This window comes from Lutjanus erythropterus, chromosome 20 (genome assembly GCF_056507025.1).
Source record: "Lutjanus erythropterus isolate fLutEry1 chromosome 20, fLutEry1.hap2, whole genome shotgun sequence".
Lineage (NCBI taxonomy): Eukaryota > Metazoa > Chordata > Actinopteri > Lutjaniformes > Lutjanidae > Lutjanus > Lutjanus erythropterus.
Genome location: NC_139336.1, coordinates 17,336,808 through 17,441,668, shown reverse-complemented (window position 1 = coordinate 17,441,668; position 104,861 = coordinate 17,336,808). Strand labels below are relative to the sequence as shown.

Below are 104,861 nucleotides of genomic sequence, written 5' to 3'. Positions count from 1 at the left end.
CAAGACATTAGGATATCTGCAGTGGTTAGTGACATACTTTGTATGATGCTGAGTTGCTGTCTATCAGTAGCCTGGCTAAAAGATGGCCTCTGACCTACTGTTTAGACACACATAAGATGTATAGTTAATGCACTGAGGCAGCTGAGAAGTGTAGACTACAATCTCTTTTTTTTGTGCTGCCAGAGCTCTTTCAGTTTCTTCTCACTCACATTACAGCGATGCACCATTTCTGCAGTGTTGTACTGCTGTGCCACCTTGTGGTGAACAAGGACTAGGTCAGACTACTATGAAATAGAGTAAGTGGTGAATGCAAATTACAGGGCAAGTTTTTCTAATAAGTAACATAATCCACTGGTTTGCAAAAGAAGGATAATCTAATCAGAATACTTTTGGATTATCCAATAATCCATTGTCATCTGAGGAAGACATGTTGACCTTTGTTAGCAGGGAAACTGCAGGTGGAAACAACATCATTAACAATGGCTCAGATCCAGCGATTTTCAGTCCAATTAACAATATTATCAGTTACACCTGTGTTTGAAAAGTCCAAATGACTGCTGTGAAACGGCCCCCAGAAGCACTGATATAAACACTTGTTTCTGCCCTTTTCTGTTCCCCTCACAGTCGACGGCGAGTGGCTGTTGGCTGATGAGGAAGCTGAGGCTCAGGCTGCACGTGCCACTGGGGGCTAAAGGAGGACACCCAGTCCCAGCTCCCACAGTTCTGCTCACGTGAACCCCAGTGTGATCGGAGGGAGGGGGGCATTGTGGTTATCACATACATGGTAGCCTCACTTACAATGACTGCCCTGAGGCCCGTGTGCAACATGCAGCTGATCACCCTGAAGTGCTCCCTTCACCCGACTCTACTCCCCTGTGTGACAGCCCCCTGGGTGAAAACCCCTCAGTCTTTGTCATTATGACTTGTGGTTACAATGCCCCTCTGTGTCTGAATATGGAACCGTGCCCAGAGATGGTGTTGTGATTACAACTCTTGAACTAATGCACATTACAGTATGCTGGGAAGTGATTTCTGCCACGTTCTTCTTTAGTCCACTGTTTATTGAATAACTGATAGGTGCTGATAGGTGCAATAATTTAGTCACTCTGCACAGAAATTAAATATTTTATCCAATGCATGGTTCAGCTTTCTGAGCAGGTGTGACTCATGCACAGAACAAAAGTCAGATCAATATACCCCAACCATGACTAATTTTTTAAGTCTTTACTTAATGAGAATACATAAAATAATCTAGCACGGTGATAATATTATGACAGCGAATTACATCAGATATTTTACATACAAAAAGAAAAGTTTGAGAGGATGTTTCTGCATTCTGCATCAAGTTTGCATCAGGTTTTGTCGTAACTCATTTGCTGTGTAAATGTTTAATTAAATGTGTTTCTATAATATCTGGGACCCCTACATGCATTGGATGCTTAAAATAATGTCAGTTTTTTCACCAGAGGTGACACTGAGGTCAAGAGTAGAAAGTTTTTCTAGGAAGATTTTCACTTTTTTTCTGTTTTACAAGATGTTTTTTGCCATTTACTACTAACTAGAAAGCTCAAGTCCTGCCTTTCTCTCTTCAACAAGCTTCCATTCTACACAACTAAACATTAGGTTTTTCTTTCTGACAAGCTGAAATATATTACTATCTTATTCTGAAAGTATTCTAACTAACTGGGTGTCACCAACATTTTTGACTTGTACTTAATGATGGCTGTCTCTTAATGTGTCCAAGTCAAGAGGACCCTGAAACTGAAGTAGTTTTTCCAAAGCATTTTATAGTGTTTTTTGTTTAAAGGTCCTACATACTGGGCCTTTAAGGCAGCCATAGGTCTCCATTCATATCAATACGTTATGAAAAATCAACAAACGTGCAGATTTTAAACTTGAATAGGGAATGGATATGGTTAAAGATTAATTTAGAGTTATGGTATTCACGTGATGGTGGTGAAGCCAGGAATTTAAACAAACAAGCAAACTTTTATGGCATGACAATGATAATGTTATTGTGGCAGCTCTGTATCCTGATTTAACTCCAGTACTCAATAGTATATGCAGACACTGAAACATGGACAAAGTACAATGTGAAGCTCTCACTACTGGAGTTATAGTCACAAGATATATATGCTGTCCGTATGTCTGTTTTTAGAGGTGATGCCTGCAGGTTTCAGTCCATGGGGTCCCCTCTGACAGCTCCTGAATCAGACACATTATGCATGTATATGTAAAAAAAGTACATAAGTACACTGTGTCTGTTTTGACCACAGGGCACCCAATCAGTGTTGTTTGCCAGAGACAACCACAGCACTGTATATTCCCACAGTACTACAGTATGTATAGAGAATGGACTCCTGCAAGAGATCAATTTCTTGCACTAATCAGTTGTGCTTGCTTGTGGGCTTGCTGCCCTGGGATGTGAATGGCTCTGTGGTGCGTTTGTGTTTTAAACACCACTGGCTTCTTGCCAGGGTAATATGCTCAGATGTCAGTCTCGGAGAACACAGACGTAACAAAATCAACCACGTCTGGGAAAATCTTGACCTGTCTGGAGCCGTTCTAGAAGGCCGAAGCCTCTCCTCCAGGGTTTAAAATCAGGAGTGAAATCAGAGAGTGTGACCGAGCCTTAATCCCCACAGAGCTCTGGCCTCATTCCAGTGATTGATTCTCATTCAAGTGAATATCGATTGTCCCCATTTAGAGATTTCAAGCAGCCATTTGTAACAGTACCAGTCTGATAACTCCCCCATCTCACTCCCTTACAGCTCTTCCTGTCCTCACCATCCAGGCTGTTATGCTTCTGTCAAAGGCTGAGCTGGTCACTGTAATGGTCTGGCACTCTTTTACTCTTTATTCAGCCTGTTTTAATGTGGAACATTAACACAACACAAATCACATGTCAATGCTTTGGCTCCCTGTTAACCCCTCGTAACTTAATTTCATGCCTCCCTGCTCCCTCCCCTTCTGATCTGGGATAATGCACACTTTGCCTGTACTATAACTGACTATAACTCCACAGAACTGTATTAGATTTACTGTTCTGATACAACTTTGGTAACACTTTATCTGAAGGGGTGTACATAAGACTGTCATAACATGTCAGGACAAACATCATGAACACGACAGAGTCTTTATGAATATTTAAGACTGTTGTCATTAAGTGGTATTTGGTCATGTCACTTTTTATGCCATAATGACATTGTTTGAGATCTTTGTTATGGCAGTTTGACATTAATCAAGCCAATAATGTTTTTGTTATGACAACTTGACATTACCAAAATAAAAGAAACTGAGGGCACGTCCATCACTACAATATCGCCGTGGTCATGTCACATGTAGCTGCTGAGACCCTGAGACTGAGTCAGCTAATTAGGCGACTAGCTCTTTGGCTAACCAGGCTAGTGTTTAATGACATCTTCATGACAAGTTCAAAATGTACCACTTCACTTGAGGTCAAGGAAAATATTCATGACACACTTATAATGGTCTCATGAAGTCCAGTGTCAAAACCAACCACATATGACAGTAATAAAACATAAAGCTAAACAGTTATGTCTGTGCCGTAACAAAAAGTTTTTAATTCCTCTGCTTTCTCTCCTCTTTTCTCTTCTCTTCTCCTTTCCTCCCCACATCATCAGCTGTGACAGAGCACTATAACCTTGGATATGGTCCATGGATGTCAGCATTATAATGATAGATAAAGCTGCAAGCGGCAGTTCACTGGGTCGAAGCAGTGCAGAAACAGTGTGACGTACGAGGTGAAAGATGACACAAATGTTGAAGGTAGGTTGGTGGTTGGTGTATGAAATCTGGTGCAAACTGTATTTTGTGAGAACAGATGTTGTACACTGAGTTACACAACTGTTAGGTACACGTAACAGTTCAGCACAACATCCTTTTAATAAACAAATCACTGCTTATTGAATAAGAATTAGATGCCATTATTTATGGGGTGATGAGTGCTTAAGGCCATTTAATTACAGGACTTAATTACCTAATTACTTTTAATTACAGTACATGATAATGATGGTATTTAACATTTTGATGATGCACTCACTAGAATGCCATTGTTGCTTAGAGTATGTGTACACAGCCATAGTTGGCTTAATTAAAACCTAAATGGATGTTTGCTGAGTGTTGAACATGTAACCACACAAGATGTTTCCTCAGAATATTGTTATATTGTTGCTATACAACCTATAAAACCTGCATATGCACAAATAAAGTACAAAGTATTTACTGACAATCCTTCTCTTATCATAAAAAGTGGTATTGATGACTGTATTAAACTGGTGAAAATACTGAGGTGGATGTTCTGTTCTGTTTTGGATCACCGTTTGTAACAATCCATTATCTATAACCGTTGTGTGTATTGCTGTCTTTTAACGTTTGATTGCCTTTTAATCCCTACCCTGTTTTCTAAAGAGACTCTTGCATTTTGCCAAGCTGTCAGTGTAAATACTCTGTTCTTAATGACTTGCCCGATTAAATAAAGGTATTCAAGGTTATTTAAAAGGTAAAATAAGAGTAAAATAACTGTTTATCCTTTACAAGCCAATCCCAGCAGACATCGGGAGAGAGGCAGGTAGACCCTCGACAGGTCACCAGTCCATCACAAGCCTGACACACATTCACTCTCACATCCACACCTACTGACAATTTAGACGTTTACAGCAGCCATTTTGACATGAAATAGTAGATGTTACAAATTATATTAAATGAGGTGACATGCAGGTCAGACAGTGTCAGGGTGCTGCTAGCGTGCATGTTGGCTCACTGGAAAAAGCCTCTGCTAGACTAAAGGGAACAGGATGAAAAAAGTCTATTAGTACTGACCTACTGACAAATCTTCTCACCAATTAGACCTCTAGTCAGGTTGAAGTTGCATGGAGCTATGATATAGTCTGTCATCAAACTGTAGTATATCAACACAGTTAACAGGAGCTGTCAATCAAGCGCGATCTTGAGAAGATGTCTAATTAGGTAGTGTAAGTGAAAACACGCGTCAGAGGACCATGTAGCTTTAGCACTCTTGTGTTGTTTGTGGCAGAAGAACTACTCTCTTTTACTTAAATAAAAGTAGCAATACATCAGTGTAGAAATAACCTACTGTTATCAGACTGGCCCAAATAATGTTTTGTGTTCTGACTATGATTTATTAAGCACAGTATAATTCGGGGTGCCTGGGTAGCTCAGTTGGTGGAGCGTGCACCGTGGAAGCTGTGAGTCCTCTGCAGCGGCCGTGGGGTTCGACTCCCACCTGCAACCCTTTGCTGCATGTCATTCCCCCACTCTTTCTCCCTATTTCCTGTCAAATCTTCAGCTGTTCTATCAATTAAAGGCATAAAAAGCCCAAAAATGTTTTCAGAAGCATAGTATAATTCAAGTGTTCTGAGGGGAAAATAGACTCCTTCTCCTCTTGTTTCTGTTTTCAGACTTTTGAAAATGTAGGCAGTGACACGTGCACAATATATCCCATTGAAGTGTGGCAGAGTTGAAGTAAAGTTGAATAAAATGGAAATAGTCATATTTTTGAGAACCTCAAAAATAGTCTTTAAGCACAGTAGAGAGAAAATACACTCAATTACTTTCCACTATTAGAAAAAAAAAAAATTTTTAAACAAGGTGAACACTGCACTCTTAAATGTCTGTAACTCATTTGTATGAGCTCATAGTCTCCTGAATCCTAGATTATTTTCATGGTCCTGCAGAGACACCTAGTGGCTCAGTGCTCACAGTACTTTTTGTTTCATATCTATGCATTAGTGAGGTTTTTGTTATTGTTTTTTTCCAGGAATCATGCCTTTCTTTGTATGGTGTATAACAAGATGTCATTTGCAGCAACTGATGACCAATTTAGTTTCAGTCTGTTCCCTCCTTCAAACATTGGACCTTGGGCTAATAATTAACACAGATATAAACATTCATGTCTTTAAGACTTAAAAGGAACATCTAGTGTTCACTGTAGATGGAATGAAGCCAGAGCTAAGTGCCCTTTATTTGACTGAGACTTACAGTAAATGAGAAAATATTTCCTGGTCAGTAGAGATCAAAAGTCCCTTTGATGAGATTAACAACATTTACAGGTATTAATTTGTGCCTGGATTACTCTTCTGTTGTGTGAACATAAATGACAAAAATAAAATGTCATTCAACATATCAGTGGGATTCGTTATCTACAGCTGCCCGGACCAAAGTTGGCTAACTATAATGTTTGATTCGGCCCACCAGATGTTTCCAACTTTAATTAAGAATGAATATAAAAATAAAATGGCATAAATAACAATTTATGTCTGCTGTCTCCTTTGTCTCTCTCACCTTGCCAGTCTAAAAAATCTTTTAAAAGGATCCCTTATTAATTATTTTTCCATAATCTGAGCAGACAGAGTGACTCTTTGCACAGGAAGTTAATGGAACTTGGGATCTTAGTATCATTTTTTATCTATACAACACATCAGGTGTGTGCTTTTGGCTCATGGCCCAACAGTAAGTTTCAGTTTTGACTCTTAAAGGGAAATCGTTTGTCCTCCCCTGATTTATATATTATAAACAGTCCACGTTCCCTCACACACAAACAGCAGTGAGCACAAGTTAAATCTGAAAGTCCTGGAGCCGCTCTAACCCTCCATTTTACAATCCAGAACAAGGTAAATATGAAGATTGTAAAATAAAACTGCAATTCATTTTGAATTAAAACGGTTTAAAACTGTTTTAGTTTAGAACTATGGGCCTTTAAATGTCTACTTGTCTTTCTGGTAAATAAAGTTATTATTAATGCTTGTTTATTAACTGGTCCCTAAAATATACAAAAAAGATTTACAAGTGAGAAAGGATAATAAAGAAATAAAATAAATAAAGGAGAATAAAATAGCACTAAAATTTAAAAATATATATAGAGAAACTCAGATATGCGATATGTTTGCTCTTTTAAATTCTTTATGAAGAAATGTACTGACGTTTTATTCATTTTCACTTAATGAGTTCATGAAATTTCTATGAATTATAAACATTTTCTTATCTAGTTGTCTTTTCTTTTCATTTCTTCATAATGCCTCTGTAAAGTTTCTGATATTGAGTTTGGCCTTTTTAAGCAGCGTCCACATTTCAAAGTGACCTGAACAACATTTCTATAATTAATTTACTTCTTTCTTAATATTCATAATGATTTTAGGTTGCCAACTTTACATCTAGTCAATATAGACTAGCCTTTTGGTTAATATAGCAATATTTAATAATATGCAATGTATCCGGAAATATAATTAATTTTAATTATCAGCCCCGTCACCTGTCCATCCTGATAGCCAATCACTTACCGTTTTTCAAGCAGTCGGCCTCTTCCTTTATAACGGAGGTAAAAGGGAAGTGATGGTGTTTGAAAGACGGCGTGGGAAAAACGCCACGTGAGTCTCCGAAAAAAACAGCCGATCGATAATCTCCCTTCTCGGACGGCGAGTTGGCGAAAGCCAGGTCTTCATTTCCCCTTTTTCCGTTCATTTTCTTTTTTCACAAACCTTTGGTGTTTGATTTTCCGGTTGTGTGCCGGGTGTGTTTAGGACCCAAATCCAGCAGAGGCAGAACTCGTGGTCGGGGACAGAAGGCTGGTGAGTTTACCGGCAGACAGGCGACGCAGGCAGGTAAGGAGAGCCGGAAGGTCTCGCGTGAATGCTGAAGAACAAATCTGGCAAGAGTGCTGGAGAGGCTTATATACTGGGCTGATTGGTCATTAGCTGCAGCTGAGCTCGCAGGTGAGTGGAGTTGGGCTGATGAGGTGGGAGTGGCTGGCAGGTAGAGTGGAAAATCACTGAGGCAAAGGGGCAGGAGGGCAACTGGAAGAATAGAGCCGGGACAGTTTGAGCGTGGACCAAACAACTGACACCTGACCAGAGATCTCCGTGAGTTGATTTACTCTTTTTACTCTTTACTAAAACTTTCCCACAGATCCTAATTTAATTTGTTTCGGTGAAGAGGGTTTACTCGGGCCAAATTTTGAGATACTGAAATGAGCAAACCGAGTTCTTGCTTTTTATTACTGATGACCTGAAAAGTCTGAAGAGTTTCGTTGAACGTTTATTTTGGACTTGATTGAAAATGATTTTCTCTCTCTTGTCTCTTCTGTCTCTGGTTAAATGTATTTTTTCATTGTCCTGTCAGTACACTGATTTGTGTTGAACTGACTTGTGCTGCATTGTCACCCTGATTATTTGTGTGCTGTTGTTCTGGTGGTTCATTTTTATGAAAAGTGGGTTTATGACAGAGTGCATTCATGCATCCATGGGGGGGTTTGCCCTTTTAAAATTTCAAACAGGACATTGAGAGATGAACTCTGGCTGCACCATTAAAGACGATGATGAAATATTTTGCTGATAATCAGTGCATCATAGTGATTTTTGCAAAATGTTGAGCAAGGGGAAGTAATGAATGAGAAGTACTCAAACTACCATGATCTAAACCTCTTTTCAGAGATTATTCCTCATTCAACAGAGTTTTTCCACAGTTTTAAATGTAGTTATCCACATCCATCTTTTTAGACATGTTTTCTTATCATTCCAGTCGACTGACCTACATTTTCTCTTCTTTCAGATGATCTGTGCTGCAGACTGTCGTCACTAACATGGAATCGAACGTCTCACTCCAGAATCTTTTGGACCGCTTGACTCGTTCAGCAGCTGTCACAGGTAGGCTGTTTTTAATACAATGAAATACAAGGAGAGTAGAGCCTGCTGAGTTTTACCATATCATTAAATTATTGTAACTGCTTTGTATCATTGGGTGTATGTCCATTATTTCTGTCTTGTGAATGCATATTGTTGGTTAATCTTTTGCACAAATAAAGCATTTTTAAAAAGTCACATGTCATTGTCCTCATAATAGCAACTGTACTTTCATTAAAGAAGAAGATGTATATAGGGTTTTAGCTGCTCCCAACCGTGCTGCCAGTTTTGTTTTGTGTCAAGTCAGGTAAGCAGACACACAAAACATTGAGAGAAACCGAGACAGTCCAAAACTTAGTGTAAGTTGTGTGACTTCATTAATTTAAAACATACAAGGTGCCTCTGAAAGAGATAAAAATATAATTATTTACAGGTTAGCATATACTATTGATTATATACAAACTGCTATTATGTTGTATTCATAATATGTTGTCTTTGATAATTGCGACTAATGTTAGTTACAACAAGAATTGCTACAAATATATGTAAAGTAGATACAAGTAGGAAAGTATTAAATAATTTAATGAAACATTAAATCAGATGTTATCCAGTGAAATAATTTACATATAAAGCTACACTGACTTTCATTGAAAAAGGCAAGTAAGTGAGACGAGACGGTTGCAGGGCGACTGAATTTTTTGGGGCGTGGCCATGCCGTGATATCTTGATGTCTCGCCATGAAACATGAGATGGCTCAGCCGGCGCCTCCTGTGTCCAGCTGCCATCTGACGGACGCCCGACCTCGCCGAGACGGTCACAGCTCGGCCGGCACCTCCTGTGTCATGCCACTTTTCCTAAGGCATTATAATACCAACACATGAATGGTCTGTCTTGTTTATGAGTTTTATTTGGCTTGTTTTAAACATAACTACATGTAACATGAATAAATCCTTGACCTCTGAGTCACATCAGATGGATTTTCATCTGTCATCAAATTACATGTTTTGTTATTGTTTTAATGTGAGAGAGACCCCTAGTGACAGAACTTACTTAGGATTTTAAAAAACCTTTTTTTAAATAATCTTTGATAAAACCTTTCTTTTATCAGTGTAAATTAGAATAAACTTTAGTTTTGTATAGTGTTATATCTGTCTGATATGTCAAGCTTTTATTTGACCTTTAATGATCTTAATCTGGCCCTTTGGTCATTTGGAAATATGAAAAAATAGCAAACAACATTGTGTTTATTTAAACAACAAGCTTGTTTAGATGGTGCAGTTCAGCTTCCAAATCTAACATTTTCTGTTCCAAAGTGTTAAGCAAGTCAGTTCATTTGCATGATATTACTACAAAGTGTTTCATCTGTGTTTCAGCCTTTTCAAAAACTTTATTTGAACTTGCAGCTTTGACAGTATTAAAGCTTCCAGCTTTTCCAGCAGTTTATTTCAACTCTTTGCTTCTTTAGGAAATGCATTTCAACTTCCAATTCTGACCGTCTCACCTTTCAGCTTCTGTATTTTTCAGCAGTGCTGTTAAATGACTTTTAGCTTTAGGATTTTTCAGGCATTTCATTTCAGACTTATGTTTTTTCAGCAGTGTCCAAGTTCATTTCAGGTGTCAGCATTCCCAATGCATTTTCAGCAGGAAATGCAATTTTCTAGTTTTATTAAGTGCAGACACTTTTAAAAAGTCTTAACTTAGTGAATTTGGGGAAAAGATGTTAAATGCAACATTAACACAGACACAGGATGCGGACAGTGGAAATGTAAACATCTGCCCTCTTGGCACTTTTTTTCAAATCTGACTTTTCTTTAAAAAGAAAAATTGAGAAGGCCTGTCCTGTTTGAATTAAACAGAGTTGAACTGAGCTGCTCTTCTGATGGAGTTTATCTGTAGGACCTTTGTTTTAATCCAACTCCTGTTATTTCCTTGTGGGTTGATCATTAACAGCACTATTTGTTAAAAGCTTACACATTTTAAAACATTCATTTTCACATCAACAGTCATGTATTAGATGCGGTTATTTGCACACTGAGATACACGTTCAACCACACACAATATGTAGTAATTTATTAGATAAACACGCTCTCTCTCTGTTTTTCTTCCCCTCCCACCACCTCCTATTTCCCACACACACCTATACCAAAGGTACATAAGTGTCCGTGCAGGTGCTTCAGTCAAAGAGGAGCGACTCCAGCAACACCTCTTCTCTCTTGGTTCCCGTCTCTCTCAGCAATATGTCTCGAGATTATTTTGGATTCTCCTTTATAAAGAGCAACGTAAAAAATGAGACGGGCTCCGTGGCTCTTAACAACCCAGCAGATATCTCTGTTATTGTGATTTACTTTCTGGTTGTCTTGGGTGTCGGAATATGGGTAAGTTATTCAGTCTTTGAGTTGGACATTCGTTGAATCTTTCTTGTCTGTGAATGGTTAACACCGCAGCAGTTTTGTAGCTGTGAGAGTTTCCAGTTTGTTTGAACATAATCTGAAAAAATAAAAGAAATTCTGTCTGCATTAAGCCATGAAAGAAAATGTAATGATGTGATGATTTACATGTTAGGGAAATGAAAATGGTAAATATTTGTGCTGATATAAAAGGCTTTTAGCAAACAAAGGCCTTTTTTTTTGCACCTCTACAGAAGCACTTTAGAGTAAATGAGATGTAATGGAGTGGACTGATGTTGAGCAATCACAGCATCTTACTCAACACCCTCGTTCACAGTAGTTTTACAGTGGATCAGAACATTTTTACATTTGAGGCTGCACATGTTAAATTAGATTATTTGATGAGCAGTGATGTCATACTGTTGAGTTGTATATGGTGATTTTATGGTGCCTTTAAGTCTTTTTTTCCACGCTTATAGCGGCTGTACGTAAAATGAAATGTAATAATTAACAAATATGCAGTGACAGTTTAAACAGAGTCTCTTGCTGTTTTGCACAAAAGCATTTATGGAATGTGTAAAACGTGCCCCTCTCCTGTTGCAGGCTATGGTCCGCACAAACCGAGCCACTGTTGGTGGCTTCTTCCTCGCTGGGAGGAGTATGGTGTGGTGGCCGGTGGGTATCTTATTGCTCAGACTAAGAGAGAGTCTCTATCATGTTCATTGTCAATAAGCTCTTTCCAGTCTTGCAGCATTAAGCTGCATTATGACGACCGAGACACATGCTGAGACAACTGATAACACATTTTTATTGGTTTATAATTGGTGGTATAAAATACAATGTAATGCCAGGTTTTATTAAAGTAATAAGATGTGTAAGTCATTTATTACTTTATTGCATGATTACATGTTGTACCTAAAAAAAGCATAGTCAGCGGGACTTTTTGATGCAGTTGAATCCTAATTACCTTGATATCTGTTTAACACCTTTCTTATCAAATCTATTCAAAAAATGTTGTGACAATTTTAAACATTATGCATACACATTATGAACAGAGGTGAAAGAATACTGAAAGTCTGTACTTACTTAACTACAAGCAAAACTACTTTAGTAAAAGCGCATTATGCCTATCTAGCAGCTACCAAAAGCTAATACTTTATGGCAAAGGCACTGAAAGCAATATTCTCACAGTTTCCGATGCCACCAAATTTCTCCCAAGGGTCTGGCTTGGCTTTCAATTATGTATTGTCCACAATTTGGCATTCACCACTTTTGCATTTATGTCATCCATTTTAGCTATCAGCTGCTGTTGGATAAGACAGTGACGTGCCAGACGTGGGTTCAAAGGTTTTGTTGTAGGCTTTCACAATAAAAAAAATCCTGGCGGCTGATTATGCTTGATGTTATTACAGATTTAAATGTCAAAAATACAGCATAATCATTTCCATTTCTGGTTTCTCCAAAAACAAAACAAACAAAAAAAAAAAACATATTTTATAGTATAGTTCTCACCCGCTACCCCGCCCACAGTAAGTCCATTTTTACCTGCGCCATTGCCCATGATTTTATATAAATATATTTTTTTTACCTGTTATGCAACTGCAGGACTCTGCTCCTAACACGTGTTCTGCTGCAGAGTTTTTCCATTCATCATGGTTTCATTGGCCTGTGGTTAGCAGTTTATTTTTGGGGGTCAGTGGGCAAGTTCCAATCCAAAGCATTTATAATTTGATGACTTGGGAATGGCTCAATAATCAACTATTCTCTAGAATCTCTTACTGTGCTTTTAGTTCAAATTTAGTTTTAAAAAAAGTAACTAAGTAGATTACATAGTGTGATAGTGTGAAATATGAGTCAAATAACAACCTTGAAAACATACTCATAAAGTACACTGTAAAATATCAAACAGAAAGTGGAATCTATTAATCCTTTTGTAAATATAATGTATGGTAAGTATGTACATTTTAATACTCTTAACAGAACTTATAAAAATGAGTTGCCCTGACTTGAAACCTTTTCAGCTGAATTATGTTATGCCATGACTTCACTCAACTCATTAAATTAAATTAAAATGATCAGCATATTAGCGGGATTCCCAGCATGCAGTTGTTTGAGAATTTTAAAAAAACTTCTCAAACACACAATAATAATTTAATTAATTAATTTTAGTATCAACATTTAGTTGATTCAACTTAATGTTTTGAGCTTTTGGAACTTGAATGTTTTCTCAAGTTCACATAATCTAACTTAATTGAATTGTTTTACATTTTCAAAACTTTGAGTCAATTTTTCAACCCATGTTTGGTTAACTCACACTTTTAAGGCAGCAAGAGAACCTGCACTTTTAAGTTGAACCAGCTTAAAACAATTGAGTGTACTAGTACGCAACATTTTACTTAATTAATAATAAATATAACTCTGCAATTCACAGATCGGAGCATCACTCTTTGCAAGCAACATTGGCAGCGGGCACTTTGTAGGAATCGCTGGGACCGGTGCAGCTGCAGGGATCGCCATCGGTGGATTTGAATGGAATGTGAGTAATCATATCTGATGCCAATTACACCATTATCACTTGTTACACAAATGTATTTTTAACCTGTCGCTCAGATATTTGACAGAGTTATCTCTGTCATGTCAGCTGATAAGTCTGTGGATTACAGTTGGAAGGAAACCAAACAGCAACATAAATCACCTTTATCTTTACTGGAATATTTACTGAATATTTGTTGGCTGTGTTCCTGTGTGTTTGTGTGTTTCAGGCTCTTATAGTGGTCGTCATTTTGGGATGGCTCTTTGTGCCTATCTACATCAAAGCTGCGGTAAACAGAACACACAGGCTACATGTTGGATGTATAAAACACCTCACTCTTTGTACAAGTTTGTTTCACCTAAATGTATTTGCAACCACTGTAAATTTAATATCAAATATCAAAATCGAGTTCTTAAAATATATCTTTAAATGTAGAAGGATCTGGTGTTTGCTGCAACGTATGATTTACTTTCCCAGAAATAGATAAAAACAGCAGCATTAGAGGAAAAAAACCTAAGTTAAAACGCAACCTTTCTGGGCTCCAGTGGGGGGCTTGGACTGCAGATATAAGACACTGATTAGATGATGGGGCACTGACTCGATTTTTTTCATCATCCTTTACTGCCAAGCATCATCTACATTTGATGCCGTTATATTAACATTAATCCAATTAACTCACTTTTAATCCTACCTGTATTAGATAGATGTGCACTGTGGGGTAAATCTAACATTTTTTCCTCTATAAAGTTTATCTAAGACTACTACCATTATTAGTACTATTATCATTTTTATTATTTCATTGTGTATGCTGGTCATTTCTGTCTTCTTTGTGCACTTCATACGCTGCGTACACTTGTTTTTGTAACTTGTCTCTCTGTATTTCACTGACTGTATGTTTGTGAGCCTGTAAAACTGAGTGACTATAAATGGATAGCTTGGATTATTTAAAATTGGATTGTATGAGATACTTAATCCATAGTCAGTGTTCTAGCTAAAGAAGATGTCCACTGACACACCACCAGTCTGGAGAAACAGAGAGCACCAGCACAGAAGCTTAGCAATATACTACTGTGGACGGGGTCAGCAGCCAAATGGATTTTTCATCTAAAAAATCAAGATTAATTCAAGTGGATGTTGTATATATTTATTTTTACCACTTTACCTTGCCATAAGACAGCCTTTCCTGATGGGAAACTGCTGTTATACAAGCCAAATATAGTTCTCTCCAAAGCCACCAGACTCCACTCAGCAAAAACAGTCATTTTACCTCACTTTGTGCAACCTCTGCCTCTATCAGTATCAGTTTGTTTGTGTTATGGTGAATCCTAACTATCCTTTCAAAACAGAAGTAACACACAAACAAACCAACAGATCGGGGCAGTTGTAACACAGCAACTCCTGTGTTCTGAGGGGTAAATAAATACTGATTTCACTAATGCAGTCTGGCTCTGTGAGAGAGAACAGTACAAATCAGCTTATAACATTTGTTTCCTGTCAAAAAAGACTGTTTGATAGCAAGGTAAAGCAGGAAAAATATTCTAAATATAGCATGCACTTAAAATGATATAGATTTTTTCAAGTGGGCCTTGTTTTAGGTGTCCAAAATGCATTTTGATGCTGACCCTGTTCACAGCCTGCTGCTTCTCCAAACTGGGGGTGTGTCGACCGAGATCTACTGTAGGTAATACAGTAGGTAATTTAAAAAAAATCTATCCCTTTAATGATCCATGGACCTTGAATTGTTCTTGTTCTGTTAGTGCTCCAAGTAAGTAAAACAGTGTCATTTATTATGGATGTGTTTAGGTGGTCACCATGCCTGAGTACCTGAAGAAGAGGTTTGGAGGACAGCGTATTCGCATCTATCTCTCTGTGCTGTCCCTCTTCCTGTATGTTTTCACCAAGATCTCAGTAAGTTACAGTGACACCACATCTAAAACATCAGTACTGTCCTCTCCTCTTTCAACATCGTACCAGCATGGTTTATGTTATCCACTGACAGTACACATTTTCTCCTCTTCTCTCCACTCAGGCAGACATGTTCTCTGGCGCCATTTTTATCAACCAGGCTCTTGGCTTGAATATCTACCTTGCTGTCATTATGCTGCTATTGATTACTGCGCTGTACACCGTCACAGGTCTGCCCTCTCAGGATGAATTCACTTCCTTTTCCACTGAAATCACAGATCACTCTTTTAGCCAGAAGTCTTATCTTCTTTACAGTGTGAAAGGCTCCATCGGTGGGGGTAAAGTCTTTTCAACGCCATAAGCAGACATGTAGACACACACACATACTAACTCTCCACCTGACTGATTTATATGTGTGTTATTGAGGTTAATTACCCATGGACTGCGATAAGCAGGAAGTGTCCTTCTGCTGCTGTTTTGTAATAGTGCATCCACACCTGAACTTTAGTTTTGCAGGATGACCAGTGAAAAAGCTCTTACATAATACCTCATTTGATGTGGTGAACTGGATCACATATAAAGTTCCTATAAGTTCAGTTTTGTTTAGTTGTAGTAATAAAATGTGTTGATTTTGAATAAAACGTATAGACTGATAACATCGTATATTGTATCTCAGGTGGATTGGCTGCAGTGATTTACACAGACACCTTACAGACCATCATCATGGTTGTTGGATCATTCATCCTTATGGGCTTTGGTAATATGTTATTCTCTTTTCTCATCCATATATTTTATAAGTTGCTGTGACATGACTTATCCTGTTTGTCACATTAGTCTAACTTGCACACATGTATGTTTTCAGCTTTCCATGAGGTGGGAGGCTACCAAAGCTTCCAGGAACGCTACATGGAGGCCATCCCTGCTCTCAGAGAAAACATCAGTGCAAAATGCTACGAGCCTCGGGCAGATTCCTTCCATATTTTTAGGAATGCGATTACAGGAGATCTGCCATGGCCTGGCCTTGTGTTTGGACTCACCATTCAGGCAACCTGGTACTGGTGTACCGATCAAGTAAGTTAAGTAAATGTGCTGCACTGTTGTGAGTGACCACAGGGATATCTGTCCCTTTCTTACTCTGTGCTCCAGTAACAGTTGAGCAAGCTTGGTACCCAGCAGAACCTTGGTCAGCTTTCTTCTTTCCTGTTTGCAAATATGCTCTGTGCTAGGCTTGTCTATGTTGAAAAGAGAACCATATTTTAAATAAGGTCTGACTGACTAGTTCTCGTAGCTCTTGTTGGTTTGGGTCGTTAAGGCTGGGTAGGTTTTGGTTGTTTTCAACAGGGGAACCCCAGACCTATGAAAGACCTTGCGAAAGTCATCATGTCCTTAAAGCTACCCAAATTTTAACCACAGAGTTGTCACATCATAAAGCATAACTTGTTTGTAAAACACGCACCGTAAAGAGAAACTGTACAAATCCTGAGTTTCACAAATCAAGGGTTCACTTCTGGACACAACCACAGGTTTAGGCATGAGGAGCGAGATTGGGTAGGCTTAGGGTAAGAACATCAGCGTAAGCCAATCAGAGACAGAGTAGATGGGTCATGCCTTTGTTATCCTGGGAAAAAAATATCTTGTACAGGAATCAGGACAGGAGAAAGTTGACCAAGGTTCTGTCAAGGTTCTGTACCAAGTTTGTTCAAATGTTTTTGGAGCACAGAGCAAAAATGAGAGGAACTAAGGAAGGGTCAATGACGGCTATTAGAAGAGACAAGCAACAACTCATGGTCATCAACACACACAAATAGAATTGATTCCCACACTGTTGTACACACATTTATGTCCCGTTATCTTGCTTGTTTTTGCCAGACTCACTCAAGCGGTCTGCTTGAGTGACAGATATGCTTTTAGTTAGACCTTAATGCACTCCCAGAGACTGAGATAAGATTAACAGGCAGACTAATGCTGGATCTCAGTGAAGAATGAGATGCAAATTCAAATGTTGACATCCAGCACACACAAGCACATTATGGTCAGCCAGCTTTGGCCCAGTTCAGGTACTAAAGGAGAACACTTATCAGTAAGCATATCCAATTGGTTTCTATGGCTCAAATTTTGTATTTACTCTGCAAATATTTTGAGTTGTACTTGAAATAGAGTGAATAGTTTGGAGTAAAAATCAATTTTCAATCCATTTACCCGTCCAGTTTACAGCTGATTGTATAATGGCACTGTTGATCTTTAATGCGTTGTTGTTGTTGTGTTGTTTTTCTGTAGGTGATTGTCCAGCGTTGTCTCTCCGCCAAGAATTTATCACACGTTAAGGCAGGCTGTATCTTATGTGGCTACCTGAAGCTGCTGCCCATGTTCCTCATGGTTTTCCCCGGGATGATCAGCAGGATCCTGTATACTGGTAAGTGTGCTGTGATTCCTGAGGTTTATTATGGCAACTGATGTCAGCTAAAGCAACCTCACTGGTTGCAAGTACTGTTGTAACTCATGCACATTGTACCACAGACACAGTGGTGGATTTAAGTATTTCTTGACATCCTGCTGATCTTATTCATTTTATTCCAGATGAGGTGGCATGTGTGGAACCAGCTGAATGTGAAAAATACTGCGGGACCAGTGTGGGCTGCTCCAATATCGCTTATCCCAAACTAGTGGTGGATCTAATGCCCAATGGTGGGTGGCTAAAGACCCTTGTCTTATGAGCTGAGAATGCAAAATTGGATCCTTTTCCTACCAGTTAACTTTCCCCATTTTAATCTGTTATTCTGTCTATTTCAGGTCTGCGAGGTCTTATGTTGTCAGTGATGATGGCCTCTCTGATGAGCTCACTTACCTCCATCTTCAACAGTGCCAGCACTCTCTTCACAATGGACATCTACACCAAGATTCGCCGCTCAGCCAGTGAGAGGGAACTCATGATTGCTGGCAGGTAAAACACATTTTAGGTTCAGTTTGATATAATATCTGAAGATGATAATTCATATGTGCCTCACTGCCTCTATCTCTACATGTGTGTGTTTGACTGTGTGCAGAGTGTTTATCTTGGCTCTGATTGGTGTGAGCATAGCATGGATCCCTGTGGTACAGACAGCCCAGAGCGGTCAGCTCTTCGACTACATCCAGTCCATCACCAGCTACCTCACACCACCCATTGCAGCCGTCTTCATGCTTGCCATCTTCTGCAAACGTGTCAATGAGACTGTGAGTCTCCAATACAGCCATGTCTTTATTTACATTACATTACATTTTATGTTGAAATGCAATCTACTGCCTGTTCTATGTTAACAAGTCTCAGAAACAACTGCCATGCCATGCAAAATACGGTTTGACCTGACTTGGTCCTGTGTTTTGAGCTACACACCAACTCAGCATGCTAACATGATCACAGTGACTATGCTAACATGCTGATGTAAAGGAGGTACAATGTTTACACCTCAGCATGAAAATGCTGCTTATTAGCACAAAAATCAAAGTACAGCTGAGACTCATGGGAGGCAAATTGAACAAGGTGAAATTTTGACCAGATGATGGCACTAATTGAAAAGTATGGGGATCTCCAAACTGATTAGTATTCATCCTAATGAGGATATGAATGCATTTACCAAATTAAAGCCCAACCACTGAGGGATTTTTGGGGCCGATGCCCATACAAATATTAGGAAGTAAAAACATTCCTATATTGATATATCAGGCAATATTCTTTACTTAAATGTATAAAAACTAAAATGTCATTATGGCACTGAAACAGTTTCGGTACTGAACTGAAAACTTTAACAGGTATTTTTTTAATAATTATAAATAACTGTAAATTAAAAAACAAATAGAACAACTTGAATTAATGGAAAGGATCAGATATACATAAAATGCTGCCTACATAACTCAAAATGTAGACAAAAGTAGCTGTGCTCAGCCAATATCGGATGCTCTGGGCTCCATGGACATCTGTACCAAATTTCATCACAATCGATTTAATAGGTGTTGAGTTATTTCAGTCTGGGCAATGTTGACTGACTGACAGAAACTGCCATCCCTAGAGCCATCCTGCAAGCATGGATGAAAACTGACCAAGGGTCTTTTGTAACAACTTTCTTTTTACTGCTCTGTGTGACTTCTTGTGTAACTGGGTGTCTTCTGACCATAAAGTAGTTGAATAACATGGACATGTGTTATGTGACCTGATGTGGTGTGAACATGGACTCCTACTCTTATGATTGTCACCTTAGCTTAGGCAAAACACTTAAGTCATGCGCGGCATCAGCTGATCAGTGTCAGTTGCCACCGTAGTTTCTCCCAAATGATTTGAAGGGTAGAGTTAGGCAAGCTGTTTGCAAGCTCACTGTTAGATGCTGCTGAATCCCACTTACTTGTTCTTTAACTTTTTATCTGGCACCATCATCAGGTCATTTTTGTTTTGTCCTACATTTTGGTTTATGACTAAATATCTGTAAAACTAATGTCATTCCCACAAGCCTCATGTGTGCACGTGTTTACCTCTAATTCGCAAATGTTAGCAATGGGAATCACAGTAAACATTACACTTAATAAAAATCAGCATATTAGCATTGTCACAGTGAGCATGTTTTCACACTAGTGTTAGCAGAGAGCTGCTAGCATAACTGTAGACCAGGGGTCTTCAGCGTTTTTCAGACCATGGATCACTTGGCTGATACTACACACTACTATTACATATTGCACTGAATATTTTTGGCTCTTCTCTTGTTTGTACCCCTTGCTGCTAAGTCCTCAGTCCTCAGTAATTCTGGGGACCCCCTAGGGGTCACGGCCTCCATGCTGTAGACTTTTAGTCTTGCTTATACAAATAGTACAGTCTAAATTGACAATTTTTCCTGCTGTTTTCTTTCTTCAGGGTGCATTTTGTGGCCTCATGATTGGTCTGTTAATCGGCCTGTCCAGGATGATTACTGAGTTCGCTTATGGGACAGGAAGCTGTGTTCAACCCAGTAACTGTCCCACCATCATATGTGGAGTCCACTACCTCTACTTCTCCATCATCCTGTTTGTTATCTCATGTGTCATCATCCTGGCAGTTTCTCTCATGACCAAACCCATCGCTGACAAGCACGTACGTGTCCACTGTGTGACAAGCTGGATAAATCATCAATTACACAAACATAAGTGCTCACTGGAAAACACTATAATAACTAACCTCGTAAATAATTAGTTTTGACCAATGTGTTGTGTCATTTTATCTAGTTGTATCGACTGTGCTGGAGCTTGAGGAACCGTACAGAGGAGAGGGTGGATCTTGAACAGGATGATTGGCTTGATAACCAGCAAGATAACAACACTATGGACATAGATGGTAATCATCATATACAGTATAAACATATATAGATGCATTCACACATGTATATACACACTCTTGCAGATTTTCTTCATTGCCTTTGTCTCTTCCGTCACAGAACCTGAGGAGGAGCCTGGCCTCTGCAAGAAGGCAGTGATGTGCTTCTGCGGCCTTGAGCAGAAACAAGCCCCCAAGCTGAGCGCAGAAGAGGAGGCGGAGCTGCAGAAGAAGCTCACAGACACCTCAGAGGTGCCTCTGTGGAGGAACATTGTCAACGTCAACGCCATCATCCTCCTGGCTGTGGCTGTTTTCTGTCACGGTTTTTTCGCTTGAAGAAACTCGACTGACATCTTCGATCTTTATTTAAGTGACAGTACATTAAATATATTTTTGTAAAGTATGTACCTGTCTTAAACACAACAATAATATATTTAAATACTCCACACAGGTCTTGTGTAAAATTCTTTAAAGTATATAATCTTTAATTTCAGTTACCTTTGCTGTTTTGCAGCTAAAGCAAACCAGTAAACCCTAACTGTTATTATTTAAAATCTTGAATGAAAGTAACAGTTAAAGTCAAAAACATCTTTGCATTGTGTTGCAGAATGACAGTCTAGTAATAGCACTTTGTGGGGCACCCTGATGGCTCACCAAACAAGCGAGTCCTACGGGATCGATTCAAGCATGCAGGCCTTTGCTGCATGTTGTCCCCCCTCTCTCTTCCCCCCTTTCCTGTCTTTGTTTTAGTTGCCCTATCAAATGCCCCAAAAGTACTTAAAAAACTCTTTGTGCCTCAAGAATCGATAGTTCAATCTCCTTGCAGGCTAGCTACAGCCAAAGGTAGTTACAGAAAAGAGTAGTTAGCAGCAGTCAGAAGTTACTCTGGCGACATGCTGCTCCGTATTTATTTGGAGTAATATCATTCACATATAGTATATTTGCTACACATTTATTCTGACCCCGTGCACCGTTGGAGGTCTTCCAGATTTAACTGTGGGTTTTCTTCCTCATCTTTACTGTTGCTTTTATCATTGTAGGCATTACAAGAGGGGGCAAGAGTGGAGTTCTGTAAATTAGAACAGCTCATGGATGGAGCTGCAGACTGAATCACACTTGTCTTTACCTGAAAACAGTGCTTATAGTATTATTTAATTTGTGATAACAGCCACAAGGCTTTATTCATGTGTACTTGATAAAAAAAAATCTGAATGCTTGTGTGTAAATTTGATTATAAGGACTGTACATTCTTATTCATGTGAACTACTTATCCTCACCCAACACTTGAAATATAAATTCTCCTTTGTTGTCCAATGGACTTTCTAGTTTACTTTTAAGTAAAGTGAAAGTAAATTTAGTGTTTTAATTCAGGACACTGACTTAAATCAGTAAAAAGATACATCAAGTGATAAACCAACAAATTTACCTTACATATGCACCAGATAAAGACATTATTTTAAAATGTCTTATATTTCCTGTATTTGCTACCTCATTCAACTTAACCCTTGTTTTTCACATCATGTGTGCTCAAGGTTGATAAATGCTGTCACTTCTTCAGTCGATGTACCTTACTATATGTTGGTTTAGGTGTTGATGAATAAAAACATCTCAGGGAGGAAGAAGAGCACTGTCTGACTCTCTTTGCTTCCCTCTGGTGGCTCAGCGTTGTCCCTGCTGAAAATGAGACTGGTTTGCTGTTTATTTTATTGCACATTAAATTTTCTGTAAAATCTGTTCTTGCAGAGGTAAATTATATCTCTTAAGTTCTTCATAAATAAATGCTGAATGAACTACATGTGATCAGTTTTTAATTTACCGTAAGACTTGTGACTCATTCCCATTATGACACGTATTATCTCGCTCTTATCACTAACTCTGTGGTTAATGTACACTTAGCAGTAATGCACGCCTTGAATATGTGCACTGCTGTTGAATGATTTATGATTTCTGCCTTGGACTTGCATGCTTTCATCTCTGGAGTTTCATGTCTTTTATCCTTGCCTAATTCCCCACAAGGTTTATATTACTTCATATCTGTTTGAATGATAAGTGATTCTGCTGGTCTGCTCGGTGACTAAGAATAAACAATCCACAGTGAAAGGTCAACTGTTTTGTCCTGCTCTTAACAGACAGAAGAGGTGTGTTTGTTTTACTGCAACAACTCAAACGCCATCTGTCAGACACTTTTGCCCATAGTGATGAGCAATGACAAGATTAGACATTTTGAATTCTTTGAAAATTTCAAAAAGTCAGTCTGTTTACTTAACCCAGTCTCACTCCACAGGGGCCATTTGAGGTGATATTCTTCAACATGTAACATCTTCCAAATTTGGCATCCAAAACATCTTCATAATGAGTAAAATACAACAAATAACTATAAGGTGTGTTAGCAGGATATCCTCTTAAAATTGTAAATAACGGTAAAAGACATTCCAGTATCAGCACCTGTGTGATTAATGTACAACATACAGTCATTTGGTTATCCAATAATCACATAATCATGGCCATAACTAGGTTTTGTTAGTCTAAACAGAGTAACATATTTACATCCAAATAATTAGAAAGGAAGTGACTCCCTAAACTATCTGTGATAAACATAAAACTCCCAATTATGAATGAGAATGATTAATCAGCCCCTGTTTAACATCTATATGTGTCACAGGCTATGCAAGAATACACAATATGTTGCTATGGACATATTTGGTAGTGTAGATTTTTAATGTTTTTTTAAATTATGATTAATTGACTACTTGACATGAAATGTAACAGCATAACCTTTACAAATGCTATATTTGTTGCACAATTGTTGTGTTACATTTTATGAAGCTGTACAAGTGCCTGATATTGTGTTAATTTGTGTAAGCCCTGATGTAATGAGTGCATTGTTTGAAACTAGCAGAGAGCAGAAATCAGGTCTTGCTGAAAGACATATGCTTCAGGGCATGTTAGGCCCTCTTTGCTTGTGACATGTCTCATTGTCCTTGCAGCTACAATTGCAGTATATAGGTACTCAGTTCATTATAGCTACCTCTGAACTGCACTTCACCTCTTAAGACTGCAATGAGGGAATTCTTAAGAAAACAACACACACACACACACACACACACACACACACACACACGCACAGACAGACACACACACAAAAGACCTTGACTTGGCCATAAACCTTAGTTTATGACCAACTTGGCAGTACACCTCCCACAAACACATTTTTGTCATGTTTTGGTCCACTGACTGATTTACAAAAACTTCATAATAACAGCATCCCTGGTCTATTTTTAATCAAACAATAATACACTGCAAGTGCTTTTCTCTTTAAATGTGAAAACATGGGTTTGCCACGTTAGGCCTGTATTCCTGCATGATGATTTGTTGTTTGCCAGGCCACTGCTGATTAAATTTGGTTAAACCACACCTACATAGTTCTGAAGAAGCACATTAGTTGACTTTATGAGTGTTAAACTTTAGGCTAATAAAGGATGACACATCATGTTTGTTTTTCTTTTCAAAACATGGCCTTCGTTTTAGTTTTTATTTGCACAAATAAAACAGCATAAAATCCAGATAATGGAAAAAAAATAATAAGACAAAATGCATCATGAGAGGTCAGGAAACCATGGGTTTAAACAACGAACGTCCCTTTGATTTTATAATCTTAAGCGACATTGAACAGTGGTAAAATGTTACAAGAATACTGCAATTTCCACCTTCACTCCACAATAACTGAATAGAAAATATTGTACTTTTGAGACAATTATCTGACAATGATTAGTTGATTAATTAATTAAGTCTATTTCTATTTTTGCAGAATATAAAAGTAGATGACTATTGTAGTGGTGACTAGATTTTAGTCATTTGAATTGAGTTGATTTTTTTTTTTTTTCATTTAAATTTTGTGAAATATGTTTATTATCTACCAAAAAAGTAGGCTAATACAGGCAAAAGAGGTACTTTGTTCATACACATAGAAATTTACATTCTAGTCAAGATCCGAAGATCTCCAAAGATACCAAACATGTGGGAGTGAATTACATAGAACTATGTAAAAAATTATGTCCCAGATATCTGGACTTCTGCATTAGCTGTAGCGTAACATTAATGCTACTAGTGCAGCCATAAAACAGGCATCTTGAGTTTGAATATTTCATTCAATATGATCATGATACAGCTACAATCAAGTGCTGGAACAAGAGCAGATACGAATATATACAGCATTGTCTTGCTATGTGGAAACAGGAATTTTGAAACTTGGTCTGCATATACTTAATTGTTTTACTACCTAACCAGTTAATTAATTACTTAATTTACCAATTAGCCATGGCAAACGTTTTGTGTAATAACATCAACCTAACGTCACTCACAAGCTCAAAGCAGATACTAGTGTGGTAGGCCTTTCAGTACTGTTACCCAAGGACCAGTAGACTTCCTCCATTACTGGTGTTGAGCAAGTTCCTTAAAAAATGTACTCAATTACTCACATTAGGACTACTCAACTTAAAAGTTGCTCATTTCATTACTATACTAAGTTAGATTGCTAGTTTCTTAAGTTACTTATCACAGCTTAGCAAAGCAACCTTTGAGCAACTTCAAAGCACTCGAAATTGCATGTTTTTTATTTCACATTTGTAGAAATAGCGAGGAGGACATGGTTTAACAAGCAGCTAGTTCAACATCACAGTCAGTATTCACTGAGCAGCTTACTTAACATGATAACAGTTGGGGGGCTTTACTGAACAGCTAGTTAGCTCTACATAACAGCGGATGTATTTTATGAACATCTAGATTATTAGCCTTGGCCGTATCTCCAGAAGTCATGTCCTCATAAAGTATTAGGGTTTACACACCCTGCAACTCTGAACAAAATTGGATGATTCATGGCATTTAAGTTATACAACTTTGACAACACTGTGTGTATTTTTCTCATCTTCAGCAGAGGTTAGTTGCCTCCCCACACTTCCTGGCAGTGGCTCCAAGCAGATCCATCCTGACCAGTCGGTTCCATGAATTTGACATAACCATCCATCAAATTTCTGGTAAGTCTGAATAATTCAAAATTACTATTATTACTATTGCTATAATTTAAAAAAAATGGTTTACATACAAAATGGTCTGATACAGTACAGTGTTTGTCAACAAGTATAATGTCTACTATATAGAAATTTTATATTGTTATAGTGCTAAACTATTATGTTGTCAGTCACTACCTGTTTACATCAGGATGTACTTAGGGAATTATATCTGCTTACAATTGCATTATTATAGTATGCAATAAGTCATTTATTGAATGTTTATATACTGCATATGAATGCTAAATGGAGGGACCACTGCTTTAGAGTTCTCATTAGAAAAAACATTACAACAAATAAGTATGTAATTAATTATAGCCCAACACTGGTCATGGATATGGAATAGAGAAATATCTGATTTTAGTGGGCTATGAAAACATGATTTTGACCATGACATTGCACATCCAGTTCCCTAAAAAGATGGTATTGGGTAAAAGAAATGAGAGATACCAGAGAATAACAGAAAACATAACACCAAACAGCTTGTTTGAGGAACTTATTGCATAAGTGATGTGTTGAGCACATACTGTGTGAATCCTCCTCAAACTTGTGAATTCTGAGAACTACTGAAGACCAAGTTTCTATGGTACAGATACTCACTGCTAAAACTCCTTTGAACTACAGTGATTTGGTGTTCAGACACTCTGTGACTTATTGCTCCATTTTCTCTCATTACATTATGCATTCAATGCCCACGTTGCATAAGCATAACCCTCTTACATTGATTGAAAAATCACATCATGTTTTTTTTTCTCTCCACTTTGATCTGAGGATTATTTATTGGTCACCATGAAGGTTTGAACAGATACAAAACTTATTAAAATCCTGATGGATGTTATGCAACATCGCAGATCTGTGGTGGGAGCTTAGTTTCTGGGTGAATTTAATAGGAACTCAGCAGTGTCAAGTCTTTACAGAGGATTAAAAGAGACGTCTCAAGGAGGAATGAATATAAATGGTACTTCATTGTTATATTGGTTGTAGGAGCTGCACAATTAATTGAAGTATTATCAAAAATCAAGTGTAATATCCAAATTGCAGAAGCTCCGGTCTTCTGATAAAGGAAAAATGTGTGACAAAACAGCGTTATGATGAAGAACTGTAGTGCTGCAGAGGTGCCCTGGCCTACAAATCTTTTCTCAATGTGTAAGAAATCATGTTTGTTTGGTACAGGCTCTAACAAAAGTCACACCATCATTATTTTAATAGTTTTTTCCATGAAAAATTAAAAATTGTGATGCAAAAATGATCATTTCCACTCATCATGAATCATATCACAATCAAAATATCTGTCAAAATAATTGTCATATGATCAAAACATGCTTAGGTGTAGGAGTGCTTCCTAGACTCGCTTGAGTTGCTCTTCACTTCAAGACATAACCCTAACCCATATCTTTATACCATATCATAGCCCTAAATTTCTGCATTTATTCTTTGAGGCTCTACAAGTAGGAATCCATTCCTGCAAAAATGAATGAGATACATGTGGTCAGTGTTGAATATGATGGATCTGTTTTTCCAAAGGTTGCAGTCAGCAGCCTGACAGAAAGTTAATTTGTGAGTGGATTTATGCTTTGTTTTGACTGCTCAGATCTGCTGGTCTGCCTAGATTAGATCTATTTGCACCAGCTTCCTGTATTTCCTGTGCCTGCCTGCCTGCCTGCCTGCCTGCCTGCCTGCCTAGCTTGTATATTTAACCATATGTATGTATGTGTATGTGTGTGTAGTGATATTGTACATAAAGTGTGATTCATGGTTGTCTGTGCTCTCATATTGCATATAGCTGTGTGCGTCTGTCTATAAATGTGTGTCTCTGTTTACATGCGTGTATCCATATGTGTGTTTAGACCGCGAGGGGAGGGTGGGGAGGTGAGGGTGGGTAACATTGTTAACGTTCCTCATTGGCTGAAATATTTTCTCTGGCAACTAGAAAAAGTAATTCTGCCTGCAGAGGCACTGCAGTGTGTGCTGCAGCGAGAGAAAGCAGCGAGAGAGAAATAGAGGGAGTGTGTGTGTGTGTGTGTGTGAGAGAGAGAGAGAAAGTGAGAGAGAGAGAGATGATGGGGGGGTGGGCAGGCAAAACAAGCCACATGCATAAGGAGGGAGCCAGAGGCACAGAGACGGAGAGGGAGAGTGTGTGAGTGTGCATGTATGTGTGAAAACACTGCGCATGTGTGACTGTGAGGCGCACTGACTGGAGCAGACGGAGAAGGAGAAAGAGGAGTAATGAACGGCAGCTGAGACAGGAGGAGAGATAACAGCAAAGGAGAGGAAACGAAGGAGAAGAAGAGACATTTTTACCTGAAAGCAAGACGAAAGACAGGAAGGGAAGGAAGAGAAGGGGGAAGAGAAACAGCACAGAAGCTCAGGTCACTGCACAGAATAATAAGCTGAATAATTTTAAAGAGCCCTTAGGTGGAGGGGATGGAGAAGGAGAGACCAGAGGGAGACGCTCAGCCACAGCTCAGAGGAGAAGGAGAAGGGGTGGGAGAGTGAAGGACAAAGGTACCAGAGGGGAGAACAGCGAGGGATGCGGAGCTCGATGAAAGCAGCCTGGAGACATGACGCATCCACCTTGTAACAGCTTCCTCCATCTTACATCTCCTCCATGTTTGCCTGCTGCTCGTCGCTCATCCTGCTAGAATCGAATGGAGAGAAGAGAGCAGCATCCTCCCCTCCGGTGAGACATCCATCCCCCTGAACAAAGAGACTGAGCGGCTCGGTTTTATCTTCACAGAGCAGCATCAACATCAGAGCTGACGGCAACAACAACCTGAACAGGAGGCAAGAAAGGACTGGAACAAGAGAAGTGCGTAGGCAGACAGGTGAGGATGAAGAGAGGATGAGATGATACTGAGGTTTTTCTGTGCGTTAATCCTCATGATTTGTACCTGCATGCTTCAAATGTGCGAGGTGTGGCTCATACTAATGTTCTCCTCTTTCTATGTCTCTGTGCGAGGATCAAAAAGACAGAGGTGGTCCTTGCCTTTTTGCTTTGTTAAGTTAAGCTGGTATTTACATGGTTGTTGCATCATGGTCGTCCATTTTGCAGACGCACACATGGATGCATGAATGGAGACACACATATATGCGCAGAGCAAACACCTGCACGCCTACTTGCCTGCGCTGACCACAAACAATGATCAGAATCTATGAATAAGACTGTGACAATGTGTGAGTTAGGGTGTAGATGGTATATCCAGGGTTTCATGTCTCCAGCGGTTATGACATTTCACAGACCTCTGCACAGACAGACAGTGGGGGCAGGAGGACGAGGAGGGAGGGTTGGGGGGGTGATAGGGACAGGGCAAGAACTGCCTGTTCTGTAGCTGTCAGCAGCACTAAGGCATCTCCATATTGGCCATACATTGGCGCTGCAGTGAGAGTGCTGGGTACACCATGCTGCGATTGCATAACTGCTCCCGAACGCACACCCCTCCCACATGCTAAAGCTGCTCCATCTCACACCATCCAAATATTTTGGCCACCTTGCCTCTATCTCGCAGTCCCTCCTGAGTCCCTACTCAGACGACATCAACAATGTCGTCCACCTTAAACCCTGCGCTGAGATCCTAAAAGGAAAAATCAATCGCCTTAATCAGTCAAGCCAATGTTGTTATTGAAGACCTGTACATTTGCTGAAGCGTTCCCTCATAAATCTTCCATGAGGTCTGTGTCAGCCAGAGCGATGATGGGTATTGCTTTTATTTTTCTGCCCGTGTGCAGCTCTGCCATGTTGCCGTGGGAGCTACATAGGCGAGAACAAAGAGCACTTGGCTGTAATGAATTGCGAGGCAAAATGGCCGATGTCTGCCATGAATGACAGCGGGCTGAATTATTAAAAACAACACCTCCCCACACACTCACTGAGCACTTTATACCCATGAAAAACACAAACATCGGACTGCCATCACGCAGGAGCATGTGGAATAATTGCATGTAATCACAACTTGATGGATTTGATGGTTACAAGAACCACACGTCATGTTTGGATATGAAACCTGGGGAAAAAAAATTAAATCTTGTATTTAAATCTGTTGTTATACCTGTTATAGGTAATTGAAATTCATCCGTTTATTCAGAAAATGATAGCAAACAAAACCCCATTGAGACAGGCATGAAATTAAAATCTAAATATACAAAAATTAAGTTTTGGCATTTGCAGTTATATATATTATGGCACTAAGTTGTATCCATTATCAGCATTTATATGGCACCACACTTACTATACTTTTAGATTTATGAAATATGCCCCAGAAGCAAATCCTCCTGTATTTAAATCACTCACAATATTTCACTCAATCCCTGCCAGCATCATGATTTCCAGAGAGAATCTGCAGCCAGCAAACATACAGTAAATCTGGGGGATTTGTCCTCAGATCACGCTAAGGTCATAACTTGTTACGTAATCCAAATAACAACATAATATCCCACACAGGTCTGAGGAGAGATGTGGCGATGCTTTTTACCAGCCGAGGCATGAATGTGGATACACATCTCAACATAGCTGGCATACCTGACATACTGCTGGTATGTGGTGGTGGTGGCGTAGGGGCACAAAGACCCTGACCGTCTGTTCTGTCCAGGCCAGTGGATGGATGGATGGAGGGAGGGATAGATCGATGGATAGATAGACAGATCTTCATTGAGAGAAAGGAGAGAGAGACAGGCAGGGAGACAGACTGATGCAGGGTCTCTATGACTCATTCAGAACATGGTGCCCTTCTCCTGCTCTCCGATCTGCACAGGTGGAGTCTATCCAGTCTGATCATGAGGACCTGAGCTGTGTGTGTGTGGGGGGGGGGGGGGGGGAGTGCGAGAGGGTAGGAATGTTCTAGGCGTGTGCTTTAAGGTGTGTGTTTGTGTCAGTTTAATCAGTCAGAGATAAATCTAGCAAGATATACACATTTAAAAATATTCCATATCTGTTTGTTATCTGTTTGTTTGTGTGTCTGCTGGAATGTAAAGGGTGGTGCTGTGCACATGATGGGGAGTCGTCCGAGGGTGAGAAAATTCTAGGATATGTGTGTGACTATAAACTATGTGTGCAGCTTTGTGTGTGTTTAATGGTATGAGGAATTTGCTGCTGAGACAGACTCGTCTGACATCCCTGTGGTCAGCTCTCCCTCTTCTTCCTCCTCTTGCTTGTGATGACGAGGTCAAATGCCTGCCATGATTTCATTAGTGTAATAATTCCTCTGCAGGGAGAGGATCCAGAGCTATGTATACACACACACACACACACTCAATGTCAAGGCTGCATGTGGGAGAGCTGCAGCACCGTGTTAATATGGTGGCTGGGTCGGAGATGAGCTCCTTACATAACCAGAGAGGGCTCCGTCGATTAGGAGGAGGCTGCGCCAAAGCTGGCCCATCAGCAGGCAGCTTGCATCAGTTATCAGCCCTTTTCATAGCACTGTCACCAAATTAGAGGGTAATTTTAGCTGCTTCATCTCCCCCCCCCAGGCTCAAAGGCTCCTCATGCAGCCTGGACACTTCATCAACTCGACCCCTGCCACCACCAGGCAGACATGTTTTCACAAGCTTGTTATATCCACAAAATGTGTCTAGACTAGAGTTGTCATGATACCAACTTTTAAACTTACATTCAGTAGTAGCAGGTTTCAGGAGGAAGTGATTACACATAGCAGGGTTACGCAATTAGAATACAAATAATGGTTACTGTATTCTGATACTGTTAAAGAAGAATACAAGCAGGTACATTTAGTAAAAATGGATTATTATTATTATTATTATTAGCAGACTTACAATTTAAATATACATTTAAAAGTGAAGAACACTATAGTACCATGCGCAGTGCATACACAGAGAATGTGGGTAAAAACACAAGACAACCCCAACCTGAATAAGTTTGTGGAAGTTTACTTGAACTTTCAGTTTTAAGCCTGAATAACATGCAAAGTACATTTAAATGTGCATAATTAAATCTATCAATTTAAGTGTCCATTCATGCACAATAAGAAAAGCAATAACTGGACAAACAATTAATAAACTACTACAACAAACACAAAACATTAGGTCAAACAGTTTCATCATATTTGGTATTTGGAGAATCTAAAACTAATGGAAAGACTTTAATATTGTGATTCTTGGATTAGGTTACTGACTGCATTTTTTTATGATGTAATTAGTATTTGTAACAGAATATGTTTTTAAAGTAACCCTTCCAACCCTGAATACTAGTATAAAAACTGGTACTCAATATCTCTTTCAATACCATGGTAAAAGGAAAACAAAAGTCCTATTTTCCTCTTTTTTAAAAAACAACTAACTGAACACAGTACAGTACAGAAAAGGTCACTGAATAGTTTCAGGCAGGACAATAAAGCTTGAACTAAACTAAGGTATTAAATGATTTCAATACTATAGCCAACAGATGTTGTATATATTTTGACAACCTCAGTGTCTATCTGGGAAAAGTGGAGCTGATGATTTTAATTTCCAACAACAGCTCAACTGACACTGGATCGATTGAGGCCAATACCTACATCACTGTTTGAGAGTTTAAAAAATCATAAAGTAAACCGACATTTTTATAGAACCTTTAAATGTGTTTGTGCTCTGCAGTTTCTAAATGACCTTAAACATATCTACTGAATTGCTTTGCTGTAATTGTTATTGTTGTTTATAGGCCCATGTATACACCAATACAGATATACGTGCAATAATCTAATAACAGCAGCTCTGACATCTCAGTAGATTTATCAGTCAAGCACTTATTCAAACAAACATTTAGTATAATTTAAATTAAATTCAAAATCCAGGCCTACAGTACAGTTGCACTCTTGCATCTATTTTATATTGAGATTAGAAGCATAAATACAATATGGCATATAGTATAAATTATGGTACCATTTAGAATTATTTGATGCTGATATACTTTCTGAATTTGGGTACTAATAGCAAAATGTAAAATTTTTGATACTTTACTTTGATGAATCTGAACATGTTTTTTTTCTACACAACACTTACTGACTTGCAAAAAGAAGCAAAAAGTCTAAAATGTTAAATATTGTAGAAATTAGGGGTACTCAAACTTTTTCCCTTGCAGAGCCAAAACTGAAACTTAATAGTGGGCCACAGGCCAACAGCAAACACTGTTACTGTAATGTTGAAATGCAAAATGGTACTAAGTTCCCTTAACTGACTGACCTCCTATGCAAGGTGATACTTTGCCTGCTGTTCTCAGATTATGAAAAAGAAATAATTTGGGATTCTATATATTTAAAGAGCCTTTTTTACCTCACAAAAATAAAACAGCATGAATCCTTTTTTTTTTCTTTTTCCTTTATTGCTTTCTTTCGCTAGAAGCAGCTTGCAGGCCATATCAAACCTTATGGCCGGCCAACTTTGGCCTTACTTTGAGCAGACCTGGTCTAAACACATCTTTCCTTTAAGAGTCTACAAGTGGCATGATTCAAAACAGCATACATCTTATTGCAGAATAAGTAAACAAGACCAAGAATCAGCTCAGGCATTCAATGCCAACACGTGTTGCTTGACGGTTTAAGATACACATATTATCACATATTTTAGCTCCATATGCAACTATAATTATGACAATAAGATTATATTCCGTACATTTTTGTCTCATATGACTTCACTGTACTCAATATCAGTTAGATTGTTTTTGTGTTTTTGAATACATTTGCCACATAGTGATTATAAAGAGAAAAAAAGGTTGTCTTTTCCTGATCTTACAGGCTGAGTCACCATTACACTTCTAAATATTACATACAATTTTCCTTCTGACTGTTAATGACTGCACCTGTAGGGTCATCGCATTCAGCATGATTTCTTGCATAAATATCTCCTAAAATCATCAAGCATCACCCCCTAAATATAATCACTATCAAGGTGCTTGAATGAAAATAACATGGTATTTTCGTCATTTGCAAGACGGTGAGAAAAAGAAAAGAAACAGAGGCTATTTTGGGAGAAGTGTTGCAGCGCTGCAGTGCTAGAGGAACACATTTGGTGAGATTATGTATGATTGTGACTATCAGCTCTGTGTGTTTGAGTGTGGGGTGTGCAAATATGTCCACAGATTCATTGAGAAGGGATAGAGGGAGAAGGGAAACAAACGTCTGCCTGCTTGCCCAATATGGCAAGCTGCATCACGTGAAAGTAATGGACTAAAGCACTTCCGCCTGTTAGGTACATCTCTCTCATTCGGTGTGAATCTTCAGCAGGGGTTGGGGGCAGGAAACCACTGAGAGGTACATAGATAAACAAACCATAAATAGAAACCAGAACCAGCGCTGCGCTCCCTCTCCTCTCCTCTCTTCTCTTCTCTTTCTCCCATGTAGGTCACCTCCTCTGCTCAGTTTTTTTCCTCCCTCTAATGAGTCATTGCTGTTGACGGCCGTGCACAGAATGAAAGATGTGTCATCCTTCCTCCTCTGCTGTTTGGCAGCTATTGTTTTGGTCAAACTAAAAATTTTCTTCCATGCACTTGTTCTTTTTTCATAAAACCCACACACGCACAGTATGATACAAACCCTCAATGGGGACTGCAACCTGTTCCTACGCATGATCGAGTCTAACTGACGCAACTCAAAAGATGATGCTGATCGGATGCAGCAGGAAGTATGACAACAGAGCAAGGCCGCAACATGTGTCACAATCACAATGTGTGCCGTTTACAGTACAGCTGACCTTCTATAAGTGATACTGTTATGACCTTTAAAGCTTTCCAATGGAAGGAGTTAGCTTTTTCTTACAAAGATTGGCACAAACAAACATATTTATTATCCCACACAGACTCACATAAAAGCATAAAGAAAGGGGAATAAATTTGATGAAATGACACATAAAATAACTTTGTGAGGATACCTGTCTACAGAATGAAACAAGCTCAAATGTTTAAAGAAAAATTATAAAACATCTATAAATGGCTCTTTTCTTACTTCCTACCCCCCTGCCTCCAGCACCTTTACTTGGACCACACCTTTCTTTGAACTCAGCCTTCATTTTCATCTTAACTACACACCTGTGAAGTTTCTTTGGTTGTGATGCTGTCATGTTGACAATTCTGTCCACAGACACACCTTGCAAAGTACTTAAAACTGCTTCCATTGTAGTTCCCACTACAATGGGTGTCTGCAGGACAGGACACACACAAACACACACTGACACTCTGTCATGGCTGGTAATTAGTTGCTGCCCTAAAAAGCACATTATTTAAGTGATCTAAATTACACTCATCACACACTTCAGACACACAGTAGGTGTGTTGCTGTGTCTATAGTTCTTTTGCCAAAGCACACCACATATCAACAAAATCTTCCGACTTAGTGACACGCTGATTGTGTTTAGTCAAAAGAAAGGCATGCTATCCGTGCTGTGCCCCAGAGCATGTGGCAACACCACAATTATCTCACGCTTTAAAGAGACACACCTGGGCCAAGGCCAAGATGCAAAAAGAAATATTTTTTTTTGTGAGTGAGCCATAATGGCAGCCTTCATCATCAGATAGGTACAAAGACACTGCTCTTCATGCAGATACAACAGACTTTAAAGTGGATTCTTTCTCCATGTTTACAAAAAATAATCATTCAAATACAGACATGACATTTCAAATGAGTATATGAATTTCAAAGTCAAACTGATATCTCAGCTAGTATTCTGTCTATGAAACACAATGAAAATGCCAAAAAGCACGTGTCAGTGGAGCTTGTTCTGTTTGTTTTCTTGTCGTTCAACTGTTCATTCAATATTAAATGTCATTAAAATTTCCTAAATGTGATAAGCGTGTTTGTCAGAGCAGAAATTCATGTATTTTAAAGATCTCTTTATTGTTTTCACAGGTAGATGGACCAAAGGCATCCTGAGGACACGTTATGAGTCTGAGACACTGAAAAAAGGAGACAAGCACAGACGCACCCCTCAGACTGTTATCACATCTTCTGCTCAGTTGGGAGGACTGTCTGAAAGTCCAAATAACAAACCCTTCACTCCCACCTCTGAGGAATTCAGGAGCCTTGGAGCTTGAAGGAGTCATTCCAACACAGCTTAGGACACCTCCCAAAAAAGACCTCCTCCTTCTTTCTTATCAACAAGCCACCTAGAGGGTCACACAGGGTCACCTGACCAAACTGGACCAAGAGCAAAGAGACAGACTCGAGGTTATTCTTTCTTTCTCACGCACTCGAGACGAGGTGTAACACACCCGTAGCCAAAAACAGGAAGTTAGGCGGGCGTTTGAGTGAGAAACACATGTAAAGGGCTAGTTTGAGAAGGCAAGAGTTTCCTTGGCAGGCCACAGGATATAGTTCAAGACAATACCTCTTGGACCTTTTTGAACTGCCTGAACTCAACCCCCTCCACCCCCACTCATCCACCAACCTGTACTGTATGTATATATGTGAGCATCTGTGTGCATATGAGATTATTTATTGGTGTTACCACTGAGTGAGAACATATCTTTGTGCTAAACTGTCCTTGTGTGTAACGTATTCTGCAAATAGCCATCAGAGACAGCACAGGAACATCAGCATAAGTGAGTAAAAACAACTTAAAAACTACCTTTAAGTAGTCAACACTGGTCAGATACAGTAAGCTGGACTGTTAAATCATCTGTACATATCAGAGCTGCAGATTGTGGTGCTCTGGCTGAGCTCCTCTATCTGGCTTCCCCTCATAAAGACTCAGGCTGACAGTAGCGCCCACCACAAGGGGGATCTCTAAGGGAAACATGGAGGCAACTATCCGTCCTCATGTCCCCTCCAATGGCTGACTTCAGAGAAGGAGCCCAAGTCTTTTCCCCTTGTCCACAACTAGGCAGGGGTGTCCAGCGCTGATAAGAGCCACAGCCCCTCTCTCTTACACCTCCACAAACGTGCGAATGTCCTGCCTCAGGCGTCAGCCCGTCACCATCCCCATGGACACCGTCAAGATCATCCAGTCGGAGAAGTTCCCCAGAGAGTGCCCCGTGCCCGTCACCCAGCCACGCTATGCCCCACCCCCCAGAGTGGCGTGGGACGGCGGAGGTGAAGGCGAAATCATCGTCAACCAGGCCTGCAGTGACCTGACCCTGGACATGGCAGGGTCCCCCCGGCCTATGGTGTCCCCCGTGGCGCCTGTGACGCGCAGGGAACAGAGCTTCCTGGCGCAGCGCAAAACCAGTGCCAATGAAATCTGCTACCATCAGTTCCACTACAAGATGGAAGACGTCATCGTCAACCAGTACGTGTTGCGCTCCTCCTCCACCTCCTCCTCCACCTCTTCCTCCTCTTCCTCGGGACCCGTCATGCCCTGTGAGCCCCTGGACTGCCCCACCTGCGGCCACACCTACAACTTCGCCGGCAAGCGTCCGCGCATCCTCTCCTGCCTGCACTCTGTGTGTGAGGAGTGCCTGCAGATCCTCTATGAGTCCTGTCCCAAGTACAAGTTCATCTCCTGCCCCACGTGCCGGCGTGAGACGGTGCTGTTCACTGACTATGGCCTAGCTGCCCTGGCCATCAACACCAGCATCCTGAGCCGCTTGCCCTCCGACCCCAATGGGCCTGTGCAGTGGGGTGGGGACGCCGACCGCAGCTGCTACCAGACTGTGCGCCAATACTGCCAGTCAGCCTGCACCTGCCAGATCGCCAACCCCTTGTCCTCCTGTGGCATCATGTAGACAAGGGGGGACACTGCAGGCATGACTCGACGCTGCCCCCCCTCCAACACCACCACTCTTTTCGTCTATAAGCTCTCCCCTCTCTGCCAATCTCCCTTCACACACATACAGTAAATAAATCCCTCCACAGATGTTATCTCTATATATTTAATAGCACAGATGGATGCTGTGTGGGACTAATGGATGCCGGTGGTTCGATAAATAGTAAATAAATGTATTTTATGTATGGACTGGAATCCTATTCACCCTCTCTCGTTTGGTTGGACGTGTTTGTCATTGACATCTCTTTACATGGGAATGCCAGGGGAGGTCTATCCCCCCAACCTAGGTGAATAAAGATTAAATAAATGATAAAAGTAACTCATGTGTGGCCTGCACTTGTTATCTCTCAAGTTGCAGAGAGGATTTTGGCTTTCCTTTTGTTATTTCGACTAGTGCACTATAGAACTGGAACTCTAGATTTTACGGAGAACAATTAATGGGATTTAGTGGCATCTAGTGGCGAGCTTGCATTTTGCAAACACTTCGTCTCAACCTCCCCTTCCGAGCCTGAAACAGAAACTACAGTGGCCAAAAATTTTGTGAAAAATGCAAAAATTCCCCATTTAGAGCCAACATTTGGTGTATCGTAGAAACATGGTGATGCAACATGGCGACCTCCGTGGAAGAGGACTCCCACCCTCTGTAGATATGAAAACACAACAGTACTTATTTTCAGGTGATTTTTTTTCCAGCACAGTTTAAGTGTACCAGATACCATAAAAGCCATCCCTTAATTCACACCTTATTTTTGAAGTCAATTCAGAAATGACTGATTTATACTTCAAAAATTAAGGTAATTTTAGGTTCAAATTCAGGGATGCTTTTCATGACCTGGTATCAGGTATTTTTTTTTTTTACCCCTTACAAATACCCTCAGATGATGGAGTTAGTATGTTACCTACAGTAGATGGTAGTCAGTATGCCCCCTAGTTTGGAGAACAAAGAGGAATACCAGTGTGGGAACCTCAGTGATGTACTGCTGTGGACAGGATCAGCAAAATGTATTTTAACTACTCACAAAAGATCCATGTAAAGAAATCAATATCAGTTTAACAGCATGCAAAATTAAGAATATTTTCATTGCTTCACCTTGCTGCCAGACTGCCTTTCCTGTAGGAGACTTCTGTTATAAAAGCTAAATATCTCTATTAGCTAACCTAACCCCTAAACTAACCTAAACTAACCTGGTTAGTTTGTTTGTGTTAATGTGTCACTTTGGTCACTTTGGTGACCTCCAAACAGGAGGTGAGTTGACCGCCACCTATTGTAGATAATAGCCTGATTATGGATAAGTGCCTCATAACAATGTCCGAACCGTCCCTTTAATTCATGCAGAAACGCCATTAAAAGCCTGGGGAATAAATCCATTAATTTATCCAGTCATCTACTCCAAAACTGAAACAATTAGTTGATTCGTCCATTAGTGAATAAACTAAAAATTAATTTATCAGGAATTTTGCTAAGTAATGAATTGTTTAAGTAATTTATCAAGCAGTGTTCACCGGATCTAATTTTGCAAATGTGAGGATTAGCTACCTTAATGCTATTGTACGGTGGTTATATTTGGGTTTTGAACTGACATCTTAATAACTAAATCATTAACAGAAGTGACTTAAAAATAATCAACATAATCATAAGTTGCTGCTCCAGTCACGTCATGTTTGCCTCCTCAGATGTATTTTCATTTTTAGTTATGGGGTGCAGTCATATTGGATTGTTTGTTTTTTTTCAAGTGGACATGCAGCATTCTGGGATTTGATGGATATGAAGCATGTTGAAGAAGTACACCAGAACAAAAAAAATAAGAATTTCAGAGACAGTTATATTCACATTATATTACTTGACATTTACAGTGTGATACAGTGTGTAAATTTTTTGCAGCTTTGGTGGATAAAAAGTGGGTACAAGCTTTACTGCTACAAGAACTTAAGTTGCCCATCACAATTTTATATAAAATCAGTATAAATAATATTGGCAAATATACAGGAGACAATAAATAAACTTTGCAGATTGTTACATCACGAGCTGAATAGGAAGCCAGTTTGAAAGCAGTGACAGTGCTCAGGCTTTTAAAGGAAAGCCTCCTCCTCTTCAGACCTGACACCAAAATGTCCATCATCATTTATACAGGCAGAGTTTTCCTCCTGCTCCTCCTGAACAGCTGGCTCAACCGTCGCCGGGCCGAGTTTTTCTCAGATGACTGCATCTGCTGGCTGAAAAGATAAAAAATTCATGAAACAGAGCTGAAACGAGCTATTGTAGAAAGCTGGGAGCAGTGTGTTTGCTAAGGTTCATGAAAAATGAGGACAAAATGTTCAAGAGGAACAGACTGAAAATTAACTCCCACCAAAGCATCTCTGCATCAACTGTGCATTAGCTCTGGACCACTGCATCGCTGTGGCTGGCTGCCATGTTGGAGCAGCACACACATTTCCTCAGAGCATCATGCATCAGATGAGATTAATAACACTGCCCCCTTAGAGGTTACAGTCATAAATATAATATCTCACCCCTTTAATTCTCTCGCAGCAGCTGAATTTCTTCCCAAAGAACCAATTTTGAACTTCCAGCTCTTGTTAGGTTTATTTGGCTCCTCTTTTTTAAACTCCTGAAAAGACACAATAGCACATTTGTGGATCAAAATAATACAAAAACATTTAAAAGGAAAAAATAGAAATGATCTAGAAAAAAATACAATAAAACTCACTATAACACAATACAATTTACAGTTGTTTGATTGTTTTTATTGCTTCAGTGCAGATGATATTTGAGTGCATTTTACCTGTTTTTCATGGTCTTCCTCTATCCTGTCCAGCAGGTCATCTGTACTCAGATGCTGCCCTCTGCAGTCTGCATTTACCTTTCCTGCACCAAGCACATACACAATAATATAGTACAGTACAGTTAAGATCTATTTCTATATAAGAATATATTAAATCCACAAAACATACCAAAACAAAAGGTGAAAATGGAAGCAGGTTAACAATGACTCACTCAAATGTAGTGCTGCAAGAGTTGTATCTGAAGCTGATCTCTGCCGAAAATGTCTGTGAGTGTAATCTTTCCGCCTCTGTGGTTCACTGGAAGTGTGCTCGGCACTTTCTGTATTGTCAAGCCTTCGACAAGGAGAGAAGTCCTCCTCAGCAACTTTAGAGCCACTCTCACAGCCGTTGAGAGCCTGAAAGACAGTCAAGTGAGGAGAAAGACAATGTTGTCATGCTTTAATTTCATATTAACCCTCAGGCTGCAAGAAGACATCTTGTCATCACCACCCTTTCAAGCCTATGTCATGTTCATAAACCCATGGAAACTGTGACAACTTCATAATTGCCTTTGCGGAGATGCGACACATGAATGTCTTCACCTGGCTCACCTCCATGTCTTCATGCTCCCGTGGGGCATTTGCCTCCATCTGTAATGCTTGGTTGTGCAGCTGCTGTCTGGCAACTTCTTCTAACATTTGGCACACCTGCTCCAAGTAGCTGAGCCCGGGGCTGAGTCCGTTGCCCGCCTCCTCACCGAGGTCCTGTACATATCAATGAGCAAAACAAATGCTGCCTTGTAGTGAAACTGAACAGTTACTTGGAATATTATTGATATTGCAATATGGCCAAGTATAATATCCAAATTGCACAAGCTGCATTTTTTTTTTTTTGATAAAGGTCAAATATGTTTAAACATACCATTATAAATGAAACACTGTGGTGCCACTGAGATGCCCTGACCTATATACATCATATTGTCCAGACATAAGGGAACATACATGTTTAGTATAGACCCAGCAAAAATCACAGAATCATTTTTATATTTTTTCAATGAAAATGAAAAAAAAAAAATCAAAATTCCAGCTAAAACCATAACTCATATCGTAATTGCAATATCTTAAAAAAAACAAACACTTTTTTTATATATATATCATTCAGCACTAGCTTCACTGTTTGAGAAATCCTGCAAAATGCTGCTATAAACAAAGTATGGGTGATATAATTCTATGGCACTTTTTAGCTACGCCAGCTGTTGGTCAGTTGATCCAGCACTTTGTTGCATACTGTAGTATGTCAACATCTACCAGACGGACACATTCATGGTACTAAGACAATCAAGCCTACTGATTTTAATGATCCCTTTCCTCTTGCATCACCAGCAGGTAGACATGTGTGCTAGAAATTTTGACAATCATGTCTCAGTCAGGATGAATTCATCTCTTCATGAGTCAAATACTTTGGGTTATGATTATGATACATCTTCCAAGATGGCACAGTGGTATGGCGATGTGGTCCTGCGCTGCCTGTCTGTTTAAAAAGGTCAAAAAAGGGTGGTCTGGTAGCTCAGTTGGTAGAGTATGATCCCCATGTACCAAGGCTGTGAGTCCTCTGCAGTGGTCATGGGTTCGACTTGCTGCATGTTGTTCTCCCCCCTTGCCTGTCCTCATTTTAGCAGTCCCATCAGTTAAAGCCATAAAATCCCTCCAACATATATATATATATATATCTTTAAAAAATGTTTAATAAACTGATGGACAGAGTTGTGCACACAGCATCACAAATAACTCGCTGTGTCCCTCCCACCATGTCTGAACTATGGTTCTGAAAGGTCTCCTCATACCCTGCAAACCCTTTATTCAGTCTTCTTCCTTCGGGTAAAAAACTATGCAGTATCAAAACCAGAACATCTTGCTTCCACAATAGGACTTACCCTGAAGCAATGTGCATCCTAAATCAAGCACATGCACTTCAACTTGTCACTTCAAGGGCGTGAGACATATGAATTGCACTATTGTATTTATTGTGTTTATTGTCCTGTCCCTGCAGTGTAATCTGTCCTGGTGTATAATGTGTAATATTTGCGATTATGTGCTATGTTTTTCTTGTGTGGAGCACACAGAAACAAGTTATAATCAACTGTGTTGATATGGCAATAAATTATTGAATCTTGAATCTCAAATCTTAAGACCAAATACCTGCAAAACTAATGGCATTCCCATCAGCCATAGCTGGACTTTGTCTTTAGTGCTAATTTGCAAATGTAAGCATGCTAATACACTAAACTAAGATGGTGAGCATGCCAAACTTTATTTTATGTGCATGTTAGCATGTTGAAGTTAGCATTTAGCTCAAAGCACCCCTGTGTTCAATTGGCTACAGCTTTACAGAGCTGTTAGCATAGCATTTTATTTTCTCGTACATAAAATGAGGTGTGTTCAGGCACATTGCTGGTGCATTGCTGTCTTGAGGCAGTGAAAAAAGAGAAGAAGGAAGAAAGCAACTCAGCTGACCAACAAAAATCTGGCCTAAAGTCAGTTAGAGGATGCATCATTCAGATAATAAGATGCATCTTCATAGACAGGTTAGCAATATGTATAAACTCTGCTTATAGAGTACTGCAATTAAACTACGGGTCATTAAAATCAACATTCTGATTAATAGTGGATGGGTTACAGGTGAGTGAAATAATATGAAACATCTGCCCCTGAGAGATACTGTACACATTTATGCACAAGGCACAGCAGCTGTGACTTTGTTGACTGTTTAAATCCAGCAGGCTCGTCAGGATCTGTTAATTAATGTTAAACGCTCTGCAACACATCCAAAAGGTCTCACACACATTCACGGTTCATACAGTGAAACCGTTTGGAGTAAAACACCTGTATAATGTTGTACTGATATATAAGTGCTTTCTTTCGTGGTTTAATGATCAGAGAGGCATTAATGAAGAAATGTTTTGTGTTGTAATGTCACAGTAGTCATCCCTCTGTGCCTCATATCGGGCGTAAAAGCACACACACACAGTTAGGATGGGGGAAACGGGTCATCCTAGTTCACCCACCTGCAGCCCATCTGCTATTAATCATAATGTCATAATTTTATGACTGCTGGGGCTGCTGATTAACAGCGCAGTATCTGCATCACTATAAGAGGCTCATTTCAGCATCTTTGCTGCTTTGTCAACCTGCCAAGTCCAGCGCGGCGTGCCAGAGGCAGGCGTACCTGGCCCTTAAAGGAACTGGGAGACAACACTGATTGGTTTTGTTCATGTTACACCCAAAAACACATCTATGATTAATTAAGAGACTAAATATAACTCCTTTGTGCCGTGTGCCTTACTTAGCACCCAAATGAAGGGGCCTTTTAAATAACAAAGTGGAGATGGACACAACTTAAATGCACTCTTGGTCATATTGCTGAATAGAATTGGGGCTGAAACTATAATTGTTTTTATTCTCAATTATTGCTTTTTCAATAAGTCATTCTATCCACAAAAAATAGTGAAAACTATCCATCACAGTCCAACTTGTCTTTAAATCAAATGTTTGACAGGAGTCCAAATCTCAAAGATATTTAATTTACAATAATGTAAAACAAAAAATAAATTCTACCATTCAAGAAATGAAATGGCAAATTAGTTATATAATACCACTAATAATGAAATATAAGGTCAAAATTGAACTGAGACTAGATATTGCATGGGACTTTGATATTTGTAATATCAGTATATGAATTACAGTAAATTATATTAAAGACTGCACTATGTTGCATTAAATGACTTGTTCTTTTCCGTGAACTTTTGAAAGAATGACGAAACGCTCGACCGGTTCAAGATAATGAAAGCATAATTACACATAATTGCACAATTGAGTAATTATGTTGACCTGGCAGTATATGTCTTCTTGGAATTGCATTTATCAAAGCATTTTAACCCTGCCTCTCATTTAGGGTGCACACACACCCAAAGACTAAAAAAACTTAAAAAAAGATAATAGAACGCAACTAGAATTAATCCAGTTGTTTTAACACCTTTGTGCGCTCTCATACTGACTCATACATTTGCAAATGTGAGAAGGAGTGTTCTTTTCCATTGTTGGTTAAAATCAGGACAAATTTTTTCCACCAACAACGTGCCTGTTACATTTATCCAAAACCCTGCAGACTGCTCAACTTCCCCCACATGTCGCTTCTGTCCATTCCTCTCATGCCTGTGGGCGTAAAGTCACCTGGGCAGACTGGTTTATGATCCCTCGCACCACAGACGGACTCGTGACGGGGCTGCGAGCATGAAAGGGATTCTCTATGAGTAATGACATGCCTGTCCTACTTAAAATTTGAGAGCAACTTGTGTGTTGCGTGTTGCAACCCTTTAACTAGAAGTCAAAGTAGAAGCCGCCTTGTTACACCTCTGAGACTTTCATTCAGGCTTTCCTTTTACAGTTACGAGCCTGTGCTGCCGTGCAAGACCATACATGTTACTGTGAAACTGATGTAATCCTGAAACTGGTTCCCAAATGAGCTCAAACAGAAACAGAACACATCATGGAAATGTTTCTATCGCTTCTGTTTTCCCACAAATGTTTGGTGTGTGATATAAGCAGTATCTCACCTCTAATCTTGTCTGACCAGACAGCTTGCCACAATTCATAGACGCTGGGCGTCTGCACATGTACCTCACGGGCACTGATGGGTTCGCCGTCCCCCTTAGGCCAAAAATCTCTGACCTTTGACCTCTCACTATCTCAGATGTGTGCCGTTTAGGGAGAAAAGATGCTCGAGGTCGTCTCCTGAGCACCTCATCCACTGTAAGGGGCTCCGGGCTGTCCTTTAGATGTTTCGAGTCAGTCCTCTGCTGTGCTTGTTCCACTCTTTGGTGCAAGACCTCCTGAGCTCTGCCGAATGAAGAGGAGGAAGAGGAAGGTGGAGGAGAGGAGTGGACAGGAGACTGCGATGTCGAGGCTGGGGTTTCTGGTGTGAATGTGTCTATTTCTGCATTATCTGTCGAGACGGAGCAAGATGCAGCGGGGAAGAACGTGTCCGAGCTGGCTGTCTCTACTCCAGAGTCCACCGATTCTGAGCGCAGGTTTGTCCCCACGTCTGAGGAAGGTGTAGGAGAGTCTTCATCAGCATTCCCCAGCCATTCTGAGTCTGAGCCTCCCTCAGTTACCCAAGCCTCCATGAGGTTTCCAAAGCTCCTGTAGAGATTCATCCTTTACCCCTCTGTCCCTCTTCGCACCTCTTCTGCCTCCGAGCTGCAGCAGGAGAATGAGACAGCCCACACACTCATTAGCTGAGGTGAACAGGCGATGTAGAATTCAAAACATCCCCTCTGATCCGCCTCTGCTCCTTCACCACGCCCATCCCCAGCATCTGTCCTGTCACAGCGCAGAGTTGCGTGCTCATACCTGCTCCTTTGTGTCACCAAATCCTGGGAAAAAGAGTGACTCATCCACAGTATAATGTGAAATGTTGGATTGTCCTCTCATCTGTAAGAATGCAAGACATAACAAGAACAAGCCATGACATGGTCACATAGATTTACCCTTTTACACTGCATGGGTAACTTCAGTTACAGAGGGCTTTTCAAGAAACAGAGGTGCTCTAAACATAGATTAAATTAAATGCAAACTTAAATCTTACACTTAAAGAGGTTTAACTTATTAGCTTGCTAACAAGTGATATAATGTTTTGTTAACTTTTTATCTAGCTGACAATGTAACATTTATTCACTGTAAACCTAGTTTTGCTAGATTCTGATCAGAACTAATCTCAGATTATATTAATCTTTGTTGGTGTAATCCAGTCAAAAAGTCTTGAAAGTGTCATTGAAATGTTGTGGGAACAAGTTGAGATATAAAGAAAACTCAAGCTTTAATTTGACCCATTTCGTCATGAGTGTGAGTACATGAGAGGGGTAATATAATATGTTCAAATTCCTCAGTGGATATACGTACATTGTTATGGTATGTGTGTGTGTGTGTGTGTGAAAAGCGGTAAACTGTAACAGTAAACGCTATTTCGTTGTTTCAGCAAGATTTATCTGAGAGGAATGTGGAGAATGGACGCTCCTGCGTGTGTGCTGATCTGATCTGCATTCCCCAGGTGAACAGTGACAGACAGGACAGGTCATCTGATCAAACACAAAAACTCATTCACCATCCTGGAAACAGAAAATAAAAGGAAGTTATTTTGAGTCTGTGCACAGTCTGCCAAAAAAAAATCTGCCTCACCAGATTTCGAAAGTTAAAAGCCTTTGAATTTCTAGCACTGATTTTTTTTTTAAACTAAAATTATGTATCTGAATTTCTTGCCTCTGAATTTAACTCAGTAACTCATCTTCATTTTCTAGTGTTCACAAATTCAGACTCAATAATTTGAGTTTCAAAATTTCAAAATCAATCATATAAAATATTTAAAAATCAAACGATTTGGAAAATTTAATAAACATTTTGATTTAATATTTTACAGACATGTCCATATCAGAGCTGTATAGATACATTTGAGGACACTGCACCCATGTCATCTCTGTTTTGGGGGGAAAGTTGGGAGATACATCTGGTGGAAGTTACTGTATATTCTCAGATTTAGGATAAAATAAAAACAAAAGTTGTACACATGTAGAATTTAATTTCTATCTATCTACATACATACATACATACATACATACATACATACATACATACATACATACAATTTTAACAGTATTTAGATAAAGGCTTTAAATAAGTGCACTGGGTTTTCTGTATTTGTTTTCTCTAATCTTTGTCATTTTGTGTTTATTACTTGGGCAAACTAAAACTAAAACTTTAAACTAAAACACCACTTTAGTAAATTAGATGAATTGCTTAAAGGGACTTGAACTAATATACTTTTATTTTGTTTATTTCTTTATTTTTTCACTTGCTTATTTTTTATCAGTGTTTCTACTTGAGCTGAGTATTTCTTAAAAACCCTCTACAGTATACTGTCACTGTTAATATTCCTTCATACTGAGCCGCTAGAGGTCGGTATTGAGCATACCTCAAGAATCTTATTAAAAAGTCACTTTAGACAACAACACCTCTGCTAATACTCTCATGTAGTTCATGTGTTCACCTTCTCTGACTAGAATATTATTTAAAAAACATATTACAGGACGATAAGGACAACAAGTCAACAAAACCGTCCATGTGAGAACAAGACTGCTGGATCTGAAAACTATGAGTGAGTAACAGTATTAGACTGTAATAGCTGCTCTGCTGCACAGTCTTGCAGAAAACAATAGTATTTTTGTCCTTGTAGAATAGTTTCGGTGCTCACGTCAGTTCAGATGTCACTGAGCTCCATCAGTGTGTTTGGGTTTAATTCTCTGTAGCAACCAGCAAACACCACAGTCATAACATGACGACCTGCTGCAGCCTGCAACTCGAGCAATATGGAGAAATACGCCCCTAAATTCAGCAAAGTCCTGGTGACACCTGATCCACATTATATACAGGGGTGAGTACACGCATCCTGACACCACATACAGTAAAATATCATTTTAATATCGAAGATAAAGTAATGTGTGTAGCATGACTGCACAGAGTTTAAGAGAAGTTTAATTAATGTGGATAATAAAATAAATAAATAAAACCAGAGAAAAGGCAGTATTTTTTAACACATTAATATTGTGTCACATTATTGTTAATGAAATATTTAAGTGTAGATGTAAATTTTCACCCTCATGGAAACATCCCCATTATATGATATTATATAATATAATCATTATAATCATGATAGAATTATGACATATATATTTACATGAAGATAAATATTGTTTTGTTCAGTTGCCCACCACACACTCAGACACACACACACACACTTCTTCCCACACCAGCCACAAGGAGGAGGAACCATTTATTGCTATGACAGCTGTCCTCTGAAGGCAGAAGGAAACTGCTCTTGAACACTGAACATGCTCCTTAGACAGGAAGTAAAGAGACACTGCATACCTGACACTGTAGCTAAAATACTTCAAATGTGCGAGCAGTGTTATCAGTGGTTGCTCATTTTTTTAGCCTGTTTACATTGTGACCCTTCACTTAAAATTCTTAATATTTTAATTTGAAACGGCAGCTGTGAGCGGCCATTGTGCTGTTGGAAAGACAGGGGGAATTATGTCATTAGAAGGTATCTCAAAACCTGGCAAAATAAAACCAGGACTAATTCCATGGCCAGTGACGACGAGATAAATGAGGAATTATGGAATTTTCCTTATGATGGAACCGGTTTTCAAAATCAGTCAGCATTTTGAAACTCCTATTGTGTGAACCCAGCTAAAAGTGGCCAAATCTGGACCATGCTAGCATCATGCTAGCCACATGCAGTATAATCAGCCATACACATGCTAAACTACCTACACTTAGTCTATCATCTTGCTCCTCTCTCCATGCAGTGTAACAGTACAACTATATACACCGATCAGGATAACATTACGACCACTGACAGGTGAAGTGAATAACACTGATTATCTCTTCATCATGGCACCTGTCAGTGGGTGGGATATATTAGGCAGCAAGTGAACATTTTGTCCTCAAAGTTGTTGAGTTAGAAGAAGGAAAAATGGGCAAGCGTAAGGATTTGAGTGAGTTTGACAAGGGCCAAACTGTGATGGCTAGACGACTGAATCAGAACATCTCCAAAACTACAGCTCTTGTGGGGTGTTCCCGGTCTGCAGTGGTCAGTATCTATCAAAAGTGGTCCAAGGAAGGAACAGTGTTATGTTATTTGATTGCAGATTTACATAATATAAAGAGTAGAAATAAATAGAAATATGTGACTATTACTAACTGCAGTATTTCTTATAGTTTGTTCTAAATGTGCACTTTTCTCCAAAACTGTGCCTTTATAATTGTGTATGAAGAATGAGATCCACTCAGTTATTCTGTGTGTCTGTGAGTGCACACACCTGAAAACCAGTATTCCAGTGTTATTTTCAATTTTCCGGATCAGATTCTGGCCCCTTTTTTTGCCCTGGTCTGCCCTCAAGTGGTGGAGAATTGCTACAACATCATAAGGGGGTACATTGCCTTCTTTATCCAAAAAGAGGATATAAAGTGTCAAACGACAATTATCCACACTTAATTAATAAGATACTTAATACTTAATTCAATTATATTACATGCTTTTGTCTGGATGCCAATAAAACTACCCAAATATGATTTGATAGGATTAGACTTCATAAAACTCACTCTAAGGTCTTTTTGAAGGGCATCAAAGATTTGTGGTTTTAATGGAAGTCAGTGGACAGAAACATGTCAAGGGACATAAAAAGGTTGAAATATTTCACACAATGCAGTATGGTGGGCTACTGCCAAGTGTGGAACACTTAGGAGTATATTTCTAAGTGTAACACACTTACAGCTTTCAGGAACCCTTTTTTTTTTTTTGACACAAAAACTGAGCTACAAATACTGTGTTCAAGTTATCTCAAAGGTAGCCAGTGCAGATATCAGTATTTTTGTGTCCAGGCAGTAATGGTAAGGCAGTCATTTATATCTATGACATTATACCAATGAATCATATTATTTTAACATTAAACACTGGGAAATAATAAAGTGTAAAAATATACTATAAATGTGATTAGGAATAAAGTAATTCTGGTAGGTAGGAAATACATATTAGAATGGACTGCTAAAAATGTAGTTATAACATGAGTGCATAATAAGGAATAGTAAGGATTATTCACTGATTTAAAAAAAATAATAATAATTTAAATTTAAAGTTTAAGTCGGTCAAAATATTAGAGTGATAAATAAATTGTAATTTTTAAGAGGTTATTTTACATTGTAACACACCTTAAAGAAATTACCACAGACCTAAATTCAGCAGATGTACATATATATACACACACACACATATGCATCTATATATACATATATACACATACATATATATGTATATATATATATATATATATATATATATATATATATATATATATACGATGCAGTGTACATGAACACCTTATTACACACCTTACTACTTAAAAAACAAGTTTACACAAAATATTAATTCAATTAATTAATTAATTAATAATTAATTCATTTTCATTCATTTAAACGTGATTTTATTCCTCCTTCACAGTCTATGACCGGAGCTGCACCCACAGCAATGATCTGCTATTCATTGCAATGGTTTGCCATTTGGAATTTAAGAAAAAAAAAAAAGAAGAAGAAGAAGAAGAAGAAGAAGAAGAAGAAGAAGAAGAAGCTTAGAATGTTGTAATGGACCCATCAGAATTTTTTTTTTTTTTTTTTTTTAGAATGCTTTATTTATAAGAACGCAAAAATGTTCTTTGATGATGTCACACACTCTGATGACATCACAGTACACAGGTTGCCATTGTATTTCAGTAAGCTGTGAACTGAACAGCCATACTACGTTCTAATACAGCCTGTTGAATTGAATGTAGACTAAAGTGTAACGGGTAGGGATAACAAGATTAGATAGACAGACAGACACATATACAGACAATAGACTAATACACTTTGAGTAATTTGATTTAGGTGGTGATAATAAATTGTCAAAATGGCCACAAGGCAGTCTTGTGAAATGATGGACCCTAACAGCATGAGGATGATTGATCAGCTAATGACAAAGAACAGAAAGCTGAAAAACGAACTCATGGTCCATGTTCAGGCTGAATCTCGCCGAAGACAAGCAGACGCAGAAGAAAGTGAACAGAAGAAGAGAGAGCATGTACTCACCCAGAAATGCCAGGAATTGGAAAGCAAGCTAATCCAGTTCAAAACTGACCTTGGAAAAGAACACATCCAGAGGTCTAGTGAGAAGACAGCTTCAGAGAAGGTCATTATGAATCTCACCAAGAAATGCCAGGAATTGGAAGCCAAATGCTCATCGGAGACGAAGCTGAGAGAAGACACAGAGAAGCGTTTGTATAATCAAAATGAAACAATTCAGAAGAACAAAGAGCTGATCTCAATGAGTGAGAGACTGAAATGCAATCTGCAAACACTGGCAGCCAAAAATAAGTCTTTAGAAAAAACAGTAGAAGACATCACAGCGCAGTTAATTGAGAAGGACAAATTATACACTAAGGCATCAGACTCTTTGACAGAAAACAAAAATGAAATTCGGTCTTTAGAAACAAAAGTTCAGTCACTACTCCCTTTTAAAGACATATGTGAGCGCCTCAGAAATAAAAATACAGAAAGTTCTGGTGAGATTACAAATCTCAAACGTCAAGTTGATATTAAAAAGACCACAATACAGACGTTGGAAAGGGAGATATGGTATTTGAATGAGATGATTGAGAAATTGAAATCAGACATGATGAACCAGTCAAACAAGATGAAGGAGTTGGAGATAAGTAAGAACTCAGCTCTTTCAGAAATAGAAAAACACAATGCAGAGACAGAGAAGCAGTGTAGGCTGGTACAGAAGTTGGAAGATGAATTGAACAAATGCACCAACGAGAAATGGAAATTACAAGACATCCAAAGCCAGGAAAGTATTATCCATAAGGAAAGAGATAGACAAATACTATCTCTTAACAGAGCGCTCTTTACCTACGATAAGCAACTACAAATGACAATAGAAGAGAAGAAACAAACTGAGCATGAAAGACAAACTTTATATGAAAATTCCATAAACCTGTGCAAAGAAATTAATCTGAAAAACAAAACTATTGATGAACTTCAGAAAACAAAAACTGAACAGAGTACCGAATTAAAAAAAAGGAACTTGCAGCTGATCAAGATAAGAAAGAAACATCAGTCTCTTAAAAACCAAGTTGAACGACTCAGACAGCAGCTGACAGAAATTAAAAGCACACATAATAGCTACAAACTTTCTGCTGAAAAGGACAAGATGTTGGCACAGAAAGTAACATCCAAGTTGGCAGCAGAGAAGGAGCAGTTGAACAAAGAGCTCGTGCAGATCAAGAACCAGGTAATGCAGCAGCAACAGGTGATCAACCGCCAGGACGCTGAGAGGGTCACGCTACAAAACAAGCTAACTGACCAAGACCTGTTGCTCAGGCAACACAAGAAACAGCTCAAGAATGAGAATTCCACGACAGAGAAGACAGTGGCGCAAAACATCGCTAATCATAATTCAGAACAAAAGGAATCTCAGGAGAGAAGCAAAGAAGGTAATCAACGCCATCACCCTAGGTCACACAAACAGCACCATCAAAAACAGGATGAAAACGACAAGGAGAATGAAGAGCAGGATAATCAAACTGTTCACTTGCTGAAAATCTCAATACAAAAGTTGCAACAGTGTCGATGGGATAAGAGAGAACTAACTGAAAAGGTGAAAGCGTTACAGGCAGTAGTCATGGCATATGAGGATAGGGTTAAAAAACAGCAAGCGCAAATAACTATGCTGATGAATGACGAAAGGAAGCTTAAGTTGAAGGCCTGGCAACTATCGAAGCACACCCCCTTGCCACCAATTTCAAAAAAGCCCAAGCCACCTGATGACACGTCAAAGGACAATCAGGAGTCTGAGCACGAGTCAGGGCATGCATGCTTTCCAATTACATCGTCCAATTTCCAGTGTCAGTCTACAGACAAATCAAACCCTGTCCCTCATCTACCCCTTGTTGGGCTCCATTGTCAGGGCACACAAATTAGATGCCCGTCTTCACTCACAAAAGATGCCACAGATAAACAAACTTAGCTTCCAAGATTCCTAGATTCTAGGTCTTAAGACTCATCAGACCATCTTTGAGTTGGCTACGGTAAACCTAAAACATGCCATTTCCCTTTGCCAGCTGGTGACTATGATGTAATATTGTCATGCAGATGTGTTCAGGCCAAGCCATTTGGCCATGTTTATTTCTGAAAACACTATTACATGTAAATTTTCACCACGACTGGCAAATGTGCCAAATTTGCCAAGCTTTTGAGTGTGTTTAAGACTCCCAAAAGGTCTTGGGCGGCACGGTGGTGCGGTGGTTAGCACTAGCACCTCACAGAAAGAAAGTCCTGCGTTCAAATCCCCCAGCTAGCGAGCTGGGGGTGCAGGACCTTTCTGTGCAGAGAGCGCATGTTCTCATCGTGTCCGCGTGGGTTCTCTCCAGGTGCTCTGGCTTCCTCCCACAGTTCAAAAACATGCAGCATAATTGGTTAATTGGTAACTCTAAATTGCCTAAAGTTTAGTATACACATATCATTGACCACTTGTAATATCTCTACTAGTAAAGTTACTGCTTAAAAATATTTGCACATTCACTTATCAAGCCATTTCCCTTGAGATCTTTGAGGAAAAGATATGTAACCAGTGGTGGAAAGAGTTCTGAAAATCTGTACTCAAGTACAAGTACTCTTACATTACTAAAATATTACTCAGTTACAAGTAAAAGTACTGGTGTACTTAAATACTTAAGTAAAAATACAAAGTATTCATTTCAAAAACTACTCAGAGTATTAGTTACTTTTAACAAATGATTTCACCGTCACCTATCCAAACTAGGGTTACAATTTTTGTGCGATTCCCTGAACTGAATTGAAAGTACTAGCAATCGATTAATCATTAATCATGATATTTCATGATATTTTGTGGGCCAAACAACTAATTTATTAGTGGAAAAATGATTGCCAGATTGACCACTAGTTGAAAAATAGGTCTAAACATGCAAAAACATGTTTGGACCTATTTTTCAATTGACAAGATTTTGACATTGAGATTGTGTCCTGGTTTTCATTGGTCTATTTGTGATCAGATCACCTGATTGGCTACTAAAATGCAGGGTTGGATGTTGATTCAAATTGCATTCAGTACTCAACTATGGATTTAAAAGTAACTAAGTAGATTACATCTTATAACGAATACTTCAGTATGAGTAAAAGTACAGACTTTGAGCATTTGTAATGCGTTACTTCCACCTCCGTATTTAACAATCAGTGTTTTTGTAGCTTCCACATATTCTGAATTTGTGGGATACCTGTGACATGTTAATCAACTGAGAGTCACCTGCACTGAAAGATGACACAGATAAACAAACTTAGCTTCCAAGATTCCTAGATTCTAGGTCTTAAGACTCATCAGACCATCTTTGAGTTGGCTACGGTAAACATAAAACATGCCATTTCCCTTTGCCAGCTGGTGACTATGATGTAATATTGTCATGCAGATGTGTTCAGGCCAAGCCATTTGGCCATGTTCATTTCTGAAAACACTATTACATGTAAATTTTCACCACGACTGGCAAATGTGCCAAATTTGCCAAGCTTTTGAGTATGTTTAAGACTCCCAAAAGGTCTTGGGTGGCACGGTGGTGCGGTGGTTAGCACTAGCACCTCACAGAAAGAAAGTCCTGCGTTCAAATCCCCCAGCTAGCGAGCTGGGGGTGCAGGACCTTTCTGTGCAGAGAGTGCATGTTCTCATCGTGTCCGCGTGGGTTCTCTCCAGGTGCTCTGGCTTCCTCCCACAGTTCAAAAACATGCAGCATAATTGGTTAATTGGTAACTCTAAATTGCCTGAAGTTTAATATACACATATCATTGACCACTTGTAATATCTCTACTAGTAAAGTTACTGCTTATAAATATTTGCACATTCACTTACACAGCCATTTCCCTTGAGATCTTTGAGGAAAAGATATGTAACCAGTGGTGGAAAGAGTTCTGAAAATCTGTACTCAAGTACAAGTACTCTTACATTACTAAAATATTACTCAGTTACAAGTAAAAGTACTGGTGTACTTAATACTTAAGTAAAAATACAAAGTATTCATTTCAAAAACTACTCAGAGTATTAGGTACTTTTAACAAATGATTTCACCGTCACCCATCCAAATTAGGGTTACAATTTTTGTGCGATTCCCTGAACTGAATTGAAAGTACTAGCAATCAATTAATCATTAATCATGATATTTCATGATATTTTGTGGGCCAAACAACTAATTTATTAGTGGAAAAATGATTGCCAGATTGACCACTAGTTGAAAAATAGGTCTAAACATGCAAAAACATGTTTGGACCTATTTTTCAATTGACAAGATTTTGACATTGAGATTGTGTCCTGGTTTTCATTGGTCTATTTGTGATCAGATCACCTGATCGGCTACTAAAATGCAGGGTTGGATGTTGATTCAAATTGCATTCAGTACTCAACTATGGGTTTAAAAGTAACTAAGTAGATTACATCTTATAACAAATACTTCAGTATGAGTAAAAGTACAGACTTTGAGCATTTGTAATGCGTTACTTCCATCTCCGTATTTAACAATCAGTGTTTTTGTAGCTTCCACATATTCTGAATTTGTGGGATACCTGTGACATGTTAATCAACTGAGGGTCACCTGCACTGAAAGATGCCACAGATAAACAAACTTAGCTTCCAAGATTCCTAGATTCTAGGTCTTAAGACTCATCAGACCATCTTTGAGTTGGCTACGGTAAACCTAAAACATGCCATTTCCCTTTGCCAGCTGGTGACTATGATGTAATATTGTCATGCAGATGTGTTCAGGCCAAGCCATTTGGCCATGTTCATTTCTGAAAACACTATTACATGTAAATTTTCACCACGACTGGCAAATGTGCCAAATTTGCCAAGCTTTTGAGTATGTTTAAGACCCCCAAAAGGTCTTGGGCGGCACGGTGGTGCGGTGGTTAGCACTAGCACCTCACAGAAAGAAAGTCCTGTGTTCAAATCCCCCAGCTAGCGAGCTGGGGGTGCAGGACCTTTCTGTGCAGAGAGCGCATGTTCTCATCGTGTCCGCGTGGGTTCTCTCCAGGTGCTCTGGCTTCCTCCCACAGTTCAAAAACATGCAGCATAATTGGTTAATTGGTAACTCTAAATTGCCTGAAGTTTAGTATACACATATCATTGACCACTTGTAATATCTCTACTAGTAAAGTTACTGCTTATAAATATTTGCACATTCACTTACACAGCCATTTCCCTTGAGATCATACAAGGGAACACATACATACATACAATTTTAACAGTATTTAGATAAAGGCTTTAAATAAGTTCACTGGGTTTTCTGTATTTGTTTTCTCTAATCTTTGTCATTTTGTGTTTATTACTTTGGCAAACTAAAACTAAAATTTTAAACTAAAACACCACTTTAGTAAATTAGATGAATTGCTTAAAGGGACTTGAACTAATATACTTTTATTTTGTTTATTTCTTTATTTTTTCACTTGCTTATTTTTTATCAGTGTTTCTACTTGAGCTGAGTATTTCTTAAAAACCCTCTACAGTATACTGTCACTGTTAATATTCCTTCATACTGAGCCACTAGAGGTCGGTATTGAGCATATCTCAAGAATCTTATTAAAAAGTCACTTTAGACAACAATACCTCCTCATATTACTACCTCATATTTTTGTCCTTGTAGAATAGTTTCGGTGCTCACGTCAGTTCAGATGTCACTGAGCTCCATCAGTGTGTTTGGGTTTAATTCTCTGTAGCAACCGACAAACACCGCGATCATAACAAGACGACCTGCTGCAGCCTGCAACTCGAGCAATATGGAGAAATACGCCCCTAAATTCAGCAAAGTCCTGGTGACACCTGATCCACATTATATACCGGGGTGAGTACACGCATCCTGACACCACATACGGTAAAATATCATTTTAATATCGAAGATAAAGTAATGTGTGTAGCATGACTGCACAGAGTTTAATGTCGGTGTGGGTTCCATACTTCTGTCAAAGAGACACAAACATGTCAAATATGAATAAAAACATAAACATAATCCGGTAAAAATACTCAAATTAAAATAATGCTACTTTATTTCTTCATTTAATTGATTAGGGTTGGATCAGAGTAGTGCTGATCAATGGGTTGTTGATAGTTTGTCCCCAAAATTACAGTTCGAGGTAACTACAGCATAAATAAGTGATAAAAGTTAAGCTTTTACTCAGTGCTGGTTTGCACAAATGTGTTATGGTGTCCATACAAAAATATGTACTTAATAATGTACTTAATGTAATCAAAATAGGCTCAGGAAATTTGCATTTCCCTTCAACATTCAATGATTGTTTTCTCAATCTGTTGAAGTCATAAAAATTTAACTAAATGATACTAACACTTTATAATAAGGGTACAAATCATATACTACTGCATGATTTTAATGCATGAATTAATGTTAACCACTAAAAAAATGATAAAGTCACAGTGACTTTATATGCATCAAGTTATGTGGATTTCAGTATCGTGAACGTTTATTTAACTGTATTTATTATAACGTTTGCATCTGATGACCCGTTTGATTAAAAACAAAGCTTCACGTTTCTATGAGAACAGGCACTGTTATGGTTTCAGAGAGGCTGACCAAATTCATGGGTGTAAAATATAAACTTATATAACTGAAGTGGATTTAGATAATGTATGACATAACTGAATTCCTTCACTGGTGATGTATGAAGTGTGAACTAACTAATCACATAAAGTTATTGTAACATGATCACTGGTTAGTGGTGAACAACAGGATCATGATGATACCTCCTGCACTAATTCATGCGTTAAATCATTGTGAGTCATGCATTAGTGAAGCATGACTTAATCCTCTGTCATATGGTGTTGCCTCTAGGTAACATACGCAATTTTGGCCCTTTGGCCCCTTGGCAATTTTTACACTTTCATTCTCAAGTATGAGACAAAAATGGTCTGAAAATGTCATTTATTTTATCATTTTGCAATCTGGAGAAAAATGGATTCACATTAACAGATGAGTACAGTTTAATTTCTCATCGTTTAATGTACGTTGATATTTAATAATTGCGTAATGGAAAACTGTGGAATCTCACGTGACATTTTGGTACTGTGTATTTAGGTTTACATACTCTTCAACAAGGATAAGATAGGTTGTAAAATGCACTGATTATTGAATATTTTATTAGCAGTGAGCCAAATATGGCTCACAGAGGTTCAGTGTTTCCTGAGGGTAACATCCACACAAATAAACTTATTAAAATACTTATACGAGGCATACATTTAAACTGATTCCTTACATTATGGTATGGTGTTGCTTTTAGGTAAAGATCCTTAAAGTTTACCCTAAAAAACTTTGGTTAAAAATTTCTTCAAATTATCTTTGGTTGGTCTATTTTTATGACAAAAAACATTACAGCTGGGGTTTTTTTACCCACTGGCACTAAATTACATATCATGTAGAATTAAGTATATGATTTGTATCCTTGTTGTAAGGTGTTGCTTAAAGATATTTTATTGTTTCCAGCTCAAAAGCTGCTAATGAGTTAGTCTACATGCTGCAGTTCGTGTTGACCCCAGGCTCCCTCTTGTTTTCAGGTACACAGGATATTGTCCACAGCTGAAGTACAATATGGGGAAGTCCTACAGCAAGCTTACGGCCGACCTGCTGACCAGTCCTGAGGTGAAACACTCCAGTCGCCTGGTCCTCCACACAGGTCGCCTCCCATCCGCAGAGTCAAACACTGCTCTGACACCGAGCAGCATCCCTGACAGTAACTTGAAGACGGTGATATCAGGATACACAGGTAGGTATCATACACTATCACAGAGGGGTCACAGTGTAACTGAACACCTCAAGGAAAAGTATTCCATATTGGGTAAAAACACTAATACACAATTTGTTAACATTTAAATTTGCAAGCTGTTAATTATGATACGAAATACCTAAATGCCAATCAGCAGCATTTGTCAGTTATAACTAAAATCTACCAATAAGCCTTTAAATATATGAGTATGTATGGCACAACAACATGAGACCATGAGAACATGAAAATAATCTGTGTCCACTTGCTAAATAATTAAATATAAACGACCAGTTGAGTGGAACAGTGTTGAAAATCAAGATAACACACAGCAAACAGTCATGTCTGTAGCAGTGTTTGTAGTGGTGATTTCAAAATAAAACATGTTTTTAAACCCTATGAAACATGCACATTTTTACAGAGCATTTTAAAGGGTCACATATTTTCTCACTTTCTTCTGGCCATTCAGATTGTTTTGGTTTTAGTTGCTCTGTGGATCAAGGACTATCATTCAAAAAAAAAAAAAAACGAAGTTAGTAGGCTTACTGTGGATAATCCATAGACATCACTGCACTCTTAGCTACTCTTAGTGAATGCTATCATTAGCTACTGTTTGTGAAAACTGTTCGCTACTCTTAGTGAACGCTATCATTAGCTACTGTTTGTGAACACTGCTATTAGCTACTTTTAGTGAACACTACTGTTAGCTACTGTTTGTGAACACTACTGTTCGTGAATATGACTGTTAGCTACTGTTAGTGAACATGTTAGCTAGCTAATGTTAGCTAATCTTAGTGAACACTACAGTTAGCTAGTTGCAACTACTACAGGTGGAAAAGTGGAAAGTAGGACAGCCTAACATTTATCTTACAGTTAGGAAGAGTTTATTTAAATTTTTTTTTTTTTTTTTTTATCTCATGTAATATACATTTACGATTTTCAGTTAGAATACGAACATGATTTAGGAATTGTAATGGCTTTTTTCCTAAATCAGGTCCTACCCCTAATTACTATGGTTACCAGTTAAGATATGATCTGCGTGTTAGTAAGTTTCTTTAATACAGCCACCAGGGAACAAAATCTATCCACCTTCACTGTGCTGGAGGAGAAGCAGAGATCACAGAGACCTAAAGCCAGAACTAAAACTTCATGTATAGATACCACTAGACATTTGGATGAACCAGTGCTTTTAATATTGCTTGTTGCTGTTTTAGGCTTCATTCCAAGAAGTCAGCACTTCATTGGCTGCTGCTACTCTGATACATGCCACAAGGCACTGTCTGAGTTTTACCAGGAAGGGCGTTCGAGGGTCCAGCAGCAATCAACAGTCCTGCCAGCTGTTGTCAAAAACGCCCACCAACAGTTTGAAGTAACCCTCACACACATGTTCTCTCTTTCACTCTGTTGCACACACACACACACACGTTGACATGGCACCTGTGAATAGGTTCACTCTTGTTTAATAATCCATGGTGGAACTTCAGTGTCAGTTCACTGTAATGTAATCCAGCCTAAACAAAAGACTGAGAGGTAGAACTGATCAGGTTTGCAGAGGGATCGACCACAGATTAACCAATTATGTCTCTGAGATTCACATTAATTTACCTGTCCAGACAAATAAGGGGAAGCAATATAATTTATTTCTTCAAATTTTCAATCTCTTGCACAATGTTACAAAAATATTTTTACTGGAATAGATTTATTATATTGTTTATTGGTATTATATATTGTTATGTAGAATCTTTGTTGCCTTTATAAATTTCCTGTTAAGGCTCATAGAGCTCATATTGTGTCTGTCTCACACATGTTTTGGTTCTCTATTATCTTTTAATCTAGAGACCAAAACCCCCTTTGACAGCAGTCTCCAACGAAGTGTTCATCTACAAGCCCTTGACGCCCTACATCCCCCCTGGGAGACCATATTTCTTGGATGACGATGACCCGCAGAAGTACTTAATCTCAGGTACCACAAAGAGAACTTCTAGCAGTTGTTTCCAGTAGAATGCATTTGACCTCATATCTGCATTTTTTTATTTGTTTTGTTTTTGTTAGCAAACAGGCTGTGAACACAATATAATAACCTTTAACTTCATGTAGCAAACTTATTAGCAAACAATTGCCTGTTAACACAATCAGCAGATATTAGCTTTCAGTTTCAGTTTTGGCCTTCAATCAAAAGCTGTGAGTCAGAAAAACAAATCAGATAGCTAAAAAAAAATGCTGAAACGCTCCGCAGAGCTGAGGGGAACTGCTGGTTGACCCACGTCTTTTCGCTCTGTGCTCCAATATCAATTGAGCAAGTTGAGTAAGTGTTGCTGTGAGATCAAGGCAACATCTTTTAACCATCTAAAAAAATTTGTTTTCTTTTCAACATAGACAAGTCTCGCACATAGCAAAAAAGTTATGGCTAATATTTTATTAAACAATTAGCAGTAAAGACATCCACCAAACACAGAGCAGTAGTATCATCCCATTGTTGTCATACCTCTTGTCTCTTGACAGATACCAAGTGTCAAATATGCGATTCCTGACTGAGAAAAATATTTTGGTCTTTAGCTGCTAGATATTCAGGTTTACTCACAAGGTATTGTTAATTTGATGGGCAGGTAGCACACAGATTTTTAGAGAGTTTTTGCTGAAAACAGCAGCTTGCTGTGGCTGTAAATGCAACTGTGCAGACAGTAAAACCAACAATGAGCTAAAATAGATTGAAATGGTGTATAGAACTGAGGAAATTGTTGATTTTGTCACTTTTAATGATCCCGTTAATGTTTCACATATGGTTATTATAAACAATACTGATGGTAGCTTTTATACTTTTTATCTTTTGTATACCATGCCAGAGATTTCCTAAAATACTCCAAGAGCTCACTGAGGGATATCTTTCTACAGGTTTTACAGGCCATGTGCCAAAATCTCGCTACCTATTTGGCAAAGGTTACCCCATCGTGACCAACCAGGCACTGATCCAGTTTGGGAAGCAGCTGAGAGGTGATCCCACTTTCCAAGATGTCCCAGGCAAAAGAACAGAACAGTAACTCCATGCCCACAATCTATCCATCAAAGAGGGGCATGGAGCTGTCATTCACAGGACACATCCCAGGTAGTGTCAGTGTTAGCAACACATTTCACTTTACAGAGCCTTGTCATCAGCTATTTTACAAAAGTTACTGATGGAAATTAATCACTCTGCCGGTGTTTAAAGGGACAGATTGGATTATTTGAAGTAAGGTTGTATGAGGAGCTTATTGAGTTAGTCACTGTATTACCTAAAGTAGATGGTGGTGGGAGGCAGCAGGAGTAACGGTGTGGGGCTACGTAATGTACTGCTGTGGACTAAGTCAGAAGCAACACATATTTTAACCATTTAAAAAAGGCCAAATTAAAAACATCATTATCAGTTGAAGCGTACGCTACATTTAGAATATTTTCACAGCTTTATCTGGCTGTCAGACAGCCTTTTCTAACTGGAAATCACTTTTATAAAAGACAAACAGTGCTCTCTTCAAACCAACCACACTTCAGTGAAAAAAATTTATATTTTCTTGCAGATCACAGGAGTTGCTGGTCTACCACCGCCTTGATCAGTTAGTTAGCTAAATGATTTGTGTGTTTGAAAAGATTTATTCGGATTCACCAAAATCACATAATAACAACAGATTAAGGCCGTGATAGATCAGAAATTCCTGTGTTCTGGAAGGTAATATTACTGATGTTGCCAATGGAGTCTGGTTGGTGTGGTGAGAGTGATATTTGGCTTATACAAGAGTGGTTTCCTGTTAGAAAAGGCTGTGAAGCAGCAAAAATATTCTCAAAATAGTGTACACTTTTTTTTTATGTGCCTGTTGATGACCACGCCCACAGCAGTACATTGAGTAGCTTCCTACAGCTGAGGGCGTGAACGCCATCTCCAATTGGTAATACACTGATTATCTTTAAGTGTGTCATACGACCCCATTTCAAGTAATCTGAGCTATCCCTTTAATATCAAGGTCAAATCTGTCTAACTCTTTGCCATCCCACAGGATATCAGTGCATGTATGGACATACCTTCGATCACCTTTCCCAGAATGCACTGGCAATGAGCAACATCATGAGGATCCTTCTGCAAAAGTCATAAAACCATCAAACACTTCAATAAAATGATCATTACTGGCAGGGTGAAGGTGTGACATGAGTCAAATCTAAGAACTTATCAGGAAGTCCTCACATTTACTTGAAAATAATATGTGCTGTTCACTGTGACAGGAAGAAGACAGGTGAATATGTTAAGTCTTTATTGACAGACTTTGATTGTCACTGGGCATTAAAGGAAGCATTCAGAGGTTGAGGAAATGACGCTGGGTGGATCATACTTTCACAGGCTTCACATTATTGCAGTACATAAAAAAATCTCTATTTCACAAATGGCGATAACACATTTTTCTTATCTTTTCTCTTTCTTATCTAACCACCAGTCTATCAAAATATACCTGACACACATTGAAATACCTGAAACAGCCACAAGGTGGCTTATGTTTGTGCAACTGAACAAACTTCACTGGAAGACATACTACTGCACTGCATATACCAAGCAATTCCACACACTTTAAATTTCAGTGTCAGAAAATTTTGAAAACCTACAAACTCTATAGCTATAAAAACATGAACAGGGAGTTAAGAGATCTAGTAAGTACTGAAGCACTCTACTGTGTGTTTGTTAACTCATGCACCTACAGTAAATCCATGCTGGGAATTTCCTCAAGAAAGCAACTGGAAATGAAACAACATCACTGACAATCCACTGGGCTGGTGTGTTTTGGCACTAGTAAGAGTGTATTGCTTGTTTTTTTTCTGTCTACAGATTAAAGGTACAGCTATGGAAATGACAGTGACTTATGAGAAATGATTTGCACCACAAGAATGTCCAACAGTCTACAGCAGATCAATATTTACACTTTGTGATTGATATTCGCCTACAGGAAGTACAAAGGAGAGTTAAGAGGTGTTAACAGAGGCTCCTACTTACAATTATTCCAGAGTACAATCGTAAATAGGGGAATTGGCCCTCATTCGTCAAGCTGTTTCCTGGAAAAGAGCTGAGGATCTACTGCGGAAATGATCCAGCCTCTTCTGACTGCATCTAATATGAGCACAAGTTACAAAAGTACACTGATAAAACAACAACTGAGGGATATTTTATGATCAGGAGATGGTTGCACCAGCTGTTCAAAAGTTCAAATTAAAGCTGTTCTAGACAACTCCAAACTCAAAAATTTCCAACCTCATACTGGAAGAAAGTCCAATGGAACGTCATGAGCTCCACAAAGAAGCCGCTGTCTGACATCATACAACAATGGCAGTATGAACGGAAGTGTCCATCAACTACAAGGCGAGGTGAAGTATATTTGCCTAATACTTACCATCATACAGTAAAACCTGTTCTGCATGTAAATTGATGTCAAAATATGTCAATAAAAAGTGTAAAGAAAAGATGTGCCGTAAAATGAAATGTATAATAGCGTCTGTTACTCCATGCATCTCCTGTGTTTCGTTTATATATGCAAGGAGGCTGCACTGCTTAGTTTAATTGTGTGTTACTTGCCAAGGAAACATCAGTTTGTCATGGCCAGCCATATTTTTGGGCTACATTAGTGCACTTGGAATGCTTGGAGGAAGTTAAGTTAAGTTGTAATGGTGCAACCTGATTTATTTCGAAGCTGGCAGTTAAGAAGAGAAGGACACACAAGCTTAATGATGGATTGATGAATAGCTGGTGCAACACAAAGCTTGATGAATACGGGCCACTGCCAAAGCTGTTAATCCTGTATTTTGTGTGCTTTCTGATCAGTTTAGCAGTGTCACAACTGAGCACTGTGGAAGTGTTATCATGCAGTTAAGACTTTTTGTTATTACAGTAAATAGCTTTCACCCTGTCCTCCTCCACAGAGGGTTTAGTTTTCAGGAGTCCTTATCAGTCTGAGCTCCTCCTAGCTTCATTGACCTGATGGATTGAGCCAACAGTCCAAGCTGCGATCTGTCTAAATGCAGCCACTGTGATGGTCGTCTGGATCTGTGAAAGCAATGATGAAGAACAGATGCAATGTCAGTTTTCCATCATGCTAGATCCTGTTTTCACAAAGAAGAAAGAAAAACAAATCAACCCGAGTTTAAGGAAACACATTAAAGTTCGTACCGTCTGGTTTGTGCTCCAATGTGACTCTGAGAAACCGTCTCTGTCCTCGTGGACGTATCAGCGGCTCCAAACAGTTTGGCCCAGCGAAGCCAGCCCTGACACGGACTCTCAGCCTGGACATAAGGTGATGCATTTGGGGTCTCACTGTCTTTGTCTCCCCTCCTCTCTTCTTGTCTGCTGTCCATACTTATTTGAGACCAGTTATCTGCATTATTCTGGCTGCAGTCCTCCCCTTCAACCACACCATGTATAAGATCAGACTCTTTCGGCCACCACTCTGGAATAGGAGCCAACAATGGATTCCTTCCAGCCTGCATGCCAGCACAGTCCTTTCTGATGCAATTCAGAGAACTGGGAGACTCTTGATGATGAACTGTCTGAGGTGAAATCTTAGTTTTGCTGACTGCTGCCTTTTTGTCAGCTTGCAGTAACGGCCAGCTGGTCACTAGGAGGGCTGAGCATGGTGGAGGTGGAGAAACACCCTCCTCCTCTGAACACAGCTGTCTGTTACGTAACAGTCGGGGCTCCAGGAGCAAGTTGAGGTCAAAGGGCAAAACAGAGAGTGGCTGCAGCAGAAGGAGAAGCTCCTGAAACAAAGGTTGACACTGACCCAGGGACATGGACAGGAACCCCCAAGAGTGGTAGTATGTTGTCACTACATCTGTGGAGACAGTAACGGGTGTGAAGATCCAAACATATGCAAATATTATGTTAAGGACCAGAACATGGGATTAAGAGGCAGCTACAGGTGAGGTTGTAGAGTTCAACCAACTGCAACCCTCTGTAGGTACAAGTGCAACAATTAAAAAAAAAAAATCAGGTGATTACACACTAATGAGAACATACTTATGAATATTATATTCTATTTCTTCCATTTGTTGTCAGTAGAGTCCCCTAAAAGTTACACACTTGACTGCTACAGTGCAGTGTGGCCAAAAATAAAAAGAACAGGAAATTGACTGAGGACTCACCTTTTTGACTCTGAAGGTGACTGAGCCAGAACTCCAAAGCTCTCAAGCTGAAAGAGAGAAAATAACCAACAAAAGATAAATGTGTGCAGTACTTTCAATAGCATTCGTTAGCATTGATTAAAGGTGATTAAAGGGTGTGATTAAAGGTAGTTTTGGTACTTACTTCAGCAGGCCCATGATGAAGGCTCTCACTCTCATGCAGTGGCTGGTGAGCTGGGGACACAGTCTGATTTTGGAGACCAGGCTGTGAAGGACCCTGGTGGACGGTCCTGCAGTGGATTTGGACAGAAACCAAAAAGCGTTCAAAGAGCCCACAAAGAAGTGCCATCCAGTACTGTACATGCATGACATTTCATTTGAATCGTGATCATTAGAGGCTACGTTTACCAATTCTAGTAGAGACTTCCACCACACTCCAGGAGTGGTTGCGCCGCTGTCCAATGATGAGATCCAGTTTGTGATCCCTGAGACCATCCTCTAAAATATTCTGTATTGTTGGACACAAATGCTCCAGGACCAGACCGGCGATTGTGGGACTGCGAGAGCTGTTACCCAGACGCATCTGTGGCCGAAGGAGAGAAATATGATCCAGTATATTTTCTGCTGACACAAGTTATTTGAGTCCTAGAATGTAAATGATGTAGTTCCGGCATGTTTCCATTGTGACACATTATTCAGGCCGTTTAGTTCTGCCAATCCGTACCTTTTCTTCAGGGTCTCTGCTGCTGCCAAAATGAGCCATAATCAAATCCACTGCACGGCTCACAGACCTCAGCAAACCTAGAGACAGAGGACGAGGAAAAAGGTCGGACGAGGAAAGCTGAAGTGGTAATTAATGCTTCGTACGTTGTTTGGGCAGTCACAAAACACTGTATTAATATATACAGCACATGTTAAATTAAAAATCCCCATCTTGTGCATTTTTTGTGAATTACTGATTGCTGAAAGTCTTGCTTTCATCAAATTAGCTGAATCTGTTAGAAATGGAAGGTCTCGATCAGGTCTCTCAAAGGAATAATCTCAAAGATTCATATTCTGCTGCTCTTCTCTGATTCTTCATCTTATGATTCCCTGAAGATGTTGTAGAAACGTGATCTGGGGGTAACATTTAGTTTTGCAGATTGGACAAAGATCTGCAATGGGAACTTTCTGAAATATAATTACATTTCTATACATGACCAAAACTTAAAACTTTGCCATATGACTTATTATCATACTTAGCAGCCCTCCTGATTTTCCAAGGTGACACTCATTTTACATTGCCATGTTCTGGTTTCCTCCCAGGGTCACAACTGTCCCATATTTCTCCCGAATCATGATTAATAAAAATTATGTTCTTTTTTTAAGCCATACAACTCTAAAAATCAACTTTTTTTCTGCCCAGAACAACAAGACAACTGCATGGGATGCAGAGGAGAGCTGTAGTTCTCTTAATACAGTTCATACATCCATGTTTGTGCCTTGACCTCCTCAGCAACAGACGGAGATAGAAATGTGTACTAAGAGAAAGAAATACTCAAGCAAGACTTGCCGTTTCTTACAGAGAGTTTTAAAAAGAGCATCACATCATTATCACATCCACACATTTTGTAAAGAGGCTCATGCTGTGATCCAGGAGGTTAATGTAAATGGTTTACACTGTCTCTTTTGCTTTATCTTTTAATAATTCTTTTATGTTGGGATAAAAAAAAGTATATCTTGCTGTGGTGGTCTTCACGGTTTATTAATTTACTGTCATATTCTTGTATGATTTATGTTGTTGATGCTGAAGGGTGTTGTATCTAAAAAGAAACAAAGCTGAATCTGCTGGTGTAGTGGTATGATTCTAACTAATCAGGTTCCAGTAAAATTCAACTCCTTTCTTGAAGCGATTTCTCTTGTTCTGTTGGTCTTGTCTGAAGACACACTACTTTTAAGAATATTCTCTGAGCGTGGTGATTTGTATTGGAATGGTGTTACTGCACTTGCAGATTTTTACTTGTTTTAAGAAAATAACACTCAATAATAAATAAAAATGACTTTTTGGGACTTTCACCTCACTAACTGGGTCAATGCATGAAATATATGAGAGACTGCTTTCTGGGTTCATTATCATATTGTAGGAATGCAAATGGGAATGAGAGCTGAAGATGAAAGAGTCAGTTTTCCATTTTAGCAGCCGTCCTCATTGACTTGCTTCTCCCCTGCCTTTCTTTCTTCATCTCATACTGGCTAGCCTCTGCAAATGTCACGGTAAATTCTTTATGCATGTTGATGCCGCCTGCAGTGCTGCACCACACTGACTGTTCACCACTGCTGCACATGTCTCCAGCATTGATTATCCATTTCAAAATAGGCTCATACATTTATAGAATCAAATTTGCACCATGCGGCCCATATGGCAGCACTGGAACAAAATGATTGGGTGTGTTATAAATCATTAACTATGTTTCTACTGCATCATTCTCCCTGTCGTCCTCTCTTGGAGCTTGCAGTCGCACACACATAGGCTACAGAGCAGAAGGCTCGGCCAATCCCGTGCAGGGAGAGTTAAAAATAGGTCATGTTTGAGAGGAAGCCCCTTCAGGGTATTGAAGGCACTGCTGCAGCACAGTGAGGTTTTATTGCTGCTCTCAACAGCTCATCACTGGATAGATAGACAATCCAATCAAGGAGGAATCCAGACATTAATACTACTGGGTCACTTTTTATTCCATTCAGATTCTATTGTATGGCATATACTGCATTCAACGTCATGTTTTATACAAACTGATTTAAGCTGTGTTACACCAGAAAATATTAATTTAATTTAAGATTAGTTCTTATCAGAGTTTAGCAAATCTAGGTTTTAAATGAGTAACTCCAGATTTATTATGACGCAGAGAAATTAAAAAATCTAATTTCACTTTATGGATGTAAACTGAAATGATTTTTATTTTTATTAGTTTTAATCAATAGGTAGAGGTTTGCTTACCAAATTAATTATAAATGTGCTGTCAGTATCTGGTAAGAATAAAAGAAGAGGGAAATTGTTGATTTTCAGCTGCTCTGTACTCCTACATGAAATGTTACATTGTTTGCTAGCTAAAAAGTAAAGAAAACCTTACAAGTAGCAAAATGAGACCACAGTGGTTGCTGTGAACATTAAACATCATCAAAGTGAACATTAGTGGGGACCGTGGTGTAGTTTGTTTATAGCCAAATGTTATTTTTTTTACCTCTAGTAATTGCATTTGGACTTAAAAAATAATAAAAGTGGTGTTAATTTGTAAACAAAACTTGTAATATCAGAAACGTTTGTTCCCTACAGAGCTTATATTCTGCATTAATCTAATTTCCCTTGGCTTTTTGCATAGGAATCAAGAGTGATGCTAACTTCTGCTTTGGACTACAAAAATGCATGTTTCCTGCAGCACAGTAAGGGGAAAAACTGGCAGACTGCTTTAAGAGATCAGCTGGAGTGAAAGAAATAAAAGATGTATTATAAAATTTTGGTTGAGTCAGTCCCTTAACTTTCTTTGAAAACTTGATTGTTTTGTTGTTTTGGTGAACCATAATTGTAGTTAATTAAATTTAATCAGGTTTAAAAATTCATGGTCCTTCATTGGCCTCACCTCTCCTCTGAAGATGGCTGATAGACATGGATTCATAAGATGTATCGGGTGAGAGGCAGAACTCCGTAGGCGGCCTGTCGCTCAGGATCAGGGATTCACTGTGTTGACTCTGACTCGGCTTCCCACTGAGCCCGGCAGCGTTGTGGATTTGCTGTGGGTGCAGCCCGGATGCAGCCAAGGATAGCAGGGAACTCAGAGAGGAGAGAGGAGCTACTGAGGAGAGGGCAGCTGTAAAACTGCCATGAAAAAAGCCAGAGTCAGCTGCAGGTGTGGCCCGGTACTGAGGGAACGTCTTTTCTGGTTGTAATCTCGTGGGAGGAGACAGAGACACCTGCAAGTTTGGGTGTTGTGTGTCAGTGGTTAGGGGTAAAGTGGGTGGTGTATGAGAGAATATTGAATGGTAGGAGGTGTGGGATCGGTTGGGACTTTTTGGCTCAGTGTTGGCATGGCTCTGTTCAGGGGTGAGGTTAATAAGGTCCTGGTAGGTGGGGATTTTAACAAGGTTGGACTGATTTGGGGCTGGGGTCAGATTTACAAAAGTCTTAGCCTGAGTTTTGCCTGAGTACGGGCTTGTTTTGTCCTGTGTGAGCTTTGGGCTGATGTGAGCTGGATCCAGGCCGCTTTTTGATGTACACGGACTGATGCGTACTTGGCCTCTGCTGGACTGACTCCACGTGTGTCTGCGGCTGAAGCACTCTGGACTCGGCGTGCAGGTGGAGCAGGTATCAGAGCTTGAGGGAGCCTCCAGGAAGATGGGGTAGTGGCTGCCCATTGGTGAGAGCTGAAGATTAGAGAAGCACTGACTCCTTTTGCCCTTGAACTTGGAGCCTGGTTGGACGTTACCAGACTTGCTGCTCTTCTGATTCATGTACTGCTCCAGGAGACAGCCCAGGTGCTGTGTCTGAGGTTTGTCTGCAGGGACCAGGACGAAGGGCTGGATGGGCAGCGAGGTTGGTCTCTGGGCCTTACTGTACCGCACAACCTCATTTTCAGATGAACATGCCCCTGAGATGGAGGTAGAAGATAAGAAAAATAGTTGGAACAGATGTGAACTCAAAGGGTAACTGGTATTTTTCACGTTTTATGTCTAAGTGAGTAATGGAGACAACAATTTTAGAGATTGGTCGAGAAGTAGAAGTACAAGTAAAACTTAAGCACAATGCAATCAATTTGTGTAGTGTTTTTGCCACTGTCGGGCTCAGATTGTTATATGTCTGACAACATTATAGAAAGGATTGCTACAGAGATTTTTTAAAAGAAGTAAGATACATATTGTTTCGCCGAGAACAGCCATTTAACTGCTCTCGCCAAACTTGTAGTTTTAACATTGTCATCATCGTCTTCATTCAAACTTGAGAAAAACAAAATAAAACTCACCAAAAATGTCTTGGCTCATCTTGTCATTGTTCCAACAATCACCAACTCTAGTTTGGTCAAAATAAACCCTTTGTTCACTGAGGCAGTTGGAAAATTATTCTGGCTGTACACACTGTTTCTCTCCACTGATTCTCTGATATGCAACCTCTTTCTTTCTCATCTCCAGTAATTTTTTACATCTAATACAGTGAATTAATGGTTTATTACAACCAAACAACCAGAGTTGGAACAGTGGAAAAATGAACCAAGACATTTTTGGTGCGTTTTATTTTGTTTCTGTCAAGTCTGAATGAAGAAGATGATAATGATGACAATGACAATGTTAAAATAACAATTTTGCAAAGGAATCTGGTTTGTTTGGCGAGAGCAATAATACAGCTGTTTCTGGCTGTATCCTACTCTTCAACAAAAATGTCTCTCTCTGTAGTGATCCTTTCCAACGATGTTGTCAGACAGTTAGAAGAATAACAACCTGAGCCTGTCAGTAGCAAAAACAAGCACCTTCAGAGGACTTACTCTGATGGTGTGCAGTTGCCCAGAGGGATTATGATGCAGCTCAGTTTCGATTCTGCAGGCTGCAGCACTCTCCATCAATACTGGACCAGTTTTAAAAATTGTTAGCCCCATTAGTTAGTTAGACACAAAAACAGTCCATTCTGAAAAACATGGAAGTTACCCTTAGGACTCCTGGTATATTCACAGATTTTTCCCTCTCACTTATAAAAACCAAGCAACAAAGTAAAACAAATCTCTTATTCAATGCTTTACCCCTCTCAGCAGCATCAGTATCATAGTCCTCCTGGTCCAGAATCACAGATGGCTGTGTGGATGCATTGCCTGTGCCTTGGCATCCACTGCTATGTGGGCTACACTGGCTGGGGCACAGCGAACAGGGCGAGTGGGAGAAGTTTTGGATGCTGTCTGTATGTTTCTTCCTGCAGAGGGCTTTGTCAGTGGAGGTGGAGGCAACTTGGTAATCATAGGTCTGAAGCTGAGAGCAGTCAAACCCAGCGCTGCAGTGTTCAGAGGAGAACCTCTTTTCCTTTTGTTGATCCTCCTTCTCCTGATGGTGATACAGAAAAGATAGAATTGCTGAGGTTTACACAAACAAATTACACATGCATTTTTACATAAGATGTTGTTACCACTGTCTACAACAAGAAACCAAGGCTTATACTGTAAATCATAACTGATAGCTTTCATAATTTACTGATGCTTTAAATTTTTGAGTGAGCCGAATCAAACCATGCCGTGCTTATTTGTATTTTCCGTTGCAACATTTGCCAAGCTGAGATGAACTATCTCCGATGTAGGGCCAAAACGTGTCAACCAGCTCTCAGTACTTTTGTAGCTTCTCACTGAATCTCTGTGGTTTGAAGTTTAGTTTGTCTCCTGCATCGCTGTTTGTACTTCAAGGTATCTGTAACATGTTCACTTTCAGCTGGATAGGACTCATGTTACCACTGATGACAACCCAACCAACCTGTTTCATAATAAAAGCTTTTAAATAACAAAGTTTAAATAAGTAATGGGGGAACTTTATTATGAAGAATTTATAGGAGTGTTTTTTCACCTTTTGCAACCGCTCAACTTGAGTTGAGTTTGTTTTTAAAAACCTTCCCACAGGTAGCCCTGTTGTAATGGAGATGCAAATCCCTGCCGTGCTGAGCTGATGAGTCAAACCAAGTCACACCAAGCAGGTACATGTGTATGGAAAAGTGGTGTAAGTGTCCCCAGAGTCTAAAAGAAGTCAGCTGGCTACAGGGCCTTTTCCTTCCTCTGGAATAACCTCCTTGCTGACATCAGACAATCTGACTCCACTGAGGCCTTTAAATCTAAACTTAAAACTCATCTTTTCACCTCAACTTTCAATCAGTGCTTTTTCTTTGATTAGCTCAGGCCTCACACCTGTTACCATTATTCTTTTGGTGGATCAGTCTCAATGAACCGTGCAAGTCCATATTTGTCTAGCCGACAAGAATAAAACTGTAATCTTTGAAATAATCATTGCATTTCTCTAACCCTCTGTTTTTGTTTTTGTTTCCACATGCCTCCAAGCTGTTTCTCTTCCCCCCTCTTTCCATCTCTCTCTCTCTCCCTCTCTTTATTTTTATGTGGCCTGTCCTCTTCCAGGTCTCCATGGTGGAGAGGAGGTCATATGGCCAAGGTCCACCTGGCTTCCTGTTGAATCCACATTCTTTACATATATTTTATTATTTAATGTTTTGGAGATTTTGTCATCAAAAACTCTATTTAATGTGATTTTTACACCCCTGAGGAAGACTGTTATTTATTATTTGGAGCTATATAAATAAAATTTGACACCAGCCAAAGGAATTTTTCACACAGTTGCTGTAAGAAATGGCTTATAACTGATCTGTAACACATCAGTATGTGATTTAATAACTACTACTAATACTTAAAACCAATTAGAAATTGTTCCTGAGATCCTCAAAGCTTGTAAGAATGGTAATGTTTACATTTTAGAATATGTCTTTATTCGTGTTGTGTTATTTTCTATAATTTTCTTTTTCATGAGCAAAGAAAAATAGTTCCACTTCAGTTCTGTCAAAGTGCATTTTTCAGATCATCTAACAGGGTTTAAAATTGTTTATATAGTTTCCTAGCTAATAAAGTTTACACTAAAAAATTAAAAATCACCAAATTCAGAGATACATGGTTGTCATTGGACAGTGACAACCTTGTTTTTAAATACTTATACATTATATTTTGGAAGTTTTCCTTGTAAAAGCAAACTAGAGCTGGGCAATATATCAATATTACATTGATATCATGATAGGAGACTCTATATCGTGTATCGTATCTTGTGTTAATGTTTTGTGAAAGCACTCTTATTGAGGCATTGGGTAAAAAGGAGTTGTTTTATTCTAACATTACCTTTTTGAGCTCTTTGTGTTGTCCTTCTTTCTTGAGGTCAACAAAGAGGTGTTCAGAGGGAGGGAAGGGGCTGCTTCTGCTCTGACCCTCGGGGCAGCTGTTGTGGCTGGACCAGGCCGGGCTGGGCGACTGGGAGGAGAGGTCACAGGTCACAAGTTTGTAGTACTTCTGGTTGGTCCCGATGGCCAGTGTGGCCTGGCTCTGGAGACAGGCAGTCAGGTCTGACACCTCCAGCGAGGACAGGCCTGGGGGCAGCGGCTCCAGGGAGTAAAGATTGCAGTTGGAGTCGAGGCCCTGAGGAGACCAGCAGGAGACAGAGGGCGACATGTCAGCTTTCCGAACAGCCACGTCATCATGTTGAAGGTCCTCGACTGGAGACTTCGGGACAGGCTGGAGGTTGAGGAACACGGATCCTTCAGCTAACTCAGAGGGGTGAACAGCGGGGCTGCTGAGATCATGCGGTGTGGCGGGGTTGTTGCTCCTGTTGTAGATGGTGCAGAAGTTAACCAAGACGCCATCAGAGCTGTTGCAGGAGGAGTCACTGACGTACTCTGTGTGAGTGTTGGAGAACAGCTCTGGAGAACATTTGTGTTGGCTGTGAACGCAGCAGGACACATTATCCTTCAGTCTGTCAGAGTCCTGCTCTCCATACGCCGTGATGCCAGATCTGCTCACATGAAAGCACTGGCACTCAGTCTGCAGCGAGTCCAGCTGGTTGGGCTGGTTAGAGAGCCAATCCTGGTCACTCTCAGTACCCAACATGGTCCCTTCACTGCCCCATTCACTGCCCCCATGGGTATAATTTCTAGCACCATTACTTAGAGGCCAGTTGGAATTTCCATGCAACACAAAAGATGAGTCCTCATGATATCTGTGTAGATTCCCTCCATCGCTATCCTCATCTTCCTCGTCCTCATCTAGCTCTGCATTGGGGAGGAATGAGTTGTGTGAGCGCAGGCTGCCTCTACCTCCAGAGCTCTCCTTCTTCACATGAGAACTCGTCTCCTCCGGCGACGACGTGGAGTCGTACCTCCCGCTGCTGTCACTGCCACCCTCCTCCTCCGCCCGGTCCTCATTGAGACTGCTGTAGCTGCTGGAGAAATGTCTTCGGCCACCATTGAAGGCGTGCTCTCGGTTCAGCGAGTCTTGTTCAGGGAGGGACACAGCTCGGGTCAGGCCCACCGAGCACAGCCGGCCGGGCCTCTTAGCCGAGCTGCACAGGGCCTGGACGGGAAGCTGCCAGGTGGGAAGCTGGACGACAGGGAAGTGGCACGCTATCAGGGTGTCCCCTGATAGACTGGATGCTCCAATCATACTGCTGGATGAGGCTGGAGCATGGAATCTCTCTCCATGTTGCTAAACTCCTGAAAGAACAGAACAGAATAAAGTCTCAGTGTGATGTACAGAAGAATATTAGGGCCAAGCATGAGGGGAAAAACTGAGAGGAAGCATCAAAAAACTGTCAAAGTTGAGCATGAAGTATGAGTTTTTTCTGCTTCTATGCCTTTATTTTTGATAGGACAGCTGAAATAAAGACAGGAAAGAGTGAAAGAGAGTCGGAGATGACATGCATCAAAGGGCTGCAGGTGGGAGTCAAACCCACAGCTGGTACAATACATGAGGCAAATGTAATAAGTAAGAAATAATTCTAATATCACGGTGATTAAGGTGGAGGATGAATCCAATTAAAATATTTGCTGTGGTTCTAATTTTTATATAAAGATGGTTAAATTATGTTTAAAAAAAATAGACCTACCAGGACAATGCAATGAACAATTTATTTGTGACAACCCTAATAACTACTACAGATTCATGTGTGCAGTTGATTGCTCACTTATTGGTTAAAAAAAATGAAAAAGTGCAAAAGATGCATGAGAGACATGTATCAAGAGAGGAAGGGGCCCACAGAGACTGCTCATTCATAGGGCCCAGATTGTTGTTCTAAGGGATCATGTAAGAGAAGTTTTAGGACAGTTAGACTCAAGAGCAGAGGTATCTGAATTTATGTGAAAATGTTTTCCATGTTGCAAGTTTTCCATTTTAATGCTGCATGTGAATGTAATCTGGATGTAATCTGTATCTTTGTTGTTGTTGGTGTCTACAGATGAAGTGTCTATGTTGATCTCTCTGTGGATCTTGATTTCTCTCAGTTTTCTGGCCTCAGCGGTCCTCCCAGCTGTAGTGCTGTGACAGACCTAAAACCTCTGGGACCTAATTACAGATTTTAGTTTTAAAAAAGCATCTTAAATCCTTAAATCCTGAGGTAAAACAATCCCAACAGAATAGAAGAAAGATAAAAACATAAAGCACAACTGCAGGCTACTGTTGGCGGGGTCTTCTCCATCACTTCACACTGCCGGTCCTCCAGTCAAACTGTCTGCTCCTGGCCCTCAGCACAGCCTAGCCTCCATAATTCAGTCAACCATTAACAAACTCCTCCTCTCACTGCCTGGGCCAACCACCATCTCTCACAGTTACTCAGCTGCTCTGTAACTAGGGCAGCTGCACTGCAGAGATACTCCGCTGGCACTGCTAACAGTAAATACATTTCCACATCCGTTTAGTTAATTCAATTCCACCATATTTATACACGTTGCTCCTGACTTTACAGACACGATGCTTTAAACAAAACAATAATAATACTGATCATCATTCCTTCGTGACATACAACTATGAAGTCTGCTAATAAGTTTAAAAAGTAGTTATAAAACATCTGTAACCTCTCCACATGAAATATTTAAACACTTTAGAGCCGACCACAGAGACACAAAAACCAAAGTGAATAAAGATGAGATAATCCATTCAAAGTTATTAGAAATAATTGATGTTGCTAGGATACAGCCAGCAGTGTTACATGGTGTTGGTGTCATGTCGTGAATTTAAACGAGACTGATCAGAAAACTCAGTATTTTCGTTGTGATGCCGTGTTTTGGGGCTTCATGTCGGGCATCAAGCAGCCATCAGTTCATAGATGTCAGATCGCTGTGCTGCTGTCTGGGCTCAGTGTGTAAACAATCTGAACAACATGTGTTGCAGAGGACCATGAAGAGGTAATAATCCTCTTTATCATCACACTGCTACAATAAACAACAGCCTCACCATGGCAAGACATAGTAAACACATCACATCTGATCACAAATACCATCACTACTAAACTGGGTTAATCTTCTTATGAACGTAGTTGACAGAAAAACACAGCCAAGAGGTAAAAAAAGAGTTTTGTATTGTAGCCAAATTCCACTTCTTTTAGGTTTTTATGTATATTATACTCAGATACAAGCTTCTCTGCAGATAAATGAGCATTTAGACTTCTACTAAAGCTGGTAGAACAAAGATTCCTGAACTAATGAACAAGCTGCTTGAAGACGGGACATCATCACTATTTAAAACCGCAGATGGCAACTAATGATTATTTTCACAGTTGATTAATTTGCTGATTATTTTCACAATCATTTCATCTATAAAATGTCCCAAAAAATTGAAGAGTGCCCATTACAATTCCCAGAGCCCAAAGGTACATCTTTAAATTGCTTCTTTTGTCCAACCAATAGTCCAAGACCCAAAGAATCTTAACTTAATATCATAAATGACAAAGAAAAGCAGTGAATCCTGACATGTAAGAACCAGCAAATGTTTGATGCTTTTGCTTGAAAAATGACTGAAATGATTAATCGATTTTAAAAATAGTTGGCAACTACTTTTTTTTGTTGCAGCTCTGTTTGAAAGCGGACGAGTCAGCCCCCCTTCATCGCCATTTACCCAGCGACGGTGATTACCGGTTTGGCAGTTATAGGACAAGATGTTCTGGGCTATGCATCAGTACAGTCACGAGGGGCCAACTACAGTTTAGTTCAGCAATGTGAGTCAGTCGTTGCCACATCTGATCAACACACAGCAAAATGTGAATGTGGTTTGGCCACAGGACCTTCTTCAGAGCCTCTCTGACAGTAAACTGAATATCTTTGAGTTGAATAATCAACTGTTTAATCAATGGTGAAAATAATTGTTAGTTGCAGCCCAAAAGCTATATTGCCTCAAATTTTATACTGAGGTCATCCAAAGTAAAGTAAGTCAATCAAGTTACATTACTTTAATATTTGGATTATGTTACTGACTACATTTTTAACAGGTAATTAGTAACTGCATCTGAATACATTTTTAAGTCAACCCTCCCGACCCTGTTTAAATATAAAATAATGACTTAACTGACTGTTGTTTGGCACCAAATTGCATAATGCCAGCTCAGTATCTTTTGTATGGCTGTAGCTCAGGAGTTAGACTACTTAATCACAGGGTTTGTTTGTTGCTGCACTGCTCCATTTGTACATGTCAGTGTGAGGAAAACAATGTCATGAAATGCTTCTCGATGTCAGATTTTTACCTTCAGCTAACACTTATTATTTTCCCTTGGTAAGTAAAGTAAGTAGGCAGTCATACACAACATGACAGTATCATTTTAAATAAATGTGCTGCCATTGGCTTGTTAAGATTTAAAATCTCCTGTAGTGTAATATAAGGGTTAATATAACTCTCGATCCCGTCATATCTCATTCCTACTTATTCTCAACAGTTCACTAGTTCAGTCCCACAGGAAAGTAGGTCACTGTGACTGACTAGTTGTCTGCACAGCACTAACAATTTCACTGCAAAGACATGACTCTCTTCCCCCAAACTGCGGCACAAAAAATGTATGTGGAGCAGCTCTGTTGTCTGGGTACTGGAGCACACTGAGATGGCCGTGATTAACTGAACTATCACTGGAAATGTCTGTCAGGTCAAGTCAGCCATCTCACATGAGGGACGAGGACTGTGGTGGTTCTGTGGAAGCAAAGAGGTCTGAGGTCCCCTTTTGGAAACAGACAGTGATGATGCTTGTTATCTGTGATGTTTCTCTGTAATGAGACAACATCATTACAGCTTGTATTGGTCCATATTAGGGCTGCTGTGGTACACTGGTTTTATAGCATATTATGGTATGATAATTGACGGTCATCATTACATGTTCATTTGCTTATCTATATGCTCCAGTACCATAACCAATTCTGATACCTGAACTTACCAGTGCATTTAAAAAATGTAATTATTATAGTTTTTTCGTGGAAACTACAACTCTGATTTTGTGGTACAACCCTGTGTAGTCCAGTGATAATAAATGCCCTTGAATTTTTTTTAACAGCTGTTTCACAGGGCTGTGTGGCAAGAATCTGTCAGTACAATACATATCAAGATATAGGGGTTACGATTCATTATATTACAATATACTGTGATATTGTAAGCAATGTGAAAACTGTCATAGTATAAAAAACACAATACTATATGCATTTTAAAAAAGTTTAAAAAGTTTACTTTTTTATGCAATTGGAACAGTGAAAACAGATAACACTGCTAAGTTGCAGTTAAAAGTTTAAACAATACAATATGACCCACTGCCAGGAATATTTGCATGTATCACAACATCACGATATCACAATATCACAGTACAGCGTTTTGAGAATCAAAACCGTATCACGAAATATAATATTGCAATACTCAAGTGTATCAATATTTTCTTACACCCCTGCCATATACCACTACCCCCATATGGATGTGATATGAACAAATACATACAGAGAATGAACGGCATAGAACATGACATTTCTCCTGGGATGGAAAAATACCATTTTTGGGTTTAATAAATTATGTGTTATCGGACTTGGACGTATACTTGCGTGCTCGCCGATACCCAATACAGCATTTTAGGCTGTATATTAGGCATTTTCCAATACTGGTGTTGGTATCGGAACAATCCTACTTACGTATTGTACTGAATTCCACTGTATTAGTGTTTTTTACAAAAAATACGGAATTGTACCATGTTAATGTTGAAATAATATTTTGTGACAATAATTATTATAATTATAATAATAAAGTGTTGGTTCAACTAAAAAGATGTTGAGTTTTCATTCCTTAAAGGGTGATTATAACTTATAATAATAATTATAATATCTATACTGTACTATAACTGTGATATTTTCTGAGGACTCTGGTATTGCAACAACCCTACCCTACAGTCCTGAAGTCTGTCGTATTGGTGTTATTACTATGTAGTGTCAATATATAGTGTCATATTAAATTGTACTATATTGATGTTAGGATATAATATATTCTGAAACTCTAAAAAAGCATTTGTTCGACAAAAAAAACATATGTTTTCATTCTTAGTCCCTAGCCCATATTCATGTAGTGCTGGGCAATATATCAATATGATATCAATACTGTGTTATGAGATCAGATATCGTCTCCTGCTCTAGTGTTTCTTTTTTATAACGTTTTATGTAACTTTACCTACTTAGTCATTATATCTACATTATGGATGGTTATTTATCAAAAATCTAATTTTGTTAAGAATTTTGAGAAAGCATCAGTAGTCATCCCTACAATACTGCTGCAATAAAAAATACTGTCATACTTTCCATATGATCCAACCTATGTGTCTGTACTATTTGAGAATTTATGGTATGAGACAGAAAATGTGTATACAGAGAGATATACTGTATATCACAGAATAACCTATAGATATTATTTATGACTCATATCACACAGCCCTATTTTCATGTGCGGAAAAGTTTCAGTAAGAACTCAATAATAATTCAATATGATCAGATGACCTGCATCTAAACAGTAAAAGACATCCTGTGGACAAAGAGGAGAAGAAGGTCACAGACTGTACTGTATGGCCAGATAACTGTGTGTGTGCGTGCGTGTGTGTGCGTGCGTGGGTGGGTGGGTGTAATATTCAAAGTGTCTGAAGTAGGACAACATGTAAGACAACAAGAGACATTGAACACACATGCCAGAAGAACCACCCATGACAGAAGCAGCATCTCTCTCACGCACACGCAAACACACACTATCACACAGGCACAGACAGACAGAGTTAAACCCCAGATAAAGTGAGACAAAAGATTAGCGTCACTAAATTATTGACTTCAAAGGTAAAGTAGCTAAAGCACACACACACATAAACAAACATACACACACACACACACACACACACACTCGCTCATGCATCTGATGCCACATTTCCAGCTTCTCTCCTCATATATGAACACCTACTTGAAATGAGTCGTCAATCAGAGGTGATGTTCATGTTCATCCTCTTCTTCCAGCTGATTTAAAGACGGGTTTAGGTCCATAAAAATCATGCAACCAAACAATTAAAAAAAAAAAAAAATCAAACGAGCGCTCGACGCATCTTTGACGTCAAACGTGCATTAGGAAGCGAACATTTTCAGCTCTGTTAGCGGATGTTTGTGGTTCAGATCAACGAGGTTATCCCCGGGATTTATAACTGTATTCGAGGGGGGACATGAGACCGGTCCGACATTGAGGGTCCGGACAGACACAGCTGGTCCCCCACGCCACAGCTTCAGCACCGCTCAGCCTGCCGGAGATCTGACGTCAGGGCCGCTTTAACCAATGAGGAGGGAGAAGTGTCTGCCACTCAAAGCATCCAAGACACTAGACAAGAAAAGAGTTTATTAATAAAAGCTGTAAGTGATAAAAATAAATGTCATGAGTAGGCTTTGCTATTGCACAGTCAGCGTCTAAAATTACGACTGTGTACCTGAGTCACAAACATGAGATGCTAAATCATAATTTTGACATATGGAAAAATTATATTTAACTCTGATTAATTATGCAGAAATAACAGTATGACAGTATTATTACTAACAAGAGATTTTTTCGTTCCTAACTGTTCATGCTTTTATAATAACATAAGCCTAAGTTTTATTTTCATTACTCAGATATTAACAGTGGTGAAAAGGAAAATACTGTCTCCCAAATACTTGCTGTTGTTGTTGTTGTAGTTGCTTTGTATACTACTGGTTGGATTAGTAGCACAGTACTGGATCATATCACATAAGCATAACGTATGTTTTTTCGTGTAAAAAGCAGTTTTCTGTGTAAAATGTATAATATTTACCTCTGAAATGTAGTGGAGTTGAAGTTTAAAGTGGCATAAAATGGAAATAAAGTACAAGTACCAAAGTACAGTACTTTTATGTTTAATGTACTTGGTTACTTTCCAGCACTGATTAATTGTACTCATAAATTGCCCACGTCAATAATAAGCAATGTTGTCATAGAACTTACTGTATTCTTTGATATTTAAGTGCCCTGGAGACGTGATGCATTGCTTCAATAATTCTCAGTATTTTTGGAATGATTTTTATATTTATACTGTACTACAGTGTGTTTGGTCAAAACACAAAAGAGATGATGCATACTCATCTCACTAAAGCTGATTCAGCTCGCCCTCCAGTGGTCAAAGATGAGCAGTGCTCAGTTATTGATGCATCTGTTTCAAGTGGTTGAACAATATGTATCATGTGGCTGCCCCAGTTCTGTACTGCAGGAAGACTTTATGTATGAAGCCATAATCCACATGGTGGTAATGATGTCTGACAAGGGAAAGGCTGTCTGACAGCAAAGGGAAGCAGGAAAAATATTTTAAATATATATATCTTAAACTGATATTAACTTTTTTTTTGGTGAGCCTTTTTTAGGTGGCTAAAATACGTATTACTGCTGTCCCTGTCCATAGCAGCACATTGCTTAGCTTCCTACACAGGTTCTCCTGCTAATTCTCCGAACTGGGTCCGTGCTGACCACCATCCAGCTAATACACTGACTATACTATGGATTTGGACCTCACACAGCCCCACTTCAAAAAAAATCCAAACTATCCCTTTAAAAAATTTTAAAAAATCCCCAGCTCTTAATATAAATTTCAGGACCTTTTTACGCAGTAACTATTTCCAGTTTCCTTTTTCTTTTCAAAAGACATCGGTAATATTTATTTGAATATGAATATTTTTGGTATTTTGTTGTTTATAGCAAAAGCAGTGAAACAAAGCTCGTCCTACTATCAGTGAAGAATCAGGAATCACAGTATCACATGGCCTTGAAAAATAAATTCTCAATAAAAGAAATCCCAGTCATTTTAGAAAAAAAAAGTTTATCATCTTTTTCCATTGTACTGAAATAGTCAAAGACTATTCCACTGTGAGGAATATTTCATTTAGTTCTGAACTTGTCGACAAACAAATTTGGGCAATACAACCTCTTTAAAAAGCAGCATATTGAAATAAACATATGAATATTAACATTGTATATACAATATGTACAAATAAATATATAGAAATAACATGAACCAATAAACTCAAAGCATCTCACAAACTTTGTATGAATATTTATATTTTCTTATTAAAAAACATGTTCAGATTTATACAGCCTGTCTGATAACCTGCAAGTGTTTTAGACAAATTAAATCCTATAAAAAATCAATATCCCCAAGTTCATGTGAGCGCAGCGTTTATGGCTTTGTTTTGCTGCAATGCAGTGCCAGATCAGATTACTTTAACTGAATGCACAAAGCCTGATAAAGTGCAAGCAGGTCTTCAGTTCAAAAAGCCAGAATACCAGAGCAGTAATTTAATTCATGGTTAATTTTGAGCTTTGCGCTTCAGTCCATAAGGCAGACGTTTGTTTTGTTGTCATTGTGATGGAGTTATTGTGTGTATCTCATCTTCAGTTGGAGTTCCAGAAAGAACAGATATTTTTCCTGTAAAGATAAGGAGCAGATTTATTGCAGTGTCATTATATAATATAATAATATTTGACTTTGTCCATGCCATGCAAAATGCACATGGACAAAACGTCACACACCACACAAATACAGTACAAAGATACCACTGCTTCAAATGTGAAAACTATGAAAAGGAACATTATGTTTATGCATTAAAATTTGAAGGGATATATCTAGTTTCATATCAATGACTATTTAAAACATTTAAGAGTAACAGATTTTAATGTAAAAAACAATAAATTAGATGTATCCTCTAACTGTCTGTAAATAGAAGCTGAGTTTCCTGAGAAGCTCTACTGTACCTGCAGTATTTTGTGCCGCACTCTAAGTGGTCCCTGCAGCCGGCACCCACAGGCTTCATGCTGTTCCAACGCCACAAAAGTGACCGTTTGGTACGATGGATCAACCCATTCCAGTCTTCAAGCAAAGGCATCGAATTGACCTGTAAGGCAAATGTATATAAATATATATTATGTAGTATTAAAATCAATTTCCATCAAAAATCAAAAGCCTCAGTGTTCTCTGTTTGCATGAAAGCAGATTAAGCAAACTCTCAGGACATCAACAGTAAATGCAGGGATATTAAAGTACCTGAACGGCGCAGATCAGAGACAGAAAAACAGAGACGAGGATGATTCTTTCCTGAAGAGTCCTCATGCTGTTTGCAGATGAAGCTCAAGAGAGAAGCTGTTCTGTGACCAGGCTGGTGTGTCGTCCCATACCACTTGTATAAATGGCTTTAACTGGGTTGGGGAGGAGTTACACTGAGACAGATTTGAAAGATTAATTCTCCTATTTGCTGCTTTAATCACAGACAGGCTGAGGTTTGGCAGAGAAGCCGGTGTCAAGTCATAGCCAATGAGGCAAACTTCTCAACACAGCGGCACTTATCAGTTTTATAATGACAGCTGAAGTCAAAGTTTATCTGCGGGGAGACAAAGTACACTTTAACCCGGTAATTAAGGACAATTCCACGTCGGAGGTATCTAAATGAAACCTTAACATGTGTCATAGACAGGAGAAATGAATCCATCCACCCATTTACTACACCTCTGGATTCTCCAGTTCTTTCACCCATCAAAGGAACAGTTCACCCCAAAATTAAAAATACATATTGTTCCCCTGGCATGAGTTGAAGAATCTTAGAGATATCCATCGTATAGATGTCTGCCGTCTCTCTGATATTATGGGACTAAATGGCACTCTGCTTGCGGTGCTCAAAGTACAAAAAAATAAATTTGAAAAATTCAACACTTTCCAGAAATCATGACCGGTAACTTAAGATAATCCACACATCAATGTTATGAGCAGTATCATGTAGTAACTACTTTCTTCCTGTTAGAAAGAAAGTAGTTCCAGTACTGCAGAAAAATTGCTGTGGAGTTTTTCAAATGTTTTCTTTTGGCTCTTCGAGCACCACAGGACAAGTGCCATTTAGTCCTATTATACTGGAACTCGAACACTCTTCCAGGAGTCTCCATGGGTTCAGCAACCTTCCTCCACCCAGCCAAGAAATATGAAGAAAAAGAAATAAATCTCCATGTTAAACAACAACTTGTCATTTTTACATATATTATGGATTAACTAAGGAGTATTATTGGTGCTGGTAGACATGTCTTTCCAACTTTGGACAGAGAAGGGCTTTCCCTGTCTCCAGTCTTTATGCTAAGCTACGCTAACAATGTGCTAGATGTAGCTTCAGATGACAACTTAGAAACAAGAGAGTGGCACTGATAGTTTCATCTCATCTCATCTCTTGAACCTGTTCCATTCATGATTCTTGGAAACTTTGTGCTATCAAGCGATCCACATTTCTTTAAGTTTTGAGTTGAGCCGTTGTAATCAAGCATGTCCATGTTGCTGGAAAAGGCCTAAGAAAGTCTCTCAGCCTGAGTCTTTTTTTTTTTTGTGCACACTCTCAGAGCCGAAGAAAATGTGCAACTCATTGCTTAGCGACTGAGTGAGCGAGTTAACACACAAAGCACACACCACCTGAGCCGAAGAGCAGGAGAAACAGTGAGCCACAGTTTGGCATCAGGGCGGTGAACCTCTCAGAAACGTAAAGCTAAATTGGTGGATTACTCTGAAGAGTCAAGCCAAGATATATAGTGCTTTACGTGCTACTAGATCTCTTATACTATATATATACTTATACTTATCTGTTGAAATCATTACAGGGGCGAGTCTGTGTGGGTGTGTACAGTAGTAAGTGCAGGCATAATTAGAAAAGTTTCAACACCGACTTTCAACATCTGCTAATAATAAATATGTCACACCTCTCTAAAGGTGACCACGATGAGGCGATTCATGCTGTACTGGTGACCTCGACACAGAGGGAAAACGCAATGCAAATCATGATACAGGACTTTATCAAATAATTTTGCAATGGAGGAAATGTGATGGAGGAAACAGAAACACGCCTTCAAGCCAGTGTGAAGCAGGTTTATTGAAGTTGTAGTAAATGACAAGACCATGTGCAAATTGTTAGATATGACCTATTGAGAGTATGTAAACAGTGATTACATATTTACTATGTAGGAGTAGTAGTGTAAACAATTTTCTCTTTAATTTTATATATAAAACAAACCCAACAATAAAAAATTAACACAAGACTCCCTGTCAGAGATATGTGTGTAAAACAGTGGTTATTTAAACAGAAAAAAACCCATTATATTCTGAGTAGTGCGGGACAAGAAATCAATTACATTTTAATCAGTTGTAGCAAAAAGAAAAAACAATGTCCTTTCCCCTGAAAAAAGCATTAAACAAAGTCACAAAAACCTGGCAAAATGCTCTTTAGAAGTGTAGAATTTAACCATATAAATAATGACCTATTGCTAGTGGTTAAAAGGAAAAGCACAAATTTGTATTTGGTAAAATATTTATCAGTAGTGTCACTAGCATGCAGCTGTTCATACACTGATTTTAGCATAATATCAGCAGAAATTTAAAAACGTACATTCATGGCAAATTATTAGAATGAGGGGAAAGTAAAAATATATTTTACACCATCCTGAGACAAGACATCGTACCCCACATTAGGCAAAAACCTTCCCTTTACACTGCTGCTGCTGAAGTAATACTCTGGATGTTAATCCATGTAATTCTATTTACATGTATTATGGATTATGGCATTTCCAAAAAAAAGATCTGTTAAAGATTCAGTGTCCAGCAAACCCAAGAGACTTAAAAGAAAAGTTTGAACAAAAACTATCACATGTGATACACTGAAAACATCCAACTGCTTAGACTTCAGAACCTTCTTCTTGGAACAATATGTTTTTGGCTGAAGAAATTATATACATTATGCCAGCAGTTGTTCTGCACAGCTTGGCTTTGTCTTCACTTTGCTTATGCTTTGCGACAATACAAAAATGTGAAATGTTGATGTTAAAAAATTGTTAACAAGTTGAAACTTTCTGACCTACCTACTGACGGGTCGTGCTTAGATGGGAACCATAGACCTGTGAAATATCTTGTAAAAGTGATCATTTTAACCCAACCACGGCCATCGCCTAACCCTACCCAAGTGCTTTTTGTCCCTAAATCTAAACAGATCTTAATCAGAGTGTAAGAAAAAATGCATACAAATCTCACAAGCATTTCACAAATCTAGAGTTCCCTTTTAGACACAACTTTACTGATCCCTCAACAATTTAAAACCAGACCAGACTAAAACATGCTGACAGCATTTCTTCATCACTGTTTTGTGCAGTTCTGTAACTGTTCCTCTTCTGCACACACTCAGCAGCGAATTGACACAAAACATACGGGGCACGATCAAATAATGACACTTCGTTTTCTTCATTTAAATTCCAGGAGGTCTGAATTGTCTGGAGAGTCGACTATGAACCAATCAAATTATATTTGGCTGGTAATTTGAATTCACGTTTTTATTTCAAAATCCCATATTTACAAGTAAAAAGAAAAATATACTTAATTTAAGATTTAATTAAAAAATAGGAATTTTAGCATCATTACAGTGGACTTGAAAGGAAGATATTGACCCCAACGCAGTAACAAACAACACAGCCCTCTTCATCATCTTTCATAAAACCATTAGATAAAAAAAAAAGGGTTAAAAGGTGGAATTCTGGTTATTAATGGAAAATGTCACTTGCAGGTTAGATTGATTGAACTGTTGAATGCTGAATTACACTGAAAACATGGCCATCCTCCTCCTTTCACTTCCTGTCTGGTGCTATGATGAGAGCAGGGGCAGTCGCTCAGCAGCAGTGCTCTGAAAAATCAAACCAGACACAAATATGTTATGTTAAGACAGCGCTGAAAAATATGTCTACTAGTTGAACATTTGTAGGTAAATAATTAATTTTACACAATTAACATAAACGCTGGCCTTGTTAATTTGCCACTATAACACTGTCTCTGAAAAAAGTACAAACGACAGAAAATCATACTCAAAGTAAACAGACTGTCATTTGACAAAATATTAATAATGAATTATTAACAATTAAAAACAACACAGGAGCTTATTACTAGCATCTTTCATGTTTTTTGACATTTCATAAACTACACATCAACAAATTAATCTTTACAGAAAATAATTGTTAGTTGCAGCTGTAATGACAACACAAACTCATTAATGTCTCACCTCAGGGATCTTCTGTCGACACATCAGGAACATGAAGATTCCTCCCAGGATGATGCCGATACCAATCAGCATGAAGGGAATGTTCACGATGACATTCTGCTCCATAACAATCACCTGCAGCTTCATGGCTGACGTGTCGTCAATGACGACGCTCTGGGAAGATGGCAGGAGAGCAAGATCAGAGGTAGAGTTGAGCATAACGAACAAAAAGACGTCTATTATACATTATACTGTGCTATCCTGACATTTCACGTCTGTAATTTATTTGAAAGCTAAGAAGGCCAGAAGAGTTAGAATTTGATATACAACTCACTTGTGAAATTTAACTGCTACTGAATACTTTATGTTGAAATTAAAACTTCCACTGAATTTTAAACTGTCTATTTATTGCCAGATCTATGCAGACACATCAGCAATTAAATCCAGGTAAATTTTAAAGACCAAAACAAAACAAAAGTAATCTGTATATTGAAAAATGACTGGAACTCATTTTAATTCAGACTAAATAACACAGGTTGACCACCTCATGAACAAACCACTGTATAAGCCAATCTGCAACTTTAAACTGAACTTTAAAAACACACAAACATTACAATGTGGGCCAACTATTGTAATGTTTGAATAGCTGAATTCAGCAATGAGATGCATCATTTTGAAATAATGTTAAGATTGTCTGTGACATACTGTGTATGACACGTAATAAAAGTGTGACGCACAGATGGGCAAAATGTGAACAAGGTCAGTGAACCTATTTGTCCTTTGACTGTGGCCTGGATTTGAATTGCTGATAATCTGTGAGCCAACCAGTGTTCAGTGTAAATGACAAAATGGTGCATGTGTTTTTGTGGTTTTTTTTGTACCTCATTGAGATAAACCACAGGAAAGATCACTGTCCTCACGTTTCCTGTTTGACTGAAAGAAAAATACAATTCTTCACAATGTTTGAACAACTATCATAATGATGTATTTCATTGTCCTTATTAGCACATCAACAATCGTCGGTTTGTTTATCAATAAATGGGAAAGAGACATTCACAAAATGTGTAATTTCATCACTGTTGTTCCTTCAGATGCCATGGAGATGCATAACAAGTGAGCCTCAACCGTCCAAAAGTCCAGTCACAGTGATGATGGTGGCATGATTACTTTACAGTCATCTTACTGGCAACCCTCCCTAGACTCAGGCAGTCATCAGTCACCACGCCTTTATTAAAGCCAATATGGTGAAAATGTGGTTTATGGTAAAAGCATCTTCACTACTGATGACTGATGAAAGCAATGAGCCGATTACCTGAAGGTGGGAATTTTCTCCAAATAGACGTTGACCTGGAGCCGCTTTGCTGCTTGCAGGATGATTCCTGTTAGCTGCAAAACAGAATTAAACATTAAACACAGGGAACAAATGGTTCAAGAGAAACTTAAACAGAACTGACCTGTGTGCAAAACTGTATTCACACCTGTCGCTCTTGATGTATGAAAATTTATGCCTCAGTGACTACATTTATATTCATTCATTTATTCATTGTTGCAGGTCATGTAAACATATTTTGTTTGGACATTCTGAATTAGCCCTTATTTTGAATATAGCATTTTCCAATTAAGATATTAGGTTATATAAGGATATATTATTCTAATTTTAGGAGCATTCTTTGGACATGCAAGGCTGAGGTAGAGAGGCATGAACAAGAGAAAATACCACATTTCTGGTCAAGAGGGGGAAACACAACAACTTTTAAACACTATGAAAGACTTGGCAATGTGGCTGCAAAATCAATATGGTAAAAAAAAATCATACTGTGATTATTTTGACAGATATTGCACTATGATTCACAGTTTGATTTTTTTGCATCACATTAAAATCATGATAATGTGACATTTGTTTTAGTCTGTAGCAAAAAAAAAACATGTCTTCTTATATCTGGAGAACAAGACTTGCAGCCCACTGCATCTCTTTGTCAAATAATTGCCATATGGATATTGCACTTGGCCATTTTGCAATTACAGTAATATTTCAATAAATTGTGCCGCCCTACTTGGCAATCAACAGGTTGTTGGATATGCACAAATATCGCAATGCTGATCTTTTCAAGGTGGTTGAACACATGAAAGATGGAGGCTGTGTTCACCCATTCAAACAATGATGTCATTGTCTGTCGCGATATCACCAAGCCTTCTACCTTCATAACATTGAGATTTAAAAGATGTCTGGTGTATAATGTTCAAGACCTTTATGATGCTGTTTTCAATTAGTGTACTATATAGGGGTGGGGGGCAATAGATATATAGAATCATGATATTTTGTGTGGCAATAATTTGTCTGCTTGATAATCCCATGTTAATGCAACAGAAATGATTGAAGTGAGACTGAAAATTGATCTTATTAGAAAAAAAGATGTGGACATTTTCCATAATTTGCAGTCGATAAAAAGACAAGAAATCACAATATATTATTGCAGTAATCAATTGCAATAAATTTTTAAAACTGCAATAATAATATTGTCATGGGAACTCTGGTGATTCCCACCACTAGCACTGACACGCCAACCTACTCATGCTGCATACACCCCAGTGAATTTTTCAACAGAAATCTATCCACATACATCTTTATTGTAGGCGGCCCAAGTGAGAACCACAGCCCTAAATCTGTCAGTTTAGTTGGTTTGATCTACCCATGAAGATGTACAAAGTGCCACAAGCCAGTATTTATGACAGATGTCACAGGACTTTGACCAGTCCCAATAATCTGATGTAGGGGCACCGCGAAGATTATAGTTTAGGAAGAAGGATAAACAGATAAAACAGTAGCTTGTTTACTGGTTTCACCTCATGATGCCGCCTCCTTACTTGCTGGTGTTAATGAGGTGTACGTGACTAAGTATGAAAGTATACGTGTGACAGCTGCAGGCTGGGTTAGGAAAACAGGAAAAACCTCCTGAAATATTTCACCAACTTTGACACTGATGCATCACTATCCTTTTTTTTATTATGCTTATCTAACACTAAACTTCAGTTTACTACTGTAGATCCAAACTGTATCAGTGCAGAGCTCTAAAAATATACTGTAGCAAGAAGAAAGGAGTTAAATAAAGTCTTCATGCAGAGCAAGAACTGCATGGCTGCCAAGAATAGATACCAATCTGAGGAGAGACACAAACAGGAATCTGTCTTGCTCTGTTTATGTCTTTGTAGTCCATCTGCTTTCTTGCAGCAGTAAAATTAGTGTCTTATTCAGGACCAGAATAAAAAAAAACCCCAAGGGTTAATCACTATCTGCAATTTATTGGCTCCTATTTTTATAACTGTTCAAAAAATAAAAATACTGTCTTTCAGTATATATCAGATGTCCAGTGCCACATTCTGCTGCTAGAAATGTTTTTCAGTCTGCTTCCCCTTATCAAGGATTTACGGCAGGCTCAGACAAGTTATTACAGTATTACGCATGATAAGAGCTGTTAAAGCTTATCTTCGGTGACAGCTCCGTTCCATGCACCTCTGCTTTAATTTTTAACCACTGTTTAAAAAAAAAAAAGAAAAATACAGAAGCACTGCTTCATGGCTAACCATTGGCTAGCAGTCAGAAAAGCTGAGATAGTTCACCACCTAGCGGTAAAAACATGAATGAACATCAATGTTAGGTACTTATACATAGTCTGTGTATTACCTACAGTAGATGCATTTAGCACACCCCAAATTTAGAGAAGCAACAGGAGAATCATGTAGGAAGCTAAGCAACACACTGCTGTGGACAGGGCCAGCAACAAAACATATTTTGGCAACCTAAAAAAGGCCAACCTAAAAAGATCAATATCAATTAGGTGCATTCTATATTTACATCATTTTCACTGCTTTATTTTGCCATCAGAAATCCTCTTCTGATGGGAAATCAAAGTTATGATGCTCCTTAAATCACTCTTTCCCCATTACCACAGTAACATAATAATAACAGTAATTTTACCTCACAGAACAACAAAGTTGCATGTCTTCTGCTGCTTCTATTGGTTAGATTGTTTGTGTTATTGTGTGATTTCAGTGTTTTACAAGGTTTGTACAGATTCACCTAATATATTCTCACAATAACACAAACAGACTAGCAGATCAAGGCAGCATGTTTTGCAAGTTAAAATTACTGTTTTTTGGCAAAAGAGACTGGTGGCTTTGGAGATAGAAATATTTGGCTTATTTAACAGTGGTTTCCATGGGGGAAAAAAAGCTGCCTGACAGTAAGGTAGAGTGATACAACTATTCTAAATATAGTTCACACTTATAATAATATTGTTTTTCTTTTTTGGGTGGATTGTTTTTTAAGTGGCTAAAATACATTTTTTTGCTGATCCTGTCCACAGCATTACCTAGCTCACCAGTACTGTTGCTGCTAACTATGGATAAGTACCTCATATGACCCCACTTCAAAGAATACAAACCATCCCTTTAATCTAACTTTCTTTAAGGGACAAACAGAAATTATCATTTCAAGCAGAGTACTGTTGTCTGTCTTAAAAACATGTCTGGAGCAGAACTTTAAGAATTCAAGTTGAAATTCCTACCGGATTGATATCAATCGTAGTCTGGTGCTGCTCCTTTGTTGGCCTCATGCCAAAAACATCCTGAACAAATTTTTCGTCAGCCATGTAAAAGTGCGGTGAGGACATGATGATGGGAGCTCCTGAACACACAAGAGATTCAGACAGAATAAGAAGATCTGAGATTGCATTTCACGTTCTGAGAAACACTTGCCTACGTGACACTATGAAACATACAGATCAGCTGCTTATTGCGCTGCCCACCTTGTTTACATGCGCTGACGTTCAGCACGCCAGAGCCCAGGCAGTTTCCAGCAGGGACACAGAATCCTGCGTTGGCTGGGTTCACAGTCAGATTGGCAAACACCTTGCTGGGGGGGCTGAAGCGATACCCGGGGACCCTCTTTACCGTCACATCCTCCTCATATAGAGCGTATATAGACCTTGGAAACAGGGCCAGATGCTGGTTAATCTTTACAAGCACAAATAAATTCTGGAAAAAAAAAAAGAGGGAGTTTTGTATATGAGCTTTGTGGTAAGCTGATTTACAGAAAATCTGCACGGCACAAGCAGGTTTTCCAAGTAGTGTTTAAAAGGTTGTGCTGGTCTTTGACATGTTACTGCCTCATTAACCTTCTCACAACCTCAGTCAGCAGTTAGCTGACATGCATATGTTGCAGTCTCAGTTCTGATGAGTGAACAGTCAGACAGAGCTGATATCAGTTGTTTTCAGCACCTCTAAAGAGGTAGTAAGCTAACTGTGACCTCATTCAAGAAACCTACACTGACCAGCCAGGCTAAACTGGTACCCCTAATCTAATATCCAGACATGAATACTTCTTGGGGAAAGGCTTAGGAAGACTTTCTTAAGACGACTGAGTGGAGAGCCATTTCACTAGCCAAGCCAGGTGGATAAAACCAGAGAAAGAATGAATCAGCAAAAGAGGAAGCGGAGAACCTTAATTGAAATCAATCTCATGTTATTTATATTATTTGGACATCCGGTATCAGTCACCACAGTCCGGCTCAAGAGAAGGACAAAGAGGAGAGGACACAAAACTGCTGTGCAACTTCTCCAGACAAGCTACACCCAAGCTACACTCAAAATAAATAGAAGAGAAAATAAAAACAAAACCTACACTCATGTAAAGATCCAGTGTGTAAGATTTAAAGGGATTTATTGACAGTATATTGCAAAAAATCAGATAGAATATTGATAAATATGTTTTCATAGGTGTATAATCACCTGTAAATGAGAACTGTTGTGCTTTATTCACCTTATATTGAGCCATTTATATTTAGAGGCCACCATGTTGCACCACCATATTTCTACAGTAGTCCAGAACAGACAAACCAAACAAAGACTCTAGATAGCTGTACAGGGACACAACATTTGGAAGGGGAGGGTGAGGCAAGGGGTATACACTTAAAAAAGCCCAGGAGATGTGCATCCATGACACCTGACTTCTACTGTATGACATGTACACATTATGTACAATGATTTGGTGTATGCTCAGTTACATTTGTGGACATTAGTGTTCCACAGTCATGGTCCTTAGCTGTCTGCGAAACACTCTGCAGTCCACTCACCTGCACAGATCAGAGGAGAACATGTAGAGTGTCTCATTCTTAGTGATGACTGGATGGAAAGACGCACCATTGGTTCCATTGATCATATTGCACTCGTCAGACGTCCACCAATTCAGTGAGCTGCATGCATACGCACAAAAAATAATATTATTAATGTTTGAGGAGTTTCATGCATTTAGAATGACCTGAACCCAACAATTTAATAATTGCTCTCTGTTCCAGCTTAACTGAAGGACTACTAATCAAGGATAAAATAGTTTAGCATACTACAATGAGTTAAGTTAGTAAGTTATGAAACTGTCAATTAATTACCAATGCCTATATATGACTGAAACAAACAATAAAAACTAAACTAAAATGAGCAAAGCCACTCTAGAAACTGAAACTAGACTGAATACAAAACTGAAACTAAAAACAAAATAAAAACATAAATTAATGAAAAATACAGAACTGTAATACTTCTGTTGCTAACCAATTTGTTGGGCAAAAAAATGTGTTTTTTAAATGTTTTCCTTAGTGCAGTAGGTCATGACTGAAAATGCTTGTAGGTCAGTTACAGCTTGGCTAAAGCTGCTTTTGCTAAACAGCATTCCTTTGTGTGTTTAAGGAATAGTTTGAGTTTTTGTGCTAAGCTAAGCCAGCCATATCCTGGCGTTAGCTTTATATTTAACTGACAGATATGGGGATGGTATCGTCCTTCTCATCCAAATCTATGCAAAGAGCAAATTCGTGTGTATTTCCCAAAACATCAAACTATTCCTTAAAGTGCAGTGTCAGACACAACAGACACAACAGTGGAGTCTGAAACGATAAAGTTTTAAAGGAGAGACAAAGATGAAAGAAAATGTCTAAAGACAAAGGAGGATTAATATCAGTGTCTTTCCGACATGAACAGCTGTGATGAAAGACACATGGACAGCATCATATCAACAGGATGAAACTAGCTTTCATCACATTCCTGTCTTGTATTGATACAATCATGTGTTATCAATTCTCAACCATTAAAACTACATGTAATCAATTATACTCAAATTTTCTTTACAGAGCTACAGATAAATATCATTCAGCCATTGTCATTTATTGCTGGAGGAGAGTGGAGATCAGATAATTACCTTTCACCGTTCCACGTATCCACTCTAGCAAAGTCTTTGTAGTTTTGTGTGCCAGTGAAGAACACATATTCACCATCGTTGGAAGCATTGCTCTGTGAGGAAAAACAGGACTATTTTTAACAAACAGCTCTCACACTTGAAAGAGGAAAAAAACACAAGGGTTCACGGTGCCTCATAAAACACTTCCCCCTGCACTTCACACAATCTATTATCTTTGGAGCTTTAACAATCAAAAACAAATTATTTTGCTTTCCTGTTTAGTCATAGTCCATCGGCTGAGAATGGTTTTTCCCTCCACTCTGATCACACCAAACTGCCGCTTCATGTCACGATTTCCAATTTACATTGGGTTTTGGAAATGAATTTTAAAGTAAATGTAATAGCTATAATTTGTGGGAAATTAGGTTTCTAAGTGTTTCATTACCCCTCTTGCTTTTAGTGAGGAAGTGGATGGCTGGCTCCCAGCCCAGTCCAGGGGTAAAAGATTTCATGATGTTTTATAACAGTTCATGAAGCATCTCTTGCGTCTGTATCTATCATGTTTACGTACCAGCATTTGTTCTGCTAAAGGTTATGTCAAATGTTTAGCCAACAATTGAGGTTCTGCACCTCATCTGCTGACCACAGAGAAACTGTTCGACATTTTGGAAAATTATATTTATTCACTTTCTTGCCAAGAGTTAGGTGAGAAGATTGATGTCAGCTAGCTTAGCTTAGCATAAAGACGAGAATCAGGTGGAAAGAGGACGCCTGGGTAGGTGATAAAATCCACCTATTAGCACCTTGAAAACATACTTAGTTGTACTTAGTATAGTTTATACTGGGGTTGGGCAATATATTGATATTGCGACATGTGACTAGATATCGTCTTGAAGATATGACAGAAGTGTTGTCTTTTCCTGGTTTTAAAGGCTGCATTACAGGAAAGTTATGCAAGTTTCTGTTCTAGCTGTTCTGTTATTTGTCTTTACCCACTTAGCCATTATATGCACATTACTGATGATTACTGATCAGAAATCCCATTGTGTTATAATAATAGTGTCACAATGTCAATACTGAGGTAACTGATCAAAAATATTGTTATGAGGACAGCAACCAATGATTACTTTTCACTGTTATTTATTCTGTCAATTACTTTCTTAATTAATCGATTAGTTGTTTGGCCTATACCCACAGCCCAAGATGATTTTGTCCACAACCCAAACATATTCAGTTTAATGTCAGAGAAAAGAAAATATTCACATTTAAGAAACTGAAGTCAGAGAATTCTGACCTTTGACACTCAAATCAGTCAAACAATTATCAAAATAGTTGGCGATTAATTTAATAGTTGGCAACTAATCAATTAATTAGTGGAGCTCTTATTGTGATATTTGATTTTGTCTCAATCGCCCCTCAGTGTTTGGACATCACAAACGATCAATCAGAGGCAAATCAGCTGAAGAACTAGAGATATCCACCAGGTTAAACATCTGGACCTGTTTGTGAGCCCAAATGCAATATTAAGAAATTTGCTTTGACTGGCAATGACAGCAGCGACGATCTAAAGAAAATGAGATCGTAAGATACAGGGCGAGGGAAATACTAGGGGGAACACCTGCAACAGAAAAAAAAACAAAAAACCTGCAATCCAGTCTAATTAGACTCTTAACTTTCATTGAAATTATCTGATATCTTTAGATCTTTTTATGAATAGCCACACTCCCGTCTGTACAAGGTTCAGTATGTAGTAACGTATCCATTATATTAAATGAGACCTTATAGAAGAGTCCAAAAACGTCATCCAGCGTAGGTTCTACAAGTTTAAGTGCTTTGAGCAGGCCATCTTCATAACCCCACAGCAGCTCTCCCACTGTGCGGGTGACGAACAGGCCTTCATCTGTGCCCGACATGTAGGAGGAGATCAGATTGGCCGCGACAAAGTTGTCCTTGAATTTCTCCATGACCGTCTACCAGGACAAAGCAAGGAAGGGAACTTGTTAAGGACCACTTGTTGTGTAAACAATAAATGGCATAAGTTTCAAAAAGACTACTTAATAGAAGGAATCATTTACTTCAGTAACAAGTAACAAAAGAAGTATTTAAGACATTTTATTAGATTAAAACTATGAGATAACATGTACTGAACTGTGAAGTGTGCAGTTACACTACTGCATTATTGTGCCAGGTAAAGTTTATTTCAGTATTTTGCAGTCTAAACTGGGAAAAAGGACAAAACATGCATAAATATAATAACATCTACATTTTTTTTAGACAAGCCATTTAAAATAATACAGCTGTGACTCGATGTATGATTTTTGTGTCTCACCACTGCAGGGATGTTGACCGTTCTGATAAGATCACTCTCTGGACCTCGGGACATGTTACGCTGGAATATGTAAGTCTTAGTGTTGACAGCTGTTACTTTGGTGCCATTATCCTGGAAGTTCACTTCCTCCATTGGCCGGTACTCCCTGTGTACAAAAATACAACAACTAAGTTAAAGTTGAAGGAAGTTCATTGCTGATAGTTCTGTACTGAAAGTCATATATCTGGCTTAAATGTAGCACAATGCAGGAAGAAGGAGTTTCTATTTCCGTTTCTGACTCAATTTCACATGACTGTTAAAAGAAAACAAATCTTTGCGGTTGTTGAGCAATGGTGACAGCTACTGTGATGCACTCACTGGCAATCCAGAAAAATGAAAAACTTCCCCATATAAAGGTAACTCTCATCTGTTCCACACAGCTAATTATCATCTTTGTGCAACTTCAAATATATAAATGTGAAAGTTTAATAAACTGAGTGAAATGAGTAATAATGGCCTTTTCTGAACAGCTCAACGTGAGATCCCTAAAACTGCAAAAAAAAAAGTGATCAGAGTTTCAGAGGGGACAATAATGAAGCTCATTGCCAAAAAAGAAAGAAAGAAAAAAGAAAAGAAAACCATCTCAGGTGTGTGGTACCAAAGAATGTAACTGGCATTTCAAGTATTTGATTGGCAAATAAAAGTGCTGTACTACCATTATATTATTATAGAGCCGCTTTGGCACAGGAAAATGCGAGACTGACTGGAAGCTGTACAAAGCTACTGTGTCTGTCAGTGCAGAGAGTGGAGAGGCGAACAAGCTGCCTCAAGCTGGCCAGAGACAGGACCACATTAATATCTCTCTGCTTCTGTCTCTGCCAGCTGTCACTGTCATTTCTGAAAAGACAATTATTTAGTTATGGTAAAAACACGGATTTAAAATTATTTTTTAAAGTATTATATTTGGTCCTCTATTTACAGTAGGTACATTGTGGTATTGAAAAACAAAACAAAATACATAAAACATCTGAGGGAAAGCCTTTTCAAAATAAAAGAAACATATTTTGGAGTGCTATAAAGTCTCTGTGTGGCAGCTTTAGTGCTTTTATCAGCCTGAACAATTTCCCTACACGGTGCACTGTGATCACACTTATTATTAGGGATGTACCCAATATAGCATGATAAAAAAAAATTCTATGATACAATTTTTAACATGACATTAAAAAAAAATACAATCAGGACTGGAAAAACTGTCCTTTATCAAATAATAAATCTGATGTGTATAGCATCATCAGCTTTTTTGTTTGTTAAAAAAAGTTTTTCCTTTTAACCAAAAGTGCTCCTGCTTTCTTTCTTTAATAAAATAAAGTAAAAGTTAACTCTAAAAAAAAGTCTATTATTACTATTATGCAAACTTATATTTACTTGCTGTAATCCTTTCAACTCAGCAAATTCAGAGACAGGTGATTATTCTTTCAGGTGAAGAAGAATTTGTATTACATTTTATAAAACATTGCTTGTGCATGCTGTGCCTCCATGTGTGCCACTGTCCTGTGTATGTTTCTGTCTTTTTTGTCTTCTCTGTGTTTCAGTTAATCTGATCATCAGCTTTGTGGCACCTTTCTACCTTGAAGGATGACAGACTTTGTTTCCATTGTATGCAAACATGCACATTTGTTTAGCATTGTGCTCAGTAGTATAGCAGTCTGTTTTTGTTCTTGAATTATGTTCACAGTTTAGGAGGACACATCTTGAATTAAATGGTGTTTGTCTTTCTCTCCTTTAGATAAGTGTGGCTGCTTCGTTTTACTGTGAAATCTGCACTTCTGCTTTATACAATATGAATAGAGAAATAAGAATGAGGTGTTTCTCCTATTCCTCTCTCACCTGTATGTATATGGTCCAATCTCCACCACAGCAGGCCTGTCCCCATCCAGCACCTCCAGGGGATTTGTCAGATTAAAGAAGTAAAACTGCATGTAAATAGGGGCTGGAGGATTCTCCCAGGCCTCAAATGCCTCTGTGCCATTCTTCAAAACTACCTCCTATGGGGGACAAAGGGCAGTGGGTTACTTTGTCCTGCACAGTCAGGAGCAAATGCGTGACTTCAGACGAATGGACTGCTGCTGACTAAGCTGTCCTCACATCATATGACAATTGCACCATTGCTGCATAAACATGCTGCAACTGGTGAAATCAGCCTTAGGATTAGCTGTCACCATATGTCACAAGTGGTGGGGGGAAAGTACATTCTCTAAATTCTGAGGTGCTTATACTTTGATTTCCAATACTATCTACTTCTACTCCACTACACCTCAGAGAGAAATATTGTCTTTTTTTACTCCAATACATCTGACAGCAGAACAGTAGTTTAAATTAGCCCCACCATTCAGGTGGTGAACACATTATTGCATCACTAGTTATAATCCACTGATAAATATTTTATTATTCTGAAATGGGCCATCCTGCAAAGTGAGTACTTTAAGTTTTAAAATTTAAGTATTCTAATGCTACTTTTGAATGTTTACTTAAGTAAAAGCTGGCCAGAATAGACTTTAAAAAACAAACAAACTGAAAGCTATGCCAGTTATCCAGGTGATTTGACTGTGTAACATTACATAAAACAAAGAGTTTATGATAATAATGTTAATTCTAGTGGCATACAAAATGTTATAATAAATGACCAAGAAGAGCAGCAAATCCTTAACATTTAGGAAGCTGGAAGCAGAAAAATTATCAATTAACAAAATCGTTAAGAACTAATTTTCTTTTGATCAACTTATCAATTAATTAAATAATTGCAGCTCTATCTGTACATTACTGGGTAGATTAATAGTATATGTCTGGATTATATCATATAAGCATATCATATGTAAAAAGTAATTAGTAACTATCAGTGGAAAATAAATGTGGTGAAATAAACAATATTTGTCTCTGAAATACAGTGGAGGTGAAGTGTACAACTGCACAAAATGGAAATACTCAAGTTAAGTACAAGTATGTCAAAATTGTAACTTAAGAGCAGTACTTCAGTAAATGTACTGCAGTAATGTAGTTACTCTCCAACACTGCAAAATTCATAGTGTAAACTAACATAATAACAGTTATAAACAAGCTAAACTGACTAATAGTAGCTGTACTTGTCTGTGACAGTATTTACATAGTAAGTGAAACTAACTACATTCCTACATGTGAGTCATGTGTAAAATATTCAAGTTCGCTACAGACCTAAAGATGTTCAACAAACATTTTCACGATAAATCGAAACACGACAGACTCACTCGGGTTTTGTCAGATCAAGCTAGCTAACATCAGCTGCTACCAAAATATCTAGGTTTAGCTAAAGTTAGCTTATCGCGCGATTATCTGTCGTTAACGGCTGTTATAAAACCTGTTAGCCTAAATAAGATGCTTACCTTTGCAACCAGCGACTGTAGAAAATGTGGAAACACGTTAGACAAGACCAAAGCGATGCCCGAAATTAAAATAAGTATAGATAAAACTCCGGTGCTGTAAATGCAGCAGGATTTCAGTAGCATGATGAGACAGCAGACAGATATCTGACAGCAGCGACTTTCACTGACATTAGCCTGTGTTTATGTGTGTGGTCGTTTTGTTTTGATGGCCCAGGAACTTGCTCGACCGAGCAAAGACACACATCCGGAGTGAAACACCACCCCACGGACACCTTCCGCTTTCTTCGACAGCCGACAGCCCACCGGAGCATTCAGCCGTGACCAATACACTACAGTGCTATATTTAGAGCAGCAAATTAATACAAGATGTAGATAAAATGTGACAGTGCTCTAATATTCATCAGGCAAATAGAAGAAACTCTGTTCACGCTAACTAGTGTTGAAGCCTTGCTCGTACGGGAGATATCTCTCTCGTACAGTAAGACTCTTTGATTTTGGTCACATGACAGGAACGTCATTTACGAAACCTCGGCTGAACCCCAGCTTGTTTGTAGACCATTTTGTTTCAAATGTAGGTCATAAACAATTCAGATTAATATTATGCTATAATATACAACATAATATTGCAATATTAATATCATGTAAGCAGTCAGTTTACTTTTACAAATATGTATATCATTGGCATCTTGCTTTGTAATACATCAAGACAAATAAATGCGTCTCCCCACTCACCCTCGTCCCACCCCATTTACCTCTCTTCACACAGCGCCATCCAAAAACAAGATAAATACCAACAATAATATAACTAAGATTTAACAAACCAGGTAAGTAAATAATCTAAACAAATAATAATAATAATAAGGTCCTTCATCCCAACAGCTGTCAGACTCTTTAACACCAGCATGACCTACCATAGCACTGTTATGTGTTTGTTATATCACTATTCACTTATAACATCAGCATACAACTGATTTGCACCATTCTATGTCTCAGGGTGCATTTCATACTAATATCTATACATATTGTATTACCATATAACATAATATATCATCAATATTCATTTTTTTATACATACTGTTACCCCTCTATTACCAATTACCAATTACAATTACCCTGTGCAATATAATGTGTATTTACAATTTCTACTGTTAAATCATCTTCTGTGCAATATGTATTTTTCAATCTGTAAATCAATCTGTGAAATGTTTGCTGCTTGTATTCTGTGCAATCCAGTCTGATTCTCTGTGAAATTATCCTTTATGAGACAACACTAGTTACATTTTTTTCCATTTTATTTTTATTGTAGTGCTACAAACCATGTGTATTAAAACATATGTGCAATTATCCTTCACAGTTATATGTCCATATATTCATCCATATATTTTTATGTGTGAAACGTATTATATTCTTGAGTGTATCGTTTGCCACATTTAATACTTTATATTTTTAAAATCATTTTATATTAAATTATTTTATCTTTATTTGATAGGTAGTCTGTTATCATTCACCCCTGCCTGTACTTTTTGAGCTGATTCAACATATGAATTTCTACGGTGGGGGATGAATAAAGTTTAGCTTATCTTATCCTATAATTTTAAAATATATATTAAAAAAAACTTCAACAACTCGAATTTGATTAAATAGTCTATGGGAAATGTAAAATGTTTATTAAGTTTTCATTAATTACAAAAGAATACAAAAGAAGCTTTGCAGTATCCTGTAATATCCTTCACACTAATCCATCAAAATCACAGTTTTTTTTTTTAAAATGTAGGAATTTCTCCCATATTTTCTAAAAGGTATCAGCCCTGCCTTGATAGCAAGGGTTAATTTCTCTAAGGCAAGACATTGCCTTATCATTAGTTAGTTAGTTAGTAATTTTTTGGCCAAATGACTAAGAAGAAGTACTCTATGTGTAGAATATTTTCACAGCTTTACCCTGCTGTCAAACAGCCTTTTTCCAAAACAAAGTCCGGGGGCATGCCCATCACCATGTAATGCAAGTAATACACCCAGTATGGATAGTAGAATGCAACTTAATACAACTTAAGTTAAAAGAAAAAACCCTGAACTATCCCTTTAATAACATCAAAACCATAGGACTGAGATATTGTCCTGTCACTTACATGGTAATTAGTAAAGTGTGTGTGCTACACATGTATTCAACAAATTTTTGAACATAATCAAATGTAAAACACTTACAGAGCAACAGGGTAGTAACAGGTTTTTCCACTAGATGTCACTGTCTTGATATTTACTAAGACTCCATGTTCCTGTCTGCATTCTGTGTTGGTCTTTAAACTGGAGTCGTAGCACTTGTTGAGGCAACATTTCATATAAAAGAGGACACACCTTGAATAACCAGACTAATGTATGAGCAAGCTTCTGTGTTTCTGTGTTACACTCTCTCTTGATCTTTCCCATTTTCTGTCTCTGATTGTTTCCACAATAATTCCCAAATTACCTGATTTCGAAGATTCACACTGGCAGTAAATGAAACAGTTTAAACATTTGTTTTGAATTAATGGATTTGGTTCATGACAAACACACAGGCAGTAAAGTGGTCCTGGGGGCAGCATTATCTCATCTTACAGATAGCATAAACAACAACCTTACAGCTCAGACACGTTCTTACCTGCATTAATAAGTTTCATTGCAGTGCTGTTGCGACATCAACCCATATCATGAATGTGACGTGTCTGACTCACAGTCCTTCAACCTTTGAGATGATACATGATGACTTTACACATGAAAACCAGTGAACACATTAATGTATAACACAGCCTGGAAACAAAAGTGAATAATGTCTTATGTGGAACTGAAGGAGTTTTGTTAAGGCTGACGTGCATTATGGGAAATGTACAATCCGGGGGAGATCCATAGGAACTAAAAGTCTGAATAAATTGTTTCCTGTAGCATTAATTTTGACCATTAATATCAAAATCAGTCTCTTGCAGTGGTGGATATATTCAGATCCTTTACTTTAGTAAAAGTACTAATACCACACTGTAAAAATACTCAGGTAAAAGTCCTGCAATGTAAATCTAACTTTAGTAAACAAATAATCAGGTAAATGTGTTTTTGTATTGTACTGTAACTAATGATTACTTTTTATGGATTATTCTGCAGATTATTTTCTACATTAACTGATTAACTGTTCAGTTTGTAAAAATTCTAAAAAAAATAAAATAAATAAAAGTAAATAAATAAACGTTGTCATGATTACTCCAAGACCAAAGTCACATCCTCACAATGCTTGTTTTGTCAAACCAAAAGTAGAAAGTGGCATGAAAAGAAAATACTCAAGTATAAATATGTACTTGAGTACAGTATTTAAGTAAATGTATCTCAACCACTGCTTGCAAATCCTTCAACTTTATGGAGGTGCAATATTAACAAACTGGAATAAGCAAATACATATATGGACTGATTTCTTAGTTTTAATCAAAAATAGGGAAGACCTCAGGGGCTGTATCCACCAAAGCTTTTTTTTTTCTGGGGCCAGCATATTGTTTCTAATGGGAATGTTGCATATTTACACTCTGCTAAAAAGCATATGCAGTTTTTTTTTTTCCCTTAACACTGATGAAATGTGGCACTTGTGACCATCCCTTTACCCAGCTGTCCAATCACAGTGGAGGAAGGGCGGGACGAATAGGCTGCCACAAACTGTGACCCGCTCATAATCAATGAATTGGGCTCAATCACAATCCATAAAGATGTTTTGTCGCCCACAAAATCTCATGAACCCACAAAGACCGGCGTGTCCGTCTTCTCTCCCTTTGTGTTTCAGCCTTGCCTTCATCCAGAGCTGCTACTCTACCCTGTGTTCAGTATATGCTGATAACTCAAACTATCAGATAAATCCCTTGCAAAACATGAATTAACTGTTACCTCCA

General features: G+C 38.7%; 8 protein-coding genes across 9 annotated transcripts; 4 read left to right on the top strand and 4 right to left on the bottom strand.

Annotated features, from left to right (window-relative positions):
• The first annotated feature begins 10,817 nt into the window (after positions 1–10,817).
• Positions 10,818–21,144, top strand: slc5a1 (solute carrier family 5 member 1). The gene is made up of 15 exons (XM_084745596.1): positions 10,818–11,032; positions 11,648–11,719; positions 13,476–13,580; positions 13,807–13,866; positions 15,381–15,485; positions 15,607–15,712; positions 16,159–16,239; positions 16,345–16,553; positions 17,760–17,895; positions 18,060–18,167; positions 18,273–18,423; positions 18,527–18,695; positions 20,362–20,577; positions 20,709–20,817; positions 20,918–21,144. The coding sequence occupies exons 1-15, from the start codon at positions 10,895–10,897 to the stop codon at positions 21,130–21,132; spliced, it is 1,980 nt and encodes a 659-aa protein (XP_084601722.1). The 5' UTR covers positions 10,818–10,894; the 3' UTR covers positions 21,133–21,144.
• Positions 21,145–27,939: 6,795 nt separating this feature from the next.
• rnf208 (ring finger protein 208) lies at positions 27,940–37,866 on the top strand. The gene is made up of 2 exons (XM_084746499.1): positions 27,940–28,687; positions 35,693–37,866. Exon 2 carries the CDS (start codon positions 36,730–36,732, stop codon positions 37,504–37,506), a length of 777 nt encoding a protein of 258 aa, XP_084602625.1. The 5' UTR covers positions 27,940–28,687; positions 35,693–36,729; the 3' UTR covers positions 37,507–37,866.
• A 1,497-nt stretch (positions 37,867–39,363) lies between these two features.
• On the bottom strand, positions 39,364–46,072 carry LOC146308323 (uncharacterized). 2 transcript variants are annotated; one of them, XM_084745958.1, is made up of 6 exons: positions 44,923–46,072; positions 40,913–41,074; positions 40,543–40,726; positions 40,331–40,413; positions 40,059–40,156; positions 39,364–39,761 (listed from the first exon to the last, which is right to left on the bottom strand). In XM_084745958.1, exons 1-6 carry the CDS (start codon positions 45,520–45,522, stop codon positions 39,671–39,673), a joined length of 1,218 nt encoding a protein of 405 aa, XP_084602084.1. In that variant the 5' UTR covers positions 45,523–46,072; the 3' UTR covers positions 39,364–39,670. The 2 variants fall into 2 exon arrangements, with proteins under 2 accessions (XP_084602084.1, XP_084602085.1); XM_084745959.1 differs by having other exon boundaries at positions 40,922–41,074; positions 44,923–46,059.
• Positions 46,073–50,581: 4,509 nt separating this feature from the next.
• On the top strand, positions 50,582–53,313 carry LOC146308322 (uncharacterized). The gene is made up of 3 exons (XM_084746642.1): positions 50,582–51,232; positions 52,037–52,449; positions 53,234–53,313. The coding sequence occupies exons 1-3, from the start codon at positions 50,865–50,867 to the stop codon at positions 53,311–53,313; spliced, it is 861 nt and encodes a 286-aa protein (XP_084602768.1). The 5' UTR covers positions 50,582–50,864.
• A 3,424-nt stretch (positions 53,314–56,737) lies between these two features.
• Positions 56,738–64,167, top strand: cimip2b (ciliary microtubule inner protein 2B). Its single transcript, XM_084746107.1, is given in 7 exon segments — positions 56,738–56,853; positions 58,575–58,783; positions 59,995–60,149; positions 60,617–60,743; positions 61,673–61,799; positions 61,801–61,883; positions 62,806–64,167. Coding segments are annotated over 7 exon segments (861 nt in total). The 5' UTR covers positions 56,738–56,788; the 3' UTR covers positions 62,901–64,167.
• A 10-nt stretch (positions 64,168–64,177) lies between these two features.
• Positions 64,178–81,165, bottom strand: LOC146308320 (AP-4 complex accessory subunit RUSC2). Its single transcript, XM_084746105.1, has 10 exons — positions 80,890–81,165; positions 73,795–75,158; positions 71,665–71,959; positions 69,520–70,524; positions 66,630–66,706; positions 66,314–66,488; positions 66,090–66,195; positions 65,927–65,973; positions 64,956–65,616; positions 64,178–64,832 (listed from the first exon to the last, which is right to left on the bottom strand). The coding sequence occupies exons 2-10, from the start codon at positions 75,106–75,108 to the stop codon at positions 64,721–64,723; spliced, it is 3,792 nt and encodes a 1,263-aa protein (XP_084602231.1). The 5' UTR covers positions 75,109–75,158; positions 80,890–81,165; the 3' UTR covers positions 64,178–64,720.
• Positions 81,166–82,788: 1,623 nt separating this feature from the next.
• LOC146308319 (liver-expressed antimicrobial peptide 2) lies at positions 82,789–84,290 on the bottom strand. Its single transcript, XM_084746106.1, has 3 exons — positions 84,017–84,290; positions 83,728–83,867; positions 82,789–83,401 (listed from the first exon to the last, which is right to left on the bottom strand). Exons 1-3 carry the CDS (start codon positions 84,080–84,082, stop codon positions 83,368–83,370), a joined length of 240 nt encoding a protein of 79 aa, XP_084602232.1. The 5' UTR covers positions 84,083–84,290; the 3' UTR covers positions 82,789–83,367.
• A 3,066-nt stretch (positions 84,291–87,356) lies between these two features.
• On the bottom strand, positions 87,357–101,191 carry scarb2c (scavenger receptor class B, member 2c). The gene is made up of 12 exons (XM_084745937.1): positions 100,963–101,191; positions 99,434–99,591; positions 97,568–97,712; positions 97,017–97,208; positions 95,260–95,351; positions 94,148–94,267; positions 92,822–93,000; positions 92,582–92,700; positions 89,329–89,402; positions 88,898–88,949; positions 88,038–88,190; positions 87,357–87,665 (listed from the first exon to the last, which is right to left on the bottom strand). Exons 1-12 carry the CDS (start codon positions 101,083–101,085, stop codon positions 87,627–87,629), a joined length of 1,446 nt encoding a protein of 481 aa, XP_084602063.1. The 5' UTR covers positions 101,086–101,191; the 3' UTR covers positions 87,357–87,626.
• Between the last annotated feature and the right edge of the window lie 3,670 nt (positions 101,192–104,861).

Excerpts from the sequence above, each read along its gene's own strand:
- LOC146308323 (XM_084745958.1), bottom strand. The coding sequence starts at position 45,522 with ATGAATCTCTACAGGAGCTTTGGAAACCTCATGGAGGCTTGGGTAACT. Across the intron at positions 40,414-40,542 it reads TCTTGCAGCACTACATTTGA|GAAAGGTAAATGCAGACTGC; the intron begins GTGAGTCATTGT and ends TGCTTGGTGCAG. Across the intron at positions 40,157-40,330 it reads AGGAAGACCATGAAAAACAG|GAGTTTAAAAAAGAGGAGCC; the intron begins GTAAAATGCACT and ends GTGTCTTTTCAG.
- slc5a1 (XM_084745596.1), top strand. The coding sequence starts at position 10,895 with ATGTCTCGAGATTATTTTGGATTCTCCTTTATAAAGAGCAACGTAAAA. Across the intron at positions 11,720-13,475 it reads GGAGTATGGTGTGGTGGCCG|ATCGGAGCATCACTCTTTGC; the intron begins GTGGGTATCTTA and ends TGCAATTCACAG. Across the intron at positions 13,867-15,380 it reads CTATCTACATCAAAGCTGCG|GTGGTCACCATGCCTGAGTA; the intron begins GTAAACAGAACA and ends GGATGTGTTTAG.
- LOC146308319 (XM_084746106.1), bottom strand. The coding sequence starts at position 84,082 with ATGAGGACTCTTCAGGAAAGAATCATCCTCGTCTCTGTTTTTCTGTCT. Across the intron at positions 83,868-84,016 it reads CTCTGATCTGCGCCGTTCAG|GTCAATTCGATGCCTTTGCT; the intron begins GTACTTTAATAT and ends TTTGCCTTACAG. Across the intron at positions 83,402-83,727 it reads TGCGGCACAAAATACTGCAG|GAAAAATATCTGTTCTTTCT; the intron begins GTACAGTAGAGC and ends TTATCTTTACAG.
- rnf208 (XM_084746499.1), top strand. The coding sequence starts at position 36,730 with ATGTCCTGCCTCAGGCGTCAGCCCGTCACCATCCCCATGGACACCGTC.
- LOC146308322 (XM_084746642.1), top strand. The coding sequence starts at position 50,865 with ATGGCCACAAGGCAGTCTTGTGAAATGATGGACCCTAACAGCATGAGG. Across the intron at positions 51,233-52,036 it reads GAAGACACAGAGAAGCGTTT|GAACTTGCAGCTGATCAAGA; the intron begins GTATAATCAAAA and ends ATTAAAAAAAAG. Across the intron at positions 52,450-53,233 it reads TCAGGAGAGAAGCAAAGAAG|GTCTTGGGCGGCACGGTGGT; the intron begins GTAATCAACGCC and ends GACTCCCAAAAG.
- LOC146308320 (XM_084746105.1), bottom strand. The coding sequence starts at position 75,108 with ATGATTGGAGCATCCAGTCTATCAGGGGACACCCTGATAGCGTGCCAC. Across the intron at positions 70,525-71,664 it reads TACTGATGCTGCTGAGAGGG|GGGCATGTTCATCTGAAAAT; the intron begins GTAAAGCATTGA and ends CCTCCATCTCAG. Across the intron at positions 66,707-69,519 it reads CAGCCATCTTCAGAGGAGAG|GTTTGCTGAGGTCTGTGAGC; the intron begins GTGAGGCCAATG and ends CTCTGTCTCTAG.
- scarb2c (XM_084745937.1), bottom strand. The coding sequence starts at position 101,085 with ATGCTACTGAAATCCTGCTGCATTTACAGCACCGGAGTTTTATCTATA. Across the intron at positions 89,403-92,581 it reads CTACGATTGATATCAATCCG|CTAACAGGAATCATCCTGCA; the intron begins GTAGGAATTTCA and ends TCTGTTTTGCAG. Across the intron at positions 88,191-88,897 it reads CTGTGGTTTATCTCAATGAG|AGCGTCGTCATTGACGACAC; the intron begins GTACAAAAAAAA and ends CCATCTTCCCAG.